Here is a 144179-nt window from a genome sequence, read left to right on the forward strand (position 1 = left end):
GCACAGTGTGCACAGAAGGAGGAGGGCTCCTTACCTTCTTTTTATTTCCAACATTTTAGGTCATCTCAGGCAGATGGAGTCACATAAGGTGTCTCTTGCTGGAATGAGAAGGGGTTAGTCACACCTCTGCAGGCCATGCTGTTGTCCTAGTATTTTCACAAGGCTTTTGAAGCAGGCTCAACAGCACATCAATTGCACAGAGCAGCTTGTTTCAGCTGTGCCAGCCCCAGATGAGTCTCTAATGTAAGATGAGTTTAACTGAGGGCTACTGAAAAGAGCTGGTCAGAAAAATGTCTTTCTTTTAAATTCAGTTGACGGCAGCTTTTCAGCACACATGAGGAAATTTAAATTTGACCTGGAAATACTGCTGGAGCAGTTGTTGTGGGTTATACCAAATTCCTCCCATCCCTATCCTGTTTTATGGGTTGAATGACTACCTTGTTTTGGTGATGATAATTAGGCATTATGGCTGTGATGCCTGAAGAGAGATTAAGTAGAATTAGGGCACTCGCACATGGAGGAAAGTGAGCATAAGACGCTGCTGAGGGACAACACCCATGAATTATAAAATAATTGGATTTACAACAGGTATTCAGTCTGCGGACATTGCTTTTTTCCTAATGATTTTAGCTGAGGGGTAAACAGGCTAGGAAAGCATGTTCAGGTAAAATGGAAAAAGGAAAGGTACCCCAGCCCTGATGGGACAACCCACCCCACCCCACCCCTGCCCCTGGCTGCCCACTGCAGGGCAGAGGGGTGACCTTGGCACTGTGCTACCCACATTGTCCCCCATGAAAATGCACTCTTGGGAACCAGCCTGCAGATCCCCACTGGCACATTTCAAAGCCATCCCTGTGAGAGCCCAGCCATGCCCACCTAAGCTGGAGCTTAGATCCCATCTAAGCTGATCCCCGACCTTCACACAGCGCTGCTTGGTTTTCTCTGATAGCTGTGTGAATGATTGCCAGCAGTGGTAAATTATTTACTCCACGTAAAGCACCATCTACTATAAGGGCATATCCCTCATTACACTGTAGAGCAAAAATATTGCTATAGAGCCCCAAAGATTATGAAATTATCTGATTATTTACATAATATATAATTAAAGGTAAGGATAGTGGCAGTGAAAGAAGCTTATGATTCCTTTTTTCCGTGGGGAAAGGGTCTAGATTTTCATAATAATTACAGAACACATAGCTGTGTTCATAGCTGAAGATAACATATTTTTGATAGAGCAGCTTGATTCAGAACACCCAGGTAGATTCAGGTGGTTTTGGTGTTTAGTAAAGCAAACCTCTGGTTTATTTTGTTACGTATTAGGGCATCTTTCCCTCATGATCATCACACTACATGTTTTTCATGTTCATATCGTTGCAGCCCCACAGAGCTGACTCCTACCATCTGGTCTCTGTGAAGATGCAGGCTACACAGCCTGGAGGTGAGAAAAACTACATATGCTGCTGGAGATGCCTATGTTGCTACAGGAGGCACTGGTTTATTGGCTTGCTAGATTTCCTCACTACTAAATCCCAGCAGTGCTGGCACTGAAGGCAAATACTTCACTGACTGTGATGCAGGCCCTCCGTCACACTGAATGAAATGTTTGGTATATTATCTTCTAACTTGAGTTAGATTTCCCAGTTGTTTAAAATCCAGATGTTTAATAAGAAAGGAGAAGATGGCATTTTCCTCTTCATGGGGTCGCTGGGAGCAGCAGGGTCGGCCGTGAGAGCCATGAATGCCAGAGGTGGGCTTGAAGGCTGCCCTTGGTGCTTCTCGTCATGCCCACCCAGCTACTGCAGCATCTGGGCATGGAGGCTCTCCAGGTGCAGGCACAGCCTTGGGAAAACAATTAATGGCAACTGCAAAAAATGGCAGCCAGCCCTAGGCACCCATCTGAACTGGGGGAGCTCTCTAACTTCTGACCTCGTAATGAAGTGAGCGCTTTCCTGAGCAGTGCATTCCAACTCCATTTCTCGCTAAAGGGATGAAACTTAACCTCTCTTCTCTTCCAACAGCTCTCACTTTTTGTGCTGAAGAAAATACCTTCTGCATCTCTTTCTGGGGTAACTTGAGTGCTGGCAGTCAAACTGATGGAAAATCAGCTCTCGGCACTGCACAAATGAAGTTTTGCTGTAGTGACAAGAAGAGATGGTCATGGTGCCCACCCAGTTCTGCCCTGACTTCTTTATGCAAAACCTGTGTGCTGATGAATTACGTTTGCAAGTAGTTCAGGTAAAATGTATTTACAGCTCTATTTCATTATGAATAAAATCTGAACAGTGGGAATGAGCACCAGGAGTAAAGGAGAAAGAATATTTTGGTACCGATTTGATTGGATTTGAAAAGAACAAAGTGGTAGTAATCCAGGCTTCAGGAATAATACAAACGTAGATATGATTTAAATTGATATTGTAAGGAAACAGGCAAGAACTGAAGAGTGGAAGATGAGTTATGAATAAAAAGTGTGTGTAAAACTATGTATATGTGTGTGTGTAATTAAACAATAAAGTGATACCTTGTCACAATACAACTTACTATGCAGGATTATGCAGGCCATTAATTTTTCCAGATAGATGATTTAAAGCTAGATTAGATCTTAAAACCAGCCCTTCATTATTTTGCCAGTCCATATGTGCTTGCCAGTGAAAGCGCTTGAGACAGCTAAATGGCAAATAGTCCCTCAACAGTATTCAAAAATGGAAATTCTTAAAAGCGTCAACTTAATACCCTTCTCTCAGTTTCTAGGAAATGTTACAGTAATTCCAAGCTACAGCTTTTCGTTTTCACTCTTTGAAAAACCACATGCTATGTAACTAATCTAACCGAAGCAATAAATACGCAAATGAAATTTAAAGCTACTTTTTCCATAGGAATTTATACTTTAGCTATTATTGACATAATTAGTACTTCTCACAGTCCCATTTTTTGCTCATATTGTATTAACACGTACATACAAGTACATACTTTCTAGATACCTATAGCACCTTTCTAGAATTTTCTGGTGGGAACTTTAAGGAGGATGTTGAGAGGACTGGTGAAACTCTAGTGGTTTGAGGTAACCTGCCTGAGATTTTTGCAACTTGCCTATGGTGATATAATCTTATTGTTCTGATTTTAGCATCACAATCCATTCGCTAGCATTTGCCAGCAATTGGTACTCAAATGAGATTGACCATCCCTCCTTACAAGACGCCCCCCCCCCCCGAGTATCTTTTGAGGAGTTGACATTGGATACAGTTTGATCACGTTTGACACAGCTGTGACAAAATCCCATCTGATGGTCCAGTAAGAACTGATATGCCCCCATCTTCCGTGAAACACATGTGATCCCCCCTACCCACTATTCTTTTTCCATCTCTCAGACCTCCAGGATTTGTCCTCCTACTGACCTGTTTGCTAAGGCCTTGAAGCTGCTGCAAGACTCTACCAGATGTGTGTGAGTTATGTGCCCCAAACACACGCACCCCTAGTCCTGTGATAGGCATGTGTCTGCTGATTTGAGGAGAGTTTGCATTGGAACCGGGCAGTGGGATGTGTTGGGTTCTGTGTAGATCTTACTGTGGAGAAGTGCTTCTCCCACGACCAAAATTTTGGGTGTTCACTCATGCTGTATGATGGGGAAGCCTTTATTTTGGTAATTTTGGGGATGCATTTCCAGACATGGGATGGGAGAAGATCAGGGCGTATGGGACCTGAGTACCACTGCTGGACTGTGCCTGGCACAGCCTGGTTGGAAGCCAGGGCCAAACTACAGTCAAACCCTCGTTAGATGGCTATTAGGAAACACGCATTTGTTTAATGCTGGGCTTGATGCCGGACAAGTGATGGCTTTCTTGTTAATAATGTGACATTCCCATCCTCCTGTAACACCTTTATTGTTCTCGTTTGCATTCTGACTGCCCAAAAACTGGGCAAGGAGTCGCCCATTTCAACTGCGAAAGAAGCGACGGGGAGCTGTCGGTACCTGAAGTGGCTAACATCAGTAGCATGGCAGTGCTGGGTGATGCTGGTCTGGCTGTCCGACGAGCAGTGAGGAGAAAGATGCGCTCCGACAGCCGGGGGAAGGGCAGGGCTTGCGAAACCTGGGGCACCGGCAGTGTTTGCCGTGGTTACGGTCTGCGGTGGCGGGGCCACGACTGAGGAGCGGGCCGGGGGGCGGCGGCCAGCAAGGGGTTAAGAGCAAGGCTGGGGCCAGGTAGGACGGGCGAAGGGCCGGGGGTCCGCGGGGCTGGCAGGGGAGCGGGGCAGCCCAGGAGCCGGGCCCAGCCCCGCGCTCCCTCCGCCGGCCCCACCGGTCGGGGCCGCCGCCAGGCTTAGTCAGAGGAATGTGGGTGGGACTGCCTCCGCCCGGCGCCTTAAAAGCCCGCTCGGGCCAGCACAGCCTCCCGTCCCGGCGGAGCGTCGCCGCCGTACCCCACCCGCGAAGCTCGGGCTCGCTGGGAGCCCCCGCCGGCCGGGCAGGATGGTGGTGTGCGGCCTCGCCTGCTGGAGGTGCAGGTGGCTCCTGCCCCTGCTGCTGGGCCTGGCCATCATCATGGGCATCATCGCCCTGGCCGGCCGGGGCTGGCTGGAGTCCGAGTCGGCGCCCTACGTGCAGCAAGCGTCGCTGTGGGAGAGCTGCACGCGGGGCGAGGAGGACCTCAACTGGAGCTGCGAGTCCCTCATGGACTACGGTGAGTGGGGGGCACCCACGCGGAGCGGCCGGCGCCGGGGGGGTTCTCCCCGCCGCTGCTGTGCGCAGCTGCTCCCTGGGATGGAGCCTCCCGTGCGGAACCGGTACTGATGCCGCTTCAGGGCTTAAACCGGCAGAGACGCACAGGTCTGGATGCTCCAGGGCAGTGTTTTCCATTGGCACAACGCTGAGGAGCCGGGTGTTAGCAGCCGGGGTAGGAGAGCCAGCTGGCCCCAAGTCCGCTTTGGGTTTGCCGCCTGGCACCCCCAACAGCCCCGCCTGGCACCGCCGGCGCCCCGCCGCCGCCGACCGGACGGGGCCGTGCAGGGTGGCTGGGCAGAGCCGCACCTGGGCAGCAGCGAAGGGTCGTTCCCCCGGCCCTCCGGGGGGAGACGGCACCTGGATTTAACCCTGCCTGGCTAAGGGAGTGCTGCTGTTCAGATGCCTCCTGACCCGCAGCTTGAAATGGCCCGGTGTGGGTTTGCAGGCAGAAAAAAAAAATGCTGTTTCCTCTGTATCACTCTATTGCGCTGGGGCCTAAATCGGGGATAATTGTGCCTCTGTTTTAACTTGCTGAGCTGCTTCTGTATCTGGCGTCGCCAGTGTAATAGTCTTACTGCACGCTCCCAGTTTCTGTTTTTTTGGGGGGGAGACTTTTTGTTTTTTGCTAGAACACATGGGTCTGATTATATCTGCTTTTCCCTCACAAAATATTTCTGGACAAATAAGTAGACCCGCCTTAAGATCCTGGATGAGGGTGCTTTGGGGACTGGGAAGCTGGAAGGGTGTGTTTCAGCTGGGAGAGCTGGCACTGCTTCCCCTCGCAGATCCATTGCTGCCTGAGCATGGCGGACTAACGTCCAGAAGCTTTTCATTGCAACACATGCATAGGCTAAACCCTGAATGTTTTGCAAGAGCAGTGGCTTCATTTCTCAGCCAGGTGATGACTGCAGCTTTTACTGTAGGTGGAAGAAATCTGACTAGTGTGACAAAGATATGCCCACCCCCGATTAGACAGAGAAGAAAAGCTAGTGCAGAACTGCTGAAATTTGCATTGTGCAGGGACGAAATGCTAATACAGTAGAGCTGCTGAAACTTGCCTTCCTCTGTAGTGACACCATGGCTCATGTCCCCAAGTACTGATGGGTGTGTACTTCGCATCAGTCTGGAGCCTTGTGGGGCAAAAGCAACTTTGTAGTTTTTTCTAGTTAACAAGCTCTCAGAGAAGACCTATTGTCTTCGACTTTGCTTATTTCAACCAAAACTTATTTAAATCCTTGGCTTATTTGTACCAGCCTGACTTTTCCTCTTTTCTAATTTTCATGACATCAATGCCACTGTCTACTCAAATATTATTTACATCTAGAGACAGGATATAATGTATGAGTTCAGGTTTGATTTGTTTCCTTTTTTCTATGCTAATGCAATTAGGCTCAAAATAGGTGAGGGCATTTACAAAGGAAAAAATGCCTAGTAGGCATTTACAACAGTGCTGCAGGAAAAGAAAAGTTAATTAATTGAGATGCATAACTTGTGTTTTGCATACAATAACTACTATGCACTAACCATCCGGCACCCCTCCTGGTGAAATGAAAACTCCAGAGTGGATCCCCATTAACAGAAAGCTCCATTAAACAGTTTCTTAATTGAGCTGTGGCATGTGTACTAAGAGAAGGAAGAGAAAAAGCATCTGAGTCACTTACTTTAAATGGGGAAAAAGGGCCAGGAACAGACAAACAGATTTGCAAATAGGAGTGTCTCCTAAACTGCATTGCTTCTTAATGCACATTTGCAAATGCCACATGAGAGGGAAGAAGTGGAAAGGGAAAAAGAAGAGCAGGGTATCATTTGGTGGGGAGGCATTGAAGGGATTTTTAGAGCTCTGTGCTGGTTTGTGTCTGGGAAGTACCTGGCTGGCAGTGTCTGTCTATTATCAAAATGTTGCAACACACAGCTGCTGCACTGCACTGTGAAATGACTCCATGACTTAAGTCTAGATCATTGCAGTAAAACTGTTGACTGTGTGTTTAAAATATATCAGTAAGTCATCAGATATGACAAGGATTGTTTGCAATGTGGTTAACTGGAGAGGGTGGCCGTCTTTATAGTGATGAGGCTGTAAGTTCAGGAGCAGTATTTGTGGGTGGCTGTGTCCTCCAGGTTCTGTACGGCTGCTCCCAGCGACTTTGCTTTGAATTACCACTGTAAAAGATGGGCGTGTATGTGTGCAGTAAAGGTGATCCCATGGAGGTTAACTCTTTCGTGTATTTCTCACAGCCAGTTGGTACTCATTAAGTACACAACAGCCAACCTAGAAAAAGAGAAGCATTCATCTGGATCTTTAGTAAGTGCCAAAAAAAAAAAAAAAAGCCAATGAAGAAAAAGGTGGAACCTGAAAGCAGGAGCCCAGCTCATGTTTCATTGTGGCTGTGCCACTGTACCTGTGTCCCTAGAGGCAGGGACTTTGATACCACAGGCTATTTATTGGTGAAGCTGAGTGCATGTGTTGACTTCACTGAGGGGCCAGGAATGTTACATGTATGCTTTTCAGTATGCCTCTTCTCAGGCATGCTGCTGTCTGGTTTACAGTGCAGGATGTATTTGAGAAAATACTAACTTGGCTTATAGTGTCAGCTGAGTGCAGGCACTCGATGAAAAATGCTAATGGAAGAGGTGTAGTAGTTCTCTCTAGTAGTGTCCCTGTCTACACCCAGAAAACATTGACTGCAACTCCCCAGTAAAAGATCCCAGCAAGCAGGTGAGGCTGGCATCCCTGCCGGTGGGCTTTGCTGGCCCCTGGGCAGGTGCAATTCCACGGCTAGTAACCCAAAGATGTTAAATGTTGGAAACTTGTAGGATTGTGCTTCTCCTGAGCTCCTGGCAGAGACAAGTGGCTGAAGCAAAGTTCATACTAGTGGGCTTGTATTTAACAGTTCAGTAGTATAGCAATTGCTTTTCCTGCACTTCTAAACCCAAAGCAGAGCTGTGATCCCCAGTATTAATTCCCAACCAGCCTTCCCAGCAAACCTTTGATTCTGGGCTGTCCTGGGCTCATGGTGGGTATGCATGTACCTTCCCTTCACCAGTCATGCTACATGGAAGTTTGCATATTATGTGAGCAAGAAAATATTACTGATACTGCTCTCGCTTGCAATGAAATTCTTTTTTGTCAACAAAACCAGATATTTTGGACCATTCTGTGTAGTGGGCTCTCAAGGCTGAAAAAGAATTGCTACTGCCATTTATATAAAGAAAAATATTGTACTACTGTGTAAAATCACGCCTCGTATGCATATCACAGTAAAAATGTCCACCCTAAGATTACAGTTATTCGCAAGCCAACAAACTGGCTTCTGCTTTTGTGAGTGAACAAAGACAAGAAAGGCTTGTTACTTAAATCCTGTAGCAGCTCACCTTCCTGCTAGACTGTTTCCTCAGTTGTCTTATTTCTAAAGGGAAATTTAGATTTAAATATCCTTACCCTGTAGAGCTTCCATATCCTCCCAGGTGAGACTGAGGCATGGCCAAATAAAATCAGGAAATACTCCTAACACTAAGTCTCTGTTTCTTTCTTTTCTTAAATTTCGTCATGTTACTGATGCTCATCATTAAATAATCCCGACTCCTCCTAGTGATTTGCATGATAACATTTGCAGCTTAGTTTCTTTCCCTAGTCATCATTAATCAAGCTATGTAATAAAACTCTTAATCCTTCCTAATAATTACAGACTTTCAGCCTCTGAACAGTTGGGGTTTTAAAATGTTCTTTCAACACCACCTAATTGATAAATACTTTTCTGTTGATTAGATGCAAAGAACTTGACTCTTTGAAGCAAAGCTGACCTGGGGAATGCTGATACCTCCAACTGTTCTGCTTTTCTGCTCCCCTGTTGTTCTGCTCTCCTACTTATGCAGCCCCAAATTATCATAGCATTATTGCTTGATTTCATAAACAGACAGCATATCTATGCCTATTTTAGAGTAAGAAACACTCTCTCTGCCAGATGAAGGGATCAGCAAATTTTCTGGTTTTATGGAAAGTTTAAATTCTAAATGGGGCAGATTTGTCTCTCTTGAGTGTGAGCAGGTCTTTCCAGCTCTTACGGACCTCTCCCCTCCTGGCAGCTGGGAGCTGCAGGTGAAGGGTCTTGCAGATTGAGACAGGAGATCTGGGTGCCTGTGAGTGGCTCAGTCAGCTCTCAGGAGCCTCTGGGTGGAAAAGGAGCTGGGAAATCCTGACTTGATAGGTGTGGGAATGAGGGGGATCCTGCATGGAGAAACAGCAGTTTCAGTCAGAGCCCTGCAGCAGCCCTTTTGCTGCAAAGCAATGGTTTGTGTGGGAAAGGAGCGTGCCAGGGCTGCACCCTGTGCTTGGTAAGGGTGCAGCTTCCCACCCTGCAGTCAGTCACTTAAACAATTAAGTGGAAGTCTTTTGATGACATTTCTTTTGCGTTGTGTGTGCGTATATATGTATATATACACACACAGAGCAAAGTCCAGAGCTTTTTGCTGTTCTTCTATGACTTGCACTGGTGTTCATGTGGCAGGCTGGCTGTTTGATGGGCTGAACTAGACTCCAGCCATTGTAGACCCATCCAGCTCCGTGGCCAGCACCAGAAACTCAGTCTTACCAGGTCTTGTCAGTGTCAACCTGCTAGTAACTGCTGCTGGAGAAGATAATCCAGTTGGAGAAGGAGAGAAAGGTATGGCATCACCAGCACTCAGCTCTGTCATGCATGAGAACAAAACCCACTGATTTTCATAATGGTGATGCCTACTACTGCCTATTTCTGAAGACCTGAAACAAAGCTGGGCTTGTGTTGTGGCTTAACCCCAGCTGGTAATTTAGTGCCATGCAGCCAGTCACTCATTCCCCCTGCCCTCACCCAGAGGGATAGGGAGGAGAATCAGAAAGGAATGTAACACTTGAGGGTTAAGGACAATTTAATATTGAAAGAACAACAATAATAATAATAGCAGTTATAATAAAAAAGTAGGGGGGAGGGGGAGGAAGGAAGTCTAAAGGGAAGGGGGGAAAAAAACCCAAGTGATGCACAACATGACTGCCTCACCACCTGCTTACTGATGCCCAGCCAGTGTCTGAGCAAGGATTGGCAGGCCCTGGCCAACCCCCCACCCACCCCCAGTTTGCATACAGAGCATGATGTCCCATGGTATGGAATATCCCTTTGGCCAGCTGTCCTAGCTGTGTCCCCTCACAATTCCTTGTGCCCCTCCAGCCCTCTCACTGGCAGGGCCTGAGAAGCTGAAAACTCTTTGACTTAGTATAAACAGTACCTAGTGACAACTAAAACCATCAGTGTGCTATCAACATACTTCTCACACCAAATCCAAAATACAGTGCTACACCAGCTACTAAGGAAAATTAACTATCCCAGCTGAAACCAGGACAGCTTGGTATCGATTGTCCTGACAAGACATCTCCTACAACTGTGTGTGTTGTTTCTGTACTTCCAGAGATGAGAAAATAAATCCCTTTATATTGGTTATCCCTAAATAAATTCTATTGTGGAGATAATATCCAGTACTTGTGTTAGGTATGTTAGAGAATATTTTGTCTGAAAAAGTTTTACCAGACCACTGATACAGCTTGTGTCCTCCCTCCCTCCCTCCTTAACCTGCAGCCCTGTCATAGCGAAGGGGTGTGAAATGTGCAGGACTGACTGAAGGAGAAGTAATTTGAAGAGTTTTTGCTGTCTTGAGTAGCTCCAAGAAGGGAGGGGGTAAAGAAAACCCTTTCCCTTACCCTTTCTATGCCAACATGACTGTCTTCAGGTGGTAGTTGGGGCCAAGATCTGGCTGACGGATGGCTGCTGTGTTTTACTCTTCCTGTGGAATAGAGGGGAAAGAAACCAATTCAGACTTGATGAAAATCACTGTAAAACAATGCTTTGCTTTCCGAGAGTAAATTGATGTATGTAGTAGAGGTGTCTGAGATAACTTGAGTCAGAGAATGCAGTAAAACTACTAGGTATCCCTCATTTATGCAGCTAGTAGAGTACATGAGTTAAGGTGGAGGATTTTAACTCTTCAGAAAAATGTTCTGTCTCAACATCTTTCCTCTGCGCTTTCACACAGGAAAGAGCGGAGGCTATGTTGAAAGCAGGGTGTCTCCAGAGTCACTTTAGCTGCGTTGGAACAGGCAGCTCTGATGAAAGATACTTGTTTTTTTAATATTTTGACCTAGATATCGCTGCTGTCTTTATTCCTACATTAGAGGGAGCTCAGGATCTGGCCCTACCTCTGTCTAAATGTATGGAAGTAGAAATCAATGTTATGCAGATGTGGGAATTGAGCTGTGATGACAGTTGACTGGAAAACAAAGCACCAGCCCTATGGTTTAGCCCATGTGGGCAGTTATCCTGCCTCCAGGGCAGGAGCAACTTTGCTTGTTGCTGTTTGCATTGGGCTCAACTGAACTCCTGCTTGGTTTCTAAAGAGGACAGGGTCTGGCCATAATGAGGGCCTTCTCACAAACCTGTGTTACTGCAAAAGGGGAATTGCTGGAATTTTTCTGGGATGTTTTCTTAACTTTGCTGCCCTGGCCTGTGGTGGATGAGTTCTGGGCACTGGTGCTGCTCTGCTTGGATAAGGCTACTTGCTTTGTGCCTGAGCCTCTTCAGCCTGCAGTTGCTTGATCCTAAGAATCTGCACTGCCCTTTTCCAGCAAATGTCAAAGTAATGATTCAAAGAGGAATTTCCACTTTACCTCAGATTCTGCTATTTCTCTTCCACCTGCTGCATTTTAGCTGGTTCTATTTTTTTTTTTCAGCTGTGAGTAGATAATTATCATCAAGAGCTTTCTCTTTGTCATCTCTCACTTCAGCTATTCCAATCTATTTCTTTTTAGTAATGCTAACTTTGCTCCACATGCATTATTCTTGTCATAAACAAACAGGCAAGAAGCTGTATGCTGACAGCACTGTTATTTCCCCGCAGTTATCTCCTGTGAGGTACCCTCTTGTTGGCTTTCATACTCCCCTGTGCATGGAAGTAGCTTTGTAAACTTTCATGTCAAACAGGAAAGGTGACAAAAAAGTACATTCTCAGCAGTTGTGTGCCCTATCTGCTCAGCTGTCTGCGGGTCCTCACAGATAGGGAGTTTGGAGGTATTACTTCTATTACCATGCTGCGCTATATCCCTCCTTTCCAGCAGAACAAGTTAGCAGGCAGGGAGTTCTGTGCTGCTCCACTAGTGATGCTGCCTCTTTGCTCTGCAGCTGTGCACTTTGGAGGCATCCAGTATTGCTTTGACATAGAGCACACTTCTTACAGTAAAGGGTTTCAACAAAAAAAGATTAAAGGGAACCAAAGACCTGCAATGACCTACGGTTCAACGCACCGCTGTGTGTAACATCTTTCTTGTTTTCTCATAAAGGATGGGGGAGAGCAGCAGCTGCCACCTATCTTGTTGGCTTTGTGATCCTGGTCATCTGTTTCGCCCTCGCAGTCATCGCGTTCTCAATTGAGATACTCCGTTTCAACTTTGTGCGAGGAATCGGAGGCTTGCTCTTTGTTGTTGGTAAGGCTGGGCATAAAGACAAGGTATTTTAGATGTAAAACAAGCATCAGCAGAAAAACATGCTAGATGGAGCCTCCCTACCGAATAACTGTCTTTGTCTGGTTTGTGACTCATTTTCATGGGGAACAAGAGAAGACTGATTTATGCTCTGAGAGGATGATGGTTGTGGGAGCTCCAGTAGCCGCTGTCCGTTAGCACTTCCCTGAAAGTGGTGTGCAGGGGCAGCCAACACCTTTGACCCTGCATGTCACATGCTATGACTTGGGGACCAGGAGCCCCGGGTGCTTCCCACCTTCCCGAGGGGAGGAGTGGTGGGGCTGTGGTACGGGTGGGAGGTCACTGGCTCTGCAGGGATCACAGTGCCTGGCTGTAGGACAGCCACCGCATGCAGGTATGTGCCTTAGCAACCTGGCAATGTCAGCTGTAGCTGCTGCAGTTGGATAGACGTGGGGATCTGCCTTGGCCAGAAGTCGTATACCTCGGTGAGAATGCACATTTGATTGTAGGACTGAAACTAATCCTTACACATCTTAAAAGGATATGCAGTTATCTCTGGGTACCTTTTTTGTAGTGGGAAATGCAATACATTCATTGCCATTTACTCCTGCTTTTCTTTCTTTCTCTCTAGCTGCGTTCCAGATCATAGGCTTGGTCATCTACCCAGTGAAATTCACAGAAGAAATTCCACTGACAGGAGATAATATGTTCAGCTGGGCCTATGGCTTTGGTTGGGCCAGCACTGTTGTTGCAATAGGTTGTGCTTTCTTCTTCTGCTGTCTCCCCAACTGGGAAGATGAAGTCCTGGGAAACATCAAGCCTACCTATTACTACTCTTCCCCAGAGAGAGCACCATACTTAAATTGAAAGATTAAATCCAAGTACAATCCACTGTCAAAGCAACAGAGGAGCACCTCTGATGTAAATTTGGTGCAATTGTAAGACACTGAAAAACCACCTTTTTTGCCAGATTGTTCCTTATTAGCCCTGGCAGTAAATTAGTAAAAATACTGGTATCTTTAAGCAACTAGCTTTTACCTAAAGTATTATTTACATATGCTCATGTCGATATCTATTTGGGTGGTTTACTTCTACTTCCCCTCCCAATTTGAGTCATCCTTATTTTATTCAAACATTTGCATATGAATATAGTGTTTCAAGGGCAGAAAGGAAGAGATTTTAAACAACCCATTAGAGGAACCTGTAAGTTATTTTGTTTTCACCTCTGACAAAATTGTTTTAAATGGAACTAGAAAAAAACCCAACCTTCCAAAGAGTGCCTTTTCTTCCACCAGAGTTAGTCCAAAGGAAGGAACCTCCCTGAGACTATTGTAGTCACCTGCTGCCTTAGTCTCTTCTGATTCCTGTTACTGGACTATTGTTGACTATTAGCTATTTGAATTAAGTGAAAAGTAAAAATAAAATTTATTTTCCATCAGTTGGTGATGTTGGATGAAGATCTCCTCTGAAACATGGAGCTGGTGTGTGTAACAGTGGCTAATGTAATGCTTACTGGTGTTTTTGTGGCCACTGCAGGACTTGTGATGGAGCCACATATAATTTAATAGACATTGTCACAGAGAGAATCAATAAGCTTTCAGATGTTAAACTACATATATTTTTATATGGTATTTGAGGGATGCTGATTTAGAAAATATCTTTGAGTAGAAACATACACTGTTCTTTGTCTGTCTTAACTTCACTGTTTTATCAGCTGTGCTTTGGAGGAAAACCTTAGCAGGTGCTGAAAACCTCCAAAAGTTTCTAAAGCACATTGTAGGTACTCCAGAGTTTAGTAAACTCAGGGATGCTTTGTGAGTCACTAGGGATAACAGGTCAAAATAGAAAAGCAGTTCTGTGAGCAATCTACATATGCAAACTTCATAGAGACACCCATCTCAGAGTAATCTGGCTGGCTCCTGGCTTGTGTTTCTGGAGCCAGTAATTCCAATCAAGTATTCCAGCGAGGCAGAGCCATGTCTGTGTTGGTCATGGACCTGCAGCAGCTTACAGCAGGTTTAATTATGGTCTATATTCTTTGTCAAAGCTTTCCTCAGCTGGGAAAGAAGGAAGAGGCTCATTTGTGGAGCTTGCCTTCCAGCTATAGGGGAGGTATCTCTAGCTGAGACAAATTTCTGAGGGGGGTGCAGGTAGGGTGGAAAGCAAATGCTGCATGTCACTCTGCGTAATGAGCAGCTAGGGACTTACTTCTTACTATCATGAACGCAGTACTTAGGGGAAGTGTATGAGTGTATGTATTCATGCACATGTACAAGATAGAACTTAAAAAGCATTAACCAGCATACTGTAAAACTGAAGTAATTTAGAACTAAGCTTTTTCAATGCCCAATATTTCTTGTATTATATATTGTATAGCTATCTGTTTTGTAACACCTTTTTAATTTAGTAATTATATATATTGCATGTGATCCGGTTTTGAAAAGGCCAGGTGACCGCTGAAGGTCTTTTCCAGGCCATTTTCAACTTCACAAAATCTGCAGACTTCAGAACTGTGTTACAAGCTCAGTCACAGCATATACAATCAACTGTATTTATGATTCATGCTGAAGAAGAGAATTCTGTGGCAAATGTGTCTTTTTTTCTTTTTTTTTTTTCCTTTTCTGTACAGTATGGGCTGGTGGGGACTACTGTGTAGACTTATTTGTATCATGAGCAATAATAGTACCTATTTTCTAGTGATTTCAAAACGCAGCAGAGAATCCCAAGCCCAGAAAATCCTTGCACAGCTAAAGCTGAGAAGGAGAAAAGATGTAAGAAAATGGACACCCTTCCTAATGAGAGGGAGGATGGTATGGCAATAGGGTTTAGCAGAACTTAAGTCTTTTGTATGTGTTTTTTAATAAACATTGTCATAACTTGTCAAAAAAGCACAAATGAAAAATAAACTTGGCTCTGAATGTACTGGGAGGGGTAGAAGCATAACCAGAATGTTACACAATTAAGATGTTTGGGAGAAAGCTATTGCAAATAGTCATTAATTACTCTCAAGTGATACTAATGTATGTGGCACTCCTTTCAAATGTGGTGGTTTAATTAAAACTGTTTTAACTGATGGTTGTAGAAACTTGGTGTTTGTGGTTCATGGATTTGTTTCATAAACTCAAGCAAACAGCCATTCTTTCCTTCTCTTAACGTGGTGTTGGGTTAATAAATTGAAGACCTTATGTCCAGGAGGCAACAACTTCATTTTCCAGTCAAATTAGCTTGAGTATACACTGCAAGACACGTCTGTGCACTTTCGTCAGAAGTGCCAGGCATAGAAAGGTCTATGCTAAGCCAAAACCTCTTAAATGCATCACAGCTTGAGGGGGAACTCAAAACATTTTAAGTATGTAACAGAATACAGGAGGTCTCAGACATGGGAAGCCTGTACTTTTTTTGATCAAAACTATGCCAAGTACCTTTCCTATACTGATCAAGAGCTTTAAATAGCGAGGAAAAGTTGGAGTACTTGCCTGATATTTTCAGTGGGAGACTGTACTTCTCCTGCAATTAGAAACCTTGCAATTTCTAACCTCAGATTACGCATGGCTTCCATATAGCCTGGTGCTAGTGGCATTCTGTATGCTGAACAACTCTCTCCCTCTGTGTTTTGACAGAGAGCAGATCTCCTGTCAGCCACCACTGTCTTAAACCAGCCTGCAGCTTCTGATTTCTGGAAAGACCGGTTCACCATTCTGCTCATTTTTTCAGCTGTCTCTTCTTTATATGTCTTAGTTTTCAAACATACTCACCACCCTGGATTCTGGCAGCTTGCATGGGTTTGTTTTGCATTTGGGTTCCTCCCCCGCTTTAATTACTCTTAATTTTAGATATACAATTAGGGAAAATAGTTTTGTTCCTTTAAAATTTTCCTAAATGCTTTGAAGATAATTGGAGGGTTTGTATAATGCCCAGTTTTTTGACATGAAGAACACTTGTACTCTTGTTTACCTACCAGCGTGTATTCAGCTGCAGTCTAAATCTGTGCTCACTGAAATCCCCTGAACAGCTCCAGCAACCTTCGGGCTGCAGGGTAGCTTCTTCGAACCCAACCCTGGAGAAGAAAGAACAGTTCAGGAGAACCCAAGCACACTTCCTTCTCGTCTCAGGGGGAGTTCTGAGCAATCTAAAACATGTGTGACTGGGTGCTAGGGAAGGCTAATGGACCTGGATAGGATGATTAATGTGTAAATCTCATAGATACGGGGAACAGCTGCCACACCCCACTGGAAATTCATATTTTTCATTGGATGGAACAAGTGACTGATTTTTTAGACAATTGCTTGGCAAGGTAGAATTCTTCAGAAGTATTCACCTGACCTTTACATCCTGCATCTAAGGACTTTTGGACGTAGAATACATACATAAAACAAGATGGTGTGTGTAGTAACAAATCATTCGAGGTAATTTTTGGGTGGAGAGGGTTGTTGTGGCGATAAATACTATAGAAACAAAAACACCTACATGCTAAAAGGAAGGGTTGCACACACAACAAAAAGTTGCTGAAATCACTGAGCGCTTGTGAATTAATGATGAACCAAGAACATATATCAATGGAAACGAAAATGCTTTAGGAGATGTACAACAGCCCAAGAGAGCTGAGGTACTGGTCCCTCAGCGCAGAGCAGTGGAGGCAGTGGAGGTTACTAGCGATAGGGAAGAACACCATGAAAAAAACGGGCTTCAGTGCCAGTAGGTGAGCTACACGGATTTTAAAATGAACTTGGGAGATGATACTTAGAATAAAGTATAATCGAATCTGGAGGGTATGTTTGCAAAAATAGGGATGCTGAGTTTCTGAATATGATTCCTCTAATGGATGTCTGTACAGGAGTAGTGAAATGTGTGCAATGAATTCACAGCACCTGGGATATGTCAGTGTTACTACAGGGGTGCAGCTTTATGTGTGTAGATCCCATTGACCAAGAATGTGTTAATTTTGGTGTGCATGTTCAGCTTATTTAGAAGACGGGTTCGATGTGTCCCTGGCACAGGTCTGCGCTGGCACAGTGAGCAGCCTTTAGTCTGGAATTTCCTGGTGTCCAAAGGTGTGGGCCAACGTGCTCCAGCTATGGAGCTCAATACCTGAAATTCTAGGTAAAAAGCCAATGCTCTCAAATTTTGCCTCTACAAAATTATATTTAAATTACTTGGGAATTGTCAGAATAATCCAAAGGGGTTTTTTTATTATGATTTTTGAATACCTAGTTTTAATAAGAGTGAATTTATAATAAAACTGTAATGGAAAACATGCAGGCATACCAAGACCTTTATCATATAAATATTCTAAGTATAAACAATGTGAATAAATAATAATGTATGATAAGCAACATGCATTGTATAATATAATTAATAAATATAAACATTTCCATGAATTATATTCTTCATGGGTTCATCTTTGCAGGATTGGGTAATACTTACTAGAAGGATTGGTATGACTGCTGCTTTTTACTTATCTATGGGAATGTGGACAACACATACTATTATGCACAGAGATATTTGTGAATACGGAATATTTTATAAGTATTAAAAATTGCTAAGTGTCAAGGGGGCACATCGGAATTCAGTGTTAGTCTGAAAGGGCCCAGAGAGGTTTGGAGTGAGCACTCACATGAGACTGAGGCTAAAAGCCATCTGACTCTTGTCCTCCAGTGTGCTGCCCAGGGAAGTGATCATGGATTAAAGTACTTTAGTTGACTGTCATGATCTTGAATACGCATTGAGGCATGTAATTGGGGCAGGAGCTGACTTTACAATCCCTTTTCAGTAAGCAGCCTATTTTAAAGTTATCTTTGTGTTAGCAACCTCATAGAACAAAAAATCAGCAGCATTTAGATGAATTGTGATACTTGAAAATTGATTTCTGTTCTGATTCGCAACAGAAAGACAAAAAAAAACCTTGCAAAAGCTATAGAAAATCATAACTGGTGTTTTGTATCAAGACAACAGAAAAAGTTGAAAATGTAGGTAGGAGACCACCATTTCCATTTCAGCCCGCTTACCAAACCGGTTTCATATCAAACATTTAAAACTGAAGAGGTCATTTGCAGATAACATTTTGGTTTCAGTGAAACCCTGCTTTTGGCTGGAGAATCTCATAGTGAAAATTCATGGCCAAAACTCTTGAAGATATACTTGGTATGCATGTCTTATCTGTAAATCTCGAAGTGCTTAAAGAAGTAGCTGGTGCTGTTCCCAACTGACCCATAAGGCACAGTAAATGAAAACCGTTTCTTTGACAGAGAAATGTGAGTAGCAAAGGTGTGGCATCTGGAAATTACCAACGTTAAGGCTGATTTTATTCCTCTCCCAAGGCAGCTGAGCTGTATATTTTACAAGGAGTTACTGTTATTGATCCACTACGATAGAACATCTATTTAGTTAACCTAGCTAGCTGTGCCACAGAGAAGCTGTGGGGCTCAAAGCAAATAGATTAAGTAAAATTATCCCATATGCAGAACAGGGCTGTGCCGTACCACTCCAACTGCTTACACACAATTTCATAAAACCCCTGTAGGCAACTTGCTATGATTCTATGCTTCATGTGTGCCAACCAGAGAGCTTGTGCTCCTGACAGCCACCTGAGGAAGATACAGACCTACCCACCCACCCCATGGTTACAAATGTCCAGAAGCCATCTCAGGTGGTAACTGTGCAGTGGGTTTACAGGTCACCCTGGATATCAGCCGTTAGCCTGTGGGGTCAGCTGAACTTATGAAACTTCTACTGAGCATCTGCAAGAAATAACTGAGAATTAAACCTTGTTCCAGTATAGAGTCTGCCCTGAAAAAAGCATTAGCAAAAACTAGCTGAAAATGAAGCCCACACTCAGGCACATGGAAATTTTTGTGTTTGTGTTTTCCTAATTTGTGTTTTCCTAATGCAGGCTTGAATTGCTCACATAAATAACAGTCCTGGATTCAGCTTCATGTTTTCGACTCAGCTGTTAAAACTTGCCCTTTTGATAATCTTCTGGTGTTGCACATGTAGCCTCACTAAGGAAGAAAGTGCCTTTGAAGCCTGAGCGCTTGTCTCACAGAGGCAGGGCTGCTTTACTGGCAAGAGTCAGGGAGTGCTGCACATGGGGCGGGCTTTGGAGGTCCGACAGCAAGCCAGTCCTGCACAGTACTTGCTAAAGGTCTTAACAAAACCCTTTGTTAAGGAAATTTTCCTCCAAGCTCAGCAGCCAGTGAACAGAGGAGGTCTCAGACCTCTGCAGAGCTTCTCTGCGCTGCATCAGACAGCTAGAGGAGGGCTTTCCCAGGCCCATGGCAGCAGGACCAAGCACTGGCCACTTCCAGGTCACCACAAGCATCATGGACAAGCCTCAGTGTCCAGCCACTGTGGCAGGGTCCCTCAGAAAGGCCCAGTGTGTGGGAAACTACAAGATCTCAACTGGGTTCATTTTTTTAGGAGGGTGTTCTTATTTTACAATGAAGTGAAGTCAGGTATTGCTCAAAATGCATCCAGTATCCTTCTAATTAATATAAGGGAATCACAGCTTGGACTACCCTGTGAACACTTTTGGTGTCTAAAGGTATTTTTCTACACGTGCTTACTATGGATGAAATATTAGTCACACTGAGAACACTGTTGCCTTAGTGCCAAGATGATGCAGGGTACCAGGAGTGACCACAAGGTACAATTTAGCCTGAGTAGGATTTGGCTGACTGAGTTGCATCACTGTATAGGCTGTGGTTATAACAATAATTGCAGTGCAATATTCCACTTGTAAGGCAAGGTGCAGCCCTCTCCAAAGGGAAATGGCAAATTGGCATTACCAGAAAAAAAGGATCTATGGCTGTAAATGGATTAATAATGATAATAGTAATAGTAATAAGTTTTATGCTCATGCAGAAAAGGTTTCTCAGTTGCTTAGCTTGAGTTGTTAGATCTAAGATAGCAAACAAGAGGACTGACCATAAAATAATCTTAGCAGAGCTTTTAAACACCAGACTCTGGGGACTTCTTGTTTATAAGCGGTATGAACATCAGAGGATGAAAATGTGCTTGCTGCAAAAGTCATAAACATGCACCACAGCTGATCAGCCCATGTCAATCCAGTCATTTATGTAGCTCAACTGACCACATCAGCTGACCAAAGGTGGATGAAAATGTGCTGCCAATCATTTGTTAGCTTCTCTTCCACTAAGAAAACCATTTGTGTCTTGGCTGAAAAGGCCATATTTTTAATTTTAGCTCTAATGCCGTAGAATTGTTTGCTTTATCAATATCCCATTGATTATTTGATTGCTTCAAGTAGCAATGAAGATTTGTTAGGAGTATTTCAGATGCAGAAAATGTACTACAGTCTAACAATTTTAACATTATTAATTTATCTTCAGCAGTTGATGCTGGCATTAACCAGAAGGGACTATGCACAGATAATGGAAAAGGACAATATGCATTTGCTTTCACATCAACACCCAGCTTGTACACTGCAAAAACCAAAGCACATGGAGGTTAAGCCATCACTTCAAATCACAGACTCCTTAACTAAAGTTTCTGATTATTTCCCCCTGTTTCCAACAGGAGCATTAGAACTGCTTTTTGTTGCTTTTGAATGCATCTTCCACTCTACTGGTCCAGATGTCACAAATTACCCTTGTACTGAACGTGAAGATTGCTTGTAGTTCTAAGTCACTTAAGGATGACCAAGATGGGCAAGACACAGAAACACCCACGGTGACTGAACACTACTCATCTTTCTTTCACAGCATGATAACGTGTTCTGTGGTATTGTCTCACAAGTGTAACATTTGTGACAACATGCATTGGTCCACAGGTGAGTTATAACAAAAACTGATGACAAATCCTTCAGTCATAAATGCCTACCAGAAACATGGCTCAGCGTTCAAAAAGCAGGGAAGGGGATTTTAGTCCTCAACAAGCATTGGCTCTGAAATACCTGACAGTGCCTGACTTCATACTGGATTTCAGCTACAAAACTGCTCTAACTTGATTTTTCTCTGAGAAAAGACAAAAAGGCTGAATTTTTTAAAAACTGTAACTTTGTAAAGGATTTAAACTTGGCAAGAGACTGAGTACAGACAGCTGAGTGAGGGCTCAGCTGCAGTCTACGGCCACATGCATGAGTGTTTCTGAAGGCATCTTTCAAAAAACATTTAATATCCAAATCTGTGTTCTGTCAATCTTTTGGAGTTTGTTGTGCAGATTTCTACTTCAGCTGTGGCAACAGAAATAACATGTGTAAACAGACTTGGACAGCTTGCAGGTACCAGCACTTAGTGCAGTACATTGCACTGAGTGAGCTTCAAACCATACTTGTTTTAATGTAAATATTTTTTTTAAATCATGCATTAAAAATATATATTGCTGTGTTATAGAACTGGTAAATGACATTTTAAACATTATATTTATGTTAATTTAAACTGAATTTGTGGGTAGCACAAATGTGGAAGATACATAATATTCTGAGAAAATGGTGGTTCCCTAAAGTGTACTTTACAAAAAATGCTTGAGAAAGTCCCTTATTTCCAAGCCAAAACAGCAGCTGAGGTGTCTTCATAGTTGGCTTTTGCTTTCAGCAACATTCAGATTCAATGGCCAAATCTGTAAAAATGTCTCCTGTTCTCATGGAGACTTGTTGCACGCCCCTGATGGACCTCTTACACCACAGGGGTATTGGGCTGTGTCCATACTACAGAGCAGCTGCTGGCAGGATGCTTCAGCTAGCCAGAATTGCCCTGGCTAGAGAATGAGAGGCAAAGCAGCCCCACCACTGCTAATTTACCACCATGCTAATAAGCTGTCTCAGGTTAGAGATAAGGCACGGTATCACATTAACCCGTTCAAATTGCTTTCGTGACAGAGCTACTACATCTTCACAGTGCTGCAGCTCATTGCTGTGGATATTCCAGTTTGGGTCTGCGCAAGCTCAACACATCTTCAGCCACTCCCCTGTACAGTGTATCAAATCAGTGTAAATTATTAATTTATTTTATTTAGGCCATTTTTAAATTTATAAATATTAATTCAGCAAAATGCTGTGGAGTTTGCAGCTCGGTACAGATGTCACATTTCACCGTGAAAACTGCAATAGAGTAGCAAATCACTGTGAGTAAATGGGTTCAGTTTTTGGATACATCCCCGCCTAACAAATTCCATCAGGGGAGCAAGGGAACTTTGCATCCTCTATGCTTAACCACATTTCACAGAAACCAGCTTTGATCTGCAAAGGGTGCAGCCACTTCTGGATGTAAAAGCATCTGTTCCTTACCAAAATACCAGGTTGTAGCATGTGTTAGTTCAAAAGGAGAGTGCTACGAACATGGTTATATCACTTCTGAGCTGACAGACAGAAAACTCTGCCCCGCACTGATGTGGATGGCCTCCCGGGGCATGGCAAGGTGATGGCTCATCGCTGCATTGCTCTCACAGCACATTGCAGACAGGCTCTGACGGGCCCCAGGCAGTGCACGTACAGCCAGGGCCATGCACAGGGAGTGTTCATAAGGCACGGTCAAATCAAAGCTCATTTTTTGTTCTCCCACTAAGGCTATATCCAAACTATACTATATTTTTAATGATAAACGTTGTTGGTATTTTCCCCCCTGCAGTTATGTCCCAAAAGGGGCAGGGAGGAGAGTCACATGTTCTTTATTGTCTTAGCTTTATAACAGCTAGGGGAATTTTTCTAACTGTAAAAATTAAAGTATCATTTTATTTTTAAATGGAGTCCAAGAAAAGTAGTTCTCAGCCTCCAGGTGGCAAGTTTCAGAAGCAACCACCCTTCAATACAAATAGTTCCCTGGCTTGTCTCCTGTTTTCACCTGCCATAATGCAAATCCCTTAGGAGACAGAAAGGTGTAAACACAGCTGTGAGATGCTCCTGCTGATGGGGAGTGGCAGGAAGGAAAGCGTTAAATGCCGAGGGTAAACAAACCCGGTTTGTTAGAGTCAGCAGGGCAGAGAGGATCCCACAGATAAACCCAGCCTCGAAGCTTCTCCCCAGCTCAACTGGTTATTGCTCAGCGGCTCTTACTCATCTGAATCTAGGTGGAGCTCCCTCCCTCCCTCCCTCCCTCCCTCCCTGCATTGTCTCTCCCGATCAAAAAGCTTTTCTCAAACATCTGCACACACGCTCTCGTAGGTACCATCACTCACTTTCCAGGAGCTTTGCAGAAGCACCCATTGCTTTGCTTCACTGAGCCGGTGGCAGAGACATCCATCCTCGTCCCACCAGCCTCCCCCCGCCCTGAAAGATGGTGAAGTACGGCCTCGACTACACGCGGTGCAGATGGATCCTACCCCTGCTCCTGGGCATAGGTGTCATCTTTGGTATCATTGCGCTGGCAGGCAGGGGCTGGCTGGAGTCGCAGACCTTGCCCTACGTGCAGCAAGCGTCGTTATGGGAGAGCTGCAGGAGGCCTGGGCCGGGTGGGGAATGGACCTGCGAGTCCCTCATGGGTTACGGTAAGCACCTGCAAGGGTGGTGGGGAGCAGTTTCTGAAGCAGTGGGTCACATCTCTGAGCTCATCTTCCCTCAGCTCTCCTAACCATATTGCATAATATTTGGCATTTATATATGAAGTTATGGGCAACAGGCACTGTCACTGAAATACACCAAGGCTTTTGACTAACAGGGTGAAGAAGAAAAATGCCCTCACCCCTGTGCAGAAGGAAATCTGGTTGCTTTAGCTGCTGGGTTGCATAGCACAAAAAACTACATGTGGTAATGTACAGTAATAACAGAAAATATTACAGCATTTAAGATTTTCTTCCTCTCTCAGAAGAAGCTAGTAACCTCTTCTTGATATCACTGCTTTCCAAAACATAACAGCTACTGCTGAACTAATTGTGTTGGTAGGCCTGGTATTAGTGTGATAAGCCAGTCCTGAGTGCTAGCAAGAAATGGGGAGGTAGAAATGTAAGATGATAGGAAGATATCTGGGGAGTGTCAGGCTGCCCTGACGTGCTGCCCTGAAACTGCTCTGGTAGGTGGGTCACGTGAAAGACTCTCCTTGTGATTATGAAAGAAAGCTTTAAAAGATGAAAGGATTTCTTGTTTGTACTGAATTTTGGTTAAGTACACTATTAAACATGTTGACCCAAGTGCAATCTTCAGCTTGAAAAGATGTAAACCACTGAGACTGGGAGAACAGGCCAAGAGAAGGATCACTCTAGAGGTGCCCTATTCCTTCTTTTTTCTTCCCCCCCCCCCCCCCCCTATATATCTGTTATTGGCCATGGTCTGAAACAAGTTATTTTGAGTGATGGGCTGTTAGCCTGAGCCAGGAGGAAAGTTCAAGCATTCTTACAATTTATGCTAATTCAAATTAAAAGGAATATAATTTTCTCTAAGGCTCAGAATCTCAGCTGTTCTTTTTGAAAATGAGTGTAAAAACACTTGCAGAAGCAATCTCAGGGATCATTTATTACAGCTTTTCAAAATTGTGACTCAATGTTTATCGTATATGGTCAAACTCTACCAGCTATGCACAAATTTGAGCTGTAGCAAGTTAATTGCAGCAGGCCCCTGTGAGCACAGGGCTCCAGGGCAAGACTGGCTCCATTAAGTGCCATGCCCAGTCCTGCTCTCAGAGCTCCTGCATCAGCTGTGTGGCTAGGCATAGCTCAGGCCAGCAAATTGGCCTCTGGTACATGGCACTGGAGAGCAGGAGAGAGACACCCTGATGCTTAGCAAAGGGCTTCTCAGTCCTGAGTTTCCATGAAAAGTGATCCCTCCTCCTGATCGCCATGTTGGGCCCTGTGTCACGAATGCCAGCTTTAACCGGACAGAAAATGCTAAGAAGTTTCACCTTGATTGTCTTGATAATATAAGAGAAATTTCACCTTGCTTCCAGGTCCTACACGGTTGTTTGGCATTTCACTTCCTTCCTTATCCTGCCTCAATCTGACATGCTTACATTCTGCAGTTGTATGCACATTTTTGCACTGGACAGCATCTTCACACAAACCAGGGAGGGTATCCTCTATGTGGACTACCCTGCAATGTCTGGGGTTACCATGAATCACATCCAAAATAAGTCCAGCACTTCTAATGCAGAAATGTTGGGCTTAGTACACACATGCAGAACATTCTCCAACATGTATATTGGAGAGTCAGCTGATGCTTCTGAAAACATCAGAAGTGCTGTTCATGTGCTGTGTGACTGCATTAAGCTCTCAATGGGCTTGCATCTATTATTTCACCTCTTTAGGCTTACTAAATATCCAGAAAACCTAAGCAAATCCTCAAAATCCTGCTGGACAACATTTCCGGGTGGAAAAGGGTGATACGTCTGGGACAACGGACATAAAGGCTGCATGTAAAAATGTGTGTGTAAGCCAAGTGACAGTGGATTGCACTGTCAGGCTTCTGCCTCTGCTATGATGCCATTACAACGTGGATCTTGGCCATAGCAGGGGTGGGTTACCCCTGACCCATAAGAGGGCTGTAGACCTGACCATTAAGGATGCAAACTCATGTCACTGTCCTGATCCTTTCCAGTCCCTTTCTTCAGACACCACCTCTCCAGAGGTGGGATGTGTTCAGATCCAATCCTGTCCTCCATTTTTCCTATTGTTCTGTTCTTGCTCAGGTGATGTGGGGTTGGCATCTTTCTTCTAGGGCTCCTGCCTTTCCTCACACAGGGTGAAGGTACCTGATGCCAGTCTTGTATTCCACTCAAAAGACCAGGCCACGGGACAGCATCTCACTTGTGAGCATCCAGTTCTTGTGTTGAGCCTGGTTCTATCTGCCTCAGTGTGGAAACAGAGGGTTTTAATAATTCTGGTTTACATTTATCCACAGTGCTCCAGAAAGGTCATAGAAAACAAGCATTTAGCATCATGTTCTGTGGGGTGTTTAACTTTGTTTTATGCCAAGCTAAACACAGTGCTGGATAAACAAAGTGTAGTTATATGCCTTCCTGAGCACAGAGACAAAAGATGTGATGTAAACAGAAAGGACAGAAGTGTTTTACATCTTTCCTGAGATGAACTGTCTCTTCCCTGCCCCCCCCCATTCCACATATTCCACAGTTCCCATCTCATTTTCTCTGGGCTTTACTCTCAGCCTTCCTGCCTGATCTGCTGCAGGCTGCGTAGGTTCTGAGATTCAGTCTTCCTGTGGGGATGGTTTCACTGACATAGGTGATACACGTGTACCCCAGCAGCTGCCAGCAAATATTCTCAACATGACTTGGACAGTGTAGCTATCTTAATCCACTACAGACATCTTTACCCTATCATGATTAGATATAATCGTAACATTCCTGCAAGTTGTTCAATATAATGTGCAAATTCAAATCAAATTCTCGATGTGTGATGTTTGAAATTCCCCTTAAATCTCTGCTGTTTGGCTTAACATATACATACACAGACAGAAGGCAAAATCCCAGCATCATTGAGGTGGGTCAGACTGGAAGGCAAGAAGGTTGAATGTTTCATTGGTTGCACCAGTGGAGTTTGGAGTCTCTGAAGAGCTGCTTAAACTGGTGGAATTAACACCTCACAGAGAAGACAAGAAGCTTGTACACTTTTTTTTTCTTTCCTTTTTGAAATCCAGTAGAATAACTCCAATGGTGTAGCTGTTTTCTGTGAAAGCACCTGCACACTCTTGTTTTTTTGCAAAGTTCATGAATTCTGTGGAAGTGAGAATATGAAGAGTTTATAGATTTTGTTTTCTTCTCCAAGAGTTCAGATCTTTTGATTTAACCATGTAACACTCATCTAGACTTTATCAGAAGTCTTTGGCTTTTCAAACATATTTAGCTGAAATAAATAGAACTTTCTAGGAAAAAATATTTAGTGCATTAGGACACTTACTTGAAATGCATGGAGTTTAGGATGAGGGGCTGAGGGATGCAAACTGTAGCTCTGCAACGTTCTGGCACTTGGAACAAATAAAGGTCTAAAGCTTATAACATGTTTGAACCCTTACAAAGACAGAGACAGAGGCTTTTTGGATAGATAATGAGCACAATATAGAATGTATCTGTCTGGGACATGATTGAGCTTGCAAAGAAAACACGGAGGTTAAATCCCTTCATGAAGCTGGCACAGCACTCCTTTGTTTTTCTTGATTTTTGGCTATATAATCTCTCTTGAACAAGGTGTGTCTCACAGACTTAAGACATCTTTTCAGTGTACAATTTATTCCACTGCAGGCTTTGAAGATGTTTAAACATGTGTGGATTTAGTTGGGGGAAAAGAACTGATTTTATTTTATTAGTCTCAATGTGTTGCACAATAGGATGAAAAACTACCCTTGTTCCTTCTTATGTTCCACTCACGCCTGCAGCTCCTTCACATGCAGATGCTGCCATCAAAATAACTGCAGCTTAAATCTCTAAATTTAGGTTGAAGTGGTCTGCTCATTTGCATGGTGCAAATAGAGATCTTGGGGGGAAAAAATCAGGAAGAGGTATTTCCACATGACAAGTGGAATCCAGATCTTCACTTATTTTCACATCATAGTATTCAATTACAGACTTTTCCTAGGAAGTGTGGCAGGTTTAGTGACTGTGAGGATTAGTGGAGAGATAAATGATTTTGCCATCTGGAAAGGACACCTTCCTGCATCTTGTCTTCCAGGCAAACAATGGGTAACTGTCCTAGCTCATTCCATTTTTATTTTGGTCCATAAATATTAATGCAATACTACAAGACAGGATGACTAGTAAATGTAGTATGATTATAATGAACAAGAATTACTTCAAATATGGTGGCAGATGAGTGTGTCTATAGGATAAATGAAAGAAGGGAATGTGCAAAAGGTAATACCCTCTTGAGGAAAGACGTTCTGCTTTAGTCTCATAGGAACACCACTGCTGAGTAGATTTTCGATTTTCTTCCCTGTTTTGCCTGTATCCCTATATCAGGCTCCTGGGTCTGTGGGATCTTTTGCTACCATGAAGCACAATTTATTATTCTGGAGGAATAACAAAATGGAAATCACTTGCTAAAAATCCCCAGCTAAAGCTACAACAGCAATGTACGCAGTGTGGTCAGGATCAGTCTCCGAGTAGCAAAGGACTTATCTTCGTACTACGCTTATCACTGGCCTTGCAGTGCTGGCCCCACAGCTCTCCCTCTGGGAAACTTCTTCAGCAGACCAGTGACTCATAAACACCCAGGGCGCAGAACAGAACAGACACCAAGTTTCCCTGTTGCTAGCTGCCTGCGTGAAACTGTTTTGCCTTCCCCCGTGTTCCCATCACATCTGACAGCCAGCACCTGACCCCAGGCATGGGGAAGCCCTCACTTGCCTCGAGCTGAAGCAAGCTCCCTGACCAGAGTGGCATAGGGGTATTTCCAGATGGATGGGGCTGAGAGACAGCCCCTTTCAGCAGTGCCTGGGAGGAGAAGCAAGCTGTCCCAGCAGCTCTTCGGCATCTGAGGGTGTCTGCATGTGGGAATAGAAATTAAGCAAGCAAGTAACTGCTTTTGAAGCAGGGACTAGCTCAAGTCATAGGGCCTTTATTGCAGACTTCCCCTGAAATCAAGGTTATGCACCTGAAGGCTTCCAGAATCTGGTGAAATTCAAGTAGATTTGGAAAAGTGTCCTTGCAGCTAGAAGACAAAGGCTGGGGAGGTTTCTGACTAGTCCAAGGAGGCCTGTGGGCGAGCCCAGCTTTATGTTCTGTGCATTGCCTGGATTCCAGGGCAAACCTGACTCCTTTGACACAGTGTGAACTGAAAATGAAAGCTTGTCGCTGTTCCTGCTGCAACTTAGCATCAAACAGTTATATTTACATACAGTGATTGCCTGTAGTTTTAATGACAGTGTATACAGAAGCACACAATTTCTTAAGTCATCAGTCTCCTAGAAGTGTAATGTTACCTGAGACTAACCAGTGAGAAATGAGATTACAAGATTAGTTACTTAATAACATAGAATATTCAATCATTATTCAAAACTTAGAATGCTAGAAAATACAGGTTCAAATAAAAGTATGCAGTAATGAAAATATCACAACAATATATTTAAGGAACTCTGATGCAAGAAATAAAGAAGAAATTTGATTTTCCCCAGCTTGTAGGAGACACTCTGATGTTACTATGGAGGTATAACAGAAGGGAATCAAACCCAGAGAATTTAGTTACCATTGCAGTTTTCATTCCTCATCTGCTAACATGCTTTCCCTTATAATTTTAGGGTTTGTCCTTTTGTATGTTTAGTGGCAGATTGGTTTAATCAGATTCTTTTCTAAGTAATAGTTATACTCTTCAGCAATTAACTCTACAGAAAGCAATTCCACATGTCATCCCACTGTTTATTATCCAATCTTCCTTTAAGAATTACAGTTAAATTGGGTGGGAAAATAGCAATCACATAGAGAGTTCTCATCTCCCCAACAGGAGATATGAACTGTTGGTGTTGAGGACTTTGCAAAGATCCTCAACGCTTTGCATTGTCAGGACCTTAAGTCCTTGAGAGGATACCATTCACTCATACACACAGAGGAGGCATCGCTGCTGCAGATGCATGGAAACTTGTGGCTAAACTCTCATTTCTCTTCACCTCATCTCTTCCTCTAGCTTATTGAGGTAATCTGATACAGCAGGGCTATAATAACCTCTCCATATTCTGAATGGTGATAAGGACTGCAAGATAGATTTCAAATTCCACTGTAGGGTTAAACAGTCAGGATAACAGTCAGGTTAAACTATCTTAAGCAGGAAAGTAGTTACGCAGCAGAAGAAACAACTCTCAAAACACTGTTTTTTTTTCACATTTCCACATCTTTCCTCACTGGCAGCTTGCATTGCTCTGAGCAACCTTGAACACATTGAGTCAGTGAGTATTGTAACACCATGCTGCTTCTTTGTCAAGTACCATTACAAAATCTATCATCAGTGAAAAATTCCCAACGTACTTTGTGGAATGATAGTGGTAGTTTATGTCCCAGAGGTTTCTGGCTTCCTTCTGCTGGCACTAAGTAACACTTCAGATCACACGCAGTCCTGCTGAAGTACTAATCTGCAAATGAATACATGTAATGTCACCTGTTACATTGAATGTGCACACTGTGCCCAAATCAGGCCCCAAATGTAGGAAGTCTCTGTGCGCTTCATTAACAACCCCGTCAGCAGTAAGCAGCAAGTGATGAAGACTTTCAGGATGTGTTGTAAAAGCTATTTCATTCACAAGAAGAGTAAATAGAGCTTATGATGTATTTTATGAGCACAAAGTACCATTTCTGCTTATATGTTGGGGTTTTTCGTTCGCAAATGGTAAGATTTTGCTTCTAACAGAAAATTAGATCCAGATTCACAGCTGCTCTCTATCGGAGAGAAACCCCCTAGTGCAAAAGGCGACTTTCAGCAAGGTTTCAGAACAAAGTTTGCTTACAGCATGAAAACTGCAGCTCAAGAGTGAGAACAATACTTGGCACATATAGAAATGAGATGTAAATTCAGTGTTCAGCAGCCTCAAGTTGCCCTGGGAATATAAAACTTTAAAAGAGCTTTTTGGAAAGGTTCCACTCTGCTGTTTTGATTAAAAGTCCTAGTTCATAGCCTGCGTTACCATGGAATTGATTCTCTTTAATTCACATTAAATATTTTAACCCGTTTTTAACTCAGGAGTAGTTAGGAAGCAGGTACCTCTTGCTATTCTGATTAACTGAGCTTATGTATATGTACTGATTAATGAACACCTTACCTATCTTGTTTACTTGACCCTCCCAACCCCCATACACACATCCAATCCTGCTTTAATTTAAAACAAACAGTAAAAAATAGGAGGAAAAAATGTTATGGCATTAAAACACAGAAGACTGAGCTTTAATCCCGAGATGTTCTCTATGTATGCAACTGCTTCTGAAGATAATGTGAGATAGGGGTATTCCCTGACTCTCTCATGAGCAAACCTTTAATTCTGAGGCACTGTGTGCACATTATTTTTAATAGCTAACTTACTCCCATGGTGCTCCCTTTGATGATGGCTCTACGCCCTCTGCCACTTCTGCCTCCCTAGCACTAAGTAAGCATCAGGGAGGAGCCCTCATTAATACAAGATTTGCAGAAACCAGCTTCTAAGTCAAGCTTGTACATGCCTGGGCTTATGATGAGATGAATTTGAACCACTCCCTAAGACGGAGTTGCTCCTCCCCTCCAATTCAATTTGGAATAACTTCTAAGTTGAATTACTTGCCTCAGTAAGACAAGAGGTTTGCAGAAGTACGCAAGGTCTTGGATGAAGGTTTTGCCTATATATGTTTGTGAGTGAAGTCAGTGGAAGGGAAATAATAGGGTTTTGCTTTAAAGGAGTTAAAGTCCACCAAGCTAAACTGAGCTCTTCCTTTAGCACCAAGCTATGGTCAAGACACTGTTTTGTGCTAATACATGCTGTGTTTTATTGATAAATGGCCTATTCATAAATGTTCTTTTCCTTACTGTTGTCATTTAAAATCATTATCATAGGGTAATAGTCCTAAAGTCCTAATCCTTTCTTATGTATATGGGGCCTGCTACTATCACTGAGAAACTTTTGCAAGATTATCTTAGTGTGAACTTACATAAGTCATTCTTTACTTCCATAGCTGTCTCTTAAGAGGTGGCAAGTTAAAAGCTGGTTCCTGCTCACATAAAACTGGCTTGCATGTTATGAGATAATTTTCTGTTATTAAATGAGAAATCCATATTAACTGCCAATGAATTCTAAGGAAGCAATGCTAGGGGAAAGAACAGAATTACCAAAAAGGATGCCAAACAAAAGGACCAAAAATTTTGTATTGCACTCCAAATGATATAAACTCACACAAAAAAACCCCAAAGAGAAACATCCAGTATTGACTCCTCATGGGAAAGATATTCAGAGAATGCAGTTGTTTTAAGAATGATTCAGATGCAACGGAGATACAAGCTCAAAGAGTAATACACATCCAATCATGCCTTTGATATATTTTCCTCAGTTTAATCTGTTCATAAATCTTCCATGACTAACATGTGATTTTCTTCACTTGTATAGCCTTCCTTTGAAATTATTTTCAGTCAATAGCTTTCAGTCTGCGCATACAGTTTATTCACAAGAAGTTGCTTTTAAAAGTTCCTGATTTATCTTGGCTGCATACAAACACATGTGCATTAGTATTTCAATGCCAGCTCATGTGAGCAGCAAACGCAGAGATTTCAGTGTTCACTTGTTTTCAAAAAGAGCACAGGACTTTCCCACAGTTGGCACGTTAGAGTTGTTATTTCCAAGACAGGCTTTTGCACTGTCTAGTGTTGCACAGATAACATGAGGAATCCAGAGTGCTGGATGACAGTGGCTTGCACATACACCAACAGCTCATAACTCTTTGGCTGATAAGTTGAGATGTGAGTTAATGAGTTTGATGGACCATCTTAAGATTCAAGCTAAGGAGAATGCAGGTTCTGCTGCAGACATGCTCACTTTCACATGGAAGTTTTCTTGAGGAGAACAAGCCAAAATGAAATGGATAAAACCTGGCCAAAGCAGTTCCTTTTCAAAGTGAAGCATGCGCTCTGCAGGGTTCACCACACCCTGATAAAGAACGTCAGGTTGAGAAACCTGAGTTCAGCTTTGTTTCCAAAATAATGCTCTTTCCCTTTAATCAGAGGGATGTAAAGCAGGTTGAACTCTGCAAACTCAGCCAAGAAACATTCTCATGACATACAACACAGCGGTGAATCACCACCAGGGCAGATTTTAGTTCTTGTAAGAATTGCTTTGCCAGATTGGAGCTAGAACTGCAGGGTTTGTGTTTCTTTCCCTTGGTGGTATGAAGGATAACAGAGCAAAATATTAGTCTGTTACATTTTCTTTCCCCCACCTCTCTGTTTCTTTTGAATTAAGACTATCCTTCACAAAATTGCTACACAATTCACTGCAGTGGCAGATGTGTTAAAACAGTCAGCAAGAACCTGTAAGGTAATTGTTGGTGTCTGTGAGCTGATAATAAACATTTGTTTTACTTCCAGTGCTAGTTGTGTATTTAGCTTCACACCAGAAGGAGAATTTGGAGAAATATGTTCTTATTGATTACACCAGGAGAGGTACTTCTGATTGCTCTGGGGTTGCTTTCGGAAAATGTCACTCAAAGAGAGAGACTCAGTAGTTCATGTGGTTTGGGGCTACCAGATCAAGAAAAACATGAGAATGTCATTGTGAATGTTTTCCCATGTTTTGAACCACATATACCAGAACACAAAAATTTGTATTTGTCATGGGGGAAGTAGACTTCACATGCTATTTTCAAGGCACGACAGCTCTTTTTTGAAGGCACCATTCAGAGCATGAAACATGGCAGGCTAAGGAAAGACTGGAGGTAGTGGTTCAAAGTTTTTGTTCAACTTCCTGCTGGCCAAGGAAGTTTATTTCCTTATGTGTGAAGCACAGACAGTGTTTACACTTTTACAAACTGGAAAATACAGGAGGGAGTAAAATCAGGAAGGCAGGAAACCAGAGGCACTTTTAATCCTGGATCTCTAATGAAGTCCATCAGCATCCCGATGGCTGCAGTCAGCAGTAGGATATTCAGAACATGTTTAGATGGTGCAATACAAGAAGTAATCATGCTACCTCTAAACCGAGTTAGCTTTAATAGCAGAGTAATAAAGCTGCATTATTATTATTGTATACTGTCTCAGCTAATTGCCTTGCTCATAAGCTACAGTGAGCTCTGTACTGGCATGAGTGGGCTCTTTCTTGTCTCTAAATTAGCTCAAGGGTCTTCTCACACAGCACGGAGTTTTAGAAGGCAGGCACGTATTTTCATTTTCCAGTAGTCACATATTGCTACATTCATTCACTGTGGGTAGTCCAGACCCTCACAAATCATGCTGATTGACATACAAAACACTGTAAACAGAAGCACTGTCCTTGCTCTGCTTGAAACATGAAAACATGGGTTCCTTTTGCTTATTTGGGGTAGCAAGGTCTTGTGTTAAGGCAAAATTGCTCAGAAAATTGCCAGCTAGAAGGAGTTTTTAAGAGCGAATGACACGTAGCTTCCTACAGACCTTGCATAGCTTTCACTGGCTTTCTTTCAGCTGAGGAGATGAAAAAAGGAGAAACAGGACTTGCAGGGAAGTGTTACAGGATCCTGCTGGTATTCAAGGACACTCTTGCATAAACACACATTTCTTTTCTCACAAGCACATTTTAACTCTTGAACAGCTGAAACATCACTGCCATTTTTGGGGGCTGAGAAAACAGATCTCATGAACTGCTGAATATTTTCAGACTCAGCTTGATGTCCTGTAACCTGCTGCTCCCTCTGTTTCTATTTTTGGTTTGATGAGAGGTGGACTAGATCCTTACAGCTTCCAACTCTCTTCTGTGTAAAGTGTACTTTGAGTTGGTTGCACCTGTGATCCTTTGCTGTGGAGTTCATATTTTTAAGACAAACCTTTGCAGTTAGGACAGTTTATTTATGTTTTTGCTTTATGTAAAAGCAAGAAACCCCACAACACTGGAAGATAAGAGAAGATTTGAAATCAGATTAGCCACTTGCTTGCCACTGTTTTCTGACTCATTTAATTCTTCTAATTCTGGCATTTTTAAAGGAATTGTAAGTCTTAGTCCTATTGGTAAAGACACTAAGCTACTCTAGTGCTCCTGGCTGGCACAAGGCAAAATAAACATCTCAGATACAGAAACAGTTGCAATTATTCCTACATAAAGCTTTTGCTACCTTTTACCCTAGAAAAGTAAGGTGTTTGCACGCTGCAGTCTTAGACTACTGATAACGGTGACTTTTTGAAAAGCACAGATGAAGTCAGGGTACTGTTCCTCAAAAAAACCCCATGGTGACTCTTCCATGTAATCCTATTGCCTTACTTGGAGCTGCATATTGGCTTTCTTCCAACACTGAGTTAAACTTTTTTTCCTCTTTTGTGGAAGTGAGAGTCACAAAACTGGCTGCTAGGTGATTAACAATGCCTCTTAAAGACCTAAGCATCCTGCAACAGCATGTCTCTTCTTGCCACATAGCCAATGCCCAGTGGGCTGGGTGTGCACCCAATCTGCTTTCATACAGTCACAGCATTTGAAACACTACTTCAGTAAAAACACCTGGGCGAGCCCAACAGAGGAGGGAGATGGTGGCATGGGCAAGGTGCCAGCAGGCACCAGCTCCTGAGCCCCCAGTCCAGGCGATGCTCCCACCCTGGGGGATGGCGTTCAGCCATCAGCTGCTCCTGGGAAGCAAGGCTGAGCTTTGGCAGACTGTCTGCTGCCCACAGCAGTGGTGGTGGCAGTAGCTGAGATGAAACCACCAGGTTTCATGGTGCTTCAGCACCTCCTGTGTCCTCTGACTCTTCTCTGGGAAAGGACACCCCTTTGCCCAGGAGTTTTGCACCTAACCACAACCAGTTGTGCACCTAGCAAAAAAAAATCACCTCTAAATGTCCTTGTCATATCGCCCTTTTTGCCAACCCTTCTGGTCCCTCCCAACCCAAATCTATGATTCTATGATTATAAGTTATAACTCTTGTATCCAAGAACAGTGACAGTGAGGTCACCTCTGCTGAGCAACTTCTCTTACAGCTAGGTGCCCCTTTTTTTGATGTTACAGAGGGGTGGGGGAGAGGCTGGGAGCAGAAGCAACCTCAGCAGGGAAAACTGAGCTGTGGCAGTCCAAGAAATTCCTCTTCCTGGCTGTTTCCTTTGACATTCTGCCTGAGGTGCTGCTCTCCCACCTGTGCCTCCACATTCCATACTCTACCTCCAAGCCTCCTGTAAGCTCCCCAAGAGAAGAGTTTGGACTAAAATACTGAGATAGAAAATGAGATGTGGGCACAACTTTGCTGTCCCTTTCAGTCTTCTCAGGCAGCTGCCTGTTTACAGGAAAAATAATACAGTTGAAAAGACCTATAAGGAGACAGAAACTTTTTGGTATAAGGAAGAAAAAAAGACACAACATAAAACTGAAAATGTAGTGTGACAGCCAAAATGGAGTGGGATTGTAAAGCAGGGGGGAATGGTGAAAAGCAAACAAAAAGGGAAATTGGTTTTGATGGGCTGATGGGAAGAAAAGTAGAGCTGGAAAATCCTGATCTATTTTTCTAGTCTAATAGCAGAGGTGGTGTGGGGCCTGGAGGAAGAGAGGCTGAGCACCAAGGTATCACCCACCAGGGACACAACGGTGGCTTTCATGCCTACCCAACACCAGGCAGGGGGAAGATAGGACACTTTGCATTGTATTACTTGCATGTTCAAAGCAGACAAATTGGCAGGTTAATGGCTACCAAAAATCTTAACTAACTCAGTTCCAGAGGGAGCTTTCACCGAACAGCCTGCACAGCATTTAAGTTGAGTTGTAATTATCATCAGGGTTTTTTGGTTGTGATGATTTCTCATGCTGCTACTGTATGTATATTTGTTTAGAAGCTGACACCTTAGAAACGGATAGTGTAGGTGAGGAGGTGAAGTCTGTAGATGTCCAGCAGATTTTAACTGCCTACTCCACCTACATACACAATTTAAAAAGTATCAAAGTGGGATTTTTACATTCAGAAGAGGAGACACTTTGATCTCTTTGAGCAGTAGTTGCCCCTCAAGACTTAAAATATTGAATGAATAATATTTTTTCCCAGTTGTTATGCCAAGACAATATGCTTTGCTCTGACATGTTATAACATAAAGTTATATAAATTGAAAATGAAAGTGTTAATACCCTGAACAAGCTTTTCAAAATGAAATGGTTCTGACTTTGGATCAAAAGCAAAGGTCAGATTTCCCTACAAAATAAATTCCAGATCTTTGGATCCATTTAGGACACACAGTTAGACAAAGGCTGGAAAGCAGAAACTACTGAATTTTGACATTTATGGGCTATTGCCATACCTTTAAATTTGCATGCCAGACTGGTAGTGCTTGTATAAGCACATATTTTTAAAGGAAGAATTTAATTAGTTTCAGAGACTGTCTAATTTTCCTTGTTGATGCAAAACACTGCTGGTTTTATGACACCTGCTGAGGTAGTGACATTCGTTATTGAAGGATAGTGTCTGTTCTTACATCTTTACTGTCATTTTTGTCTTAATTGTTAAATCTAAAGAGGAAGCTTACACACAAGCCCCACTGCATTTATATAAGAGAGGTCAAAGCTGGCATTTTTATGTATTCTGCACTCAGTGAATGGTTTGTTGTGGAACTAAAATGTTCACCTATGAGAGGAGAGAAAGATCCCATGCTTGCTTTCTTGGGAGCTGACCTTCTTTTCACATTTGTTTATAAATAGCCTTTCATTACAAACCAGAGAAGAACACTGCAAAAGGATTTTCTTGTTCCTTTCTAATGTATCTTCCTTCTGATTTCAGCTTGGGGAAGAGCTGCTGCCGCCACATACCTGGTTGGCTTTATACTTCTAGTCATCTGTTTTGCTCTGGCCATCATAGCATTTGCCATTGACACACTTCGGTTCAACTTCATACGTGGGATTGGAGGCTTGCTTTTTGTCGCTGGTAAGGCAGTATGTGAAGTCAAATTTAGCTTGTACAGGTATATCCATACTAGAACTGGTATGTGCCTCAGCTGATTCTATACCCAAATCTTTGCCTGTGTGCACTTGAGCTCTCTATGAAAAATCATGTAACAAAGACTGTTACAGCAGTGGATCAATTTTCAAATATTCCAAAACACGGGTGAGTTTAGCTACAGGTATTATGGAGGCAGGCAACGTGATGGGTGTTAGCTTAAACATTTTTTGTCTTCTCCTGTTTCTTCAGCTGTGTTCTCCATCATGGGCCTGGTCATTTATCCAGTAAAGTTCTCGACTGAAATTGATATGACGGGGATCAATATGTTCAGCTGGGCCTACGGCTTCGGCTGGACCACCGCCATTATGGAAATATGCTTGGGATTCTTCTTCTGCTGCCTTCCTAACTATGAAGATCAGATCTTGGGTAATGTGAAGCCCACATATTTTTACTCTTCCCCATAAGCACCAAGAAAAATGCGTTAGTATTCCAGAGATATCTGACAGACCAACTACATTTTCCAGAATATTGTCATCAGCTGTTAGTTGAAAAGGCTGGAAACTTTTCAAATACATGTAGAGAAATGGTACTGGCACTCTACAATAAAGTTATCCACTCTGTTTTGGACCTTCATATCTGATGTGGGTTGATTAGATAAAGCCTAAACATGAAAAAAACCTTGTGTTTACTCATTCATTCCCATGAGTGGGGTGTATGTGTATTCCATTGCATCTTAAATGCATTCATATTACTAATTACATTCAGAAAAGCTTTTTAAACTGCCAATAAACTAAACAAGCTTCTTCCTGAAGGAAAGCAGCTCACAAATATCCCATTTTGTATGTATCATCTTTAACTTGAAGATATTGCACATTTTTCAATAAAATACCTTTATCACTGGCTGCCAAATTAGTAAATTAGTCAGCCAGCACTTCACATCTTTGCTTCCATTTTTCATTCATTCACTTAAGCTGTAGGCACAGGGTAAGGAAAGTATGAGAAAAAGCTCCCTACCCAAGCCAGCATCTTGACTTTTGCCCATCCATGTGGAATTTAAGTATTTATTTCTAAATATTTGCAAGGGTAAGCAAGGACTGTCAGTAAACCCTTAAAAATCTTGGCATGCTATTTTTGGGGCCAGTGCAGAGCAGGCAGAAGCAGAGGGGATTTCAAGCCACCTCTGCAACCTACAGACCTGGTTTGAAGAGGGTCCTGGTGTGGCTTTCTTCATGGGTGTCTGCCTCTTTTCTCCACTGTATCAAAATCTATGGCTTTAAAAAGCTCTGTTATAATGGTCCAGCTCTTTTATCCAGAGTAGAAGAGTCAGGAAGGGCTTAAACAGAGGTATGATTCCCCTATATGTCAGGAGTTGAGCATATCAAATATTTTTTAGAAGGACCATTTTTCACTGATTTGCTGTTCATAAGTATTTTAAAAGTGGAAAGTGTATACTGTTTTATGTAACTGGAAAATGCATAAATACCCCTTACCAATGCATACTAAGGCTCTCATAGAGAAAATCACATCATAAAACCCCTTCCAGTATCTTGTACTCCACAGTGGCACAAGCCTTGATATATTGCAAGCAATTAAGTGTATACTCAAGACTCTGCTGGTTTCTGCCTTGCTAATCCTAACTTTATAATGTTCCATTTTTTTCTCTTAAGTGAAAAAATGGATACTTTTGCTGTGTGGAAAAAGAAGTCTAGTCAAAATCCTTAGCTGCAGAGGATTATTAGCTTGTAACACATCTGCAGTTTTTTAACTATGTACACTTCATGGAAAGTGCCCTGCCAAATGTTCTTTACTGCGAAGAATGAGAGGTAGAAAAAAAAATTAGTAAAGGTTCTGCATAGCTAAAATTAATAAAGTCCCAGGACTTAACCTGTTTTTTTGAAGCAGCTAACTTCATTTACTTTTATAGAGTGTCTTCCAACCTCGATCAATAAATATAAGAGATGTATCAGACCAATGGGGAGGGTATATGCAACAGGGAATAGTTAGTCAAGAACTTGCAAATACATTAAGAAGGTGTTTCCTAGTTGGAAGGAAATTAAAATGAAATAGAGTTGAGAAAGCAGTTTGTATAAAATGTCTTGAAATTCTTTTTGTAATACTATCTGTTTAGGAAAAAAATTACCATAAATCTTTTCATTATGCTTATTATACCTAATAAATGATGGTATCTATATATTGTTTCAAAAATGAGTCTTAGTTTTTGTTCTGTACTAAGAGTGGGGAAGTATGGAAGCCCCCAAAGCTTTCTCTTCTCAGGCATCACCTTGGAGCCCCTGGGTATGCTGGCTGGATTTTGAGAGGGGAGAGTAACTTACAAATCTAGCATTACAACAGCTTGTATTATTTTCCAGTCTGATTTTGGCTGCCTCCTGAGGCCTCGTTCACAAGCACATGAGAACAGTGGACTTATGGGCAATGTGGCATCATGTAACTACACTCACGATTCTGTGCTATAATGCGCTATAGCTTGTTTTGGCATTGAGGGTTCACCACATAGGAAGCCGGTGTGGTCCTGCTCAGTGTTTTTGCTCCAAGGCATGTGGCAATCCCCCGAGGAAGCAAAAGGGAGCTTGAGCAACCACTGATCATATTTACAGTTTCTTTGACATTAGCTGGACACTGACCCAACATCTGGAGGTGGGGAAAAGTGCACAAAACAAGGTTTAGGAGTGTGACTCCAGCCTTGATGAGAGAGCAGAGGACAATTAAAAAGCAAAGAAAAATTCCAGAGATCGTCCTCCTTCCTCCCTCCTCTCCCTTGCTCTCAGCAGCTTTGCCACTTACTTCCTCTTTCTTCTCCTCCTTCCTAAGGGCAACAGAGCAGTTTCAGGGCTGGTAGCTGCAGTTCTGTGGGACACAGCCCCAGTCCCCATTCCCCCCTGCCACTTTCTCCTTCCTGGGAGAGCACCTTTGCTGACCTCAGCACAGCAGCAGGAACCCTAGCCTGACTCCTTGCCCCAGAACCCTACAGGGAAAGGCTCTCTCTAGAAAACAGGAGGAGGTCAGGTGGGTACCCAACAAGCAGATGCATCACAGGGGCTAGAGCTCAAGTGCCTGCCTTTAGGGTGGTTTGCTTCCAGTCATGCCAGGCCAGTTCAACACAGATCCCTAGAAAAACACATCCTAAATCTTGAGGCAGAAAAACAGTGAGAAAAAGTATAAAACTTGTACAGATCCCAGTGCTGTTTCCTGTAAGTGCTGAGACAGCAGAGCACAGCAAAAGCAGCCTGCAAAATGCAATCAGTTCTGACAGAAAAGGAAGCTGAATCAAGAAGCCAAGGATGTGCCTCAACTAGATTATTAACTATTATTATTAGGTAATCAACTAGCTAGGTTATCAACTAAACTGTTAAATTAGTCTACAGCCAGGTCAAGTAGGTTATTAACTAACCAAATTGTTAGATTAATTTCAGCTAAGTCAGCACCAGAAAGTTGGTATTTTCAAGGAAAGGAGAAATGAGAGTAAAAGAAGACATTCCTTTAGTTCTGCATCTCCGTTTAGCAGGGTTCTTGTTCCAGGTCTTGCCTGTAATAGAAAAGGGCACTTAACCACTAAAGCAGCACAACAAAAGACTTAAAGTTTCACTGTGCCCAATGGCTATGCTAAAGAGAGATCAGGAACAGATGTCTGCAGGATTTGGCTTTACAGAATATTAGATCTGCTACAACAACAGAAGGAAAGACTTGACTGCCAAAGGCATTGCTGCTGTTACCATCAAATTAAGAATTAGGGAAGCGTCCTTCAATAAACACATTTTATCTAATTCAACTCTACTATTGAAAAGCAAGGGAAAAATTGTGCTGAAAACAAGTGAAATGTCAAGCAGAACTACAGGTACAAACTCAAGCAAAAGAAACAATGAAAACTTTCTGCTGGTAAGTTATTTAGTTCAGTTTAATTTCTGCTGTCTCTGCCAGAGCTTGTATAACATGTGGATGTCTTAGTCTTTTCAATTTTCTCTGCAGCTGTGTCCATATTTCACTATACATTTCTCAGGCACCTGCCATTTGGTCTTAAAATACAGCCTGCTTAATCGATAGTTCGAAGGCAATCCAGTCTGCAACTGTGTTAAAGTTGTGCATATTTGGTTGTGTGAACTAATGCTATGAGTGAAGTTTTAACCCCACTGACATCACCTGCAAAACATTTATTGATTTTCTTGAGGCTGACATTTCATCCTTGAAGCGCAAACCCTTTTTTTACATGTGCTCAGAATCAATAGTATCTTTATGGGATGCTCCATTCATTTCAGCAGCTCTGTTTACTTCTGGAGTAGGATACTGGTCTGTACAATGCTGAACAAGAGTTACAGCACACAGGAACATTAGCATGATTAGCAGAATCTGGGTCATAATTAAATCACATTTTGTTGGATACACAATGTGGTCACAGTAAAAAGATTCTTCTTTCCTTTTGACACACCTCAGTTGTGCAACAGTTACTACTTCTTATAATTAAATTTCTTGGAACACTTCCTTGCACATTTCTATATTCAGTGGATTCCTGTGTGCCCTGAAGGTGAGTTTATATATTTAAGAAAAGAATGAAACAATCAGAGTTGTGAGAAAGGAGAACAGAATTAGCTCATCTGTATACTCTGTCAGAAAGCAGGAATCAAACCGTCTTGCTAGAAGGACAGTGAACTGAATAACCAAGGAGTTACTTCTGAGCATATTGAAAACTCAGAATGAGAACTGAAAGACTGCTATATAGTTAATAATAGGGAAAGAGAGATGAAGTCACATGGATCTCCTTTTATGTTTTTCCTCACTGTCAAAATAGTGCTTTTGCTAGAAATAATGTCTAGGCCTACATTTTATCTGCAAAGTTCTTCAGTGCTAAGTGCCAAAATCTAGAAAAGCACCTGGGTAACCTTCAGGTTGCAGATGGTGCTGATGGGGTCTTCAGAGCTGTTTACATAGATGGTTCCTTAAGTGACAAATACATTAGGGCTCATATGCCCATCTACACACACTGATTAGTTCCACAGATTTCCTGTATATGAAGCCATGCTGCAAATTTTTTCAATTTTGCTTTTCATTTTTTATGAATAGAGTGAAAATGTGGCTTAAATGTGAAAATGTGGCAAAAATCATTGAATTTTGCATGTGACTGCTGGGTATGAGGAGAATTTACAGCAACAACTTTCAAAATGGTTTTACTGTTGATGATAAATGTGGTGAGAGTAGATCAAACTGCCCTCTCTTGGATGACTTTTATGATACATCCTTTTACTTGTGCCACTGTTTGCCTAAGCCATCTGTTTTTCAGTAAAAACAGTTTTCTGAAAACATACTCTAATGATCATATCATACTGAAATTATATTAGGCATCCATGGACAACCCATCATAAAAGACTTCAAATAGCCCTTGATTGTTCTAATGCAGCTCAAACGGACAGAGGGAGAGAGGTTGCCTGTAGGATTTTTCCACAGAACTGTGTAAACCCGAAAGCAGATTCACTCAACTACTGACTGTAGACCTGGGTTACATGCCCAGCTCCCCATTTCTTACAAAGTAACTAGTCCCCTAGAGCCCTGTCCTTTGCAAGACAACAATCAAATAGGTAAAATGCAAACCAGAAAAAGAGTGAAGGAAAAATATTGCATAAAGGCATATACATATACGCACACTTTGCATCACCAATTAGTCTACAGTAGACCTCAATGTGTGTGAGGATGGACCAAAGTTATTTAAAACATATTTGGGTTTACATTGTTATTTCCTATTTTTTTTATTCTTTTTTTCTTCCCTATGGAAATTTTCTTACCTCAGTTCTGTAAAGCATTGCTATTTTTTGGTAAGCTGTCCCAGTTTACCACTCTTTGCCCTTACAAACATACCCATGCTTGCTAGGCTCACCATGCCCCTGTCTGAAGTTTATATGAGGTATTAATACAACCAGGTTTCTACCCTTTAACCCTTCCTCTTTGCTTCTTAAATGAAAGGGTTTGAAGTAATAAAAACTTGCTGACATTAGGCAAATTAGAAGAACGGAAGATTTTCTCAGGCTGCTTTAGAATTAACCCTCAAAAGAAGAAACAAGAAAGGACTGAAGTTCAAGAGGAAAGCCCAGTCTAGGGTAAAAATGGTATCCCAAAATATGATGATAAAATGGTTTGGAGTGATTAGCAACCAAATTAACTTTGTGGCCCGCCTTTCATATGAGCATGTCCTCTCTGCTGCCTTGCAGTTTTTCACTAACAACAACAAATCTTCTGGGCACTGGTTTACGAGCTCTCCAGTACACAGAAAGAGGAGCTGCCCATCGCCTCTGCCTCCTGCAGCACCCACAGAATAGAGTCTGGGGGAAGGCCAGAGGACTCATTTGGCCCTTGTGTCATTTGGTCCTTGTGTGATATGGCTGGTGCCTTCATGGCAGGACAGGGTGGTTACCGACCTGAGCGAAAACTTTCCCTCAGTTTTAGCCTACAGTTCCAAACAAGTTACTAGCAAGTCGAAACTGCCATTTTATTCAGTTGAGAGGCTTGGGTGTGTGGGGGGGTGGTGGTGCAGGTGAGGGTTAGGGAGGACTTGGCGACTCACGGTGGTTAGCCCAAGATAGAAAAATATTCTTGTAAAATCAAAAATTCACTGTGTCAAGATTTACAATCTTCCTTAAGATAGTCCCATGTATAATACACAGAAAAAGGGAGGGAACATGCCTATTTATCTTCATAATTGTTAGGCCTGGTGCTTCTACACCAAGAAATACTCATTGTATTAGTAACAGGAGGACTAGTACAAAGAGCTGAAACTTCACATTTTGCCCTGAGTCACAGCACAGGTGAGGACCTCCTGAGTCACCGAGTGCTGTCCCTGCCTATCAGAGAAAACTTCTTATCATCTTGTTTGTTATCTGATCCCAGCTCTGCTTTGCTATCCATCTTCCACAGGAGGCTGATCTGAAATAACATCTGAGAATCGGCCTCTGATTTCCATCCAACTTGTATCACTGGCCAGATGACCGCAGTACCGCTCCCTCTGGCACTGACTATGACAATACCCAGACCCTACCCTGGGGCAGTGTTGTTGCCTCTGAGCACAACTCCTTGTTTCAACTGCAAGAACTTGCATTTTGTCTGCTTCATCCCCTTGAACACATCCTTCCTCAGGAAGCACACTGTCTTCCAAATCTGTGCTCCTGTCCTGACTGCTGCCTCACTTGCCACGACTGCCACTCTGGATAATTACTGTCAACCCCAGTGGGTCCTGGGCATCCTTCATATCCCTCCTTTCTCTTGCCCAGCCTAGAGCACAATTATTCTGAGTTGGTCATGCAGCAGCCAAATGAGGAGCGTGTCCATGTGAGCAGGCTGGAGGGGACCCTTGCCCATCTCTGCAGCAGCACATGCCTAAACAGCATCTAGGCCAGCATGAGGGAGCATTGAAACAAACAAACAAACAAACAAAACCCAAAACCAAAAAAAACCACAACCAAGATAAAAGTTCTCCATCTGCACAGTTAAGACAAATAAGGATGCAAGAACTGTTTGCTGAAACCTTTTTTGCAGTATTGGACTTGAAATGACATGTTCTGCCTTCACCTCCCAAGCTCCTGAGGGCACTGAGGAACCATGGTGCTTGCAGGAATGAGTTCTCTAAAGCTTCAAAGAAAGCAGGAAGGTTTCTTCTCCATATATATTTCCACCTCCTCCTAGCGACACAGCTTTGTTCTGAAACCTGCAATGGCAGTGTAAATAACACAAAACAATCAAACCAAAATAGCTCCAAGGAGGAATGATGGCTTCAGGCATCATAGTTGGTTGTCATGGATTTGCTTTTTAGTGAGTAATCTATTTGTCCCAGAACTGGCCTGCTTCTGCTGTTGTAAGTACAGTAGCTGTTTTGCTGCTAAAACCAGCAGTATAGCTAATGTAAAGCTAATGTAATCTGAAGAGATTCTTTCTTTCAAGTTGCTAGCAATAATGTACAAACAGTGAATGAAATGCAGGGAATGGCATGGCTTTGAAGGTTATCAGATCAGAGATTGCAGAAGACTAAGCCAAGTTACAGATGACTGGGCTTGTACATGGGCTCCTGCTCACTTACTCACTGGGTTTTGAAAGTCCCTGCCAAATCAAACACAAACATAAAGACTTGTTGACAGCCTGTGAAAAGCATTTTGAAAGCAGGGAGGCACCGCAGACAAATGCCAAGTAATTACCTTATGCTCCTGCCACTAAGAATGGGATCTGTGCCTCACTACAGCTCTACAGATGTTTTAGTTTCCTTGCATTAGGAAGCGTCATTTAGTCTGTGTTAATAAAATGAAGATGCAGGCTGGCCTAGGGATAAAAAAAATGAACAAACTAACTTGCAGGAGCTGTTCAAAAAGGGAGTGCTTGTGTTCGTCTTACAGAGCTTTATCATTATGCTTCCTTCCTCCCTCATGGCTGTGATAAGTAGTGCTACAAGCCACCTTCTGTAGAGCAAAAAATCCACCACATCTAAGCAAAATATATGAATTGATACCCCTCAGATACCAATTCCCATCAGGCTTTGGGACTGCCAAAATACTGTATAGATGCAAAATAGTAAGCATCTAGAATATCTACTCACATGAAAATAAAGCTCAGCATGAAACAGGTGATCTGGGCAACAGAAAGCCTCTCTCCCAGCTTTAGAGCTGCCAGGGTATTTCTATTGTCACAACAGATTAAGAAATACACTGTGCAGCCCCAAGGAGCTGAATCTGCAGAAAAGCCTGGGCTGAGACACCTGCGATGAGACATTCAGTATCAGTTCTTGGGCAGAAAATGGCCTTTGGGCTAGGGCTGGGTTGTTCCAAGCCTCCTCGGCACAGGCGGAGCAGTCAGCCAACACTTGGTGCTGGGGAGCAGCTCCTCTGCAATCGCTCCAGGGCAGTGAGACAGTTGGCAGAGAAGCCGTCACAGCACTGAAATTAAAGTTACAAGCTGCTTTCCCATGGCAGTGCTGGGACATAGCATGGTGCTTTATAATTACGTTTTAGAAGCCTCCACCCTCTTGCCCTAATTTTCAATTAACAGTTGTACCCTTCCCAATACAGATTGCAAACATCCTGCTAACAGGGTGAGGAGGCCAGGAAGGACCATTCTGCGTAGGTCAGTAGCAGATGGCAGGCTGGAGAAATTATTTTCTGTCACCACCAGCAGCTTTTCAGCCCTGTCGCCTATGTAATTTCCTCTTGTAGGCTCACTGACAGTATATATAAAGCCACAGGGGAAGGACAGTGAGTGGAATGGAGATGTAGTGGGAATGGAAGGAGAGGGGAAACTGAGATGAGGCAGCAAGGCAGCTGGATGCAAACTCCGCAGTGCTTCAGTCTGGATGTTATTTCTATTGTCAGCCAGCTGTGACTTGTCTAGTGTGAAATGCTAGGCTAAACATGTCAGCAAGGGATGTCCTTTTCTCTAGTTTGTAACCCTAAACGTATCTAGATGTTAAGATGGTGTCTTCTCCAGTAGGGCTCCTCTGTTTACCCCTACATCATCCTAGATGACCCAAAAACTGCACTGAGAAACCAATGCTGCTCAGTAATCTCATGATCTTTCAAAAGATGCAACATCAAAACTGTACAAATAATAGTATTTTGAAGTATTTTCGTGCTTAAGTTTTGTGAACTGTTTCATAGTTTTCATAAGCTGCTGCAAGTTCATATACAGATTTTTAAGATGTTTGCAACTCTTGTCTAAAATTTAAAATGTGTAAGACCCATATTTTCATCTCCAAAATTTTGTCAATAGAAATTTCCTGGTGGCTTTAAATGAGAGGTAAATGGCTCTGAATGACAAGTGGCACAGATGAAACCAGGATTTTTGATTTGTGATGGAGGCAGGCAGTACCTACTTCAATGGGGAAGAAAGTGTAGCTAACTGCTAAAAAAGCTCTGGTTTACCACATCTGAATAGGCAGTCCTTCCCTGATGGGTTATGTTACTTGGTACATTGCAACACTGAAGGAAACTTGCCCATCATACAGATACTCCTCTGATGCACTTTCCTTCTCCTCCATCGCTGGTGGAAGGAGGAGCGTTTCACAACTCTGCAGCCATCCATTCATTTCATGTGGGTATAAATTAAGGAAAGACCATAACCTCATGAGGGTAATTTAGAGCAACAGCTTTGTCCATTGTAATGATAATAATTGACTATCCCCAATAGGATATTAAAAGGAATTTTCTCCCTTCATCTGTGTAATGAAGAGTTTTCTTTTAACTTTAATAGTCCTTGTGTAATGAAGAGTTTTCTTTTAACTTTTAATAGTCCTTGTTCCATCATCTGTGACTAGTAGAATGTATTATTACCAACAAATATAATTTCTATAAATAGAGATTTATGGGCTTATATTAAACCCTTTGCCAGCCTGCTTCTGTTTCTACACACTGCAGTTTTCTTGTTTGTTTTTGCAGTTGGTAAGAGCCTGGGTGGCCATTAAAAAAAATTGTGAAAATTTTTCATATAGAAACCTTTCCCACCGGGAAAAGCAGATTTGGACAAAAAAAAAAAAAAAAATCAAAGCAACTTTTATGAAGCTATTTGGTTTAATAAAGACTTTCACTCCAAAACTCTAAGAACAGACTGTAACACTTCATTTGCTGACTTAGACATTTTATTTTTATATTCTTTTTATTCATGTGAAACAATAAAAACAGTGCTTATTGGATGAATTGTTAATCTTATTAAAACAAAATGTCTTTGACACTATGAAAATAACCTTAGTAAATTTTTAGTTTATGTTTTAAAATAACTTTTCCTTTAGGTTTTTTAAATCTCTCTCAGAAAAGATGGAAATATCAAAAAATTAAAACATAAATTGCAGAAAAGAAGTTCCTTGACCACTGTCAATAAAAATAATTTTGGGGGATTAATTTTATGAAAGTTTGGGTTCTGGTGAATAACGAGGAGTTATTTTTCATTAAGGAACTTCTTTACAGCAAAAAAGAAATGTGAATAAATGTGGAAAAGATCAATACTCCTGTAGTTAGATGTAATGAAATGAAAAGGTAGAAGAAATTCCCAGTCTGGTGGGCACTTTGAATGTCCTGTCTATCTGAAGAGTAAGTACCAAACCTCAAGCTCTGCATCTGGGGCTTCAGTCTACCTGGCCAGGTCAGACACTGCCTTAAAGTGAAGCCACATTCAGGCTGACACCCCAGCACTGGCTGTGCTGCTTGCCTTGAGCTATTGAGCACCTGGCACGCTGGTCTCCTTAAATCTACCTGAGGAAAAATCTTGGGACAATGCTGCAGGGGATGCACAGCTGGACCCGGAGACAAAGCTGAATCAGAACCTGCGTCTTTCTTCATGATGACAGACGTTGCAACATGACCAGTTTTGACCAACGTGTTTGCTATTGCTGAGGGTAATGTGTTGTAAAGTATTGGCTTCTGCTTCAATCCAGGGTGGCATCCATGGCATTTCTTTTGCTCCCTGTGTAGTACAAGATGGATTACAAGCAAAGGGAAGATATTAATTGTATGATTAGAGAAAGAATTAAGCTGAAATGTTACTGATTTAGTAAGAGCTTTTATTGCACCACAAGCAAGCAGCTACCTCTCACATGAGACACAAAGCTTTTTGCTCATAGCTTTTTAGGAGTTATTAGTGTTAAAGCTTTTTCAGGCTACCCTGGACTAAAAGGTTGACTGAGTGATCAGCAATTGCACAACTGAAAATCTTTCAGCTGTCACTCAAGGAGAAGGTGGAAGCAAAGGACAAATGCACACATTCAAGACAATAGTCTGCATTCCAGTTCAACAAGTTAATATTAACCTACATTTTTATCCACTTGTGTCTATGCTTGAAGTCTTCTGATAGCAGAAATTCAGGACAACTTTTCCTCTATAGCCCAAAGAAGGCTTTCCCTAAGCATCCTAGGAAACAAAACCCTGAAGCCACACAGAAATGATAAAAAGGACCAGGAGTTAACTTTTTTATTTTTTTACCAGAAAATGCAGGTTGACCATGACTGGTCAGGTCAGTAAGTGCAGAAGGAGCAAGTGGTGTGGAGAAGAAGGAGGAAGAGGCGGATGCCATACTTAGAGCCTTTTTTAAGGAAAATGTGCCACTGAGGAAGCAGCTCAAGAAGAGTTTGAAATGGCTGCAAGTCCTGATGTGAAATGTCCGTATTTCAAGTACTGCAATGGATTGCTATCATTGTTATTTTTCAATAACATCTTGATATTGCTGCAGCTAGTTATCCATGTGGGAGTACTGCGGGGAAAGATTTTAGTGAGCTGCATGTACAAACTGAGCTTTCAATGTTATAATTTGCTTCAGGAAATTTGTCATCTTTCAGCAGTTTGTTGTGTGTGAAGGTTTGGGAGGAAAGGGAACCTATGGGGGTTGAGATTAGCTGTGATTTTAATGAGTGGGAACCTCATTTTTGCCTATGTTTTGCTAATGTTTTGATATGAGGGATGAACACAAAAGCATGGCAAATAATCCAATCCATTGAGTGCAGGAACAGAGTGCTTTAATCCTCCAGTGCCGCTTACCACCTCTGAGCATCTGTTTCTATGTAAAATAGGGGTAGCATCTCATAGCATTGTTGGGAAGATGAATATTTGAAAATTTGAAATGATAATTTTAAAATCCACTGAAACGGTGGATGTTTTTGCATTTAGCTGTAATTGATTGCTAAAGCTGGCAGACAATCTGAGCCTGTTGTTCCTCAAGATGCCAAAGCAGCCACTCCTCAAAGGCAACACCCTAGGCAACACCAGCACCACCCTGGTCTGAAAAGAAATGAAGAAGCTTCTTTTCTTCACCTTACTCCTCTGTGTCCCCAAATCCCAATACGCTCACGTCAGACACTGCGGTGATGGAAGCAGATGAAGCAATACTGCCCTTTGAGTCCTTTCCCATGTTTTAGAGAAAAAGCAACTGTGACAGCACAAAACAACTTCATCAGAAGCACATTCAAAAAACGCAGAATATTTTCAATAACTTTTGTTGCTGATACAGAGCAGACTGCAAACTGTTTGGTAGTTGTGTAAGTTCTCGGGAAATTCAGCATCACTTTATTTTGCAGGCCTGGTTGAAAGTTCAAGCTTTGTATGGTAGAGAGGTTGAAGCCTACCCCTCTGTGATCAGCAGCAGTGGTGCTGGTACTGCGTTCACTGCAGTGCCCCAGGGATACCAGGATAACTATCATTATTGTATTAGCAGTGCTAGCCTCGTCGTTCTCCCGGTTTATGGCACAGCACTGATTACCTCAGGTGTCTTGGAAGTTGCCCTGTGGCAGAAGTCGCTTTGTTCTGGTAACTGAGCAACATGTTGCTGTTACATGGGGGATGATGAATCATGAGGGTGTTTGTTCAGGCTTAGCAGGGTTTGGCTCGGAGAAAGCACTAGACAAAGAAGCCAGGAAAACTCTAACGTTGTCACTGTCCAGGTCAGGGTCTGGCCCAAGCAACAGGCAGCAGTGTATGTACAGGGAAAATACCTGGGTTCTCAGCCAGAGCTGCCAGGTAACAGAGACAGCCTCGTCAAGTGATCAGAAAATTATTTATATTTACTCGATTTCTTTTTCCCCCAGGGATTACTGTGTCCTTATTAAATAAAAGCAGGGCTTTAATGTTTGTGTGTGTGTGAAGGTGAACACGGAGGCTAACAGCCACCAGGCAACAACTTTTGGAAGAGTAGTGGCGTTAATGGATTTTAGAGCTTCTGACAGAATTAGAAGCTTTGAATTTTTAGAAACATATGCAGATTTAAGGAATGGATTCTCTTAATAAATTTTTCTTTTAATTCTGAACACATTTACAAGATTTTAATATTGCATAGTGAACATTAGGCAAATTTTCCTAGTTTCTGCTAATAAAACAGGAAATAATAATGGTGGGACTATCAATTATTATTTGTATCAATAATTTGATAAGACTCATAAATAAACAAGCAAACCAACCCATGACATGCAGTTTTGAGTGACTATGTGTGTAAATCTATAATTTCACTAACAAGAGGCTGTGCAAATGGTGATACATTTGGTTTAGGTTGTATGTGAGCTGTTGCACAGATTAGTCTTTACCTTGGAAGGCAAATTTCTTTCTCAGGGAGCCTCCAGGTGGGAACGTAAAAGTAACTGACTGAAAGTTTGTCCTTTACCCCAGGTATCATGGAGCTATATCTGGAACCACTCATTTTCTGTTGCTTTTTTACAAAAATAAATCAACCTCAGTTGAGTTTCAGCCCAGAGATTTACAAACCCATGTTCTAAAGTGAGCTTGCTTGAGCTATAAGGATTTTTGTTCGTATCAGAAGCTGTCTGATTCTAAAGTCTTCACATTTGTTAATATTAGAAAGATCAATTTTGTGTCATAAAAATGAGATGTGACTAAAGCTCTTGCTTTCCCAGAACCTGGCAATGGCTGTGAGAGGCTTTCAAAAGTGCAGAGAAGGATCTTCTTCCAATTTAATTTGTTACTACTCCCTCCAATAGTTGTCATTGCCTCCTGCCATAGGTTATATTTCAGTGATCGGCCTGCAAAGTGATTTGTGTTCATGCTCCCTAACTTGTTGCAGGCACAGTCAGTTGGATTATTTCAGATTTTTTTCCCACCATGTCTCTGCTTTCCTCTGATTTACATTATTTAGCTTTGTTGATGAAAAGTGACTTGAATTAGAAAATGCTTCTGCAACTGTGGTAACAGAAGAGCTGTGGAAGAAAAAAGTAGCTGGGAAACACTTTTTCTGCTGTCAGTGGACCCAGAAGAGGGCCCCTGTCCTTGCAATACAAAGTGCATCTCTGAAAGCTTCTTTAGCTGGTCCCAGCCATGTTTTCATCAAGGTCTTTGGCAAGCCTTTCTTTAGGAGTACATGGATGTGATTTATTTTTTCAAGCCACACTTAATTCTCAGCCTGCTTCCCTCTGAAGTCCCACAGACCTCCTTTAGAAACACCCAGATAGGATGACAATTTAAAGCATTTCTGTGTAGCCTAAATGTACAGCTAATTCTCCATTACTGCTTTCTCTGGTTTTGAAGGAAAAATCCATTCCACTCGGTAAAAATAAAGATACAACAGCACATAAAAGGTCAAGATATTTTCAAGTGGACATGTAAGATATCTACAGGAGGCCAGGATCTTCTGGCTTTCATAGTACACGCAACAGATAACCCAAACTAACCAAGCAAAACCAAGAGCATTTGTCTATATTAATATTTCAATCTTACATTGAATATGACAGAAAAATTCTTCTTTGAAACAGAGAGCCAAAATTAAAATTATTTTCTACTAGTCCCAAAAAGCAAATGGACTTAGTTGATTGGCACCATCAGCAGGAAGGATTGGTGGAAATGAACTAACTGTTCTCCTTTCTTAATTCAAGAGTTGAAACACACTAGTAAGCAGTGTTGGGGAAGCTCACTTTGTTTCTTCTTATGCTGTACCTGTTGGTAAATGAAGGCAAGATTGCATCTGCCACCATAACTGACAGCTGGATGCATTTCACATGGAATAAGTGTGAGGAGATGTGAAAACAGGGAAAGTCAAGAACAGACCTTTGAAATGGATCTGAGACAAAAATTTAGACCACTGCAGCACAGCCTCCTTTGACAGTCAATACTTTTATAGTCAGCAGAGTCTGAGGAAAATCACCTCCTTGTGCACTCCTCTCCTGAGAAGAAGGTGAGCCTACCCTGAGCAACTGTGGCATAGACATCTAAGAGAGGTTAACTGATCTATACATCTGCCTCACTTTGTCTTGATTTATGTATCAATTTCAATAATCTCAGATTTTAAGGCTGTAAGGGACTTGCCACTACAGTCTTGCCTCTTGCAAGACACAACCATAAATGTTATTTTTTAATGAATAAAATGTCAATACTGCCAAACTCAGTCTTTATAGTTTATGTCAGAAGAGTGAGATCACTTTTCCAACTTTTAAAATACTTACTCTTTTTAAGGATTAATAGAAAAAAAAAAAAAAAAAAAAAGCAACCTCCCTTTGCCTGTTCTAATCCCTGGATCATCTTTAGGTGGGAAAAAAATGCTGCCCAGACTTCACAGTTTTTGAGCTTATTTTCCATACTGCTTAGTTGTGGTCAGCTTGAGACTGAGCTCTCATACAGATCTTGGCCTGGATGACCCAATGTTTTGTGACCCAGGGAAGTCTGTGTAGGCCAAGGATCTACTCTCCTGGAACAAGCTGGGGGTGACCCTGTGGGGTCCACAGACTGCCAGGAAGGAAGGATGACTCTCCACTCATTCTGTGGATAAGGGCTCTGTCATTAGGCTCCTGCAGACTTTGAGCACAGAAGGTCTGTAAAATAAAGCAAGAATTGAAAAACTTTGGGTTTAGTGGCTTGGTTGGGAAGAATTAACAAGTCATGGACTTGTCCTGTTAGCCCAAAGTCATGAGTCAGAAGTGTTTCATGAGACAAAATGTAAGGTTTTACTGATGCTGACACTGGTAGTATTGACATTTTGTATTATGATATGAGTGTACATTTAATATTCATTCTGCTCTTGGGCAATTGAAGATACCAGGCATGAAGTGGGGGTGAATCAGGTTCTAGATATTGATAATCCCTTTTGGTCCCTTCCTTTCTCAGTCTCCCAAGATAATGTTTTCTGGAATTATTGAAAAAGAGACTTAATGAATACATTTTTTTAAAATAAAGAAGAGGTTACATGAAAATGAATTAATCTAATTATATTGAGAAGCTACTGACTGTAGTTATACCATAGTTGCCTATGCCTCTTGCATATTGCAGCCTGCCCGTTATAGCTGGGTGGGATTAGTCTCCCTGCTTGTATCCCTAGGCTTGAATCCCTGAGAGCTGGTAGCTTAGCTGGAAGCCAGCAGAGCCATCTCTATGGTGCTCCCCATCATCTGGGCTGAGGAAACCTACTTCAACCAGGCTGTCAGGAAGCACAGTAGTGCTAACTCCTGTGTGTTAGCATGCAAATTTTTCTGTATTTGTGGCCCCTGCAGCTTCTTGTAAGCCTATTTAATCTCAGGGAAAGTGAATAGCAAAATCTGATCTGACTACATTTTATGGAAGGCAATTAGAGTGTTGGGTTTCTATCTACTTTTGTAGCCCAATGATCCCATAAAGTGGTTCACTAACATCTCCCCCCCCTGAGATTATGAGATCTTGCCTTCTGCAGTCAAAACTCCATAATTTAATTGAAGTTAAACCCACAGCCACACTCAGTTCAGGCTGCAGCACAGGAGCTCTTTACCTCAGTTCTTTGCTTTACGCTCCATTGAGCTTAACCTTTACCTTGCGGGTTTCTTAAAGAAAAGTTTCATTCTAGTAACATAGCTGGAGTTTTCTATTCAGCCCCTCCCCCAAGGCCCCAACCCCCGCTCAGTCCATCCTGCCATGAACATTGCAGTAAGTAGGGGACAGTGCACAAGAAAGGAAGAATTAACTACAGCATTTAGAAAGTACTTATTGGCACTGTTACTGCCCAATATTATTGTTATTGTTACTGCCCAATACTGCCTTCATGTTCAAATTTGTTATTAAACAGGGTCATCAGCAAACCTTCTGCAGCTCTTTGTGTAGATTTTTCTTTTATGGCATAAAAAAGTTAAATATAGTGTTTAGGAGTAATGCCTTTCCACCAGGAGGACTATCATAAGTTTCAGCTGTAACTTTTCATGCCCTGGCATTCTTTGAATTTTATCCTAAACAAGGCAAAGTAAACAATAATCAGCTGTGGATGGGTGTGGGTCTTCATCAGAAGGCACAAAGGACTCATAATTTATTAATCCTCTTGTACCAGGCAAGTGTATCTTGCAGGTAGAAAAGCGTTAGTACCTTCAATGGCTCTCTTAAAAACATCTCACAAGAATCTCAAGAATTTTACTGTTTTCAAACTACTCTAGAAAAAGCAGTCTACTTTCTCAGATCGAATACAACAGCCAGAATAGTAGCTTCTAAAGTAAACCTTAAGGTATCAATGGTCTGCTTTAGCCATTTCACTCAAGGTTTTTCACATCTTGATTTGTTTGCTCAAGCTGTGAGAGCACCTGGAGCCTTTCTGTGACAAGGAGGGACAATTTCACCCTTTTATTTGCATTTTGCAAATAAGTAATTTATTATGTAGGACAAATAATAATTTGGTATGTAAATCTATAACAACTTTAAAAAATGATCAATGAGTCTTCCCATGTAAAACTCAGTTCCTGACCACAACTTAGTTTTTGATGTGGTGGCTGTTGATTTTCAAAGTTATACTTTTCTTGGTTGTTTGACTTAAAAAGCAACCTTAGCTTTCTGTGTTATTAGTAGCTACATTGATCTCTCTTTATTTCATTTCTAGAGGCTTAGTTTTTGTCATAAGGAGATTGTAATCCCTGCTAGGGATTACCTAGCAAAGTAAACGCATGTGCCCTTGGTTAGTTTCCTCAGAGGCAGAGATAGTTAAACCTTGTGGCTATAAAGGTGTGCTGCTTTCCAGAAGCTGTCAGCATCAGTACAGATGGCTTGATGGTCTTAGAGAGCCTTTTAACACCCCCAGCAATTACTGAATTTAGTTGCAAATCTAGAAAATTTCTTAGAAATTTCCAGTAGCCCGTTATTATTCAACTGTCTCATGTTCCTTTTGGCACTATATCACAGCAATGTTGAGTCACGAATTTGAAGCGAGGGCACCACATTTCACATGGGTAAGACTGAAATTCAGTCTTACAGACATTTGTCTGTCTTTTGTTCATTTGTTCGTTTTGGAACTGATCTGATTTACCCCTTGACATAACAGAATAAAAGACTTCTTTGAAGATAAGAGAGAAAAGTTGCATTTTTAAACAGAGATTTGTAAATTATTCCCATTATTATTAATTATCTAATTAATGACAATTGAGCTCCCAGTTCCCTTCAAATCCTTTGAGAAACCCACCTCCATTGATGCATTTTATGTAGATGATGTCTATAAAAAATAAGAGTCACCTGAACTTTATCTGTCTTGGAAGCTGTAAATGTTATATTCATCTGCTCTAACAGAACGTTTTACCCTTTTCCCATGGATATATATGTCCAAACCAGCTTACACTGGGATTTTAATAAGGGGCCTAGAAGACTCAGTGCTATGATGCATTTGAACTTAAGGAGTAAATTTGGTAAATAGTTCAGATTTCATAGCTCTGTAAGGCAGAATTTATTCCTTGTATGTAAACAAAATAATTTCTTCCCTTTTGTAGGAAGGGATAAAGAAAATGTAGCAACGGTGTTAACTTCTCTGCATCCTGCGGTAGCAGATGGTTGTCGCTGTCCATGTCCATGCTGTAGGTCCCATGAGCTGAGGGTTTTTTGAATGTGAACATGGTGAGCGAGAAGGCTGAAAGTTCCCAGGGGGCTCAAAACTGCCAACAGAGCTATTGTGAGTAATATGTCTAAACTGGGTCTCATATTGTCCAGCCCACAGCTGGAGCCCACAGCAAAACCTCAGCTGATTCAGCCCAGAAGCAGACCACACATACAGAGCGTGAGAAATCAACCAACTGTTTAAACAGAGAAATATATAGAAATCTCATCTGTACATTCTCTGATACATTTTCCAGTGTGCGATCCTGCTTAAAAGTGCTAGCCCATCAGATTGAAACTAAAGCTCAATTTCTCAATTCTGGTTTCAAGTTGTTGACACTGAATCATTTAATGGACTGGCCAAGTCCTGTCGTCATATGACACTTGGTGGGCATGCGTCTGCATTGTTTACAAGGTCCACACATATTTGCAACAGGTGAGAGCATTGTTTCCCTCTTTGGTATCACGTTAAAATGACACTGTCTGCACATTTAGTCTTATTAAGCTCTTGGGGATAGAGGCAGATTAGAAAAGGGAAGCAATTTTCCAGACTTGCTGATGCAGAACATGGCTGTATGTGAGTGTGTGAGGGAGAGTGACCTGTACTGGTACAAACACAAATAGTGATGTGGCCAGACTGGTGCTGCTAATGAGCAGGGTGGCATTAGGTGCTATCAAAGTGTTGTGCTTTGTAGGAGTGCTGGCTGCACTAATTACCAGAGGAAGAAAAGTGGTTTATGTAATTCATTGTCACTAAGGTAAAATAACAAAAGTAAAAATCAAAATATTTGTATAGAAGAGAGCACAATCCAAAGAGAGTGAGCTCCCCAGTGCAGCCAAGCTCCTTGCTGGGCATGTGAATGATGGGATGCTTCCTGTGCTTGCTTCTCAGTGCCTGGTGCTTCTTAACAGCAGCGCAACACCATTGCAAACCAGCAGCAACAGCCTCAGCAAGAGGCCTCACAGTCTTGAAATGCATACCCTTCTGATCTCAGAAAATTATGAGAAGAGAGGTACAGTCAGCCAGCCAGCCTAGGCCTCAGGAGACCTAGCCAAAGAAAAGTTTGTTGGTTTGCCTTCCATTCATACCCTCTGTTAACTTGGGAAGTCACTTTTGATAAACCAGTAAAGAACAGCTATGATTTTAAGGATGTGAGATAGGAAACATTTGAAGGCAAGAGCACGCCTTCAAAATTGCATTTGTTGTAATGTTATATACTCTTCAGGGCTGAGAAATATATTTTTCTCCATGTGGGACCTATAATTTTACATCTCTGTTAACACAGATACCAACAGCTTCGTAATCTGAGCAGTGGTAATTCTGACACTGAGGGAGCTGGTAACCTCTTACATTTATACATTCAGCAAGGAGACATGCTGCTGGCTCCCAGGGTGGGAAGCCGCATGGAATTACCCCTGCTGCCTGCCTGGGAGAGCTCAAACCCTGGAGCTCCCCCTGCTTGTCTGCTCCCCTCTGTCAGGTGGCACTTAGGCTCACATCAGAGGTGGAGACACTGCAGAGGAAAAGGTAAGTAAAAGAGCAAAGCAAGAGATGGAAGAGATCACTGCCCTGAGCTCAGACATTAGCATGCCTTACCCGAGGGAAGCCCTAAGATTCTGCCTTTTCTGAAAGTACTGGTTATGCTTAAGGAGTAAATTTGGTAAATAGTTCAGATTTCATAGCTCTGTAAGGCAGAATTTATTCCTTGTATGTAAACAGAATAATTTCTTCCCTTTTGTAGGAAGGGATAGAGAAAATGTAGCAACGGTGTTAACTTCTCTGCATCCTGCGGTAGCAGATGGTTGTCGCTGTCCATGTCCGTGCTGTAGGTCCCATGAGCTGAGAACTGTTACATAGTTATGGATATGTATGTATGTTCATGCTCATGGACAGAGGTGGCTATAATCCAGTTTCCCATGTCTTCTCCCTTCTCTGCCACATGATCATCTTCATCACTGTGCTGCAGAACTGTGCTACCTCTATAGACCAGTGGGATGTGAAGCCACAAGACTCAACATGAGAGGACTTATAATCAGTTTTTTATGGGAAGCAGCTGAATCTAGTGGTCCCATGGCCTTGTGACTACTCTGCATGCTGGAGCCTGTCAAAAGCAAGGCACTTGTGGTATTTAGAAACCTTCAGGAGCAGAGAGCAGCCAAATAGGGGTTTGCTGATCTGAATCTGTGCACTTCATTCTGACAATGCGCAATTTCATTACCTGCATCTTTTTAATATCTCCACCTTTCTACCCAATATCGAAGAGTGAGAGGAGAATATTTATGAGCAAATGTCAGTCATAAATGTACTGAAAGGTTGTGAAGTTATAGACATTAGAACAATGAGAAAAATACTTGACATGTCATGCCCTCTGAGTTAGGGATAAAGTAGTTACCTAAATGATTCCTTTCCAACCAATGCAAGGCCAACATTAATCATGTCTAACCATATAATTTTAGCTTGTACAGATACATTCTGGCTCCCATCCAGCTACTGAAAATCTTAACCACATTATAACCACATTCTGATTATCTGTTGCTTAGGGAATCAGCTTCAGGCCTCCCAAAGGCACAAAGGAAACACGAACAAATGCCGTCAGTATCCTGGCAGGCACCATCTTTCCTCTAAAAGCACTTTAAGAACCATGGCAGAGATCTCCATCTCTCTTGGATGCATCCTTTCTCCTGGAGCCAGTGTCTTCTCAAGCTGCTGCAACTGCCCCAGCCAGCTCTGTGGTGGTCCTGGGGCAAAGGAGATGGTACCATTTCTGTCAAGTCCCTCCGAAAAGCTGTCGATTCATGAAGAAGAGTCACTGCTCCCATGCTTGCAGGAGGGGCAGTAAGCTGTTAGAGATCCATGTTTACAGCCAAGTAACAAATTATTCCGTAGGCAGTGTGGCATGAAGGAGTTAATCAGCAGTGAGGAAGAGATTAATGTCTAATTGTAGCAACTCCAGGCAGTTTAATTTCCTTCCCTTGGCCTAGTGACAGGGTGAAACCATCAACTAGAGCTGTGTAATGGCTGCTCCACCCAAGTCGGGGTGGTTTCAATCAGAAAGTGCCTGCCAATTTGCCTGTCCCACCTCCCTGCACGCACAGAAAAGCAGAAAGCATGTACAACTCTCCAACTCCTCATCTCCAGCTCCTAAATTCCACTGCACTGAGGGAATTGCCCATGAATAATCATGGCATTATATCCTTGATGGAAGCTGCTGTCTTGTCAAATTGGTTAGGCACGTTCAGGCACTGAAGCAAAAAGTGGCTGAACAATTTGAGATTAGTTTCTGCCTCCTTTTGTTGGAGCCATATTCACAGCACAGGAGGGAGAACATGATCAAAGGGCTTATTACACAAAGTTGCAGCTCTGCACTGAAATACTGTTTCCTTATCTCACTTTTCTGTCAGTCACACTCCACTGCCCTAACTCTGGAGTTAGACCATACTCCAAGAAAGAACAAGGTGGCCTGCATTTGGTGCTGGGGGTTAATTTTGTGCCTGTACATCTTTTGGAAAGACTTGCAGAAATGTGTCCACTGTAGCAGCTTTCTTTTGAAAAGAGTCTAATATCACCATTTTGTATGCTCGTCTACTTTTCACCTCTCCAAGCTGCCCAGGTCCTAATAAAGGAGCTGATTTGCAGCATACCACAGCAGTGGGCAACCATTGGGAAAGTACCTATATGTTGCATTAGCAGAAACAACAACAGTGGTTGAACGTGCAGGGGAACTTCCAGCAGGGTGGATGAAGACACACAGATTGGAATTTGGCAAAAAATCTGGATTATTTCCTTTATCTTAAAAAACATGATGGAGACCCTAAGGATTTACACTGCATGAAAAACCATGGTCTCCCTAATATGGAAAAATCAGTCATTCACCAAAGTAATTTAAATTAATTTCCCCAGGCAAGGCCTTGTCTGCTTTAGAGGAGTGTCCTTGCCAGCCTTAATTCTGAGGATTATGTCTACTAGGGAAATAATTACTTTGGGATCCCAGCTCAGAGTCTTCAACATTAGTTCTCATGCAAAAGCACAGAGAATAATTACGAGCAAACCGGAGGCATAAATATACTGAAAGGTTGTGAACTTCTGTGTGCGCCAGCATGCACGGGTGACCCCAAGCCCTGCAGCCAGGCCCGGGGGCAGAGCTGCTCTCTGAGGTGGCTGCAGCCAGCGCCACTTCCAGCCTTTGCTGGGGCAGTTACTGAATTCCCAGCCATACCGTGGGGAGGTTTGCCATGCAAAATGACACGCTTTTCTTTGATGTGAGGTAATGACTGTGCGTTTGTGCCTGTTTCTTCTCAGGTGATAAAGAGAGGGTGCTTCTGCTGAAAGAGTGAGACCCTAGGGACTAAAAAAGTTGGGAATGACTGCACACAAAACCCAGGAAAATGCCTGAGCTGGCCAGATCTCTTTGATACCAAATGGTGCCAAAGGTGAGAGACAGCAATTTTTGTCCTGTCTCAAGACCTAGGATGTGACTGCTTACTGCGGCCGGAGCCGTGATGGCCAGCAAAGCTTTATTTCAAGGCACAAGAAAGTTGCCACACAGCGAGGAAGGCCGGGCCGGGCAGGGCAGGGCCCGGGGAAAGACGTTTCCGTGGCCCAGGGGAAGGCGGGAGGTCCGGGCCTGAGGCCATCGGTGCCGGTGGCTCTCCGGTAACGGCGTTTATGGATCGGCAGGGACGCCGGCAGGCCCCGCGCCCATCCCTGCCCCTTGCGTCCCCCGGAACGTGGCGCTCCGCCACGTTCTAGGTGAATAATAAAACAGCTGAACGTTTACTTTCGCAGTGAGACTCCCTCTGAGGTGAATGGCTGCCACTCCCTAGAAACCACCAGCTGCCACCTCCCTGCCTAAACCGCCGCGTACTCCGGCCTAGGGATTCTGCAGTGAGGACGGAGCAGTGCTTCCCTACAGGCATGGCCTAGGGATTCAGCAGTGCGGACGGAGCAGTGCTTCCCTACAGGCATTCGGTGCGGAGTGAAACGGCTTCCCGGGCTGCTGCCGCCCCCCCGGCGCGGCTGCCCCCGCCCTGGGCCTGCCCCCGCTGCGGCGGGGCTGCCCACGCTCGCCCCCTGGCGGCGTCCGGCGGCGCTGCCGGGCGGCGGGAGGCGGGAGCAGAGGGGAGCCGGCACCGGCGCCGGGCCAGGCGCTCCCCGCGGCGGGCAGGGCCGCGCCGGGCAGGGCAGGGCAGGGCCAGGCCTCGCCAGCCGGGCCCGCCCCAGAACCAACGCAAACACAGAGCCAGCGCTGACGGGAGCCTTTCTGCTTTGGGCAATCAGTCGTTTAAGACCTTGTCCCAGGCCGGGGATTTCTCGTGGCTGTGAGAGCGCTGCAGAGCACAGCTTTTAATTTTTCTTTGAAGTGTTAAACAGCAAGAGGGGACAGGCCAGGAACCTATCGCAGAGCCCTGTGGCACCTGGTGGCAGCCCGGGGCCCGGCAGCGGCCAGTCCCCTGTGCCTGGAGCTCCCAAGCGCCGGGTAGGGGCAGCGGGGCTCGCCGGGGCACCCACAGCGCTCCGGCCAGCCTGGCTGCACCTCTTGTCTTCCTGCGAGAAGGAATCAGCAGCAGCCAGGCAACTGCTTAGGCCACCTTCTTGCCTCACACAGCTTGGAAAATGCCTTCTCCAATTGCAACGTGCCACGCAGCTAAAGAAACTCATATGAAACCTGGGACAGGCTCCCAGAAGTACCTTGGATGTAAAGCTAGGCCTTCCCCATATGGGGACAGACAGATGGACCCGTGACCTCTGTCCAAGGGGAGGAAGATACTACAGGCTGGCTGCATGGCGAGAGCTTCACCTGCTCAGTGGAAGCCCAGCCAGCCCACCCCAGCTAAACCTCATCCCCAGAGGAGCTGTGAGCTGTGACCCCACCGGCTGCTTCAGGGTGCAGCTTTTTTGGGATGCCGAGCACATCCACCCACAGAGCTCCCAGACAGCCCTGTAATGCTCCAAAGCTCAGAGACACTAAACAGCAGTAAATAAAAGAGCTTGCAACAAGAGGACCCTAAGCCCTTTGTTCTCTATGGAGATCCTGATGCTAACATCACACTGTATCAGTATTATGTTCTTACGGACAGTAGGATGTTCTCAGCACAGTATGATTTGAAAACATCCCTTCATTGGTTTGCTTTTGCTCAGGTATCTCTTGCTGTACGTGAAGGTTGTGCAAGCAGGGTATGTGCAACTGTATGCGTATACAGGGATAATCTGTTGTCTGAAATGCACGGAAGATAGCTGGGCTAATGCACTACTGGACTGCATTTTGGCATGCAGACACACGATGTGTCCCCGCTAGCCTGGCAGCTCTCAGTGCAGAGGGGAAACGGCAGCCTCCATCAGTCCTCAGAACAGGCCGATGCTTGGTTCTGTTGAGCTGTTTTCACCCTGTTGTATTTCTTAGGGGGTTATGCAGGTTGCACAGAGTTGCATCCAGGTGGGTTTTGAATTTTCTCCTTTTGAGAACGAGACTCCACAGCCTCTCTGTGCAGCCTGTTCCAGTGCTCTGTCACCCTCAAGGGAAAGTTCTTCTTCATATTCAGGTGGAACTTCTTGTGTTTCAGTTTGTGCCTGCTGCCCCTTGTCCTATTGCTGGGCACCACTGAACAGAGCCTGGCCCCATCCTCTTAACACTCGCCCTTAAGATATTTCTGTGCATTGATAAGGTCCCCTCTCAGTCTTCTCCAGGCTCAACAGGCCCAGCTCTCTCAGCCTTTCCTCATGAGGGAGATGCTCCAGTCCCCTCATCATCTGTGCAGCTCTCCGCTGGACCCTCTCCAGTAATTCCCTGTTTCTTTTGGACTGGGGAGCCCAGAACTGGACACAGCACTCCAGATGGGGCCTCACCAGGGCAGAGTAGAGGGGGAGGACAACCTTCCTCGACCTGCTGGCCATACTAAGTACTTTAGCTTAGGTACTTCCCAACAGCTGATCGCTGTGTCCTCACTAAAGCTGCACCAGGGTCATGCAACCATGCCTTGTAAACCTGGGTCTTGGCTTACGGGCACTCAAATCCCTGGGCTGTGAGGTTATGAGTGGCAGAAACATGACTGACCTGCAAGTGTGTGAGCTTGAACGGAGAGCTCAGCAGGACCAGCCTGTTGCCTTCCTGCAAGGCAGAATAATATTTACACTCAAATGCAATCAAAGCAAAAGCTACCAGTGAAATAGTATTGCTGATGTGATACATAAGGTTGAACCAGGGAACTGGAATGCTTCCTCTGGCCCTAGATGTCTACATTTTTCTCATAAACCTGTGTAAATTCGTGTGTTTTCCTATGTTAATAACATGTGCCTGAAAGGGACTGTCTTCCTGATGAGGCATAACCTGCTAAAATAGGCTTTGGCTCATTTGTATGCATTTCATATTAAAATGCTGGTTTGTTTCTGTAGACAGGTTGCCATGCAAGGTGGAGCAAGCTGTATTGATATGAGAATACAAACATAGGCACTGAGGGTTATGCTATTTCATTTTATTTTTGACAGTTTAAGGGCTAGACTGCGAAGCGTGGCTCTGGTTAAAGCAAGCACCATTAAGAGATGGATGGGGGGATCCTTTCTCCTTTCATGCATTGCTCTGGGTTGGTATAGCTGCGCAGGGCCCCTAATAGCTTACGCGGCACATAAGGCAGCATAGCACTGCGGGACCTATGGCTGGGTCTAAATGACTAAACCTGCTTTTTCTTTCCTTCTGCTGCAATAAACGCCTTCTTCATACTGCCACCCTCTGCATGGTCCATGGGCAACTGCTTCCTGAGCACAGGGCAGAGAGGGTGGTGTGTGTGGTGATACCTGTCCCAGACCAGGGATCAGCTGGCATCTTCTTGGAAGTCAAAGGGAGAAGATAGAACAGAAATAGGAAACTGGTTGAATTCTCTTACCCTGTGACAGTAATTTAACAGGAAATAGAAGCTGAAATTCGGGCCTACCAGCAAGCTTTCCTAGCATTCAGGTGGTAATATGAATTACATCAATTGTTAAATATTTCTGCAGTTTCTTCTGCAGTTCCTTTTAATTATTTTATTATTTGACTATTAGCCAAATACTAAGTAATCTCCCACAACCTGTTTAGGATGTGTGAACCAAGCTACACAAAATAAACATGTTGCATACTTGTGCTCTTCTTTTCTATTTCAGTTTTTACACATTTCTTTAAGACTCTTGAATGAACATTTCTCTGACCCAAAGTAGAAATGCTAAAATAGCTTAGGATTTTTTCAGAAAATAAGTAACAAAATACTTTATGTAGGAAATGAACCTCTTATATGTAAAGGCAAAGAACCGAAAGTACACCAGGAAGTTAAGTGTTTGGGTATGGGATTTTTATAGATATGTAATCACATAAACACTGAATGAATACAAGGAGTGGTAGAACTGTTGCCATTTCTGTCAGGAATTACCTATCTGGTATTGGTGGACGTTCAGTGCCCAGAACCTACTGCGGCTTTTGTTTTGAAAGACTACCCATAGTCACAAGTGGCTAGGTGACCTCTTCAAGTCAGACCTCAGGGGTAACTCATGTGCTTTACAAGGAGGAAGGCAATTTTCCGGCTTGTGCACCCTCATCCTCTTGGTCTGTAGTTGTCTTTGAAAAATGTAGGGAATGAATAAGAATTAACCACTAGATGGCTGTATTCAGTAACAAAAGACCACACATACGTTCTCGCTGCTCTATAATCCATACTCAAGATGCATTGTTATTTTTATAAGCTTTTTTATAAACTCAATCAGTTTTTTCATGGACAAATTCATGTGGACAGGCCAAAGAGGCAGGACAACCCACCATGACAAGATTTTGGCTATATAAGCAATCTTGGTTATTCTGTGCCTTGGTGGTCGGGCTACCCCAGGTGAGGAGGGTTGTGGGGTGCAGCGCAGTGCAGGTTTGTGCAGTAGCTCTTCACAAAGCCAGCCTGAACAAGGCCCCTTGGTCAGCACTGAGCCTAAGCGTGTAAGCACTGAGCCTGAGCATGTAGGTCCTGAGCTGTCCTCTAGTGCTAGACCCAGCCTAATTCTAACAGAGGCTAAGGATGACATTTCCCGTTGGGACTATGGGGAGGTGCTCCTGCCTCAGCTTGAGATGTTGCTAGAAGTCCCAGATATGGAGTATTGGTCATGCTATGGCTGTGCCAGCCATGCTTTTGGGTGGCAGAGGAAGGGTAAGGCAAAAGTACCACATCTTTGCCCCTTCTTACAAAGGAGAGGTCCACATATGCCAAAAGAGGATGGCAGTGGGTTAATCTTGGCTGACAGCCAAATTGCCACCCAGCTGCTCAATCCTCTCCTCCCTCTCCTCTTCCTCCAGTAGGGCAGAGAGAGAAAATAGCATGAGAAAGGTCATGGGCCAAGATAAAGGCAAGGACATTGCTTGCCTATTACTGTTGTGAGCAAAACAGACTCAGCGTGGGAAAACCAATGTAATTTATTGCCTCTTGGAATAGATTTGGTTAGTGAGAGACAAAAAGGAGAACATTAAAACGACACCCTTCCCTACACCCACGTGTCCTCAAACCTAGGTCAAAGAAGGCTAGTTGTCCTTTGTCTATTACACTTCTGTGGACACGAGTAAACCAAAAAGGTATCTTGTTTGTGTTTTATCTCAGTAACCCCGTGTTGACCACTGTCAGCTTTACCGATCTGCCGTGTATCAAGGGTGGCTGACTGGGATCTTTTACTCTCACTAGTCACAGATTCACAGCCCTAGTGATAAAATGGCAGGCCAGCCTTGTGAAGGTCTCTCTGCCTGTGCAGACAGCTCTGTAGATCTGGCAGTTTCTTTTCTCCCTGTTCCTCAGTTTCGTACACCACCATGACAGCAAAGGCAGCTGTGGGTAGGGTCATTTGTCTGAGAAGGACTTCAAGAGCCAGAGGATACATCTGGTGAGGACATTATGGGTTTAGTTTGTGTGATGGAGGCATCTTGTCAAAGGTGCCAGAAAGGTTTGTGCACTGGCTGTCATTTCAGACAGGACCCCAGGTGAACACCTAGGCAAAGAAGGGAAGGGTTTGTAATGTGGGTGTAGCCGGTGCATCCATACTAGCTCCTATGAAATCTGGGAATGTAGTATTTTTTCACTGGCTATATCTGCATTGCTGTTGGAACACTTCCTTCTCAAAACTGACCGTGGCTTGTCTCACTATTGCCAAATCAAGGTAAAGATAGCTTGGGGGCGCTTCCAAAACCTTCAGTGGTGTATTGTCTTTTCTCCACAGAATACCCAGTGATTCATGCCTGAGGAATCACAGTGAACTTTTTGTTCCTGGGGAAAATGAAAAATTAGTTCTGTTAACAGCAAAGGTATTGCTGTGGTCAGTTAGGCTTACAGTGAAAGTCAGAAACAAAAGACCTCTGGTCACTGCAACCTAGAAAGTAAAACTTCAATCCAGTTATGCTGTCTATACTTAGCAAGCCTTTGAAACGCTTTCGAATGTTAATTATACTGTGACAATCCTGTCAGGCCCTGGGTTCTAGATGGCATCTAAAATAGGACCTTAATAAAGTGAAAACATCTACAGTGAAACTTGAAATGATGCAATGATTGCAGTGGATCAGGCAGATAGAAAGTTAAGGCCAATGAAAATTAAATCATGTGCCTACTACATAAGCAAGTTACTTACAGGTGAGTTATTTCAATGGTTCCCAATGGCTTGGCAGCACATCCACACTGCTTTGAGCCGACCACAGACACAGCAAGGGGCCAGCACGCTAGGGCAGAGGAGGTGACTGCAGGGTAGGGATTGTTGTGTCTCCCAGGCCGGGTCATAAATTACAACAGTCCTGTTCAGCTGCAATGCAGTCCATGCAGAATGGTAACGCGATGGCCCTGGGCAACAGGGTGGGGATAAGAACCCCATCATGCAATATGACTGCAGCAAGGTGCTGCCATTTAGCATTCTCTGAAAGTTTTTTCCTCTACCATTTTGTTTGTCAGGAATTAATAGGAAATATACTCCTCTCTTTTAAGTGCTTTTCCAGCTCCTGATACCTACTGGGGGTGTGTGAAAGCAGAAGTGCCAATGTCTTAGCCAATGTGGACTTCCATGCCCTGTAACATCCACTTTTACCATTTGACATAAACACAGACATCTTCCTTGAGGAAAATAAATACTAATCTTGCATTTTCAGAGGTGGTGTGTATACAGATATAGGTAGTTAACTTTAGTCTGCCATATCTGAAAATGTTGATCCAATCTATAAAGGAAATAAAACACTCATGGAGTAAGAAGAATTGTATATTAAACATTGTTTTGTTTCTTTTACCATATAGAAATCAAATTGTTATATTAAAAACCTTTAAGAAAGCAAATTTAAAATCATTAAAAGGGGCTGAAGATTTTCTTTCTCAAAGGATTCTGAAATTTTTGAAACCTGAATGTTGAACTTGTCACCGAAGAATGCTAGACAAGTGATGACAGTTCAGCAAAAGAAATCTAGATCTGCAATTAGTCTAACTTGGACTCACACAGGAATTTCACTTTAACAAAAACCTGTAGTTGCAGTGTTCTTTTTTTTTTTTAAATGAGAAATTTAAGCTGATCATATGGTTATGTCAGGAATTTGTAATTTCCTCTGAAATAGAATTTTGGTAGAACTGGTGTGATATTGTGAAATAACGATTTGATAGCACTGCATTTTTTAATTCAAAGGTGTTCTGTCAGTTTTTTTTTCAACTACTTTGGATGTGACTAACTTTTATAACGCATTTTCTTCCTGCATTTTTAATCATGATATCCAGGCTGATTTCATAGGCAGAATGTGGAAACCTGGCCTCACAGACAGGCAAGAGGAAAATTGCTCGCTGACTTCAGTATGGCAATTTTTTTCCACCTACTGTTCCTGAAGCTATCTCATTCTTGGCCAGGCAATGAAATGACTTGTTTTAAGAAGATTTTTTGCCCTGTAGGGCAGCTTTTTTGTTTTTACATAGATTAGAAAGAGAACAGTAATTTTAAAAAATAGAAAGGTTTGAACAGTTTCTTGTACATTTAAAATGAGAAAATTATGGATTCATCTTAAGAGACGAGCAGAAGTTCCAGGCAATTCTGCCCAATCCGAAGCAATGCTGTATCCCAGTTACCAAGCATTATGATGAGCACCTGGTGATAGGAAATCTTTTCTTCTGTGTCCATATCTAATAATCTTTTAAACAGATTACAGTTTCTTGACATAAAACTGTAAAATGTAAGCACTTGATAAAGCACTGGGTTAACTGCTGGGGTATCCTGGAAGAGTACTGTGGCACCAAAAATACTTCCCTGCCCAACAAGGCTGAGTTCCTGGTTGCTGTTGCTTGTGGGGACTTTGATATGCACTACTAGAGGTTAAAAAGAAACAGTGATGAGGAATGGCAGGCAGGTCAGTCAATAGCTACCAAAATAACTGGCCCACAGGGAGGGACTGGTGTATCTTGTTGACCGTGACAATTCTCTTAAAAATCTTGTAGCAAATTCCCAGGTGAAGAGTATTGGTGTTTTTTCTACACCTTTTCACTGCTCCATCCAGCAGTGAGATTTCAATTTAGATTACTAGCTACTATATTCAAGAAGAAACTACTGGTGTTAGCTGAGTGTCTCAGATGAAATTTAGCTGAGACTGAAGTAGCTTAATCAAACTTTTACTTTCATTTAATCTTTCAGTAAAAGAAAGGCTCTTTCTCCAGAGTCTATCACGTGAAACTGGTGACTGCAAATTTACAACACTTCATAAAAATTATGCAAAAAGTTCTTAAAAATTTTTTGTTAATGTCATGGCAATAGAAATCAGTATAAATTTCAGATGATGCAAATCAGGAGTTACACAGCTTACTCTAGAGACTTTTTCTTAAGCTGAGTGGTGATTTATTTATTAACTTTTTGTCCATTTATGTCGATTGCCAGTAAGTCTTTGAAGTTCTGCCTGTTGTTTCCAATAACAGGACCAGGACTCATGCAAATTCAGAGAAAATACATGTTTGCAGCTTTTTAAAATGTGGAAATTAAGGATTTCTTAACAGACTGTCAAGCTAATCTTGCACCTCTAGTCAGTCCTTGATTAAACTGCCTGTTGTGATGCCAAACAGAAAATGAGTTGTGATTACAAACCTCTCCTTAGAGAAGCTATAAGCCTAGCTCCAGCCATCATCTTCTTTTACAGAAACATTGTACCTTCAAGAGATGATGGTGTCTTTTGGTTGCTGCATCAGCTCTAGGAGGCAGGATTAAGTATGTATATATAAGATACATTTTTATAGAATATCTCAAACACCTGATCTAGTATACGAGAATGTTATGCAGGACAATGTTACTAGGATTGCTATTAAAAAAAACTCTACAACTGGAACATTCATAGATGTCTTGGGTCTGGCCGAGATGGGGCTAATTTCCCCCCCAGCAGCACCCATAGTGCTGTGCTTTGCCTTGGCAGCTAGAAAGGTGGTGAAAGCACAGCAGTGTTTTGGCTGCTGCTGAGCAGCCTTGCACAGCACCAAGGCTGTCTCTCCAACCTTCTTCCCCCCAGCAGGCTGGGGGTGGGCAAGGTCTTGGGAGGGGACATAGTCAGGGCAGCTGACCCAAACTGACCAAAGGGGTGTCCCGTAGCATATGACTTCTGCTCAGATATAAAAGCTAAGGGAAAGGCAGAGAAAAGGGGAGCATTCATTATTTACAACTTGTGTCTTCCAGAGCAATTGCTTCGTGTACCATAGCCCGGCTTCCTGTGAAGTGGCCAGACATCATCTGCTGATGGGAAGGAGAGAATAAAAGCTTTTGTTTTCCTTTGCTTCTGCATACAACCTTTGCTTTTGCTTTATAAAACTTTATAAAACTATCTTGAGCCATAAGGTTTTTCTCCCATGTTACTTTCTCCCCCTTCCCATCCTGCTGAGGAGGGGAGTGATAGAGTGGCTTGGTGGGCACCTAGCATTCAGCCAAGGTCAGACCACCACAACAGGTCAAATGATTTGTCTAGGTTATGTAGGAAAATTGTGGGAGACTCAAGAACTGCCTTGAATCCCCCTAAACCCACAAAATTGTCTTATTCACAGACAGACCTCTAGAAAGGATTAATCTAAATGCTAGATAGTGGAAACTGAACTCTAATGCTCTTGTTTCCTCTCTCCACTTAAAGAAAACTTTGTTCACCTTTTCCTTCTTTCTCTACTTGGCTGAAAGTAGTGCATGTTAAATGGGCTGAAGCAGCTGTACCTTGCTCCTTGCAGGTACATCCTGTTTGTTCTGCATTCCTTCAGCATCTGTCATAGGTGCCAATCAGCAAACACTTATATGAAACTGTTAATATTGTTTAGTTCAAGATATGACACATAACGTCAAGGATGAGCACTGACGAAAAAGCAAGCTGTCAGATACTGATCCAAAAGGCTCAGGGCTGCTCATCTGGAACCCAGGGTACCACGAGGTCAAGTACTTCCCCTTGTTCAACCACACACTACACGCCTGGCTGTTCTGTGTTTTTAGTTTCAAGCCTTTTCTATCTTTAGTATCAGATTGTTCCACCAACAATCAAGGTATAAGAAAAGTTTTGAAGTGAAAAGCTGCCACTTTGTCAGAAAGTTTGCGGTGTTAACCCAGATGCTGGTGCACTTCTTACGTTCAGATTTGAAGGGATGGCAATGGAAGCTTTCCAGCCAGAGGCAAAGCCGTGTCAGCTCTGTACAGTTTTCTGTAAGCAAGTGGTGGTGAAACTTTCCTGAGGAAAAGGATGTCAAGCAGTAAAAATACAGGTAGAGAGGAGCCTGTAGCAGTGGGATTTCTACAACTTTCAGCAAGAACTGAAGTGTATTGATGAACGGCACCTTGCCTGGCTGGTGGTGCCCCTTAGGACAGTAATAATATATATATTAATGGCTATTTAGGTCACTTTCAGTCTCAACATTGAAATTTGCATGAAGTTTAAGAGGAAAAGAGATTCTTCTCTGATCTTCTCCTTTTGCAGTTTTAATCAATGAATGAGTATGCTTAGATGGTCAGGCTTTCCTCTGCTGTGCTGGTAACCCAGCCCTCAGAGTGATGGGTTTGAACCTGAGAGACGCCAAGTGACACCAGTCACTGGGAAAACTGTCACTGACTGTCTGCCTCCTTCAAGCTGACTGTCTGCCTCCTTCGAGCTGACAACAATGGAGTCCATAAATAAAGTGCTCAGGCAAGTAGGGGTTGGTTTCCTGATTCATCTAAAGCACATTATCCCTCTATTTTGCTTTTAGAAAGAAATATATGTTCCTTTTCTCATGATGTTCTGAAGAGTGAGCTGTAGCCCACATAGCTATATCTTGCTTATTGCTGTGGTATTTTAAAATTTTATTGGACTCTGTAATGCATGACTGTCAGCTGCTGAAGCTTGTAGTGTTTTTCTCTACCTTCAACAGATGCTGGAAGAACCAGGAGGCACCTGGATTCCTTTTTATGAAAAGGAGGGGACATGGAGAAAATTATTGAAGAGGGAGGAAATATTTACAAATAGCAGCTATGTGACTTCTCAAGCTGGGGGGGGTGGGGGGGTGGGGAAGAGCAAAGTTTAATGGCAGGAGGTGATTCTTCAGGGAGCAAGTGTCCCAAGCTCTTGTGCCAGTTTTAGCCTTGATCACCTAAGTAGAGCACAGCAGCTCTCAAAGGACCTGGACCTGTGTGAGCTGCTGGCTCTATGGGACGTGTGGGCACACTGCTGGTCAGTCTGAGTGAGGAGGTAGAGAGGTGGGGAGGTGAAGCCTCAGAAAAGGCAGGTATAGAAGACATCTGTAGAGGATTACAGATGACTAGATTGTTTCTCTGACGTCTAGAGAATATTTTCTCTTTTATTGACCATTAGGTAGCATTGTCCCATGCTTGTGTTATGGTTAGAAATAAAACCTTATCTCACACCAGAGTGGCTGCAGGGCTGGTTGTTCTGGTTAGCAAGAGGCAGGGTGAGGTTGTACACCCACATCACATTCTCCAAAACATGGATGGTGCAGTCGGACAGTGCAAGAGCCAGCCCTGCCTTACCCAGGCGAGGTGGAGCCCCTTTGGTCTGTCACATGTGGGGCGAGGGGATGGACGCAGCTTCTCTGGGGCCAGCCATTCCTGAGACCTTCCCACAGCTCTTCTCAGAAGATGAATATGTCTTCAGCCTTTTCCACTGAAAACAACTGCAGCAAATACGTGCAAATAGCTCAGCATAAAGCCCAAAGTCTGGGTGTGCTCCTAAGCACAGGGTGAATAAAAGATACTCATAGCTGGGTAGGCTGCTAATCACTTAGTGGAAACATTTCTTAATTAAGCAACAGGCAGCCTTAAATAACCTCCTAGAAAAAAACCAAACACTTCTTCCCTCTTGATGCATACCTTCTTAAAGAGGCAGAGGAGCACTGAGAGGCAGCAGAGGCAGCAGTGGCTGTGGGGCGAGGGGCAGGCCAACAAGGATCGTATGCTGGAAAGCTGGGCATTTGGGGCAGACTGAGGTGGGCACTGGTCATGGAGTAACGTGCCTGTTTGCAGAGGGGAGGGCGAAATGCAGCGGGCCGGCAGGCAGGCCGCTGGCCAAGCAGGCAGGAGAAGGCTGTGACAAGAAAGGGGGAGGCAAAAAATGGCAAAAGAGGAACTGGGAAGGAGAATCTACCCACAAGGAAACTTTTCTCAGCCAGCAGTGTGACAGCACTCTCACTGCACGATGGCAGCTGTGCCGACTGTGGGCACTGCCCTGGTGCCCTGGCTGGCTCGGGGTCCTCAGCACACCCAATGCCGTCCTGGCATGGACGGGCAGCAACAAGCCTCTGTGATTGGAAAGCACGAAGGTGGAGACACTGGGACACCAGAGCGAGTGAGAGACCATGGATGCAGCAAAACTGAGATCTGCCAGCCCCTGGAAGATGATGGAGTAGTGGGAACTGAAGGCATCGTTTGAGGACATCAGACGCATGTGTGATGTGCTGCTCCAGCCAAAGGCCTGCTTCCCATCTGACATCTTCTGACAGCAATCACTTATGAAATGCATGGAAGTACCTGTGACATTTTGGAAAAATATGACAGTATTTTCATATTGCTTGGAGAGATGCAGCTGGAGATAAGAGCTGTCTAAAACAAGAGAGTCTACAACAACTCATCCTGAACTGAAATAAAGAAAAACTGAGACTTGTGTACAAACTTTTGCACCTAAGGTACACAGGCATGTGTGAAAACCCCCTAGATGTTGTCTGAGAAACAAGAACTATTTTCACATGGGAAAGGAAGAGGTTACATGAATCATGATATACTTACAACTTAGATTTTACATTAGTGAGGTTTTAGGGAGGAGAGATACCATCTAAAATTTGGGAGAATTTTTTTTTAAAAACATGTCATCTGTGGAAATCCTGTACTTTGAACGAAAAAAAAAAAAAAAAAAAAAAAAAAAGGACAGAAGTCAGAATAAACCACTTTGTTTAGCAAAAATAGCTGCATGATCTGCCAAACCCTGCCTTGTGATAACAAGCCACATGAAATCTGTGCGGATGAGCCATCATCAGTGCCTAGGTTCCTCTGTGTCTCTGTGTCTCATTGACAAGGGGTGGGGAGGAGTGTGCATAATTTAATACCCAGGGGAAAAGTAGGGGACAACTGTTGAAGTAATCCTTTGTTACTCTCAAGTGGGTATTGATCAAATGAAATAAAATATGCTTTTGTACTCATGTTCCTCTGAATAGCAGGATCTGGAGATGGTCCAAGCAAAAATAGTAGAGGAGCCGCTCCCACCTACCACGGCACGTGTAGAGGGACAGAGGAGGTGGGACAGGGGTAGACCCTCTGCTGTGGTGAGCCCATGCACCGCACTGCCCATGGGCATAGAGGACAGACTTCTCCAGTCTGGGTGAGTATTTAAGGGTGAATTTTTTTGCTAAGGTTTTCACATGATCTTTGATTAAGCTAGAAGTAGGACAAAAATGAGTATTTGAAGGTTGGAAAAAATCACCTGTCATTTGTTCAGGAAATTCAGGTTATTCTGTGACTGTGCAAGAGAAGTTTCTGGGTGTGGTGTGACTTACCTTTTCCTGTTTCTCACTGTTATTCAGCAATATGGTGGCTTTTTAATTGCAGTTACTATCTTTATGTGGTAAACTGAGTTCTGGTGAACAGATAAATAATGTTGTAAGCAAGACCTCATTTTCCTTTCACCTGTTTCTTTGGTTAAGTAGCCTACATTAGTTATGGAGCAAAGCAAGATACACTGTAAATATAAGCTGTCCTTTTTATTCAGCCTTTCGGTAACATTGTAATGTGCCAGGTAAGGACTTAACTTTTAGGTTTTGACATTAGGTACAATGATATTACAAAAAGTTTATGTTGTTTTGACAGAGATAATTTTACAATGATAAGCTGCAGTGTGGAAAAAAAAAAAAAGTAACAAAACTGCTTTCTCTTTCTTCACCCTGATCACATTTTTTCAGGAAAATTTTGTTACACAAAATTTTTCCTCTTAAATTTGTAGTTACAGTTCCCTTGAAACTCCAAAGTCTGGAAATATTTAGAGCACAGATACCCTGGTTCATTTGCTGTGAGCAAGGCTAAGCACAGTTCTGCACACCAGCCTGCTCCTAGAGACTGGTGCGGTGTAAACTTGTCCATCCAGACTTGCACCTCCAGCTCTCTAGAGAATCATTCTGAGAAAAGCTGAGATGGATGAACCAGAATTTAATGGCAAAAACCCTACCCGCCTTGTGGGTGACTGGGGTGGTGTGAGTGGTTAGAAACTCACACCCAGCTCTTGCTTCACTGCACAGTTTGGGGTAGGGGCGAGTGGCCAGGCTGGGCAGGAGACACACCGTGGGGGGGTTCCTTCCTCCCATGCTGGAAACACTTGTCTGGGGACTTTTTGAGACGTTTGCTTTCAGAATTCACAGAAAATGTGGCAAAACCTGAAAAAACCCCAAGATTCTGCTAGTCTGTTTATGGAAGCAGCGGACAGATTTGAAGGAGTTTTGCCACACATCTGAAAGACCCTGGGCTGCATTTTGTGTGGCGTGGGTGGGAACTGATGGACACTGCATTCAGCTTGGGGTGAAAACAAGCTCCAATGAGCCAATTTCCCAAGCTTTCCACATTGCCTTGGTTTTGCTGGAGAGCCCAAGGGGCGTGCTTCTCTGGCTTCTGCACCCAGGAACCACCTGGGGTATTGCTGGTCAGGGATGGATGCCCTGACCTCCATAAGTGCCCTGCTGGGAACTGCCTTAGTTTACAAACATGCAGACCTCAGGGTAAAGCAGCAGCACTGGTGTTTGCTGGCGTACAAAATACATGGAGAGGAGAAAAGGTATGGAAATTCTGCCAAAGGTGAGGTGGCCATGTGCCCACTTCACAGCGGTCTCCCAGCACAACCAAACTGCTGAAGCACCAGAACACTGGTGTGAACCCCTGGCTGGTTCACCCAGCCTGCACCTACCAGCCTGCACCTGAGAGTCAGCAGGTGCCATTCTTCATGGTAATTAACTCTTTTTAAAGAGGCAACATGATAATCTGCTGTAGTCACAAATGGGAAACGCCCTCTTTGCAAATGATCTTGTAAAAGATCCGTTTAAACTCTCCCCAGATGGAGCCTCCAGAGAGAAAAATTCCTCTTCAGACCTCTCAGGCCTGAACCTGTTGGAGAAAAATGGTCCTGAGGTGTCCTCAGTCCTGCAGGTTGCAAGCTGGATTCCTTGGAGCTGAGGGGGACAGGGAAATCTGAGATAAAGGATATTTCTCTTGAGAAAAGGCCTTACCAGGCTTCCTTTGGGTTACCTCCAAAGGCAGCTCCAACACCAGCCCATCACTGAGTGGGGCCAGGACCCCCAGAGAAAGAAATATTCCTGGTACTACAAGGACTTGTAATTTCTTCTTTGAGGATGGGCTAGTTTGTGCTCTCTCTGAGCGAGGTGCCATGTATCTTGCCTGCCCTGTGGCAACACCATGCCTGGGGTCCCTCTGGGAAGGGCTGCTGGTGGGACACATGACATTTGAACACAGCCTGAATCTGGGCTGAGCTGGCTTGCAAAGAGGCTCAGAGCTGGACACGGGGACCCAGAAGTCAGTGCGTGTAGGCAACGTAGGTGTGCTTATGCTGACCCCTAGTCACCACAAAGCACCCGTACCATAGAGGCGGATGATAGTTGGTCTACTATAAATTTGTCATTTTTCATTTCTTTTAGCTAGAAAAATAAAAGTTTTTCAATTCTTCTTAAGTATTTTTTTTTCCTCCCCTGAATATAAACTGGGAGCTATTTAATTCTTGCTTACATGGCACTTCTTATTCCAATTGGAAATATATCTGTAAGTTCTTTTACTTGTGTCACTTTACTATGTAAATCTTGGTACATATATGTGAATTACAGTTTCTTAAATTAGCACTTCCTTCTTGAAAACTTTAGGTGACCTGATAGAGGAAATCAATAGCACATTGTTTTCTCTTATTTAGTATAGGAAAAAAAAAAATGTTGTTTGCAGTTTTTTTAGCCCTTGTACAACACTGCAATTGATTAGAATTAAAACCCAAGAACATCACGTTTTCCAGGCTGAGGGACTAAAGGGTCCTTTCCTCAGCTGTGCTGGAGCAGCTCAGTAGGCAGGGTATGGCAGTGGAGCTGGGTGGATGGAGCAGACACGTAGGAGTAGGGAACTTTTTGCATTGCCACATAATGCCAAAACTTGACGGTTGAACTCTAACCCAGCACCCTGTGTGTCATCCATTTGTTCTTTTGACATCTGACTTGTTTACAGCATGAACACTTCTCTCCCACATACAAGGATCGAAACTCCCCAAAGCCTAGCACCAGATGCCAGAAGATAGGGTGCTTTACACATTTGAGCAGAGGGTAGGTAAAAAAATTTACCTGGTATGAAACCTTTTCAAGGGTTTGACTTTGCTTATTTTTCATGTAGATTAGATGGGTACACAGGGGCTACTAAAGGTTAATGACACTGGAGAACCTTTATACTATAGGTTATCTTCCTAGGTCAATTTTTGTCTCAAGTCAAAATTTTCTTGCAGTTCAGAACTGACAGTCGACAGGATGTGTAAAATGATTAGATCTTTTCAAAGGAATTCCACTTTATCAAAACAGAACCTGAACATTTGCAGAAGGATGAATTTAGGAACATTTTGGACATCTTCCCAAGTTTGAGCTGCACTCACATTGAGGGAAAATCAGAGCTTGGCAGATCTAAAGGCAATAAAATATTTTTTATCACCAAATTAATCTCAGCAGTAGTAAATATCTCCTCTGGAGATAATAAAATTCTAAACATAGAGGGGGAAAGTGTTCAGTAACCATCCTGGTTCTGTATCTAACATTTGCTTTAAATAATAATGTAATGGAAAGTATTGTTCTTACGTGATACAAGTAAATAACATCACTTCTCCCCAAATACAACTTACACCCACAAATCTTACAACAGTTGCTTGAATAAGACGGAAAACAACTAGTGTCATTCTGTGTTAATTATCACAAAACAAACCTGATTCCACGCTTTGCTGATGTCAATTACTTGCCTAGTTGATAAAAGCAATTATGTAGAATTTTGTGAGGTATTTGTTTTGGTATCGTACAATGTTTGGACAGAAAAACCTAGCAACTTGTTCTGGCAAAAACCCCATGCCCATTAAACTGAGAACTGATGCCCCGGCAGAATTACTAATAGGTTGGCAATAAGAAATATTCAGTGCATGACTTCTCTAGTTATTTTCTGCAGAGATCAGTGCCAGATTTGATCTCATTCTACATTTTCATCTGTGGCCAGGAAGAAAATGTTAAGTCACTACTGATAAAAACCAAAGGTGACAGGAAGGCTGGGAAAACAGTAAAACCAGAGGAGGCAGAGCAGGCAGACAGTGTAAAACAGACGGATTAGCAAATTAGACCCATTGAAACAAATGCACTCTAATGCAGGCAAATACAAGGTGGGGTATTATATCCTGAGAACAACAAAGAGGGTAGGGAGCACAGCGGGCAAATAGCTTAATATGAGTTCTCAGTTCATTACAGGGGTAAAAAAGAATGATGCAGTTCATGGATGTATAAGCAAGCTGGGAGAGGGGATGATTCTTGCCCCTGTTTTTCCTATTGCTGAGATTTTTTTCCATGCTAGTAATCCTAAGTCTTTTTACTAGTACTTCCCAGGTGTCACTGAGATCACAATTTTATCTTTATTATGAATATTCTTCCAGTGCAAAGAGGGTGTTTATCCCTTGATTATGGCAATAAGTCACTGCAGAGAGAGATAAAAGCCAGTTAGATTAACAGCTTCTTTAACTTCCTTGTTCATGCCACAGTGGTTTATTCTCCTCTCCCTTGATAACCTTGAAAACCTCAGAGTAAACAAGTGGGTCACCTATTTCCCCTAATTTATAAAATTAATCATTGTATAAACTGGATACAAATTCCCTGGTGCATCTCAACTGTGTTATAATTCAAAGAAGCTAAACATACTGATCTGCAGCCAGCTGCAAGTGGTGTACAGAGAATTGCGACACAGTACTTTTCCTTGCTGTTTGACACCATCAGATCTTTTGCTTTGTTAGAAACTGATGATGGAGCCACATAGTTCTTTGATACAATTCAATTGACTACAACGCAAAACCCTGTTTTCTTGAATGCATTATTAATGCAAGTGGAGGGTATATTGACTTTAGCAACCATGCCAAGTATCTTGCCATTGACACTGATTCGAAACAGCCCTGCCCTGATATAATGGCATTTTTTTCTGATTTTCTGCACTGGGAACACATTGGACTCGAACTGGGAATTATTTGAAAATTCAAATACATTTCTAGAACACTGGTAAAATATCCAAGGAAGTGGTAATGAGGTGGGCTTAGCATTTAGCTGTTGTTTAGTGCAGACATGCATCTGGTTCCACATGCACCCTTTGGGCAAGTTTCATTTTGACTCCTTTATATCCCATGGAGTATCTGAAAGAAAACAAGACAAAGAGATTTCAGAGAAATGAAAGAAGAGGCTCAAAAGGTGAGACTCAGTTGATTCTAAAGTTATGGTGTTAGCCATAGGGGAGTTACATAATGTTAACATTAGGGGAGTGAGTACGTCCTCAATGCAGATAGAAGTATCTAGTATTCTTATTTACATTTTGGACCTTTCACTTCAGGAGGTCAGTGCATATGGTAATCATCAATGAATTTAATCTCAGCTACTGAGGAGAGTTAAGTGAGTCTTATTTCTCCAATTTCATGCAGGATGAATATATAAATGGAAGAAGTGAGAGGTTGATTAGCCCAGATGAGCAAGGCATTTAAAGGCTTAACACCCCTTGATTTCAGGAGGCATTAGTCTCCATAAGTTTAAAGTGTCTCTGTGGTTTGCCAGCATCAAAGGGATTAGTCAGGAAGCTATGAAGTAAAAGGCAACCTGCGTATTGCCCTGATACTGTAACATTCTCCAAGATGAAACATCACCTTAGAAAGGGGTTGTAAGATTCATTTCATCAAACATGTTGCCTTTACAGTGTAAACATCTACGTCTGGATGCTCCTTGTAATCAAGGGAGGGAAAGCCAATGGAGATGAATTCCAGCTTGGTTGTCTGTGCCACGGCAGTGGGATACCAAAAATGCAGCCTGCACCAGCTGTGGTCATCCACTTGCCCTCATCTCTCGTATTCGCTATCCTGAGATTCACTGGAAAACATTACAAAACATATCCAGGGGATTTCCACACAGTCCTTGATGCTATCTTTAGAGTGCTCTAATGCAGGTTCAGAATAAAGAACTTGTTTGTACTTTTTCTTGTGTCTACTTGTCTCTGCTTCACCCAGCTCAAAACAAGACAGTTTATAGATTAAACGCTTACTGGCTCCACTTGCCTATGAAGTTATCTCCTGGGTTTGCTGACCTCGGTGATGTCCCCAGGTTATTTTCCATTTGCTGGATTAATTTTGTCTACTGATGGTATTTTCAAGCATTGCAGTATTAAAATAGGGATTTAATCAATATTTTATACATTAGCAAGTATTTTTAAATAGCTTATTGCTTTTTGGCTGGGTGAAAATAAGCCACAAACAATACAATCTAGCTAGACTTTCCCTAAAATACTTAGTTACACCCTGAAACGCAACAGAGAACATGTTAATAAAAAGAGGCCAGGCACAAACCCAGCTCTGGCAGCTATACTACAGATGTTATTATTAAAGGCTGAATCTCCACTAGAGAGAAAAAAAAGAGATATAAAACCTACCTGTAACTGCTGTGTTTGCTACAGGACTTTGAGGAGCGCTTAATTCAAAGTTATTTCCAAATAGGAAGTGTTACTAACTAAAGAGAGTAAATAATGTGAAATTTTGAAGGTCAGCCCTTTGCACTGTGTGGCTGGACTGCATTTCTACAGATGAAGCCATCTGCAAGATGAAGGAGGCAAGCCTAAGGAGGAACGTTAGGGGATGGAAATTTTCAGCAAGCTGTGCTTGTGACCATCGTGTTCTCCAAAGCCTTGCGGAGCAGAGGAACATGCCTGCCTGGGAGCTGGCTCACCGGTGGGAGCAAACCAGAGCAGACCCGGCATGACGGTGGGGAAACAGTGAGGCAGAAGTCTCCTTGTGGTGCAAAATGAAACCACAGGTGCTTTGGGGAATTGGTTAAAGCTGGGAATGCTGTGCCATCTACAGCGCATGCAGGTGTGGAAAGTATATTGAAGGTCTGCACGTTAAAGATCAGATTGTTCCTGGTCCCTGGTGTTGGCAGGTTTCTCTTCTGGGAGAGGAGAGTGAATCTGGATCAGAGAATGGACGTGTGACAGTGAGGGAACTCAACACTGTAGGTGATGTGGCTGCAGCCAACTAACAATGTGCAGACACATGAAAAACCCAAATCCTTAGAAAACATCTTACCTGAGAAGGAGGACTGAGTACTGAGGAGGAGGACAGAGCCCAGAGTGGAAATCTGATGTAGCCCTGTGCAGGGGAAATAAGCAAAGCTTAAAGGTCTGATGTAACAGCAAACTGTCTGAACGGAAAGTTGGTTAATTAAAGAATGAAACCCCAGCGATACGAAATTCTGCCTTAATAGGCCTTCTCTGCTGAGTGCCCAAGAGAAAAGCAAGAGGAAGAAAATTCTTGTGATGAATATGTTAAATTTGACATTCATGTAGACTCAGGTTTGGCTGGGCCTGATAGGACCTGAGCTACATGTCTGGTCTGAGTAATGAATGCATTTTGAACTTTAATGGTGCATGCTACTGATATGACTCAAATGCACAGGAGCGCTGGCAAGCACTGGAGGCTCTCCTGCCTCCAAGCACCTGACCTGGTGCCAGCCTTCAAAGAGGCTCTGCCAGGGGTCATTATTCATTGTTCTATCACCACCAGCCGAACTTCCCTTTTTTAAAAGAAGGCTCTGGAAATTATGACTTTTTTCTTTTAGGCAAATGTTGCCTGGTCTAGACATGCACATGACTGTGAAAAAGCCATGCAACATCATCCTTTTTTGTTGGACTGTGCATTAATAACACATACATGAAATCTTTTCCCTCCAGTAAAAATAAATTTAATCATCTTTGCAGGTAATAAGTTACAGGATAAATAAGGTGTAACCTATCATGCTGAAATATCAGTTTGGCTACTGTTCTTGCCTTTGAAGTGGTTGTGCATTAAGGACCACAGCAAAGGCTAAGACAGCTAATTCCCGTTAAACTGTAACCAGCAACAAAGACATGCATCTATTTAAATGCTTAGATAGGCATGCCTTTGTGGCATGAGGATTGCAACAGCAGCTATTTAAGGTGCATCTTCTCCCTCCAGAACATACAAAAGGAAGTAAGAGGCTCTTTTTATATGATAGGTGGCCAAATCCCCATCCTAGTTATCCTACAGAATACCTGGAGTAAAGTTTGAGAAGCCAATCGAATTATTAAAGGTTTACACAAGTATAAATGTTACTGGAGTTTGCAGTAAGATGTTTACCAGGCATCACTGCAGCACGTACTCTTCTGTCACCAGTGTCAGGCAACGGCAAACAAAGCGAGTCCTGCAACAAGTGATGTTAGTAAGTGGGAATTCTGACCGGGTGATCTCACACTACACCCTACTTCATGCCGTGACCAAATTCTGCCCCACAGTACTCAGAGGCATATCTGAGAGCGGTTAGTAAGAAAAGCACTGGTTTCAAAGTGCAGAGCACTGCACAGAGTTGCATTCCTTGTAGCAGATCCCCAGCCCACTGGCTTTGCTTTACATTGTAAGTGAGAAGGAGGTTTTGACCCTTTCTTGTGATGAGCCACTGAACAGTGGCTTTTTAAAAAAACAGCGCTGGCTGGGAAACAGACTAACTCAGAATGTGCATTTGTATGAATCCCTTGACATGGAGACATAACCAGAGAACAAAACCTGAGTTACCCTCCCAGTAATTCACCAGGGGAAATCTGACTTCCTGCCCACCACCACGGATGTGTACTAGAGCTTAGCCAAAAAAAGGGGGGGCAGGCACCAAATCAATAACAAAAAGAATCATTGCTGTCAGAGATCAGGGGTGGTGGGAGTGGGGAGAGGTTACATACGTAATATTATTCACTTTAGTGAGCCTGGAGGAGGGGGCAGTCTGGATAGCATGCCGCAGGCTGTCTTTCAGTATTAGACACAGGGAGTTTTTTGAAAATTAACATTAGTACAAAAAGAAGTCATTATAAAACTCCCAAGCAAAATTACCTGCTCTTGTTTTAGGTTTCTGTTTGACAGACATTAAATAAGTGGGTTTTTTTAGTGTATATATGTGTGTGTGTGTATGTTGGGAAAAAGCTTGCATGTATATATACACATACAGGCTTTTTTCCAATAGACTTATCTCGACAAATGGAGACACGACCACACTGGGCTGACGAGGTTTCCTACAGCAGCTGTTTGGTGTAAGAGGGCTGCAGGACCCCTTTGCCGTGTGCTGGGCTGGCCAGGAGGCAGCGGGAGGACAGCTGTGGCTCCGGCCAGGGAGCCTGGGGGGACTGACTGAGGTGGCTTGGCCACAGGCTTGGGAAGTGCTGATGCTCATACAGGAGCAGCGCTGGGCTGTGAGGTACATCCAAATATGTCCTCCTATGTTGAACAGCTAGAGGAATAGCCCATGTGTAAGCTAGTGGCAGTCTTCCCCAAAATAGCCACAGATGGTCAAGAAAAGGAGAGTTAAAAAAGCAGCAGCTCAATTAAACCACTTTTCCAAATATTTTGTCTTTCGTTCTGTGCAGCTAGGACAACCCTTCTGAACCAGGCAAGGGTAGATGCTATCGGTATTTATCACTGATGTGAGAGAAAGCATCAGCACAGAAATGACTGAACAAGTTTATGCTAGCCCACTGAATCTGCTCCCATCAGTGACAAGTTTGCTGCACTGCATGTTAAACGTGGGCACCGGAGAAACAGAGAGCTTGGATGGAAAGGCTTCTGTGCTTCTAACTCTGGATTTTAAGGGCCCTTGGCAGTTTAATATAAACTGAAATTGTAACTGCTCAGTGTTGTGGTTTTCTATTTCAGTGCTGTACAAATTACATTAGTGTGTCCTGCTCAAGTATGCAGGATAAAATTATGTACCCACTGCTCCCCCATCGCTCTCATCTGAACAAAACCGCCATCATATCACCATGCTGAACCACTTATTTTGCACAGATTGAATGCACAGGCTAATGTCATGCACTGTGGCCTCATGGCCCCAAGTGTATAAAGTTCTGCTCATGAATTTTTGGAGATTTATTATCTAACATCTAGACACTACTGAAATCTTCACAGCCCTACCCCACACTCCCAGCCCCTGCCAAATACTGTCTGAAGTCCTTCAATCCCTCCATCAGTAAAATCCCCACATACTGAGGATGTCTCTGGTGAGTGTGTGTCCCCCCCCATTCCCACGCTGCAGAGGTGCTCAGGGGCCTTTCTGGTGTCAAAGTCTCAGCAGGACTCTCAAACAAAGCATCATCCTGGGCATCGGGACTACCAGGTCCGACCCTACCAGATATCCCTGCCCACTCATTGCCTCCTAAACACAGCTAGGGATGAGCAGGTTAAGATTAGGTGTTTTTTTCAGTAGGTAGACTACCTCCTTGACACAGCAGCTTAAAAGTCCCTGCTGTGCCTGCTCAGAAGAGGAGCTTGGAGTCAAGCACCCCAGTCCCAGGTGGCAAAGACACCTTAGCATATCCCAAGAGCTTTGGTCTTATGATGCAGGTATCCTCGTGTGTGTGTATCCTAATCACTGAACCACCTTTTCTCCTATGCCCATCACTGCCAGTGTAAAGGCCCTAGCTGCTAGATATGGATGATTGAACTGACTTTAGACACTCCTGAGGAATGGGATGGTATAGTTTAGGACAGTCTGTAGCATATGTGGTGACCTCAGGATGAAGGACAGCAGGTAAAATAGCTATCACGTGATTCAATCAAGCACATAAAAAGTAGATATGGAGCCACTTTCTATATTTACTTTCAGACAAATGTATTTCATTTCCATTTATTGCATTCCTACTTGCTCCAGGCTGTTCATGGGTTGGCTGGAATCTGTACACCAAGTTGCATGGCAAGCAACTCATGAATGGCTCATCAAAGAAGACATCCTTTCTTAAAAGTGGATGCCCCATCCCTGGAAGTGTTAAAGGGAAGGCTGCATGGGGTTTGAGCAACCTGGTCTAGTGGAAGGTGTCCCACCCACAGGCACAGGGGTTGGAACTAGATGATCTTTAAGGTCCCTTCCAACCCAAACCATTCCATGATTCTATGAAATAACCCACTTCTTGATAACTACCTCAGAGAGGTTCACCTGTGAAGTCTGCCTGGAGTGAAGCAGTAGCACTGCAGACTGCCGGTCCCCTCTATTTGCAGGTAAACGTTCTCTTCTGCCCTGCTGGGTGAGAGGGGGTACTGTGCGGGACAGGGCTGAACAAGTGCAGGAAGAAAGGATGGGCAGATGGCTCACAGGCTGTAAGTTTGATGCCTTTCCCTTCTGTGCAAATGTTGAACATCGCAGCTTGCACCTGAGATTGTAACAGCAGAGACTCTGTTCTTGCTTTCCCTGCAAACTGCTGGCCACACTGACTCCTGCCTGGGGCTCCTGGGACACACACTTAGGTCAACAGCCTGATGTAAGTGCCTTGATCTAACACAGCACATGCTGCTTGGTGTTCCCAGGCCTGTTAAGTGGCCTAGTACTTCAGATCACACCTAAGACTTGCTAAGCAGAACAGTGAAATATGAAAAGATAAATCTGTATTCTCTCTACACTGAAAATGTAGTGTTTCCTTTTCTGTATCGTGTTACCTATTAACACTGGTTAGATCCCTGAGAAATCAGAAACATAAATAATATTCAGATCATCATGTAATCATCTAAAAAGTATCCCTTCCCCAAACAAAATGAATATGGAAGCACAGCCTGCACAGCATTCCCTTCCTGCACTATATTACAAGGAATTCCAGTGCAATGCAAGTTGCTGTTAAGCCAATCGTTTTGTATTGGTTTTGCCTTTCTGCTAACAGAAGAATCACTGGCTATGAAAGATTTGTGCCTTAGCAAAGAGGCTTCCAGAAATGGTCACAAAAGGGAGACTCCAAATAAAAAGTTCTCTCTTGCAGAACAGGAAGGAATAAAAAATATGAACTTGAAGAAGTGTCTGGACAAAGAGCAGAAAGCATCAGAGGGTCAAAATCCCCTAAGGACATTAGGGAAATACTGGAGTATTTAAAAAAAAAAAAGGTCCTACTAGCTTTAACGTTCCCACACAAATGTATCACAAGAGACAGGCTGGGCACTCATTTACATGGGAGCTTCAGAATGAGACAAGCCTCATGTGACTTCAGCAGCATGAGTAATGGGCCCAGAAGGTGGCAGAGAAAAAATCAGCGGGATCTGGGACATCCCATCTGAAAACCTTCTTCTCTGCAGAAGTTGCGGTTAGCAGCAACCAGAGTTAATCAGCCTCCTGCCACTGAAGCTCTGATGGAAGCTCTGCCTTTTCAGCAAGCAGGGGCTGATGGCTGCTGAGGCTGGATGCCACGAGCTGCCTCCATCTCCTGGTCCCTGGCTGCAGGCATCCCTCTCAGCCTTTGCCCGCTCTTTCAGCACCAAGGTGTCTGCCTGGTGCAGAAGTTCAATGAGTTGGGTGGGCATGCGTGTTGCATGAGTTGTAAAGAAAGGGGGAGGAGGGTACAGATAAATGGAGAGTCAGGTTTTGAGGGAGGAATATGCCGTAGAGATGGGGCTGGTAGATTTGACAGGCTCTGCTCTAGAGGGAGCAGGATGACTTCTGAGTTGCATGCCCTAGAAGGAGCGGTATGTGAGTCCAGAGGGAGCTGGGCTAAATTGCAAGGAGAGCAGTGCAGATCAGGAAGGTGGACAAGCATCCAGGAACATGGGCTAGAGAGCAAAGTGAATTACAAGGACCAGCTAACCACTGGCAAAAGTCCTCAGGAACTGAACATCTACGTGGTTTCAACTGGGACAGTGCTGAAGCATGTGCTGAAGTGTGCTCCTGAACAGTTGGAAGGGATTAAGGAGTTCAACAGGATGGGGAGCAGCTGATCTGGAGAGGTCAGCCTGTTAGGAAAGAGTCCTCTTTCCTGACCGCACAGGGATGTCTGCAGCTGCAATTCCTGTTTTTTCCTTCAGGTCACCGGCAACACCTACAGGTCATGGTAGTGTACAGTATTGTTGCCCTGTGTGTCACCGAGTGCTGCTGGTACAGGCACCCTCATGCCATACTAAGGGAGAGTCACAGTGCAGAAACCCCCGGGGAATAGGGCTGGGTTAGGCTGAGCTTAGGCTGAGAAGAAAACACTGCTCTCAAGTACTTTTTTCAAGCAGCAGTTGGCAACTTGCTTTTCAGGAGCTATCGAGCAACACTGACGCCAAGACCAAAAGGCGAGGGGCTTACCTGCTGCCCCTGGTGAGGGCTGACCTGCGCCTTCAGGGCTGCACACATGGCTGGGCAGAGGTGAGGATCATGTGCTGCCATCACCACCTCCCAAGGTGGCATACAAGCAACATCGGTTGGGAATCCCTGGCGTAATTGATGGATAAACGAAGAAAGCAAAGTCAAATCAGTCTAGCTTAGCTTCCCTTGCAGCCTGGTCCTGCACCATCCTTACTCTCCCGTGCCCGTACTTCTGGGGGCTGAAGATACTCTGCACCCACAGGAGCCAACTCCTTATGCGCACAGACTGCACAGGTCCCTCAACAGTACCAAGAGGTCTTCCTGAGAGAAGGCTGATGTAAGGCGAGAGTATGCAGAGACTTACATCAAGTTATGGCCTCTTCAAAGCACTTGGCTACATCATCTGAACCAGGGTGCCACTTGGTAACATGCTGAACGGTGGTCCGGAACAGAAACGCTTTTTTTGGGGGTGTCCCATGCTCAACTGTGCTCTCTCTCATCAATATAAAATAGCAAATTCAATCCTTCAATAATTTATTTCTTTATATCAGAGAATGTTTTTCAATTTTACATTTAAGTTTGTAACTTTCAACACATGAGTAAATATATGTAAAAAAAACCCTAGCTGTGCAAATTTCAAGTTGCATTGTTTCAAATAATATAAATATTTTAATAAAACATATGTTCACATTAAGGTTCACAAAATATATAAAATTTAACAGAAATGAGTCATGAGTTATTTTTTTGCTTTTTAATAACTAGAAAAAGATTCTAAACTTGAGAAGCAACTTAGAAGAGGTATCACCTCCAATATCATAGCAGCAAAACAGATGCTAAAAATTTAAAAGGTGTGAAAGGAGAAGAGAGAAGCAGGTACCAGGCACCATGGTAAAGGCAAGGTTGCTAAAGAAAGTGATTAAGAAGTGGATGCATGAACTCCAGGAGTAAAATCTCAACCCTAAAGCACCGTTACTGAGCTCCAAGCTGTTTGCACAGTAACAGAATCACATTAAGGATAACAGAAAAAAGTGTGACAGAAATGGGGAGGGACGGTATGAACAGCAGCACGCATATTCCTGACTGTTACAATGCAAGAGAAGAGAGTTGTGCTTGTTTCAGAACTGAAGCCAAAGGCAAAGGGCTTTGCATTTTTCTGTCTGTTGGAGGCAATTCCTTCCATATGAGCGGGAATGGCAAGATTCAGTTTTCCCATCATATGTGTGTGCTCTTAAAAGTTGCTTCTGTAATCACCTGTCTTTCCAGCTGTCTTAGGATTTGGGCAGGGATCTACATGCAGGTTAAGCATGTTAAAGGAGCAGACCACTGCTGGTCTTGTGTCTGGCTGTGGTTTGGTGAGGGCTCTGCAAACACAGAACTGCTCGCTGTTAACACCCCGAATGCTGGCAGGAGCTCCCACCTTGGTGAGCTCCGTAACAACACCAGCAAGGATGTGGGCAACCCAAAGCAAATTTCTTCAGATATCAACTGCAAGTTGCACCAGCTTGTCCTGGGGGATCGCTCGCAGGAAAGATTTGCCTCTGGGTGATGTACGCGAACACAAAGAGCTCCTGCACCTCCGACAGTAGCTGCAGCTCCTCACCCGGGAGCAGAGAAGGTATGGAGAAAGAGGCAGAACTGGGAAGTTCTTTGGATTCAAATGCTTCACACTTCCTCCTGGGAAGTCCAAGAATTAAATATGGCATTGTAGGAGCTTAGTCATGAACGACAGCTCTGTGCAGAAGGCAACCTGCCCTTCTCAGCAGTCTTTGTATGCAGTGTTTAGAGGAAGTAGACATTTATTCCCATTCTTGGGAATAAACACGAACACGAGCAGACAGCTTATATTTCCCCCTGCCCTCCCACTCCCAGGACTGTTAAGTGTTTTGGACATAGCACCATTTCAGTGAAGGAAGTAACTGGTATCGCTTTCTTGTTCGTTACCAACTCCTCCTCCCCTCTTCTAGCCATAGATCTGTTTGAACTGGTAGCATTCATTGCAGTAGCCGTTGCACTTGGCATTGCCATAGTGATCACAAGCAGGGGCTCGGCAGCGTTGCTTCGGGGGGTCCTCTGCCGCTGGGTCCCTGGCACTCCCCGATGGCAGAAGCTGTCCGAGGCGCTGGCACTCCTGGCACAGGTCACCACTTCTGCAGGCCAGGTTGTTTCTACATGAAGTCACAGCACACTGTCTCTTCTGGCTACTCAATGCTGCTCGCTGCAAATCTCTGCGCTGTCCCGTTCTCTTGAAAAAATGTTAAAACACATTGTCAGTTGCCATGCTGGCAGCACAAGTGGCTTTTCATTTACTTTCAACTCTGGTTTGTATAGGTAACCACTGGGGGTTCTTGCAGACACATGCTTCTTCTGAAAAGTGCAATACCAAGAGCCAAGTTGGGCTTGACCAAAAAAAAAAAAAAAAAAAAAAAAATCACAAATTCTGTCATTTCTTAGGAAAAAAAAAAAAGATTTTTATCTTTGGTAACTCTCAATTCTAAAAGGGTCAGAACAAACAAAATTTAAAAAAAAAATCTGAAACAAAGAAAACCTGTAATGGGCTCAATGAAAAAGGCAACATGAAGTGGACTAAACCTATTGATACATAGCTCTAAGGGTGAGACTGGAAATCTCTCCCCAGCCAGCAAAGAAACCAACTGTAGGTCCAAATGCTTCCACTGAAATTGCTGGTGAAATCCCAGCTGAGGTAAAACTGAGCATGGTCATGACAACCCTAAACTGATTTCAGGAATACTGCCCAGTTGCAGCAGGAAAAAAACCCATAAGATGCTCTATGCTTGCCTTTCCATGATACTTAGGATGCAGTCATTTGAGGATTTTCTAGTACGCATCCTGAGTTGCTCACACAAGAGAAAAAAATGCAGTGCTAAACAAGTGGAAGATTTTGAGAAGTTCACACTTACTTCTGGCTGTCTCACCAGCTGTTCTTCTGTCCTCCTGGCTTCCTGAAATCGCTGGTTCTGGGCTTTAATGAAGCAGTTCTGGCAGTACCCCTCGAGCATTGTGCTGCCCAGGGTGCCACAGTCCTGCCGCTGGCAGGACACAGTGTTACGGAAGGCAGCTGCGGAGGTCCCCGGCTGACCCGCCGCTGAGGACTTCCTCTGAGACCTCCTCTGGTGACGTAGCAAAACGCTGTCTGTAATGCAGAGTAAGGACAGGGGGAGTCTGAATGTGCCCAATAGATCTGATGACCCAAAACAACTATAAAGAGGTCCCCAGTTTAAACAGAAAGAATAACAACAACAAAAAAAATTATACTAGCCTCAAACATGGAGCTTTGCCAGTCCTGAGACTCCCTCAGTTTATGCACTTTCCTCCATGTTACATATATAATACATAGCTAATACAGTTTGATTTTCATACCAGAAGTTGTAGGAACCGATGATTTCTGGAAAAAAACTTGCCCTCAGTGGGAAAACTGGATCCCACTGAAGTCAAGAGGAATTCCACCTTTGCCTTCAGCATGTCATCTGCAACTACCCTGACATTTCCCTTTTGTCCTCCCCGATTTCAGACGCATGAAGTAGTGGAAGTACAGTGGCACAGAGCTTAATGGGAAAAAGTGCCTTACGCTTTTTAGTCTCATGAAGCAATTTTATGTATTCCACAATCAGAAGGAAAAAATTTTCATTGTGAACAATGCTGGAAAATCAGCTATTGCAAGCTGGCATAGAGGTTCCTTAATTTTCAAGTATGTGGAATGTGCAGCACTGGATGTCCCTGCCCACATCAGGGGGCTTAGATTAGATGATCTTCAAAGGTCCTTTCTGACTCAAACCGTTCTACTTTTGTATGTTTCTATTGGCACATCTGTCAGCAACGAAGAAGTCTTGAAAGATAAACAGTAACTCTCTTAGACGTGCCCTTCACCCTCAATACCCAAGGGCTCTTTGCCTGTGAAACAGGGCAGTAGCATGAAAGATGAAGATCTCATGCTGTGATTTATTCACAGACTGTTACCTTTTTGAAGGCCCGCCTTTAAAAATACACGTTGCACACCCACAAATGACATTACTGAGAAAGATTTCAAGGTAGATTATAACAATACACTCCTAAGTTACTCCAAAGTACAAGCACATGATCGACAGTCAACTTCTACTTGCTCTGCTTATCAAGGTGACTTCAGCAGTGACTCAAGCGTTATACCTGTTACACCCAGAACAGATACAGATCCTCAAATTCATCCCAAGCTTTTTAAAAGCCTTGCTAACATAAATGGTTTTCAGTACCATCAATACCATAGCATTTTCCTCAGTGTCAACAATACAGTAGCATTTCCCTCACTGACCCTTACAACTTTCTAGCTGTGAAGGAAATTCATATCAAAGCATTACTGCAGTGGGTGGTGGGAAGGGATCAGAACCCAGCCCCTCTTGAGCTAGTTCTGCTTCCATGAAAGCTGATGTGAAGTTTTATAAGAGATTTCACAGACTTCCCACATGGTTACTGTGTGCCCCTTTACGGGATAATGGCCAAAAAGAGCACCTTTTGCTCATGCTGCTGCTTCTGCTCCACACCGTTTCCATCACCCCTGCCCTCTTAGCACCCAGCGCGCACACCCAGCGCACACACCCCCAGCGCGCACACACCCAGCGCGCACACACCCAGCGCGCACACACCCAGCGCGCACACACCCAGCGCGCACACACCCAGCGCGCACACCCCCAGCGCGCACACACCCAGCGCGCACACCCAGTGCACACACTCCCAGCGCACACCCAGCGCACACACCCCCAGTGCACACACCCCCAGCGCACACACCCCCAGCGCACACAGAGTTTCATAGCTCGAGGAAGCCAACCTGCAGCCAAAGCGTGCCAAAGCTCACCCCGTCTCCACTTACCGTGGTTCTCCCTGTACTCAAAGAAACACAGCGTGCAAAAGCCCTCATTTTGCGATGTCCCAAAAAACTTGCAGCCTGGTTTCCTGCAGAGGTTACCTCCCCTCTTCTCCTCAGGAGGCAGTGCTGGTGGCAGGGGCTCCTCGCCGCGGCTGTTGGGATGGCAGGAGTGCTGGAGGAGGCTCTGTGAGATCTGAGATGGATCAGATGTTGATCTCTGGTGGCACACGGGTGGGAAAGCACGGCTGGCATTTGAGGGGAGCTCTGTAGACCTTTTGAAGCAAGTGCTGCATATGCCGTTGAAGGTCCTGTTGGCCTTCTGACAGCATACCTTGCACGTGGCATAGTCTAAACATCTCTGGTCACCCAAATTGTTGGAAGGACCAAGCTGTCTGGAGTTGTAGCAGCGTTCGCAAAGCCCATTGTGTTGCACGTTCAGTGTAAAGGGGCAGTCTGGTGTCCTGCATTTCATAGCCGTAGTCTCGCTGTATAGGAAAAGGCTCGGAGCAGTTGGAGGTGCGGAGCGAGGCCCTGTTACAGGCCCTTCGGACGTCCATCCCCCAGGTTCGCAGACATCCCCACGGGAGGAGCCTGACCCAGCTGCCTTCAGTTTCTCAGGTGCTGCTTTGGAGGTCTGCTTTCTTCCTTTGCTTCCTTGGGACCGTCGCTCAAAGCACTCGTGGCAGTAGGGCTGGGTGTTCACAGACATGTAGAAAGGGCAGTTTGGTGTTTCACATTTCACCTGTAGGAGGGAGAGCTGGGAAAAAGACAGTTCCTGTCTGTTCCTGGAGCAGGTCTCTCTTCTAGCAGGTTCAGTGTTTTCCTGCCATTTCTTGTACTCATGCTGTACCAGCTGAAAGTAATCTTCCACGAGGTTTATTTCTTTGGGCAGGTTGCCTTCATCTAACCTGACAGCCAAAAAGGGAAGATTGCATCAGTGGTTGAGAAGGGCAGATGGTGGGGGTGGAGGCAAATACAAATACAATGTGGGGAGGAAATGCAGATTTAATGCACATCCATATTACTCAGCTAGAAGATCCAGGATGTTAAACTGTTGTTGTAAATGGAAATAATTTTAAAAGCAGGTGTTCAGTGATGTCAAATGGAGACTTTCACATCTAAAGAAATGGTCTGACACAATGCTAAACAGAGATATTCTTAAAAGGATTTTCTAGATGAGGGTTTTCTGTCTGAGGGCTGTTTGCATGAAGAACGTGGATAATCTCTCAGAAGTGAAAAGTCCCCCAAATCCTGAATTCCTCTGAAGACCAGGGCCCAGCTGAGCAGAGGTAAGAGTGGAAGACCCCATACCTCACCAGCCCGTGCTAAGAATAAGCTTTTTCTACAGTGGGTGTAGCATTTCATGATACAGTTTATCATGAAATCTGTTCCTGGTTTTGCCCTGTTGGGTCTGTATCTACCAGCAGAATTCTTCAGACAAACCACAGGGCTTCGGTGTGGTGTGTGTAACACTAGCATCCATCACACCATCCCTACTCTGCCCCTGACCGCAGGGAAAACCCCACACTGGAGCTCTACCACATCCTACTACACACAGCTGGTAGGATGAAGAGCTAGCGTTACTGGTAACGCTCCAGAACACATCTGTGTGGTGGGACTAGGGAAGCTTGATTGCTACTCTTTATGTATGCATATCTCCTTTGTGTCGGGGGACTTCAATTTTCAAGGCTCCTAAAGCAGAACTGTCCAACAGCATAAAAATACCTCCCTGTGGGGCAATGGAAGCAAAGACAGAGGATACAGGGAGTTGCTTCCCTCCCACACTCATGAATGGGCCGAGTGGACACAGCTGTCAGCATCCCCTAAATGCAAGAATCCGATGGGTGCTGTCAGCTGCCCCCTGCACATTGCTGATACTCAACCATCACCATCAAAGGGACGAGCACAGATGCTGTTTTCTCCAGTAGCCACAGCAGCCTGCCTACTGCTGCACTGCAACAGCCCAGGGTGTCAAGGCATCAGCGCTAAGAACATACTGCCAAGTACTTTTCCCTAGGGCAGCCAAAATTGCACCAACTGCCCTTTATGCAACGTGACCTTACATAAAGCGCAAGAGTTTGGTGTAACTAGTTCCTGGGCTTAACTGTTTTTCCACAACCCTCATGTGTAATCTAAAAGTCAGTGAAGCTAATCCATTGGGTTTACTCTTCTAAAATACTAGTTTCAGTCTGCTAAGTCTGAAGACATTTTTGCCTTTAAATTTGACTCTGGTCTGAGCTCATAACCGTATCAAAGCATGTCAACAGTAATGCCAATATTCCATATTTCAGGGGGCAAACGCATGTGCTACTGTAGAAGAAAGGAAAGAACAAAGAAACACACTGAGCTGCCTGGCTTCTCCCACCTCCATACACAAGGCAACTCTGAAGAAACAGGAATGAAACTCACTTTGCAGCATTAATTAGATGAGTTGTACCATGATCCCAGCCTTGCACTGGAATTTCTATCACTATCAAGTAGTCTTTTAGCAGCTGCTCTTTCTCCCTCTCTTCTGTGTCTGTCAGAAAGTGCACACTCAAATCCTCAAATCTGCCTCGTTCACTGGTGACCAGAGGGACAGCCCGGATTTCTGTGGGGAAACAAGACAGATTAGCATATATATTTTTTTTTACCAGGCAGGAGTAACCGCAAGATGCAACATACTGAGATGTCACCGCTGCTGCTGAATTTTGGAAAGAGACAGGAATGGCTGACCAGAGCAACCGGTTTCTAAACACTGCCATCGGGGGAGGATGCAGACTCATCCGATCACAAGCCCAGCTCCATCCCACAGTCCCACAGGCGTTTTAATGTCCCCATATCAATTTTCTTCTCAGTGTAGGCAGCACTGTAGATCTTACTTCGCTATACCTTTCTATGGGATGATGCCCTAAGCTGAATCTACAAAACTGCTATCCATTCAGAAGAGATGCTTTAAAACTGGCAATGTATATATTTCATTATCCCTGCCAGGCAGCAGCACACTGCTGTGAGACCATGTCCTTCAAAGTTTTTTCTCTTATCATGAGGTGTGGAAAGGAGGCCAGAACACAATGAAGCAGAGGCCACCTGCTGACTGATTCCAGCCTGCAAGCGAGTTGCACTCTACTTTCAACCAGCATTTTGAAGGCAACCTTTAGTTTCTATTCAGATTTACAGACTCAAATTTTAAGAACATATTTCAAAGGAATCTTTTACATTTTTTTTAACTTTAAAGATGCAAATCTAAACCAGATTATATTTTAAATGCTTTATAAGCATGATGATATTGAAGAAGCTACATAAATACCAAACAAGGTGCTTGAAAAGTACCTGGCCCGCTGTCCTTCAGAGTCACTAGTGGTGTAAAATGCATGTTGTCGTAGCCGAGCACAATTGGGTATCTGTAGCATTCTTCAGCTGGCCAAAGGAGGGGCAAGTAAACACCACCAACATTCAGAGGAGAAAAACTGGAGCCTGACTCTAAACTTCTCACCACTTTATCTGCATAAGGAAGGGAAAAAACCCACAGATAAACACCAATAAGCATGTGCTACAGGCAAGAGAAAACATACTCTGTGTGTTTTAGAACAATTGCTGAAAATACCCCATTCTGAAACGCATCTACCTGAAAACAATTATTGAAGTAATATCACTAACACAGCACAGAGAAACATGGTGAGATAACTGGCTAGGCAACTCACCTGCAAGGACAATGACTGGCCTTCTGAGGATGTTAGCAAGGATGAAGATGTGGATTTCTTCCAGTGCATTATATGGAAGCCTGTTTCGAGCCCCAGATGTTTCTGGGGAGGTCATTTCAATGAGGTATTCCCACTCCTCCTCCCAGTTCTGAGGAAAGAAACATCCATCAGCAATGGTTCAAAGCCATGGAGGTCAGGAACCAACTGCTGCACAGCAGGACTCAGAATAATCACATTTTCCCATTTCCTCCAAAGGAAGACTATTTCTTCTCTCCACTAACAGTGGAATCCATGAAGCCAAAAAGCAAACAAAATCAGCAAGGCAACACTGACAAGCACTGAGAAAACAGCACCATTCCCTCAGGCCATCTTACCCGGGTGTCATAATGAAGTCCCGTTTGTACAAACTCCTGGGATTTAATAGCCTCCCGCTGCCAGCGGAGCTTGAAGTTCCGTGTGTCAATCTCCCTGAGCGCGCTAAACAATGTTTTTCTTAAGACGAGATCAATATCCTCAATACCCCACATGTACTGTGATGCAGCATGCATGAGGCAATTTCCATCACCTACAGAAAAAGACAGAGTACATTATTTGTAAATGGCTACTTAAATAAAACCCCACAACCGTGCAGGATGTAGAATTACACTGTGGTATGCATATGACTTACGTTCTTCTCTAAGCCTCAGAGAGAAGGGTTTTAACAAGGAGATCACAGCTATGAGCTGTCTGCTCAGAGACAGAAAGGAAGAAAGTCCTCTCTCTACTAGTTTTGTCTCTTTACCCATTAGTGTAAAGCTGTCATTCATCAATGCCCCTTATCTATCTTACTTAGCTTTACCTGATCTCATGAACTAAATTTTGGGGTCAACTGCAAATGTCAAACAGTTGAAATAGCTTTTGAACACAACAAAGTCATCTTAAAATTACAAAAGAACATGTAAATCTCCCTTATCAGTGTTTATACAAATATACACCTGATGGCACAGGGTAGAGATAATGAAAACCGCTAAGAAAATCCTATGGTAGCACCAAGCCTCACATCCCCTGCTGAGCACTGCATTGAAAGGCTTGGCACTTGGCTGTGCTGGATAGAGGAATTGTAATAAAAGAGAGACAGAAAGGGAAGAGTACGTGATTTATGTAAAGCAATCATAGGAACACCTCTTGCCTTCCTCTTGGAACTGATAGTATGCTGGGCTGTTAAATATTTTACTTAGAAGGCTGTTTCATAAAACACAACATTAAAACTAAATAAATGAAACCCATAATGATTTGATTTTCATTTAGACGCTCTCCTTGCATTGAAAAAGCCCTCTTTAAAGGTAGGAAGGAAAGCAACGTTCTGCAATTTCACAGAGGAAGAAACTGAGAATCAGAGGAGTTAACTAACTTAATTAAAAGGTGTGACAAAATATGCCTGCAGCTGGGTTTCAAATTCTATCTTGAGCCATCTTTTTCAAAAGGGGATGTCTCCCCTGAAAGGGAGTCATCAAGAACCATTACTGTCATAGCCTCAGATTCAAAACTGGTCGTGTTTACTACAGTGGTAAAGAGATTCACCCAATACTAAGAAACCACAGCATTTTCCTTGGAATCGAGGACATCAGCCATGGTAAAGCTACTAGATTTTCCTCATGTGGAAAAAAACCCCACCCAAAGAACCCCCACAAAAAGCTTAAACCCAGTCTGCCACATGCATTATGAGCTCAATTACACAACATTTGTGAACACTTTTGCTACTTTTCCTATGAAACTGCAGAGAAAAATCTACAACAGACCCCAGGTCCTGAAAAAGATATCGTTTGAAATCTGAACACTTCATAAATTGTTATGGACTCGGTGCACATCAGGTTCCTCCAACTGCCTTCTCATTTCTGAATGCTGTCTTGCAAAGCTTACTCCAAGTCTGCAGGCTGCTTGCTTGAGCTCAAAAATCAGGGAACAACATATAAGACACAAAAACTGACTGGGTTTCCTTCTGACCAACAAAGATGACATACAAATCCCATTAAAATTTTCCCTTTGCAAAATCTAGAGTAAAGATAAGATATTTTTCCCCCCCTCCTCTCTCTGAGAGCTCACTTTCAGTTCTTTATTGAGAGGCGCTGGCCAAAATTCCTTACACAGCACTTGGAATTCCCCCGCACCGTTTGACTAGCAATTGAGCAACAGTTGTACTTTTTGTTCTGCAGCGTGCAGAGCTGAGCAGCGAAGCCTCCCTCGGACTTTCCCGGGGGGGTGTGGCTGGGCGAGCTGGAATGAATGCCCATTCATTACACAAGTGAAATCTCTACAGCCAATAGATGCTGGAATTTTATTTTTTTTTCTTTTTTACAACAGTTTCAATTTTTATACCTCCTACTGCTTTCCTTCTATCCTCCCATTCGCACGTCTGCAAAGAAATGTGTGGTGATTCAAAAGGGCTTTTTTAAATTAAAAAAACACCACCACTCCACAAACTCACATACATATTAGGTAAAATATACATCACAAGATCCTATAGGAGATACTTTCTCTGTTTTCAATAATTACAACCTTCATGAGAAAAAAACCCAGAATTTTCTGAAGAAAGCCCACCACTGACTGAAAGAACTAATATATTCACCCCACATCTATGGGCTAAGTGCTTTAAAAAATATTCTTCGTGCCACATGTGAGAAAAAAACCCAGATGTGTTTTTTTCTGGGGTAATACAGGGCTTCTCCAGGCTTCTGTCCCTTCTTTCAGGTATCCCCTTCTTCAGTCCCATCTACCCTCTTTCTCCTGCAAAGGTCCCTCACTGTGACTATTTGCATAAACCACAGGTTCCCAAAGCTACTCCTACTCATGCACTTCATGACCCTAAAGCACTGAACTGCAGCAGAGTTCACTGGCTGTGCAAGGTACAGGGGAATAGCAAACCAAGCACCTGTTTTGCCTGACCCCAACCTGCCTTAGTATTTCAGCATCTTGTATATTGGTACGCCTGCACGTGGATGGGATCCAAGCCCACATTGCTCCCGTTTGTAACACTGGCTGACAGTCATGAGACAACACAAGAGGTCACAGTTATTGAATATAGCGTTGTCAGCAACAAGAGCCTGTCCAGGCAGTGTTAATCCCTGCAGGACTCTCATGGACAGGAGGTGAGATTCCAAAACCATTGCTCTTTGCCCTGGGCAAAAATCATGCATGTTGTCCATTCGTCTAGTAAACCTATTAAGAATGTATCTCTTGGGGTGAAGTTCTGAAGATGCAACACTTGGATTGATGTTACCTTCCTAGTACCTGTGAAGTGCTGCCTGCCCTAGCTGCAACTTCAGTCCTTCTGGAAGTTCAAGATTACCAGATCTCCATGCACAGCCTAATTAGTCATGTGAATTTTATGCCAGTACAGAGGCAGCCCACAAAAGCCCACCAGAAGGTCAGTGCCTCTATGACACTTAGAGATGGACATTAGGATCAGACTTTTCTAGGTCAAGGCAGTGACAACTACACAGCGGTGCTATTTTTATGGCTTTTGCACAACACAGCGGTGTACAATCAGACTGACAAAAATGGTAGAATTTGGGATGGGAAGTGTGTGGATGAGGGAGATAAGGACAACGTTTGTATGTGTGTGTATAAGCAGATAATGAAAAGAAGCATCCACAGAACATCATACAAGGACTTCAACAAGGTTGCAGGTCCACCACACCCACTGCTTCTATAACCACCATGATCTGCCCCTTGAGCAAAGGCTATGTATTTTCCATGTTCTTGGAGTCCTCACTGTCCCAGTCTACCTTGCTTTTTTTGGGTAATCTGTGCTGTAGGGAATCCCGAGTTCAAGTCTGCAGCTGCGTGACCATAAGTCATATAGCCATTACCAAATCTTTCCCCCACTGAACGTGAAACGCCCAGCAACTCTTACAGTCACGTGCAAAAGTTTCCTGCTCAAGACTGTGGACACGTGTAACCTATTCAGGAAATCTTTGCACTACTGCTGCACCTTTTCATTTACAGCACTTGATGCAATACACACAAAGTAACCCAAAAGCCAAGTTCTAAAACCAGCACTGATACATGAAAGAAAAGGACGCTGCAAATTGTGTGTTGCACAAAGACGGCTGTCAGGCACGCACACGGGAGTTACTGGTGAGCCCTGACCAGAGGGAAGGCAAGAGCTGGCAAACCACAGCAGGTAGCTGAGGATGAGGGAGATGGCTGGGTGCGAGGTGCTGAGTCCAGGGCCAGTGCAGTCAAGTTCCCTGAGGCTCCATGCCCAGGACACTCCTGCTGGCACCACTTTTAAAGATGGATCAGGAAGAGGACCTTGCCTGCCAGCCACAACAGCAGGGCTTATGCCAGGATATTAACTTCTGCTATATGTACACGGGAATGCATCCCTGTCACTCAAAGCATCTGAAGTCTCATCTAGCCCGGCATTAAGGGCCATTCAGCACTTCCGACAAGACAGCCGATGCATAGCAGAGTCAGGTTCACAGAAAGGCGATGGGTTGCAAGTCAGGTTTCTCTCCTGGTGTTTTACTCTGATGTGCCACATGTTACCGATATTATGAAGATACCTGTGAAATTTTCAGGCTATTCATAATACCATGATATGGGCAGGCATCTGCTACAGCCTCAGGTCAGTACATCACATGGAAAGAATTTTAGCTTACAAAACTAAGACTGAAAGGCATCACATTTTAAAAGCCATGCAGTTGTTTCAGTAATGTGAACTCAGATACTATAATAAAGGTGGTACATTCATATTCCCAATTTTAACGCCAAGTGCAAAGGCTTGCTCATAACTTACCATTAGTCTTCAAAGGGACAAGCCTCCGAACTTCCATGCACCAGTTGAGCTTCCTCTGGCGCTCCAGCGAAGTCTGGGTGGCCTGGTCAGTCAGAGCCTTCTGAAGTGTTTCCCGAAACTGAGGACAAAACTGGCACATTCTGAACATTTCTATTGTGTATCTGTGCATAGTCCTGAAGTGGTGAATTATTCCACTTGGGGGGTTGACCAGATCTTCAGGTGTCCTCTCTCTAATCTTCATGGCTTTCAGCATATTGCTCTGATACAAAGCTTGAGGAAGGATGTGTTGGCCAGACATGTTTCTAGAAAACATCTGAAATGAAAAGAATCCTTTTACTGGCATGTTAGAGTCTGTGCATCACACCATTATTAACACTTCTGCAGAGATTGAGAAGGCACCTTCAGGGGCAGGATTCTGGCTGCAGTTTTGCCTAAAATGAGCAGAGTGGATGCTATCCACTGAGCCTTTATAGATGATGTTTTTTAAAGCTCATATCCATTAGCCTCTCTGCATTACTCAGATATAGACACTGACTAGCTTATTCCAATAATTTACTGAGATATTAAAGAGAATTTATTCATTACTAAGGAAACTGCATCCTTGTTCAGAACAAAAGCAACATTTAAATCAAAGTAAGGATAAAAGCAGTCAAGATCAAGGGAAGGGAAAATTATCCTGGAAACTTGGCTAATTGATAATTGCACAGTGTAATCCCATATGAACTTGCTGAACTTTCGGCGTGTTTCAAGCTCGTTTTGATGATATGCCAAAAAAAAAGCAGGTAATGACCATTTCAGATTTCTGCAGCCCATACATTCTGAGAAGTGATGCTTGGTACAGTACAAAAAGAGCCCCAGGAATTACATGCCATGCTAGTATGTGTCCCATACTTACGGTGGCCGAAGATGGCAAATGACGGATTTGTTGTAGAGCAAGCACTCAAGGAAAGACTTATGCTACTCTTTCTGAGACTCCTTATATTTTGTGAGCACTAGATCTACTGCACACAGGTCCTTGTGCCACATGTGGGGGTGCAGACTGCAGTGCTGCTATTACTCAGCGGTAAGTCAACATAGCTGAAAAAGCATTTCCACTTGGCTCAAAAACCACAATGTTTTTCCACAGTGGGACATGTAATGTTTGCTGCCCTGCATCCCTTTCTTCAGTATCTCTGGCCCCATGGGCTACAGCAGGAAGAACAAAAAAACCCCCATAACCTCAAACTGTCTACACTCTCTGAAATACTCATTCAGAGCACACTAACTTTGTGGCTCACTAGAGCTAAACATAGGGCTCACATCCCTCAAAACTCTCGTGCACAACAGTAACACCACCAACAACCTATTTCTATGTGAAGAGACTCTACGTGCTGTCCACGTACACTATTGCTGTGTTTAAAAACAAAGCAAAAATTCTGTTTAGACAAAGAAAGGCATGCATGCCTAACAAGTTTAGAATACCGCTGGTCACATTAGGAGAGCCCACCATTGTGATTATGAATCTAGGGACAAATATCAAGCCATAAGTATATATCAAAGCCTCGATATATACCTTGCCAGGTACAGAGGCAACTGAAAACTGGTTTATGCAACTGTTAGGCAATTTTCTCATGGAGATGAAAGTATGGAAGGCCTGAGAGAGGAAGGATGACTACAAGCTGACAGACTGCCCAGGAAGATACTTCCAGATCTGTGGAGGCAGAAGACCCCTCTTGCACATAAGGACCTCAGCATGCCCTTTCCTATGGGGAGCCAGCTGCTCTCTCCTCCTCAGCCAGACACTTCCATTGGCGACATCCACCTCCAGCCGCCCAGCCGGAGCACTGGAAAAGGACCCTGCCGTGGTAAGAGGGGACCTCAGCTCCTGCTGCCAAAAGCTGCCCTCTATAACCTCTCTGAGAAGCAGCTGATGGAGAGATTCAGTGGATGTCTTGTCAAGGCCTAAACAGAGGCCGGTGAAACACAAGATGCTGCAAAGTCCTCTCTGCTCAGTCAGGGCAATATCATTGACACTGTTTCTCCTGCTCCTGTAAGCATCTTGGGGACAGGGCTCAGAGCTGTCACACCTCGCAACATGTGGAAAAGCCTTCCTGTAGCTAATTGAGGTGGCATATTCTTATCATTCCCACACCAACATAGAGCCTTAAAATGGAAATAACACATATTCTCATCCACTCCCTCCATAAATATAGTTTTACATTGTGTAATCCTAAATTTAAATGTATAGATGATTTAAGAAATGAAATATAAACAACCCCTTACTAATCTGTTTAATGACCACTGCTATACTTTGCTCTAAGATAACCAAAATATTGAATTCCTTACTTATGTAAGTAGAGCTGTTGAGTCAATGGGATTTTTTTTTACATGAATAAAGACTGATGACATGATTAAGCACTACCGGCACAGACCCTTGAGATGGTTATTTCCAGCTTGAAGTTACAAAACCTGCTGAGTTTACAGAAGCGTTCACTGAAACTATGTTATTCAATATTCTATTCTACAGGCATATTTTCCCCTTCACACATGGAAATCACTGCCTATGCTATTTACGGTCATTAAATGTCGATCAAGGCAAAAGCTGAGCAACCCTTATTTTCACAAAAAATGTGATGAAACAGACAACTTCATAGCCACCTAAGCCCGAGTTAAAGGTCAGAAAACTCAGCTACAATTTATGACTTTACACTGTACCTTGCTTTACTGTACGCCACACTACTAGAACCTTTTTACATGTAATTACTACAAATGCCCAGAAAAGAACAGTTGTAAACCATGATTAAATAGCTCTCCGAGGCATCGAGCTTTCTGCACAGGGAATGCTGAGGATGCCGGGCTCTGGAAAGCTGAGCGCTGTTCTGAGGTCTGACAGTGGTTTCATAAAGTATTTTAATTTTCTGTCCTCTGTCTGAAAACCAGCAATAACGAACCCTCTTCCAAAGTGCTAAGACTGCTAAACCAAACACGCTTAACACACCGTCAGCACCTACAGATTTCTGTATTTGAGTCGTTGAGCGGTCGGTACGGAACTAAGCGTATTATCACCGTTCACCAAGGAAGAAGATGGGGACCGAGGGTGTTTTACACACCACAGGACCGGACTACACGGCTCAGCCCCCCGACTCACTGCTCTGCTGGAAGCAAGCGCACGCACAGCGGGACGGCGGCCGCTCCTGCCCCTGCCAGCTCTGCGGGGGGAGCCGGCAGCGACTGCCCCGCCGCGGCGGCGCCCTGCGCCAGCCCAGCAGCCCGCGGGGGCCGGAGCCGCCGAGCCCGGGCCGCGCCACCGAGCAGGGGGCACGCCGCCGGCGCACGCCCCCCCCGCAGCGCTGACCGCTCCGGTGCCGGGCGGAACGCGACCGAGCCCCGCCGCCGGGCCCGCCCGCTGTCCCCGGCGCCCTCCTGCAAACGGCAGGGCGGGGATGAAGCCGCTCCGGGGGTCGGCCGCCCCGCCGTGCCCTCCCCGCCGCCTGGCGCTCACCTCCCCGCCGGCGGGCTCCTTCTCCGGTCGGTGCTGCCGGTGACTCCTGCTCAGCAGCGGGGCCGGGGCGGTGGGACGCAGCCGAGCGCGGGAGCCATCAACCCCCGCCGGGCCGGGACTCCCTTCCCTCCGCCGCCCTCTGCCCGCCGGAGCTGCTGCCGCCGCCGCCGCCGCCGCGGAATGAAGGGCTGAGCCAAACCTCTTGTTTTTTTTTCCCTTTCTGTTTCAGCGCCCGGGAGGAAAAAAAAAAAAAAAAAAGAAAATACACAACAAAAAAAACCCCACCGGGGATTTCCACCGGCAGCGCCGGGGACTTTCCGACATGTGACAACCGCCGCCGCGCGCCCCGGCCGCCGCCAGGGGGCGCCGCCGGGCCCGGTCCTGTCCCGGCTGGCAGCCCCGCCGCCCCCTCCGCCGTGACTCGCCGGCGGGCCCTTCGGGGGCCAGGCGCGGAGGTTTTCCCTCCTTATTCCGAGCCCCCCACCGCATCCCCCGGAGGGGGTGCGCATCCCGTCCCGCAGGCCTCGCTCGGCTGCTGGGCCAGCCCCGTTATCGGCGGCCAGCCGCGGCTCGGGTGGCTGGGACCGGAACGGCTCGGTGTTCCGCTGCACGGCATCGCCCTGGCACCGCCGCGGCGGTGCGGAGGGTGCCTGGGGCACCGTGGAGTCGTGCTGCAGCCGCGGCCGGTGGTGCCGTGCCCGGAGCTCGGGGCAGCGCCCTGGCTGTACCCCGCGCTGCCGGGGCACCGCCAGCAGCATCAGCAGCGAGAGGCGCTGGCTGCCCCGCAGCCGTTACCTCGTCCTCTTCCACGCGTGACAAGGGCAAGGGGCCTACGGGGCTCCTCGCCCATGCAGAAAGGTCTTGGGGTGTAGGTGCCCACGCCCCTGCAGCTAACATCCCAACGGGATGGCAAGGGAGCCTGTCCTGTTGGAAGCTATTGCTCTTCCAGGCTGTTTTTTAACCCAAGCAAATATTTTTATTTAGCATGCATCTGCCTCACAGTTTTGGCTTTGTATTTGAAGTAACCACAAGTGACTTCATTCATTTAATTAGAGGTTAGGCTGATACATGTAATCCCATAACTCCGTCCGTGTGCCGGCATTCTGGGCAGGTGTTACTGCGCTTTAATCCAGCCCCGCTCAAGGTAAGGTGGTTGCAGCCAGGAGGCAGAGCTTTGGCTGAAAGTTACCGAGCCAAGGAGATCTTAGTGTCAGTGTGTGTTTGTAAACTCTTGGCCATGGCTAGCAGTTCACAGGAATCATTAAACTTAATGGTTGTAATTAATTAATTTACACCTTTGAACAGTATCCTAAAATCTGTGCAATGGAAACACTCATTGAAAAAAACCCAACGCTTAAGGCCTGTAAATATTACTTATGGATGGAGTTTACACTGGAAAAAGAGCAGTTCCTTGCTCACCAGCCTTACAACATGAAATGAAATACAGTTTTGAATATGTAAGTGAAACACCCAGAAATTAAGTACAATGCAACAAATTTTCTTGCAGTCTTAAAAGACTTTATCCTCACAGATGATGGACTTCAGCCAGTTCCAGAGGATCCACTGCTCCCACCAGCTTGACGAGAAACTAGGGTTGCTCCACACCTTGAAATCAGGTCTTAAATCTTGACTCCTTCAGAAAACAGGTGGATTTTGTTAAGAGTTCAGCCTTAATCTCCCTCACCTTGCATCCAGTAGCAGCACTTGGCTCATCTGGTGTGCTGGTGTCACACGCTGTGGTTACATGGCAGCTTGCTCTGCCCCAGGTCTACAGGCCTGTGTCTGGCTCTGCACAGCCTTCCTCTGCCTTTGTTCAAAAGAAGTCAGGGATGTGGCTGGAAAAAGAATAATCCCCTCTGTTATTTTGTTGCTCCTCTCCTTCCAGAGAATTGTTTTGATGATTTCTGTGGGTGATTTTTTGGGGGTGCCTCTCTGCTGCCTTGGGAAGTAGTAGCTGGGTGGGAAGGCTCTGCACTTAAGGACTGATGGCCTGAGGGATGGCCGAGATCCAGGCTGGATGCCTGAGGGACCTGGGCCCAAGAGATTACTTGCATAACTAGGGCAGTGTCTGCGGTGTGATTTGCCCAATGTACGTTTCCTTTAGCATCTTGTCATTCCCTGCTCCTGGACATTTTTCCCTGTCCCCTCATCCCCTCATGTGAGCTGAGGTACTGGATTACTGAAGTGATCTGATTCCATCTATCTATTTATCTATCTATCTATCTATATTTATTTTTATCCAAAGCACTTCTCTCCTGTGATGTGAAGTGTCCCTCAGAGAGTTTTATGCAGAGTGTCTGAAGTGATGGACAGTTTCACGGTGGAGTGGGATTGAGGAGCGAAGATAGGAGGTAGGGAAAAATGAGCTGACTTACACCCTGCTTTGCTCACAGAACTGCAGCAAATAAATTAACAAGTGGTCCTAGCCTGTTCTGGTTTTCACTTACAAGAAGAAGGAAAGGAAAATAAGTGTGAGTAAGGGGACTAATAGTTCTGCAGGTATTAGCTGCGAGCTTATGAGGGAGGTGCTGAGCCCCTGGAAAACCTAAAAAGGCAACAGCTTATTCTTACTTTTTTTCTAAATGGTAAGCACATTTGAATATTCATAATTACTATTTACACCTTGATAAACTGAAAGTTGATTGCACGTGGCTAAGGCTGATGTTTATCATACAGGTCTGAGCAAGATGGCAGGAATGCATTTGATCTGAGTTTGCACAGCACAGAATGAAGTTCTGTCTTGTCAAGTGGATCTCCTAGGCAATACAGGAATACATTAAAAACATCAACATCAATAATTATAGAATGTATGAATATACATACATTTGTCTTTTCTGATTTACCTCTATGTCTTGTAATTATAGCCCGTATTTTATCCCACCATTTATGATATAATGTTTATATTTGACAGAATATAAACATATATACATATATATAAGGGCAAGGAAAATTTTATTCTTTGAAGTGTGTGTGTAGACACACATGCCTATATACACACACACACATTTTTATGTATATATACATATCTATATCTCTTGAGGGAAGGGGGAAGTTCTCCTTGCCATTGAGGACAGGATAAGAAATACTTTAAGTTGCAGCTATCTAGATTCTGGTTAGGCACCAGGGTAAAAAAAACCACCCTTATAAGTGGTAAAGTTTGTTTAACCCTGGAGCAGGCTGTCTAGGGAAGCTACATAATATCCATCTTTGGAGGATATTTAAGTAATCAGTTTCATTCACATCAATCAATAACAATTCTTTATTCTACTTGGGAAGAAGAATAAATCTGTCAGGGTCTCATTCAGCTCTGCATCTCTAAATTATTTTAATTATTTCACTTCTTTTTACTGTTCAGGAAGGAGGAACTCATGCTTACTGAATTAAACCAAGACCTCAGAGTGTTCATAACACCATCACCAAGTGTTTCAGAGATTGCATTTGGAAAGACCCATTGTCAAGACAGTACTCATACAATATTCCATCATAGGATGATGGCTATGATAGTATTTATGGATAGTAACATTCAGACTTTCATAGCTCAATCATTTGGCAGGACTTTTAATATCAGGTAATTCTGTAAGAGGTGTGATTCATCTAGAAGGGAGGAAAAGAATCATAGAAGGGAAATCCCTTCTATTGCAATAGCAGTGCTTGAGGTCATGCTTGAGTTCAGCACTTCTGTCTTCCAGGAGCCCTTTTGTTGCTTCTTTTCCTGATGGAGAAGTGATGAGAAGAGCTTGTCGGTGCAGAGGAGAAAGAGGGAGGAAAATCCCTTAAACATCTATCAGACGGAAAACTGGTGCTTACTACTGAATCAAGTAGTGATGGTAAGAAAAAAAATACCCAAACTCATCTCTGCCACTTAGACATCAAAAGCTGAACTGTTTTTGTAAATTTTCCATTACACTCATCTGAATTATTACATTCCCTGGGAGATTTTTACCAGGGTATTGTGGGAGTAGGGGTTCTTATTTATGCCACTGGGCCAAGGCTCCCTCTGCTTTTTCTGCTTTTTCTTTTTTTTTTTTTTTCTCCTTCTCATTTTCTTCTTCTTTTTAGTATCTGTGGTAGAGATGTTAGAAGTACAGAGCTGGAATTGCAGTGGGTTCCAAAGAAGTTGAAACTTTAGATCTTGCCTTAGCCCCTTTTGTTGAGTTGAACACTTAAATGTTAAGAATAATATTCTCTAAGGCTGGTGAAACATTGTGATAAATGACCTATGGAGGCAAACATTTTTAAGAACAGGTTGTATTAGCTAGAAGAGGGTTAAGTATGGCATTAACCATACTCCAGATTGGCCTTAACCATGCTTACCTCCTGGTGCGGAGGTAACAGGCAAGCTGAAATCTCGGAATGACTTTTAGCGCTGTTTTGGGAGAGTCTATGAAATGTGTGAAAAGGTTGCAGTGGTAATGATAGTATCTTTCTGAATCGATTTTTATCTTTCGTACATTCCTCTGATATCTGTACATACTGGGTTAAGCCTCACGGTCAGAGACATATAGCTATGTATAGCGACGTTTGAGATAGCAGCCCAGACCAGCATTGCTGTCCTTCTGCAATGTACTATATAGAGAATTTCAGTAAGTCCCCAGCAAGTAATAACCAGAAGACCAACATTATTTTTGCCTAGGAGAGCAAAGTGCTTTCAGTGGATTTTGGAGCAGGCTCAGACAGGGCTTGTGGCTAAATTGAAGAAAATAAGAACCGCAGCAGTAAGCCAAAACAAAGGCCCATGGAGCTCAGTGCCATGTTTCTCGCAGTGGTTGAGAAGATGCCTAAGAAAGAGTGTAGAAACAGGGTCTGTTGTTCCTGATATTTTTCCAGCCCGTACTTTGCCACAGTTTTCATGTGGGATCTGGGGCTGTGGCTTAGCATTCTAGTACCTCAGTTTCTCAGTTGGACAGTAAGTGTAAGGATGTTTCTTGCCTCACTCTTTTTTGTATCTTGTTTGTTTAATTTTCACTACAAACTCTTTAGGATGGAGTTTTTTCTTGCTTTGTGTTTGCTGTACCTAGACACATAGTTATTTACCATGGACATTTACAGTGTGGTCCATGCTTCAAGGTTACCATCCAAGTGTAGCAGACTTCACTTAACTGTGACCTGTGACTCTCTTAACGGTCTTTGATTCAGGTTGAGGGTTGTAAGCATAAAGCACTGCACAGATAACACTGCAGAGGGATGGGTTATGCACAGGGATGGTCTTCTCTTTCCAAAACTGCCTGCCTTAATGCGCAGAGAGAATGGCTGGGTTTAGGTAGGGCAAGCCCACTCATTTGAGCCTTTACCTTGATGTTTAGGCTAGGACATTTAGGCTGTGCTGCCTAAATGTACAGCGCACACCACAGCAGGGGACCCTAAAGCGGAGTCTAGATTTTGGAGCTGTTTGCTTCAGCCTGCACTTCAGCATCTGTGAGTCAGCAAATGGTTAACAAACAGCTAAAGACAATGCCTCATCTGAAGTCCAGCAGGAACTACTATTGTTTTCCTTTCTATATTCCCATCTGATGAGATTACATAAGCAGTTTTAACTTTAGGTATGAAGTAAGCATTTAGCACAGAGCTATACCCTCTGGGAGTGGGTGGGAAGAGTCAGGGAATGCAGCTAATGAATGCCTGCTCTCGTAATTAAAGCCCTTACTCCTCTCTCCTCTATTGCTCGAACAATTTCAACATACAGCACAGTCAGTCAAATTTTCTTAGATAGAACAGCCTGCACTTCAGCAGAATTGCCAGTCTTTCAGGTCTTTAGCATCCTGTGCTCTTTTCCCAGTGAGCTCTAGTCTCGCTAGAAGTTTTTATTTTCTCCCTAAAAATATGCAGTTTGGATAACATGAATGGTAAAAAATTCACTGCAACCCATTCTCATTTATTTTAGATATTTCCAGTAACATTATCTTATGTATGTTTCTATTTATTAAGCCAACCATGCACACTTTAAAATCAGTAAAGCTCTTTTAAATTGCGGTTAATTTCCATGTGCTTGGTGAATACATGAATGAGTGACTCTATCATTCCTTGCTAATATGGGAGAACTTCTGGTAACATTTTCTCTCAAGATGGAAACACCTCTTCTCAGCAGCTCTTAGCAATGGAATTATGTGGGAAGTTCTAAGTGAATAAAAAGTGACCATGTGAAGGTAATCTTTAGTCATGAATCATACAGCATGAAGCATGTCAATCTTTTCCCTGTGAATTTTTTGTGATTTCCCCCAATTCATCAAAATGTGGAGAAATAGCCAAGAAATATCAATTTCTACAGTATATGGTGAATGCTTCTGACCAGCTTTTTATGTTTGTAATTGTCTAATCTGACATCCTCAATAACACAGGCTGTTGAGATTCATCTGTGGTTTCTGTGTCAGCCCCATAACTGCTGCTAGATGCACGACACCCCTTTCAGGAAGGGACTGCTTTGATTTCATCAAAGAGAACAGAATTGTGTAAGGGGTCTGGTACCCCCAGTGCTTACTGTAAATCCTGTTTTAGAATAACTGGTATAGGTGTGGGATTTAATCTCATTTGGCACATCCTCAGCCAAACAATTTCAGTGGGATTTTACCTCAAAAGTGTTAAGTATTGAATAGGTTTCATTATCTTGTATGTTAAGAGGTTGATTACATTTTATGTCTGTTCAAAGATCATGGCCGTTTTCAATAACAATGAGGAAGTAAATTAATTCCTGGACTTTCAAAAGCAGAGGAAAGGCATTTCCTCTGTGTAGGGCAAATTCTGCTCATGGGGAATAACATGAAAAGCTTTTTTAGTGGCCAAAAATTCAAGCTTTCCAAGTGGAGAGAAAATTTTTTTGCCCTGTATCATCAGTGACAAAATTTCCCCAAGAAAAATTCCTCCAAAGAAGGATGTCTGCTTACGCATGAGAACTTACCATCATTTGCTGAATTAAATAAAAGAGTCCATAGATTGTTTCCTAAAAACTAATCATCTCCCATCAGGGAAATGGTGATTTTGCTTTGTAAACATGGGCTTAGTCAATGTCCATGGAGTGAATCTGATCATGTGTTTTAGCTCAAAAAGTATATTGTTTTCTTGTGAGTCATAATGATTTCAGGGAGAAGGGAATCCCCATTTTTGCAGTGACAGCACTTATTGGTAACACTAACATAATCATTTATTCCCGTCTTCACTGAGAGAGTTTTGTAAGATTTCTGCCATGTACATGCAGGGAATGTGTTTTCATGTCACATGGCTCCACTTCTGTAATTTTTACAGCTGTGGAACTCAGCCCAAAAGCTGCTTACTATAAATTGTCATTCACTTATTCAGGTGGAGAGAAGTAGAAGTAGTCCCAGATAAATTTGGGAATATTAGAGAAAGGAGTAGTGTATCATGTCTAGGAGATGCTATAGAAATCTATTGGTCTCTGGTCTGCATGGAGCACCCTAAATAACTGTCTTTCCGTCCTCATGGTCCTAGAGCATTAAAATTGAGGACTGTCTGACCTGGATCACCTGCACCAAGCAAATGCACCTCTCTGTGGTTGACCTTCTTCATGTGGAGTGAGAGCACCTTTGTATGGTGCAGTAACATAGTCCAGACTGAGCAGGACAGGCAGCTTCTGAGGGGCTGTAGGTTTATGGGTTTTGGTATGTTCCTGTAATAGTTCATTGTACAAAAGCATTTTGCATGCTTTTTAATTGGGCTGATGAATTTTCCATGTGTTTTAGAGAAGGCATTTCTTCAATTGGTAGATCAGTTTTACAGAAAGCTGCTTTTTCCATTGCAAAACCATATAATTTTTTTTTTTTTAATGGAGTAATTGCTGAAGCTCCTCATCATTGTCATCAAAATATGTTTACCTTTCAAGTCCTCTCTGCTCAGAAGAATAGATGTTGGAAAAGAAAACTAACCAGATGCTTTTGCATGATAGTTTAGGATGGATTGAAGGAAATATCCTACTGTGGACAAGGTAGAGACTGAAAGTCCAACACCAAATTTAAGCACAGTGTGTACAGCTTTATCCTAGCTGGGTCACATCTGGCTTATGCAGCAGTAGTCAAACAACCTAAGAAGTCCGGTGCACAGCTGATCCTGATCTCCTTAGCCTCCTTGTTCTGCTGTTTTGCCATTTCCCCCCTTTTATCGTTATGTACATTGCCCAAACTCATTCATTTTAAAAATAGATGAAAGGGAAATACTGACTTTATGGCTAATTCTCAGTTAACTTGTCATGAAATTTCATGACAATATGAGGCAGAAGCACAAGGAGCTCATAGTAAATATTTCATGGGATTTTTTACCACAGTAAAGGCCTGCAGTGGTCTGAGATGTTTTGGATGAGGCCAATTATATCTGCCTACATATGTTTTGTCTTGTAATTTCAGTAGGCGTATGACATCCTGTCATTTCTAAAGGCCTAAATAAAGTAATTTAGGTGTGCACTGAGGAGCAGCTATGATATTCTCCCACAGAAACGGCCGCATTGCAGGGGTGGTTCCAGTTTGCAAGAAAAAGAGGGAGAGAATGAGTACCAGAGTGCCCTGTGTCACATCATCTGCTGAGAAACACAAAACAGTACATGCTGGATGTGTATGTGGAAAATAATTATTATTCTATCGTGAAAGGAATACATGGGCTGTATGCTCCAGTAAGGATATACACTTATGTACACATGTGTGTACAGATGGTAGAGAGTGGAACAAAGAAGATTAAATCTTGAGAGAGGCAACAAGATGCAAACAACAGGGATAAAGACTGCGGCATAGTATCTACAGAGTACAGGCTGGGTGGTTTTCACAGATTCCCCATGAATTTCTTCTCTTTGACACTCTCAGGAGCAACTTTTCTGTTCTTCATGAGTCCTCTGAATCTTTGTGCCTTTCTCTTCTTATGGGTACAGTGCCGGGTTACAACAGTGCAGCATGTTTCTGTAGTGCCTGTCCCTGCTGCTCAGATCTGCCTGCATTGCACTCCCCTGAGCTCCTGGCTCTGGGGGTAACTGGGCCAGCGTGAGCAAAACTCTGCTCTTGCAGTACCCTTACAGGTCATCCTGCTACCTGAGCGGGAAAGTATCTTTTTTGGCATATCCAGTGGATCTAACAGCATTATGATTGGTTGTAACTGTGATTCAGAATTCACAATCTGAGAGAGACTTTGATTCACTTCAGTGTGATGGAAAATGAAATGGAGTGATAAGTTTCAGGCTTTCCTTGTGATGCTTAGAGATCATCAGTCCTAGGGGTAGTATCTCAGTGTCTGTGGCTCACTAAGAACACTCTTGACATGGTCACTCTCGTCTAGCCCCTGCAAGTACACTCAGCTTGAACCTATATCTGAAACAGCAGTGATTAGTTATTCCTGGGCACAGACCAGGACCTTGCTCTAAGCACACGTAATTCAAGCAGTCCCTGTGCTGCTGTGACTATTTACTTTTCTGGCTACAGGTACGTTACAGGCTGTGGGAGCAGATATTTAGATGATCTGTCTCTGTTCTCTTTCTATGGTACGCTGAATCCCTAGAGATGCAGGGAGGAAGTAATCTCTGCACCCTTTGTACTTGTGGTAGATTCTTGTGGAGATTGTAAAAGGAAGATCTGTTCTGCCCCCTTGGCTGCTTGGCATGTATACTGTAACTGGGCATTAACGAAACCAGGATTATCTCTGACCTCATGTTCTGTAGAGAGATTAGTTCCTTTATAGACAGGACAGATGGCACTGGAATGGGAAGAGTTTACAACAGGCCAAAGTAGAACAGTGCTGTTACTTCAGAGTGGGAGTCTGCAAACTCTGGGGAAACTTCCAGGTAGTGCAGCTATTCCGGGCAGAGAAGGTGACTCCTAATGAAGTCCTGCACGATTCTAACAAAGCTCTGGAGTAGTTCACCCAATTCCACTGAACTATGCATAAAAACCCAACAACGCTGTTGTAGTCCGTAGCTAATTTAACATCTGAATTGCTCATCAAAGGTAAATCCCCTAAGTTTACACCCACCATTACTTGAGCATATTTGCAGATTAGAAGCACCTACACACACTTACCCATTTCTTGCCTTAGTTCAATACTCAGTGTATCTGCTTGATGTTAAGACATCACTGTTATTATTAAGAGAAAGTTGATAACAAAGTCTCTCAAGAATGAAATTAGAACATGTGTTTCAGCCTTATGTCTTAATTATAAGCAGAATCAGGCAAAAATAGTTTTGTAAAGTGCTCAGCATTGCTGATGATAAAACCCTGTTTCCTGCTTTTTGCATGTTTGTCAAACCATGTATTTTTCAGATGAATCATCTGATATTGGTCTCCACAGAGAATTTGATGGCAGGGGTGAGAAAGAGAGAAAACCTAACTTAAAATAGCTCATTCATTTCTAGGGACAAGGCTAGGGAAAAAAATACATCATTTTGTCCATGTAAAATATTCCACCAACTTTTCCTTTGACTTGCTCTGATGACCTGTTCTTTGGGGCAGAAACCTGACTTATGGCAACAGAAAGACTCATGCATCAGGGATGTGCTAACTGCAACTCAAAGAAATATCAGGCCAAACCTATTGCTAGTCAACTGCTATTCGCACCTGTGGGTAGAGGCTTCTAAAAGTCAAACTACAGATAGTTCTGTAATGAGTGACCACATGCAAATTCCTCTGAGCTTCTCACAGTGGCCATGCCACTGTGCCTCCCTCTGTCCTGGCTGGAGCTATGTCTCTGGACCACATCCTGTGGAGCTCACCCCATGCCTTGGCTTGGCCATGCTGCTTTCAGCGAGAACGTATTTGCCTGCCATCCAAGAAATGTGCTCTGGTTGACCTGAAACCATCAGGAGTCAGATGAAACACTTGCACCTGGGAAATATTTCAGGGTGAACGCAAGTGAAGTGCCAATTCCCTCTGTTTCCCAGTGTCCCAGAGCAGGTCACATGTACAGAAAATGCTTGGTACTGTTTAACTTCTGCCTCTGCCACAGAATGTTAGGTGAAGGCAGAGGTAAACCTAGATTTCCTTTACCCTCCTTGGTGAAGTAAGGAAATCTCCAAGCTATGTTGAAGCACAGAGTATACAGGAGTTGTCTTTCAATCCCTCTTGCTCAAACTGTGACACTTAAATAATTATTTTCTGAGCAGGAGAGAAAGCACCGAGGAGTTAGGTTTCATCACAGACTAACAATGAGGAATCTTACTGAGGTTATTCCGATTAATAGTTAAATATTTCTGAATAGTGTAGGGGAGTCTCAACATGCAAAGTTGGGAGCACCTTACCCTGGACTGTACCATCTTGGTGACACTAGCTGTGGAAAAAGAGCCTGGGTCTCCTTAAATACCAAAAAGTTAACTAAAGGCTCCTTGTTAAAAGGCAGGAACCTATAGCACTGCTTCCTTGTTCTTCACTTTGTGCCCTGTTTTTTAAGTTTCAACTGCTGTAAATGGAAATGAAAAGTTTTCTAATGAGTAAAAAAGCAGGTGAATATAATTTTTCAGGTTAATAAAAGGAACAGAAAAATCTGCATTTTCCTCCAGATCAAACCACTTCTTTTATTGATTTTTTAGTTTCTTTGCTAAACTAACCCAGCTTTATGCAGTAAGTTGCCATTCTGCATGATGGAGCATATGCCACACCCTCACAGATCCAGGGCTGCCCACAGGGTGCAACTGTGCAGGGTGATCCAGAGAAAGTTTGCTGCAGCTCAGACCTGTAGGGTCTCCTGCAGTTCTTGCCCCCCACTAGTCCAAATCAAGGTTGGAGGCAATTTAAATGAAACAAGGGAGCTTCTCCTTACTTCATGCTTTTAGTGACCTTTGTCTTCCTGGCAAGCAGTGAGAAGAGAGGACTCACAGAATGGTCAGTGTTGAAGGGACCTTTGGAGATCATCTAGTCCAACCCTTTGCCAAAGCAGGTTCACCTAGATCAGGTTGCACAGAGTCGCATCCAGGTGGGTTTTGAATGTCTGCAGAGAAGGAGACTCCACAGCCTCTCTGAGCAGCCTGTTCCAGTGCTCTGTCACCCTCAAGGGAAAGTTCTTCCTCATATTCAGGTGGAACTTCTTGTGTTTCAGTTTGTGCCTGCTGCCCCTTGTCCTGTCACTGGGCACCACTGAACAGAGCCTGGCCCCATCCCCTTGACACTCACCCTTAAGATATTTCTGTGCATTGATAAGGTCCCCTCTCAGTCTTCTCCAGGCTCAACAGGCCCAGCTCTCTCAGTCTTTCCTCAAAAGGGAGCTGCTCCAGTCCCCTCATCATCTGTGCAGCTCTCCAGTAGTTCCTTGTCTCTCTGGAACTGGACACAGCACTCCAGATGTGGCCTTACCAGGGCAGAGTAGAGAAGTCAGAGTATCTGTGACTTGGGAAGAGCCTGGTGTTACTTGAGTAGCAGCTAAGACTTGGTGATGATTGCTGGTAACTAAAGTTGAAGATGCCTGAATTTCAGAAATGGATAGACTGGGGACACAGAACAGTTTCTGTGAGAGATGGGAAACTGGGAGCTGAAAAGCTGTGTAAGGGAAGTGATTCAGTCAATCAATTCACTCATCAAAGGTACTAGAATAGAAACCAACTGGGACTGGAGAAATCAGTGATGGAAAAAGTGACAACTCTTACTAGGAGCTAAAATATGCAATAAGAAAAGGAAACAACTTGAGAAAAAAAGATCAAGTAAAGGAAGGAACTGATTTGGACAGGGATAGGAGGAGCCCAGGGAAAGAGTTATGATGAAAAGTCAGAAAACAGAGAACAGGGTAGGTGAAGGCTATCAGCAAAATATCCAATATTATGAATTTGGAAGAGTGAAGACTTAGCCAGAAGGGCTAGAAAAGCGGTCTGGAACTTAGTAAAGCAAGGAGACGGGAACTTGGTGGCAAAGCTTGAGCAATGGAGGCTTAAAGATGAAGAGAACAAAATTAGAGGGATAAGAAAGAAACAGGTGGAACTTGTACAGGGAGGGGAGGAATGAAAAGAAGAAAATGTGAGGCAGTGGGCAGAGACGTGTCCCCCACTGCACAATCTGTGCTTGAGCACGGATTGCTGTTCAAACTCCTTGAGTTTTGCCATTTCTACACAACGTGTTACCCATTACCTTCGTCCCACACTTCCTATCGTTCCCCCTGCCATTAAAGAACACTGAAGTCACCAAGTGTGATACATGAGAACACCTGTCTCCTTCACAGTCCATAAGACGTTTGTCCTGGGGGAGTTAGGGATGCGAGGTAGAGTGAGGAGGTCATCCCCCATGTGCCCGGGACATCTGCCTTGCTTGCTGCCTTGTTCTGAAGCTGCAGGCTGAAGGAAAGGGGTGCACGGAGAGCAAGCACAGCCACATGATGAAGGTGATTGCACGCTGGCCTGGGAAACTGTGCTTTATCTTCTGCTTTGCCGCAAAATTTCTGTGTGGTGCCGGGCAAATTTTTGAAACGTACCTTGTCAGAGGTGATGACTGACTGGGTGCTCCTCGTATTACGCATGTGTGGGTGGAGATTTCGGGTCTGACATGAAGGAGTGCTGAGTTCTCACAGCTGTAGCTGAGGTAATGCATACTGTGCTTTGGAGACAGAAAGTAGAGTATTAAATAAACTGAGAAATCAGGTCCTAGGGAGTACACAGAAGTAATGGAAACTTTTGACCTTAATCACTTTGTGCTTCAGTTCCCTATGTGTAAAATGTGGATTGTACCACCCCCTCATGTTGCAGGGCTTACAAAGATTAGCTAGTTCAAAGATACTCAGATGCTTTAGCGATGAGGCAAGAGCAAAAGCCTCTGAGTAATTTTATTTTCAGAGCTGGTTTTGAGTAGTAGGTAAAGTGTGAGGCTAGGCGCTGATCAAAGGGGAGGACAGAAAAGCCCAAAGAGCTGCTCACGAAATGACTAGTTTTGCAGCCTGTGCATGCAAAGAGATGGCAGTGATGTGGAAAAAGTTATTGTGAGATCATGGAAGGACTCTCTCCTAAGGCACAGAGCACGTAAAATAGACTTGGAAAGGTAACAAAATCTGGGATTTTCTACTATACGTGCTTGGTTTATAAATGCCTGATGAACATTTCTGCGCACAATGTAAATGTGTTAGCAAGCTGTTTGGTGAAATGGATATTCCTCTCTGTCTCTAATGCAAGATGAGTGAGGCTTGTCTTGTCATAGTGTAGTATACTGCGCTGATGAATAATAGTGTTGTTACTGCAGTAATCTTAATTAATATGTTGGCATTCATAGTAGCAAGATTTTAGAAAACTGGGCAAGTATCACAGCCATTTCACAGACTTATCGTATCAAAATTTGAAATGAGCATTGAGGAATTCAGATCAAACTCCAGATCCCTGCATCTTGCTCTTGCCCCTGAAAATCAGACAAGGCATGCCTTTTTGTTCTGGTCACATTGGGTTAGAAACACTGCATGAATAAACACAGGTCTTCAGTTTGTCTTGGAATCCAAGGGTTGTCTTGCCATTTAACATATCTAGGGGCAGGTCTGGGATGAATAATTATTTCATAGAATCATAGAATCCTGGAATGGTTTGGGTTGGAAAGGACCTTAAAGATCATCTAGTTTCAGCCCCCTTGCCACAGTTGCTGGTCTAGTTTTGGTCTAGGTTTGGGAACACTGAGTACATCAGAGGAGAAATCCAGGACCGACAGTGAAGGGAAGCAATGAATCATGATTTTACAAAAATTTCTGGGGTCTGGATGGGTCTCGTTTGAGGGAATCAAAACAACTTCTGGTATCAACAGCTCAAAGCCAGGGACACAGATGAAGGGTCTGGCTTTGGAATTAAAGGCAATTTCCTAGAACTGATGTTCACCTGTACCTTAATAAGCAAAAGGGTACTCCTTTCCATTGCACTGAGAGTATGTGGAATCCCCTCTAATAACTAACTGATAATGAAACTGAAACTGATACTTCTAAGATCATGCGTTTGGTGGTTTGTTTTTTAAAAATTTCTGTGAGTCATAGGAATCTGTGAGGCCAGTTGGGAGCCGGGGGAGAAAAAGAAACCCTCTACAATATAGGTTGCTAATTATCAAAAAGTCAGTGGAGAAAAAATAAAAGCCCCAAACCAAGTATAGGTCCTTACTCTAGTCACTATTTTGGGTAAAGAAATATTTTTTTCTGAGCAAAAAGAACCCACAACTTTGTTTTCTTCCTCACCATGAAAATATGATCAAAGTGAAATTTATTCCAAATGTCATTACAGTCTATAGATCCAGAGCAATGAATGTGGCACCACGTAGGACATTTCTCAGTAACATTTTAAAACTCAGTACACACAATTTTCCTGGTGGCTGTCTTCACTAGTGGCTTGTCTCGGTCTCAGACATGATACTCTGTATTCATAGGAGGAAGGGCAAAGTCTTGTGTCCCTTCTTAAAAAACTTTTTATAATATTCAACAATGTGGCTTCAGACTAGGAATGGAGCTTTCTTTAATTACACTGTGGAAGTAACAAGTAAGAGGATAATATAGGCTTTCTCCAGGCTTTCCAAGGTCAAATCCAATAAAGCAGTTGTTAAACAAAGGGATTGTGCTGATTCTTACCTTCTCTGCTGCAGCAATAACTACACCTGAAATTGCGGGACTGACATCAATGACTGGAAAACATTTAGTATTAACTGTGAGCACAAAATGCTTCAGGTCTTGACCTGTCATTTTCCTTCACCACAATTACAGCATGTATCTCATTTAAACAACTGATTGTCTGCTGTATTTGTGGTGTACTAGGGTTTGCTCACAACAAGCACTGTCAATCAGGACTGGGACTCGTGGCATGGTGGAGGCAATGGGTACGAGCAGCCCCTGAGAGGGATGTTGAGATCTGGAAGAGAACACAAAACCAATAACAGAGTTCAAGGAGGACTTAAGTTCTAAGATTCATTTTAAGCTATTAAGGACTTTATTAATGAGGTTTTATGGCAGGCATGCTGTTAGGGAGCTTCTAGCTTAGCTGGTTAGACTTCTGGAAGATAATCTTTCTGGCATACCTCTTTTCCTGCAATAATTTTTTTTGGAGAAGGATTCAGCAGCAAGACTGCTGATTTTAATTCTTTATGGTGTTGTCTCTAATCCAGTCTATTTGAAAATCTGGATTATTATCTGGAAGAGCATATCTGTTTTTCATAGTGGTCTGATGCATGCAAACACACAAACTTATGCCCCAAAGTTTCTACTGTATTTTTTAAAGAACAGTGAAGAAATGGAGAGGTGGTTCAGTGTAGGTGGAGTTCATCTCTTATCTGAGCAGCTGATATAGTTAGGAAAAGCAGACAAAAAATTGGGTGCACAAGCCCTTCTTCCAGTTTGAATTGGAAGTTTCAGTCTTCAAAAATGAAGAGGCATATTTGTAGGTTAGACAAAGCATCTTTCACTGGGAGATTTAAAGGGCACAAAACTTTGGGCTGAAAGATTGGCTTGGTTTTCCTAAAGGAGATGACTAGGTGCTAATGGCAGAAAAAGGCAAACAAACCCCTGTGGCTGGAAGTCAAAGCCAGACAGGTTCAAATGAGAAGTTAGATGCTTACAGCTAAATTATGGTTAATCATTACTGGAACAAATACAAGATGGAACCAAGATCTCTTGAATGTCATATCAAAACAGCTCTCTGGATGATAAGCATCAGCCAAACACCACTGAATACAACTAACTGCTCAGTGCAGGGGTGACTAGGAGATGTGTAACACTGGGATCAGCAAACAATCTGGTTGCCCCTCTCAGTCTATGACTTTCTGAGGCTGTAGGCGACCACTTTGTTGAAGAACACATAAACCTCCCACTGCTTAGATAAACGGGTCACAAACCCAACCACATACCACTTTCTTTGGGGAAAAAAGGCTGGAAGATGTTCTCAGAAATTGTTAAATGACTTGGAAGTCCAGGTTCCAACTTCAGAAGTGTCCTTTGTCTCACCTGCACTGCAAGTCTGGGTTATTGGTAATATCAGTTGGCAACGTCCTCACGGCAAAGCCAGCCAGCAGCATCCTGGGCGGCATCAGGAGGACTGTCACCAGTAGGCGGAGGGAAGTGATCCTTCCCCTCTGCTCAGTACTGGAGAGACACCTGGAGTGGTGGGTCCGGCTCTGGGCTCCTCAGTACAAGTAAGACATGGACTTGCTAGGGCGAGACCAGTGAAAGGCCACAAAGATGAGCAGGGACTGGAGCATCTGTCATATGAGGAGAGGCTGGGAGAGTTGGGACTGCTCAGCCTGGAGAAGAGAAGGCTCAGAGGGATCTCATCAATGTGTACAAATACCTGGATGGGGACAAGTAAGGGAGAGGGAGCCAGGCTCTGCTCAGTGGTGCCCAGTGACAGGATGAGCAGCAATGGGTACAAACTGAAGCACAGGAAATTCCACATGAACATAAAAAAAAAAACTTTTTTACTGTGAGAGTGGTCAGACATTGAAATATGTTGCCCAGAAAGGCTGTGGAGTCTCCACCCTTGGAGATACTCAAAACCCAACTGGACACAGTGCTGAGTACCTTGCTCAAGTTGACCTTCCTCTGAACTGGGTGACCTCCACTAGATGATCTCCAGAGCCACCTTCCCACCTCGGTGACTCTGGGACTCTGTGAACATGGTAAAGGGGCAAATTCAGCCAATAGATTACAGTCTGACAGGTTTCTTTGTCTGGATGAGCCTTGGTTTATAATAATCACACACAAAAATCACTCTCCATACTGGTCTTGCTGGATGCAGGCACTGTCAAGTAAGTACATAGTCTCATAGTAGAATACTATTGGTATTCGTTGGGCAGCATGTTTGTATTAACACACAAATAGACAAAAATATTTATAAATAAATATATACAAAATATTGTTTCATACCAGTGTGACTTACTCCAATTCAACATCTGGTAATTAAAAAAAAGTATTTGCTACAGTTATGTATCAGAACTGTTATCAGCACAACTACACTGGCAGAAAATAATCTCTCTTATCAGCATGTTTATGCTGTTTTTTAAAAAACCGAAACATGTATACTGAAGTCCAAAATAATTATGTGAAAATCTGGCATAAGGTCCAAAATCATATAGGTATTTTTTAACCATTCCATCTTCATATGCAGGTAGAGTACAGCTAAGAGCAAGCAGCCATCTGCTTCCACCACTGTGAAGGTGTTCTATGCTTCTATACTGCAGGAAAAGACAAAAGTCGTATTGATGGAAGTTAGCTCTTTCTTTATAGACTGTGTCTGAAGAGAGAATTGTACAATTCTGGTAAAAAAAGTTGCACCCTTCATTTACAAAGTTACTTACCAAAAAATCTGAGCTTGTCTGAGGAGCAAAGTGACTCTTTATGCCTCCTCTGTTTTGTTTTGTGGGTTTTTTTTTTTAAGTTTGGATGCTGACTCTATCAAGTGAGTGGGCTGTGGAAGTGTGGATATTTCAAACACATCCTGAAATTGGATTAGCTAAGATGGAATAGACCTGTGTGTAGACGTTGGATAGAAAGTCTCTTTATCAACATACACAGTCTTATGAACGCATGTAAAGTGAAACATCTTCCTATTAATCCACTCAAAAAAGGAGGAGATGTAGCTCTTCCAAGTAGGGACTGTATCCACAAAGCAGTTATTGGCCATAAAGCTGTGCTCACATTCAAAAAAACCAAAAATGGCCAAATCAGGTAATAAATGTCTTTGTGCAGCTATGTTTTAACTGAATACACAAGAATAGCAATATTCTCCTTAGAAAGTTAGTTAGAAGCATCTTTTTTTAATATAATGTAACTAGTAATTATTTTTTAAATAGCATCCATTGCTGCTCAGATATTCAAGGACTACTGTTTACTTTGAGGGGTCTTGTTTTCAGTCTACTGGGCACCCAAAAGAAACTCAAGGAAGTGCACCCATGCAGCACTGTAGGAAAATCTGGTATGTTTAAGTACCTCACAGAAAGACACCACCAAAGGCAAGTGAGGTGACCAGTCACTTTTGAGTGGTTTTCCCGACGAAAACAGGAGTGTGCTTCTGGGTGTGCATTGGCAAGCATTACTCCTGCCTCGTTGAAGCACTGAACCCTGTGGTTTTCAAACACAAGGGTTTAATGCTCCTGCAAGCCTTTGGCATTTCCCTTCCTTGCAGTCATGACAGAGGGTAGTCTCACCTTGTGAGGGTTGTCTCTGACCAGCAGTACAATGGCTGGAGGAAGACCATGCACGATCCTCCTGCCATTATTTTATCAGTGGGGGAGGATCTGCTGCTATGACATGCTGCTGAAGTGGCTTCAAAAGTTGCACAGTAACTCAGGTCGGTGATGCTGCATCATGGCAATACATGCTAGGTTGCAAAGTTGCTGTCATCACGGCTCTAAGCAACAGTGCTTTTCTCCTAGCAGATGCATGTTTACAGTGTTAAAAGAGTTAAGTATGAGATGCTGATCTAAGAAAGAAGGTCAAACCACTTTCATCCTTTCCCATTATCTCTGTTTCCACAGCATATTGGCATGAAAAAATATTTATAACTTTCTCTGCATATAATGAATCTGCTGCTGGGCAGACCTTAAATCTCTCTTAACCTTATCAGCTCTTTTCATACCTGTCAGGGACCACCACAGATCAGTTGTTGCTTTGGGATGGCTGTTGACATCCAAGCCACTTTCCTCACCTTAGTTACATGATCAGTATCAACCCAAAAGGAATTTATCTGGTTCACTTGCTGGCATAGTTGCTTTAACGTGTGGCAGATTGAAGTCATCAACATGTTGTGTTTCTGCCTTCTGCTACGTGTTCAGTGGGAAGGCCCATCCTTGCTGCGCTGGGCTGGAGTAAAACTGTGTGCTAAAGATACACACATGTGGGAATGAAAAAACCCTGTAGGAATGAAAAAAACCCACTATATTCTTAGAAATGGATGGCCTCTGGAAGTGGTAAGTGTATGGTCAGTCATTTCAGCCCACTCTGCACCGTGCGTGGGAGGATGCACCCACGCCTATTGAGATTTATATAGGTATAGGCTAATTTAGCATCGCTTGACTGATTTCTTTTAAGAAATATCTTTCTTTTTTTTTTTTTTTTTTTTTTTTTCAGAGGGGAATGCCACACTTGACTAACAAAGACAAGAACAGACTAAATGTTTCCTTGACAGGAAGCCACTAGCTCTCTGCTCAGCAAGTGGGGAGGGAAAGCCTTTAAAACTGTTCAAACTTTCTTATGTAAATTTCAGTTGCACACAAGTTAAACTTTTGGGAGAATGTCCCAGGGAAAACCTATTCAATTGAAAATTGAGCCCCTGAGTCCCTTCCAAAAGGCAATTGTGGTCTCTCAGTGATCATAAATGCACAGTACACAAAGCTGCATGCAGCACCAGACAGAAATCTAAAGGTGAGGGGGCTTTCAGGTCTCCCAGGGTGTTGTTCCAGTTTCCATCTGATCTGGTTTTGGCTGAGGATAACATCTTTTCTAAGAAAAGCATTAGAAGATCTTTGAAACAAAAACCAAGCATTGAAAGGCAGAGTAATGCAGTCCCCCTAGAGGAACATGACCGTTTCTCAGATGAAGGCATTTACTGCAGTTGTAGCCAGAAAACTAGTGTCTGAGTGGCTGTTTGAAACATCTGCATATACACTTGCCATTATTAGAAAATATCCCAGAGTCCTGTCAGAGATCAAGGATGTTTTCTGACTGGTCTTCCCACATACATCAAGGAGATCATTTTTATCTCCAGACTGTTCTGCCCTGGACTTGGGACCTGTATGCATACTTTCTTTGTGACCTCAGTGGTGTTAATCACATCACATAAAGATAAAATCCATGTGCAGGGACTGAGGCCTTAGTCAGGGGCAAGTCACCATCAGAGGGTAAAGCAGAAAGAGTGGTAAGTGAGAGATGGGCCATTGTGTACAGCTTGTCTTCTCCAGCCTCATGGTAAAAAAGAGCCTTATAGATGTGAAGCAGTTCAGGTGAATTAAAAGACACTGCAGCTGCCATAATGGTCTTCCTAGAAACACAAGCATCAGTACCAAGGTCTCTTCCCTGGACCTTTGCCTGTTCCTTGCTGAGAGGCACAGAAAATGGTTGTGTTGGTTTCCACTGGAGTTTGTGGAACAGTCTGCAGAGGGACAAGTGTCTTAGTTGATGTATGTGTGAGGTTGCCTTAAAGCTGCACTGCCTGGCACACACATCCCAGAGCTGAAGATCACTGTGTGCCTGCCGCAATGGGTGTCAGAGAGAGCAGCCCATGGCTCTGCTTTTATGCAGGCCAGCATCTAACGGTCCTAAGGAGGGGATACCACAACTGAGTATTAGGACAGCAGAGGCATGTCCCCTCCCTTCACCTCCCACCCCCCTACTCTCACAAAAGCAGGCAGCAGCTTGTACCACCAGAGGATGCCTTTTGCATTTGAGTTCCCTGCAGCTGAGGTATCTGCCTGCTCAAAGCAGACACAAAGCCCCAGGAGGGTGTTGCTGCATAAGCTAATGCTTCAGGGCAAGAAGTGCAGTCTGTCCCTTGACCTCTGGGCCCGGTTTCCTTGGCTCAACCCCTTCACCAACTGAAGGAACCATGTTTTATCATGGTGACTGTCTGCTTACTAGCCAGTTCCTGGTGTACATGACTTGGTTGTACTCTTGCTTCTGCTAAGGTATCTCTCTGACTCAATCCCCTCATCCATTGAATGTAAAAGGATGCTGCTCTCCTTTGTGAAGTCTGTTGAGGAATGTGGATGGAAGCAGTGCACAAGGGAGAGGAATTGTGAGAAGGCAGAACACAACGCTGGCCTGCCACAGGCTGTGGTGTGCTACTGTGCTATGGGTACGTAGTGGCAGCTGTAATCCTTGTCAGATAAGGAGAGAGATGGTCTGAGTTGCCTAGATACCCCTACTTTGCTCATCTTGAGGCAGTAACCACTTTTATCCATGTGGCTGATGTCTGAGAGAAGTGACCATTCTCGAGAGAACTGAAAGTGCTTTTTGGCATGCCCAAGAAATTTATTCCCTAACAGATAAGGACAGCACTTGTAACTGAGAAATAACCTTGGCCAATTGACTGTCTCTAGCTGTCCACAGTCTTAAGTCATCATATAGCCAACACATCAGCAGATAAAGTGCTCTTGGCCCTGCTGGAGGATGGGAGATGGTGAAGGAAATTCCTAGGTGCTGCAGATGATAACGTAGCAGCAGTGGAAGCAATGATTCAGGAGGCAGCATTATTTTCTCTGAATCATTGCTGATCCTTCACCTCTGCCTGATGTTAGAGAAACTGTGTTGCTGCATAATTACTATCTTTCTCATGATATTTTAAACTGAGGTTTTGACACTTTTTAGCATCAGTAGAGGCTACAGCACTTCTTGCAGTAGCACATTGAGATGAGTTTTTGTTGGGTCATGAGAGATGGTGTAAGAAGCCTGGCACTCAGAGGCGATCTGTCCTAACCCTGCCGTGGGGCAGGACCCCACACACCTCAGCTGATCAGATGCCCCTATTACCTGTTCTTAAACACCTGCAGTAATAAGGGTTTCACACTTGCTCTTGGCAATCTGGCCCACTGTCTCCTTAGCTTTACTGACTGCAGGTGTCTCCTCACATTTACCTTTCAGCTCCCTAACTTGTGCACGCTGCAGTTGGAGCCAAACAGTATGAGTATAAACATTATCTGGCACCAAACACTTCTGCTTTGTAGGAAGGAAGTGAAGGATTCTTTTTTCCATTAAAGAAATGTGGGGAAATTGGATATTTGTAGTGCAATGCCTAGTTACAGACTTTGGTTTCTGTCTTTATAGTGAAAAGCCAGCCTAGACAATGCACCACTGCAGGCTGGATGTCTCAGGTGCCCCTGTGCCCCTGGTCCACAGTTAGAAGTGGTGGCAGCACCAAGCCTCACATCACTGCGATGCAATGTTGCTGCTGCTGGTCCCAGCCCTGGCAGGGGCCGGTTCCATCAGCAGGGCTGCGGGCCCCGGCACAGCTTCACTTTAGCATCTCATACATTTGCAGTGAAGCTGGAGGCCATCGTGATGGAGTGGCTTAAAGCATACACAGGCGACAATCACTCTGCAGGTGGCAGGAGGGCAACAGTCACATTTGGTGACCTTGTTCTTACCCTCCTGTTCCCAAGCATCTTGTTGCCACGCCCTGGTTGATAAGCACTGCAGAAATCTAGCATATTACTTAGTTTGATTATGCACCAAATGAGTAATTCTTAATGAACATCAGGGGTTTCACCCGGGCTGGACGCAGCATTCGACGTGCCCCACCACGTCAGCTGGGTGATCATGGTGGGGTGCTGATGCCAGACAGGGTTTGGGGCACAGCCGAGGCAGCACAGCGAGATGGGGAGTGGTGAGCAACCTGGAAAGTCACATTTCTGCCATGGTGATGCCAGCAAAACTTTTTAGGATTTGGCTTTCCACAGAAACAAAGACAAATTAGGTTAATGTGTCTTTTAAAAGCCTTCAGAGAACTTCAAATCAGGTTCTATACCCCTTTCTGTCCTATAGGATTATCTTTTATTTCACTTTTATTGACCAGATAGTTAAGCAAAGAGCTGGATCCTCAATAAATCAGAATGGCTCAATTGAAGTCAATAGCACAGCTATGTTATTTTAGTACCAGTGTATGGTACAGATCCCAAACTGAAAATTAATTTATTATCTGCCTGGATATAAATTCATGTTATAGGTCCTCACTTTTCTATACTGTCCCATCCTGCTAAAGATGCCACCAGGCTGGTTTGGCATTGTTCAGTGTAGACGTGTCCACAGTTTTTGGTGCTGTGGGTCATAATGAGCAGCCACTGCTTGCATAGCAATTCCCTTATTAATTTTCTCTTTCAAAGGTGGCAGTCTTACCTTCTCCTTACCCAACAAAATTCTGTCCTCAATTATCAACTTCAAATATATGCATATATCATATATTCACTTATATATTAATTCCTGTCCAAACTTAATGTATCAAGAATTTTGCATTAGCCAAACCCTTGTAATTACATAATGGAGGAAAAAAACAAAGGAAAACCACTTGAATCATTCATATCTTGTGTATCAAGTATGAGGTAATTTCATAAGAACTGACTGCCACTTTACTGAAAGTGATTTTTGGCTATATGACCAGGGAAAGCCACTGTTATTTTTCATTTCACAACAACAACCAACTTAGTTCAAAGCTGATATTTTGTAATAGCTGAAATGAAAAAGTTTTCTACCACACCATCCTGGTGACTTTTTAGTGTAAGACCAGCAACACCAGACAGATGGAAATGGATCATTTCCACTAAGAAAGGTCATCAGCCCTGTGGTAAGTGTCTACTGTTTCCAGCTGGACACGTGATGACTAATTTTTAATGAACAGTTTTTGCAAGTGTGTTGGTTTGCTTATTTTTACTCTACACTGACTTTCTAGCTTTTCTACCGTTTTGACAAAAGCTCTGCAATTTCCAAAATGCAACTGTTTTCAGCACAGCTCTGCTTCTAACAGTCACTTTAAAATGTTTTACCTTTAAGGGCATGTAGTCCTGCTGACGTACGTCAGTTCTAAAGAGGAAAGTGGTTTTTTTCTTTTTTTGATTACCCCATTTTTGACCTGGCAAACATAGGTGTGATTTAGATGGTTACCAGCTGTGCCAGCGGGCTCATTCAGCTTGCCGAGGCTGAGGTCAGAGGCTGATCTCATGCATATTGTTTTTACAGGCGTGCAACTCTGCTGACGTCCTTCGGCTTCCTGTTCGGTGAGGCTGTGCTCAGTGTCCTCGGCTTTAGGCACAACCTGCACCCTCTTAGACCTCACCCTTTGGCTCTTACTTTGTTTCACCAGCCCTTCCCTGCCTGTGAATAATGTTTGGTCATGATGGCAGTGCAGGGTGGCTGCGGGGAGGGAAGGTCTCCTCTGCTGCAGCCCTTTCGGTGGCAGCAGCGTGGGGGAGGTAGGTGTGTGTGGGAAGGAGAGGGAGCAAGTTTTAGGCAGTTGCTGGTAGCATGCAAGATACGTAGTGGGTGGTGTTTCCCCCTCAACACCATTAAACCTTCAGGTTACAAGTGGGTTGAATCCTGTCAGGCCGTAGGCATGTTATAAAAATAAACACAGACCTCTGAGGTGGATAGGTTGTTGGTGAGGGGGTAGTAGTATGGCTAAATCAGATCATTCCTCTTTCTGGTAAACACTGAGCGTAAAATCAACTGTTCCTACTGCCAGGCTGCAAGGCTTTGCCTCCCCTTTGGGTTCCTGGTGGTGGTGCTGTACTGGATGTCTTGGACAGCCACATGAAGGAAAGGTCCTGCCCATGCTGAAGTTTCTGGGTGCATTTGAAGGTCCTGAGTGATTGGATGAAGGCTGAGGGATTGGGTTGGTTTAGCCTGGGGCAGAGGCATCTTTGGAAGGACCTAACATCAGCTTCTCAGCATGTATGGAGAAGTCAGCAAAAAGACAGGACAAAAGACAAGGGGCTGAAGTCAAAACAAGAGGCTCAGGATGAATACAAGAAGACACTTCCTCAGATGCAAATCAAGCACTGGATCAGGTCACCCAGTGAGGCTGTGTAGTCTCTGCTCTTGGACGTTTTCAAGACTTGCTGGACAGAGCCCTGAGCATCCTGGTCTGAGCATACAGCTGTGCCTGCTTTGAGCATGGCATTGCAGTAGACACCTCTTGACATTCCTTCCAGCCTGATGCCCTGTGATCCTGCGTCTAGGTATTCCACACTCTGAGTGTCGTGAAAGGTTTCAGAACTGAGTGAAGGGTTGAAAAGATAAAAGGAATATATTTTGACCCCTCTCTCCACCTTTGACCAACTGGTTTACCTCCAGTCCAGCAGCAATGGCATTTCTTTCTGATTTCTCTAACTGTGATCAGGCAGTGGGCTTGTTTAAGAGTTGTCTTGACAGCTGATATTTTAAGGTGAGCTCAGAGGAGGCAGGTGCTAGTCAGAGGAAATGGTGCACCCACTGCCCGAGGACCCTCTAGTGCTAACGCGGGGCTCAGTCAAGCAGGAGTGCCTGAGCCTCATGGGATGCCTTGTAGGCTCAGAGGTAGGAACAGAAACCCAGCTCTGCCCAGCAAGAGGTACCCAGTGGTATACCCCTGGTAAGCGAGCTGCCGATACACATACAAGACTGACTAATTCTGACAGCTTTAATCTCCCCAGAATACAAAATCAATATTATACCACAGCATCAAACCAATTGCAGTTATTTGGAGTATTTCACTTCCCAACCTAAAATTAGTTGTGTGCAAATTCAGCTCCGAGACTAGGGCACCCATGTTGCCTGCGGGGCAGTTGCTGTGCTCAGCGGTGCCACTGTACGATACTTCTTCCTTCCTTCCTTGTGGCTCAGAAGGTTGGTGTGGGTCTGTCCTCTCCCTGCAAGATCCCAGTGCTGAGCAGCCACCGGCAGCCGAGAGAAGTCGCTGTGTTTGTGTTCGTTGGTTTTTGTTTTTTTTTTTAATGAATGCAGGAATTACCACAACTGAATGAATAATTCATTCATGAAAATGATGCATGAAAAAGAAAAGTGCTCCTCTGTTATTCTTGGAAATTGTTAACCCAGTTGTGTTGGTTTTTTTTTTGCCTGTGCTGTGGTGGGGGCTGGTAGTGGCTTTCGCCGAGAACCAGCGAGTTCACGCTCAGTGAAAGTTTGCAAGTGGTGGGGAGGAGAGGTGCATGTCTTCTGGGGATGAGCTCTGACCCGCTGTCACTGCTGGCTTTTGTGCGTGTTCTCAGAAAGTCCTGCCGGGCGGCCAGGGTGACTCACTGGCAGCTGACTGAAGGCAGGCAGGAGGCCAACAGCCCCAGCACAACTGGAAAGTACAGAGCAAGCCCAGTGCGCACCAGAAAAAGGAGAAGATGACATGCAGTGATGTGTCTGTCTGTCTGTCTTGTCTGTCTGTCCCAGAGCTAGAAAAAATGGTCACTCTGTATTCCTTGTCGGACAGTGAGGAGCTCGGTACAGTGAAGCTACCTTTGCTCTTGCAAGAGGGCATGTTACATAGCCAAGGGAGGAGCTATCGCAGGCTTTCTGCAGACTGCTTGGCAAACAAAACTTTCTAAGACACACATGATATTAAATCCTTTCACAGGTACAGTGTATTTTAGGATCCCTGAGGACTAGGGTCAGGTTTACTCTATCAAACCTACTCACTCCCTGTGAAGCTCCTCTTGCTGCTTTCCAGCAGGCAAGTGATAGAGACCCAAAGCGATAATGCATACAGTCATATAGGGGTAGGGGTGTAAATAGAGCCCAGGTCTAATTTGGTGGCATCTCCTTCACTGGGGACTCTGAAGAGCAAGTTAGGGTAGCCAGTTCTGTGTGTTAGCCTTGGAGCTCATAAAGTCTCGTTTCCTACAGAGCTGTGCCTTCAACTCTTGCGATGGGCAAGCTCTGACTTAAGATATTCCTATGACGGGCTTGTTTATAAGGTGCCCCTTCTCTGCAGACTTGCGGTGTCCGAGGAGGGTTAGCCTCCTGCCACAGCATCCCTCCACCTCCCAGGGCTGCTTTCCTTCACAAACTGCCTCTTCTCACAGATCTGGCAGAATTCAGTTTTCTTCAGAACTCCTGCCCCTGAGAGCCATGGTTGGCGTTGGCCAACAGGCTCTGGGGTAGCTGGTGGGGTGCTCCTGGGTGAGGAGGCAGGCCCAAAGGGCCGGAGGGACAGACACACACACACTATGACTCTTGGCACATTTTAAAGAAGCTGAGATGACTGGCTGCTGGGGGTGACCCCATGCAGGAGCTTGCTGCTGACCCCAGGACCCTGCCTAGATAGAGCTGGAGTTAGCAGACCAGCAGCATGTGCCCGGGGCTTACCCTAACAGGCCTTACCACAGCCCTGCCTGGGCATCCTGGGGCCATGTCTGACATTGGTTCCCCTCACCAGGCCTGATCCTGACCCTCATCTGTGTGCTGACACCCCGCCCCCGGCCCTGGAGAGTTTCCCAGTGCTGAACCCTGGGCAGTTCCTTCCAGGCCCTGGATGCCCAAGGCACATTAACCAGGGATGAAGGATCACTGGTGTGCTTGAGGCTGAGGAGCCATGGCTTGTCCCTATCTGCAGCCAAGCCACGGTAGTTCAGAGAGCACCGATACCACAGTCCTGGCTCCCACTGACACCGAAGTTATTCATCAAAGGCAGGAAAAAAGCCTTCCTGGTTTCAAGCCTCTGCGGAAGTGCTGAGGCATGGGCTCAGCATGATATAATACGGAGCAAACAGTGATTCAGATTTGATTCAAAGCCCCTTGTGAAGGGCATGGACAGCCTGGCTTTCTCTCTTTTCTTCCTTGAAAGGGCAGTTCTCCACCAGCATTACACCCTGGGGGAGATGTGAACATATTCCTCCTTTGCCGCAGGGTCAAAAGCAGGAGGGCTTTGCAAGGGAACTGCATCAAAAGCCCACAAAACCCTATTCTGTTGTCTCCAGTGGACAAGTACCGTTCAGCTAGTGTACCGTGACTCAGATTGTATGGGAAACAGTGCAGGCTGCTTTCTCGGGGCTGGCATGCAGGTATTGCCACTGCTGGTGGGAAGGCAAAGAGGGTCACTGGAGCACCACACCTGCCCTTGTTGGTACACACCTTGAGAGCCCCACAAGGACTACTCCAGGGACAAGCCCATGATGAGAGGTTTACATACCAGCAGTTCAGGCTATGCTGGTTGAATCACCACTTAAGTAGCTGTCCTAATATGGGCAGGACTTAAAACTCTGGAGTTTAAAGAAGGAACTGACACTAGTGTATAAGGATGAAAATAATGAAGCCTTCCTTTTTTTCAGTAAGTGTGACTGGTCTCCAACTGCAAAGCGGGAATTTTTCAGAATGCAGGCGCACTCTTTCTGTGGTTTGTACCACCTGACAACCATTGAAGCTACATAAATTGTCAAGTAAGTCTTTTCTGTGAGGAATGCAAGAGAAAATTGAAAAGCAACCCTCTAAAAACAACTGACCTCTGCAAATGCTCAGTACTTTGTAAAACCAAAGGCAGATAACGTCAGTGTGCAGTAGGCACTGTACAGCCTCCTCTGCTAAGCTCCCGGTTTCCAAAGGTGAGGGCTGAGAGGAGGTGAGGTATGTGGTAGGAGCAGCACCCCATAAGGATCGAGCAGGGACCAACTAGATTGCATTTCCTTGGAGTAACTGGAACTTTTTTCTTTTTCTCTGTTTTGTTTATTTTTTAGTTTCCCTTTATCCGTGAAAAAGGTGTGACATTCAGTTAATTCCTTTAGCCTAAACCAAAGCCTGAGGGGACTCAGTAGCAGACAGGTCTGCAACAGTTAACTCAGCAATGTTCAGAAGGAGACCCTAGAAACAAGTCCTGGGGAGACACAGAGCCTGAGCCTACCAGAGCGACTGGTACAAACCTTCTAGGGCACCTCTACCTGCACCGCTGGGACAGCAGTGCGCAAAGCCACAGCACCGCAGTGCTTGGATATGGAGGTACGTGTGGTATGGTGCCATGTCACGGGGCATCTCCAGGACAACTCAGGATCCTTTTGTTAGCCTGGCACTGTGCCAGGGATGATAGGCTCTGCATTTTGGCACAGAGGATTAGTTTGGGCACAGAGCCATCCCAGGAGCACCAGTACTACTGTACCAGCACCCACAGAAGGCTGCTTGAGGGTCATAGAACAGAACAGAATCGTTTAGGTTGGAAAAGACTTTTGAGATCATCAAGTCCAACTGTTAACCTAGCACTGCCACATCCAGCACTAATCCATGTCCCTAAGTGCCACACCTACATGTCTTTTAAATACCTCCAGGGATGGTCACTCCACCACCTCCCTGGGCAGCCTGTTCCAATGGTTGACAACCCTTCTGGTGAAGAAAGTTTTCCTAATATCAAATCTAAACCTCCCCTGGCACAACTTGAGGATGTTTCCTCTTGCCCTATCACTTGTTACTTGGGAGAAGAGACCAACATCCACCTTGCCACAACCTCCTTTCAGGTGGTTGTAGAGAGCAATAAGGTCCCCCCGAGCCTTCTCCTCTCCCGGCGAAACAACTCTAGTTTCCTTAGTTGTTCCTCAGAGGACTTGTGCTCCAGACCCTTCACCAATTTCATTGCCCTTCTCCAGACACACTCCAGCACCTCAGTGTCTGTCTTGTAGTGAGAGGCCCAAAACTTTCATGGTGTAACCTCACCAGTGCCGAGTGCAGGGGGACAATCCCTTCCCTTGTCCTTCTGGCCACACTGCTTCTGATACAAGCCCAGACACTGTTGGCCTTCTTGGCCACCTGGGCACACTGCTGGCTCATGTTCAGCCAGCTGTTGACCAACAACCCCAGGTCCTTTCCCACTGGGCAGCTTTCCAGTGGCTCTTCCCCAAGCCTGTAGCATTGTGTGGGTTGTTGTGACCCAAGTGCAGGACCCAGCACTTCTTGTTGAACCTCATACAATCAGCTACAACCCATCAGTCCAGCCTGTCCAGCTCCCTCTGCAGAGCCTTCCTGGTCTCAAGCAGATCAACACTCCTGCCCAACTGGGTGTCATCTGCAAACTTACTGAGGGTGCACTCGACCTCCTTGTCCAGATCACTGATAAAGATATTAAACAGGACTGGCCCCGGTACTGAGCCCCGGGGAACACCATTTGTGAGTGGCCACCAGCTGGATGTAACTCCATTCACCACCACGCTTTGGGCCTGGCCATCCAGCCAGTTTTTTACCCAGTGAAGAGTATGCCCATCCAAGCCATGAGCAGCCAGTTTATCCCAGCAGAAGCTTTGAATGCTGGGGCTATATCATCTCCTGGTTTGCATGTCAGAGGTTTTGGGACACAGACTACAAAATGTAGCTTTTTAGTTTCCTTGTAATGTGTTTTCCTATGACAAAATGAATGAAAAGGATGTAGATGCCTGAAGGATAAGAAAGAAAAAAAGTTCTGAAGATCTCCATAATTCAAATGTAGGATACTAACATATACTTGTTAGGTGAATCAATAGGTAAGATGAAGTTTAAAAAAAAATATTAAAATTCAGACTCCTCCTTAATAAGTATGCAGCTGATTAAAGGGGAACCAGAACACTTCTGATACAGGATGTGGACTGGAGTTCCTCATCTTCGTTGAGTCGTATGGATTGTAAGGGCCTGATGGTGTGTTAATCAAAAGCAAAACCCTAAGCAGGCAGTGAAGAGAAGCCAAAGGTAGGAACAGAGGAAACTCCCTTGCACTGATTCCACAGTTCCCCTTCAAGTGATGCCTGAACTGTAGGGGGCATCTTAAATAATCTCTTGTATTACTGCACTTACATCTGCTGATCCATTTCCTTCTGTGTCAGTTGTCTGGTGAAGCAAGTGTAAACCATCAGCTTAAAATATTATTTCTTACTCTGTTGCAAAGACAGTCAGCAATTCCAGCTGCTCTTAAGGAAATGTACAGTGCTAGCAGATAAGCTACTGTGACCTAGATACAGTTTCTCTTTAAGAAGAAAAGAGATATGAAAAATATTGTGGGCGCATTAGCTATGGAGAAGTCTTAGGGGAAGGTCAGTGTTTTGCTTAAATCAGTATTATCCTGCTTATAGTTAATATATTCAGAGTTTGTGAAAGATCTAAACAAACATAAAAGTATGAAAGGTAGAAAAATACTCTCCTCCTGGGCTAGTAGTGTGCTTTAGTGCTGGAGCAGAGGCCAGCTGGAGGCAGGAGGGCAGCGAAGGCCTCTTCTCAGATCTGTTTGTCTTCCTTGAGACCACCAGCAAGACTGTAACTGAGATGGTGATTCCCGGCTGCATGTCAGTGTGATAACGCCTGGCAATGTTTCATGCTGAAGGGAAACCTAGCAAGGTTTCTGGTTGCTGCTCCTTTAGGAAAGCCGTGTTGTTGCCTTGATGTTCAATAAAGAAAATCTTTTAATCCCTTTAATTTATTTCCATCTCATTCTGGAGACCTGTACCACAAGTGGCATTGCTTTGGCTAGTTTCATTAGCAGTATACGAGAGCGTTCAAAATGTAGTTCATGCAAAGGTCTGTCATAGACAAAGAACCATAAAACTTAAAAACAGAACAGAACTTAAAAAACAGTCTCGAGTAGGGCTGTTTGCAGACACTTGATTTTCTGTGACCAATTTACTACCCACTGTTAAGAATGGAGATAATGATATTTGCATGGCAAAGCTCCTGGAGATCTACTGACAAAACCAGCTACATAATATTTGACATTGCTGTCACTATTAATTGCATGGGCTTCATATGCAGTAAAATAATTACAAGCCAAACTGGTACAAGTCACGTTTAAACCCAGTAAGAGGAAACCAAGAAAGGAGTTTGAGTCCACTTAAGGGGAAGTCTCAGAGCTGAGCCTTGATGATGCTTGTCTTAGCAATCAGCATGGCAACAGCCAGCACCAGCAGCTATCCGCACTGCTTTTCCAACAGACCCTGCTCTCACTCAGCAGAGCTGGTGGATCTTCATCCTGGTTGTGTCTTAGGCATCCTGGTTCACAGTCTGATATTCTGGGGTACCCAGAGAGCCACTGTCTGTCATATTAAGGTACCCGAAGTGTAGAAGACAGTAGTTTTGTGCTAAGATTTTGGTGCATGGGCAAATGTCATTCTGCCCGCTCCCTCACAGGAATGGAAACCTCTGGCTTTGGTTCTTCATAGATCAGAAGGGTCAGTAGCATATTCATCTGTCCTGACTGGATTTTCCAGAGCTTGTCAGGCTTAAAGGGAAATACAAAATGGACTTTAGTTAAATCAGAACAACTTCCCTCCATAGATGTGGCTAGAGTTTATTACAGTACTAACCTAAAAAGGAAGCAGGAAAAAAGTCTAGAGATCCCCCAGTCCCCACAAAACCGTGGCCTCTCTATTCTCTTTTTCCTGAAGAAGAGCTGGAAAATATGTCTGTTTTCTTCTAAAAAGGACAAACTGTGTGTGGATTTCAAACATTTTCCCATCCCTGATTTCATACAGTCACACTTTCTGAGAGTTCAATCCCTTCTTTTGCAAGGCAGAAAGGATGGGTGAAAAATCTAGATTTTATTTCAGCATTCTCACCATCAGACCACATCAGATCCTGGTAATAAATCTGGTCTGTGTTGAGATTTTCAAGATGTTCCCAAGATGCCAAAAAGAGTGCCATGACACAGTAATGCAGAGACCCTATTCCAAGTGTTTAAGTAATTATTTGATTCATAGCAGAGTGCTACTTCTCACTTCTAGTCATGTGGAAAGGGATGCTGACCAGTGTTACTGTGCATTCCCAGCCAAGCTGCCAAAGACACACACGGTAGGTGAAAGGCTAACAGCCCGCTTCCAGGAGTAGGGAAGGTAATTCAAACTGGGAATTGTTGGAGCATGAACAGGGCATCCCTGCCGATGTGTGGTGGGGGACAGGGAGACTGGGGTGGTGATGGCTGGGTGAGAGGAAAGGGAGTCTGACGGATGGCACGTGGTTCATGACCAGAGCAGCAGCAGTGAGCTCTGAGACCTCAGAAAGGATCTGGGAGGAGAAGAGCGCAGGGAAGGGGAAACAGAAATGCAAACAGAGACAGAGCGAGCAGAGAGATTTGCACTGTACATGGAACAAGAGCTGCACAGAGGATTTGGAGGGGAGTGCATGGCAAAGGCGCAGCAGCAGAAGAGGAAGATGAGCATTTGTTTTGGCTGCTTAGGCAACAAAGCTGTACCTACAGGTGCTGGCAATAGTCGCTACACCCATCAGTCTTGGTTATGGAGCTTGGACAAGCGCTGACAATAAAGAAAACAATTTATATCTATTTGAAGCCAATTGAACTGGTTAACCTTATGGTTCAGAGGAACTTGTGATGGGGTAATCCATCTTTTGTTGGGACTACAGTTACAACACTAGCTCTGATCATCTCGCCTTCTGTGCTCTCAGAAAGTATTCAGGGAAGTTTTATTACACTCAATTAACTGTGCTCCTCAGAATGGAAAAATTCCAAGATCACCATGAACAAGGTCAAAATGTTACCACTTAAATATTTCCTTGCTGAGAAATGATGTTTTACCAAAATCAGCCTTGCATTTGGGGATTTGTCATTTCCAGGAAAAATTCTGTTTTTACATGGGAAATGTCAAAGTAAAACTTGAACTGTCATTTGAATTTCTTTTTCTTTCTGTTTATGAAAATATTTCTTCAAAGCTATGATGAATCAAGGAAGTATGTGTACTCAGGACTTAGAAATGGAAACAGAGATGCTCATATTCTAGATGAGGGTAGTTTAAGGGGTTGTGAAGAACAATATGCTGCGACAGTGATCCAAGCAAAACTTCCACACACATTTATTTGTGCTCATTGGTCTTCAACGGTTTGCCCAGACTTTTCTGACTGCATTCTGTGGGGTCACCATCAGGTCATGTTTCATTATCCTTTTCCTATTGCAGCTTTCAAATCCCTCTTAACTTCAGCAAAGCTACAGAGCAGGTAAAAAAACAGACCAGACCAAAAAAAAATCAGTTTAACACTAGCCTTAGGGAAAAGTGAAAAGCTGAAATTTAGCAGGCTTAAATAGTTCACCACCACACATTTTCCCCAACTGGAGACAATATGAAAAGTCAGAAGATGGAAAAAGAAAAAAAAAAAAAAAAAAAGGCTTGTTGAAGGAATCCTGCGTGTGAATCCTTTTCACATTCTCACTGGCAGAAAGAGGAAAAATGGATGCTACCATTACCAACTGAAAATGGAGTTTTAAATGCTTGAAGAATATATATAGGCTCACACATGTTGTTACTACACGAAAAAACACAGTCCCTTGCTATCTGCTAGACCACGTACTGACCTGCCCTCTCAGGTAGGTTTCAAATTTATAATTGATTTTAAGGCAGCTTACCTGCTGAGGTGTAGTAGTAGCACATATTTTCATAGGAAAAAATGTTATTAATTTTTCTGTTTATTTACAGCATTTCTTAGAGACTTTACAGAAAGTAGAAATGGGTCCACATCAGCATGAGAAACACCCAAGCTTTGTGAATATTAGAATATCTGACTGAGGATTATAGGTGAGAGGATTTATATTAAAATGTCCTAGTTAGGGCAGCATGAAAACCTCAGGGGACTGGTTGCTTAAACCAACGGAGTCAGGACTAGGGATTCATAAATGTTTTCAAGGACAACATTTGCAATGGAGGAAACAGCCTCATTGTGAAAAGCAGCAAACTGACATTTTCATTCTCTGCTACCTCAACGTTTCTTGGCAGACTATCACAGCAAAAGCAGTTTGTAGTCTTTTGTCTTGCCTTTAACTTCTTCCGCTTTCTGTTTCCTTCCTTTAAATTTCCTTTTTTCCTGCTTTTGCAGGAAAATCGGAGTGACTGGATGCTAACCTGAATTCTCTTTGGGAGGGTGCCTACTTCTCCATGATGAGTACTGGGTACATTTAAAAATTAATTCCCCTTTCTGAGTAAGAAATTCTCCATTCTAAACTCCTGTAACTAGACACTGTGTAACTGGAATTGATTCTTAAAATAGAAAATAAAAAGAGAAAGAATAGTGAAACTGAAATCACTTACACTGGGAAACTTTATTTTTAGACCTTCCAGGTAAAGCCCAACCCCAGCGGGTTGATGATATTTAGGATTTTACCCATCTTTTTCATTCTTGTACAGTAGCTAAAACTTGGAGTCGTTATTGGAGATGTTACTGTCAGACCAGTCTCACTCTAACCTATGGGGCTGCCTCTCCTGTCCTTTCTTGTTTGCCTGGAAGTTCCCAGCTTGCAAGATTGTGGCGTAAATGTAGAAAAGAGACAGAAGTTAGTAGGAAATTAGTGAACCAGTTGCCTAATATGCCTTGTGTCACATAGCAGGCATGCCAGCATCTTCACCACCCAGTCCCTTTGCTCTCTGGTGACAGCATGGCTTTTTACCATTTCATATTGTCCTTTTAAGACAAGACCTGGTGACTGCTGCAGTGTCAGCATTGCCAGAGCTCTCCCTTGGATCAGTGTCCACTTTTGAAGATCGTGGCTTGCCAGGTCTCTGGTAAGAGTGGCTGTAGGAAGGCTAGCATCCCCTGAGCAGCACATGTAACCTGAAACAACTCCTGTTTGCTTCAACTCTGCTCGAGAATAAGCCTCTGCACTTTTGCAGCACCACGCATTGCCAGTGCCAAAAATTCAGGTTGGGAGTGCATGACAGGCTTTCTCTTCGATTGTGTTTCCTTCCTGTTTTTCAGGTGGCATTCTCAGGGGAGCTTGGTCAGAGGTGAGCACATGGGGGACAGACAGCAGGCTGCCCGCTCTCATGTGGACACCTCAGCAAAACAGAAGAAAAAGGGCTTAAAAACGTCACTGTCAGTTTAACCCTACACTCACGAGTGGGAAATATGCTGTCCTTTAGTCAGAGATGGGGTCAGAGACGTTTCTTTCTCTGATTATGAAACAGAGGGTGTTGCAGTCACCACCATATTTCCTGATAACAGCAGTACTGGGACGTGTTGTCAGATACCTCTTGCTGGGGAAGAGGTGCTGTCACATTTATCCTGCTCCCTGCAAAGGAGTGGCCAGAGCAGGAGCAGGACACCCATCTTGTGCTTCCTCCTGGGTCACTGTGCCCAGGGGAGCTCTGGGTCGCATACCAGGGCACCCCTCTGCTGTGGGAGATCACAGCAGAGGGGTGCCAGGCACCAGCAAACCACCGAGCCTCTGTCACTTAAAAACGGTCCTGTGAGAGCACCCACTGTCACATGGAGCTCCAAGTTGCAGACTAGATCCAGGTATCATAAGGAGGCATCTACATCATGTTGTCTCTAAGAGGAGGGTACAGCACATTGATGCCATATTATGCAAGTGCATGATGTGTTTGTGGAATGTGGGGACTGGCTGTGGAAGTCTGATGAGATGGGTCTGGCCGGAGTCACTTTGCCTCCATCATTGGCACTGATCCACAGCCTCTGAGTGAAGCCCTGGAGGAAGCCTGCAGAGAGGAGGCAGCATCAGAGGCCACCGCAGGGGATGCAGAAAGGTTCTGACTGGGCTTTTTTGGGATGAACAGCCCAAAGGCTGAGTCCCTTAGTTTCCTTCTCACCCTTCCCTTTGGGCTCACTTTGCACACTCCTGCCCTTTCTCTCCTTCCAACTCCTTTCTGTCCTTTCCCACTTCTTTCTTGTGATTGCCTTTTCATGTCACTAATCTTTCTGTCACAGGTATGACACCTTCATTGTTGTGGTTTAACCCCAGCCGCTCACTCACTCTCCCCTGCTGGGATGGGGGAGAGAATCAGAAGAGTAGAAGTGAGAAAACTCATGGGTTGAGATAAAGACAGTTTAAGAGGTAAAGCAAAAGCCATACACACAAGCAAAGCAAAACAAGGAATTCACTCACCACTTCCCACCAGCAGGCAGGTGTTTGGCCATCCCCAGGAAACAGGGCTCCATCAGTGTAACGGTTACTTGGGAAGGCAAATGCTGTCATTCCAAACATATCCCCCCTCCCCCCCTCCTTTTTCTTCTCCCAGCTTTATATGCTGAGCATGACGCCATACGGTATGGGATATCCCTTTGGTCAATTGGAGTCAGATGTCCTGGATGCGTCTCCTCCCAGCTTCTTGCATCCCTCCAGCCTGCTCGCTGGTGGGTGGGGTGAGGAGCAGTGCTGAGAGCAGTAATGAAAATATCCCTGTGCTATCAACACTGTTTCCAGCACAAATCCCAAACAGAGTCCCATACCAGATACTATGAAGAAAATTAACTCTTTCCTGGCTAAAAATAGCACAACACCCTTCCCTATGCCCAGCATCCATCTGGTCTAGTGGGACTCTGCTGTGTTGTACTGCATTTGCAGAAGGGCAGCAATCCTCCTGCTTCTGCACGACTGCTCTGAATTTGATGTTGCATATAAGCAGCAAATCTCCAAATTAACTGAGGGCTGCAAAAAGACTGCTGTGAACAAATGCATTTTCCAGTTTTGCTTCAGTTTCTGTGAGAGGTATTTATTAAGACAGAGGCACACACACATGCTCACACAGACTTTCTCCCCAGACTGTATACTTTTTTACCAATTGTAGCAGTGACCAAGCAGTAGGATGTACAAAGTACTAAGAACGTGAGTAAGCATATCTCCTCTGAAAACATTCAAATGAGCTTGGAGAATTAGACTGTACTCTTCTGATTGATATTCTGGATAAACAGAGGCTTCCCCCCACCCCCGACCCCTCAGGAAAATAAAAGTTTTATTTTTAAGGGCCTATAAAAACTCTAAACAAGCACAATTTTTGTGGTGTGACATGGAGTGCAGCTTATGTTCCAGCTTTTCAGTTTAACTCCAGGGAGACAATGGGTTAATTTGGAGAATAAAGGCCTTAACATCAGGAACATCAAGGAGAAGAATCTTGTAATCTTACTGACAAAAATTACAAAAGTCTTCCGTTAACTGAAAAGAAGTGCTGCCTAAATCAGGCAGAAGAATTTGATTGTATGACAGAGCAAGGGTTGCGTTTGCAGTGCCATATTACAACAGACCAGAACTTCCTGAGGTGATGCTGAGCTGATCTTTCTGTCTGTTAAAAGCAGCATTTCTGTGAGTCATCCTAGATAATTCCTCAGATGCTTTTCTGGCCCTACAGCAGGAATCTTTCCTTCTTTCTGGTGGGAATTTTCCCTGTGCTACAGCAGAGCTTGCTGTGGTTTTGTAGAAAGGAAATCCATACGTCCCTCCCAGGTACACAGCTGTCAGGGCTGTGGTTTAGTTTGGTAGTCATGATATTTTGACCGTATGATCCATAGCATTTCTTTTAGCACTCACTCTGAGCTATCTGCAATGGCCTTCAGGAGTCCTGGGCTTTACCTATAGTTTATACCTCCCTCTGGGTTAGTTGCTCCATGCATTTACATACTCTCCCCCACACAAATATATACTCGGGATAAGAGCTATAGCGCCTTCACCTCAGATAAACAGGGTGCATGTATAGAAAAGGGCACACAGAAGCAGTGCTTTAGGACTCCCCGATGTAAGGCAGCTGTTGGTTTGTCCTCTGGGTGATTCACTGCCAGGGTCTGGCCAGTGCCTCAACATAAGTTGACAGCTCTGTATCAGACAAGCTGGGCTGCAGCACAGGTGCCTTCTAAACCCCTGGGTGCTTCTGCAAACAGAAAGCTGGACCAGATCATCCCCCCTGCCCTGCGAGTGACCTACACCCACCGGTTCTCCTGCACTGTAGCAGTCAAACAAATCCCAGCTGGTAACAGCATTTCACTTGGCCAGTGGCAAGGGCTCCTCTCTAATTATAATCACTGGTGTGTCACTGGCCATTTTTCCTGCTCCATTTATATAGCATGGCACTTTATGGGAACATTCCTAGTCATGAAGAGGTTATGGAAAAAGAGATGGGTATAGGAAGAAGCAAAGGGATCAGGAGGATAAGGCTGGCATATATTATCCTCTTTTTTTTCTTTTTTTTTGCAATACCTTCTCTTGACTTGCATGTGTATATGCAAATACCTCTTGTTCTTCATGAAGAAGTTCTATCCACACAAAGAGGAGCTCTGTGCTGCACTTTAAAATAAGGACCATTAAATATTATTCGCAAGGCAGAACATCTTCTTGAAAAGAAAGCATCTAAACCATATTTCCATTGCTAGCTCTGCCCTTTTCCATGTGGTAAGCACTGAAAAAAGGGAAGGTGTGCCCCCTGACAATTTTCCTTGGCATGAGTGCTGTTTTACCTTCCAGGCAGTCATCTTGAAAGAGAAAGTTCTCCCTGTTAATGAAGGTAGAACTGTGGTTACTTAATTATAGCAAGCAAATGCTTGTGAAAGCAAACCAAATAAAAAGGACCTTTCATCAGTAGCTAAGTTATGCCAGTAATTGCAAGTTAATGTTCCTACAGGTAATAAAC

At 43.8% G+C, this 144179-nt stretch overlaps 3 protein-coding genes across 3 annotated transcripts; 2 read left to right on the forward strand and 1 right to left on the reverse strand.

The window, feature by feature from the left end:
- Positions 1-1159: 1159 nt before the first annotated feature.
- On the forward strand, positions 1160-15288 carry PERP (p53 apoptosis effector related to PMP22). Its single transcript, XM_080390195.1, has 3 exons — positions 1160-4676; positions 12075-12218; positions 12847-15288. Exons 1-3 carry the CDS (start codon positions 4466-4468, stop codon positions 13080-13082), a joined length of 591 nt encoding a protein of 196 aa, XP_080246321.1. The 5' UTR covers positions 1160-4465; the 3' UTR covers positions 13083-15288.
- A 99-nt stretch (positions 15289-15387) lies between these two features.
- Positions 15388-74267, forward strand: LOC308064922 (p53 apoptosis effector related to PMP-22-like). The gene is made up of 3 exons (XM_080390196.1): positions 15388-23654; positions 37479-37622; positions 37887-74267. The coding sequence occupies exons 1-3, from the start codon at positions 23444-23446 to the stop codon at positions 38099-38101; spliced, it is 570 nt and encodes a 189-aa protein (XP_080246322.1). The 5' UTR covers positions 15388-23443; the 3' UTR covers positions 38102-74267.
- Positions 74268-88227: 13960 nt separating this feature from the next.
- Positions 88228-120142, reverse strand: TNFAIP3 (TNF alpha induced protein 3). Its single transcript, XM_080390130.1, has 11 exons — positions 120001-120142; positions 117892-118013; positions 104524-106358; positions 101043-101355; positions 96637-96827; positions 96263-96410; positions 95892-96062; positions 94989-95169; positions 92583-93487; positions 90643-90875; positions 88228-89966 (listed from the first exon to the last, which is right to left on the reverse strand). Exons 4-11 carry the CDS (start codon positions 101353-101355, stop codon positions 89685-89687), a joined length of 2424 nt encoding a protein of 807 aa, XP_080246256.1. The 5' UTR covers positions 104524-106358; positions 117892-118013; positions 120001-120142; the 3' UTR covers positions 88228-89684.
- Positions 120143-144179: the final 24037 nt, after the last annotated feature.

The sequence above is a fragment of the Falco punctatus genome (genome assembly GCF_963210335.1).
Source record: "Falco punctatus genome assembly, chromosome: 5".
Taxonomy (NCBI): domain Eukaryota; kingdom Metazoa; phylum Chordata; class Aves; order Falconiformes; family Falconidae; genus Falco; species Falco punctatus.

Bases quoted from the DNA above. Each gene is read 5' to 3' on its own strand.
- PERP (XM_080390195.1), top strand. From the start codon at position 4,466: ATGGTGGTGTGCGGCCTCGCCTGCTGGAGGTGCAGGTGGCTCCTGCCC. The intron at 4,677-12,074 runs GTGAGTGGGGGG...TTTCTCATAAAG, and splicing joins CGAGTCCCTCATGGACTACG to GATGGGGGAGAGCAGCAGCT. The intron at 12,219-12,846 runs GTAAGGCTGGGC...CTTTCTCTCTAG, and splicing joins AGGCTTGCTCTTTGTTGTTG to CTGCGTTCCAGATCATAGGC.
- LOC308064922 (XM_080390196.1), top strand. From the start codon at position 23,444: ATGGTGAAGTACGGCCTCGACTACACGCGGTGCAGATGGATCCTACCC. The intron at 23,655-37,478 runs GTAAGCACCTGC...TTCTGATTTCAG, and splicing joins CGAGTCCCTCATGGGTTACG to CTTGGGGAAGAGCTGCTGCC. The intron at 37,623-37,886 runs GTAAGGCAGTAT...CTGTTTCTTCAG, and splicing joins AGGCTTGCTTTTTGTCGCTG to CTGTGTTCTCCATCATGGGC.
- TNFAIP3 (XM_080390130.1), bottom strand. From the start codon at position 101,355: ATGTTTTCTAGAAACATGTCTGGCCAACACATCCTTCCTCAAGCTTTG. The intron at 96,411-96,636 runs GTAAGATGGCCT...TTCTTTCCTCAG, and splicing joins GACTTCATTATGACACCCGG to AACTGGGAGGAGGAGTGGGA. The intron at 93,488-94,988 runs GTGAGTTTCATT...TTTGGCTGTCAG, and splicing joins CATCTAATTAATGCTGCAAA to GTTAGATGAAGGCAACCTGC.